The sequence below is a fragment of the Carya illinoinensis genome, chromosome 14, assembly GCF_018687715.1.
Source record: "Carya illinoinensis cultivar Pawnee chromosome 14, C.illinoinensisPawnee_v1, whole genome shotgun sequence".
NCBI lineage: Eukaryota > Viridiplantae > Streptophyta > Magnoliopsida > Fagales > Juglandaceae > Carya > Carya illinoinensis.
Genome location: NC_056765.1, coordinates 1648203 through 1790264, shown reverse-complemented (window position 1 = coordinate 1790264; position 142062 = coordinate 1648203). Strand labels below are relative to the sequence as shown.

Genomic DNA, 142062 nt, shown 5'->3' with positions numbered 1-142062 from the left:
GGATTGCCCCGTCAGAGTTCAAGGAAGCCGTGGAGGTAGACACGGTGGAAGAACCAACCCGAGACAAGCAGTGCAAGCCCGAGTTTATGCAGTCACACCCGGAGAGGTGGATGATGAGGCACCAGCGACCCATGATGCTGGAGTAATCACAGGTATGGATTAATTTAATTTTTTAAGTTGGATTTAGCTTTTGGTGCTTTTGGTTTCTTCGTTGTGTTTTTTTGGATTTCATGGGTTGTGTGTTTGGTTCAGGAAGAGTTCGTTTGTATGAGTTTTATGCTTGTACTTTGTTTGATTCTGGTGCTTCACGATCGTTTGTGTCTTCCACGTTTGCTCGGGTGTGTAACTTGGTCACGGAACCGTTGCCGAAGGCTATGGTAGTGGCGCTACCCGATGGCGAGATGGTGTGGTGTTCCAAGGTTGCGTTGGGATGCCCGTTAAATTTTGAGGGAAGGTTTTTGGATGCTGATCTGGTGGTATTCAAGCTGTTGGGTTTTGATATCATCCTCGGGATGGATTGGCTATACCGATATTCTGCGACTATTAATTGCAGAAGTCGGACAATTAGCTTTCAGCTTCCGGATGGTGATTGTCTGGAATTTGCGGGGAGTAGATTAAAAGAAAAGCCGATGATTATATCGGCGATACAGGCAAGAAGAGAGATTGCATGGGGAGCGGATGCATTCTTGGTTCAGATGGTGTCCACGCCGTCTGAGAAGAAGTCCTTGGCAGACATTCCAGTTGTGGAAGAGTTCCCCGATGTATTTGTGGATGACTTGCCCGGACTACCCCCTGTTCGGGAGATGGAGTTTGTCATAGATTTGGAACCTGGAGCGGCTCCTGTGCATAAAGCTCCTTATCGCATGGCACCGGCTGAATTGAAAGAGTTGAAGACTCAGTTGCAAGAACTGGTAGAGAAGGGATTTATTCAGCCTAGTACGTCGCCGCGGGGTGCTCCAGTTTTATTTGTTAAAAAGAAAGATGGAACCCTTCGTATGTGCATTGACTATCGGGAGTTGAACAAAGTGACCATCAAAAATAAATATCCTCTCCCGCGGATAGATGATTTATTTGACCAACTTCAAGGAGCAGCCGTGTTCTCTAAGATTGATCTGAGGTCGGGATACTACCAGCTGAGAATCAGAGAGCAGGATGTGCCGAAAACTGCCTTCAGGTCGAGGTATGGACACTATGAATTTAAGGTGATGCCGTTTGGGTTAGCTAATGCCCCTGCAGCGTTCATGGATTTGATGAATAGGGTGTTTCAACCTTACCTGGATTCCTTTGTGGTAGTATTTATCGATGATATACTGATTTATTCCCGAGATGTTGAAGAACATGTGTATCATCTTAGTCTGGTACTTGAGAAATTGAGAGAGCACCAGTTGTACGCCAAGCTCAGCAAGTGTGAGTTCTGGTTGGAAGAAGTTAAATTTCTTGGGCATGTAATTTCCCAGGGCGGAGTGGCAGTTGATCCCAGTAAGGTAGAAGCCATTTTGTCATGGCCACGCCCGACTACAGTGCGCGAGATCTGGAGTTTCTTGGGGCTTGCCGGATACTACCGAAGATTTGTTGAAGGTTTTGCTCGCTTATCCGGACCTCTCACAGCTTTGACTCGGAAGAATACAGAATTTGTGTGGTCGGAGAAGTGTGAGAGAAGCTTCCAGGAATTGAAGAACAGGCTGACAACGGCACCTGTGTTAGCACTCCCAGAATCGCATAAGCCATTCGTAGTCTTCAGTGATGCGTCCAAGTTTGGTTTGGGTTGTGTCCTTATGCAGGAAGGACGGGTTGTAGCCTATGCATCTCGTCAGCTAAAGGACCATGAGAAGAATTACCCGACGCACGATCTAGAATTGGCTGCGATTGTTTTTGCACTCAAGATCTGGCGGCATTTCTTGTATGGGGAAGCTTGTGAGGTATTTACTGATCATAAGAGCTTGAAGCATTTGTTTTCCCAGAAAAATCTGAATATGAGGCAAAGGCGTTGGCTGGAGCTAATCAGTGACTATCAGTGTGAGATCAAATACCACCCGGGGAAGGCTAATATAGTTGCTGATGCTTTGAGCCGGAAGTCTCATTTGGAAGATGAAGCTGAACCGTCGGAAATGGATTCGTTACTTTATGGGATGAGAAGGCTCCTTATAGAGAGTTTGTAGCAAGTAGAGATTCTGTCTTCAGTTCTTGACATTCAGGTAACAGATTTTGAAGAATTGAAAGCTCTCCAAAGAAAGGATCCGAAGCTGCTGAACATCAAGAAAAGAGTCCGAAAATCTCGAGGGCCGTTGCACTATAGCATGGATAGTGATGGGATACTTCGGTTCCGAGATCGCAGAGTGATCCCAAAGGACTCAGATTTCAAGGAACGGATCATGGCGGAAGCTCATGCGGCCCCGTATTCAGTTCATCCCGGCTGTACAAAGATGTATCGAGACTTGAAGAAAACTTACTGGTGGGATGGAATGAAGAAGGACGTTGCCTTATATGTGGAGAAATGCCACACGCGTCGTCAGGTAAAGGCCGAGCATCAGAGACCTGCAGGTATGCTCCAACCCCTCCCTATTCCTGAGTGGAAATGGGATGATATCACGATGGACTTCGTAGTGGGTTTGCCGAGAACACCTAGTGGGAAGAATTCTGTTTGGGTGATTGTGGACCGGTTAACGAAGAGTGCTCATTTTCTGCCTGTTAACAACACCGACTCTTTGGGTAAGTTGACCCGTTTGTATGTCAAGGAGATAGTGAGGCTACACGGCATACCAAAGAGTATAGTGTCGGATCGGGACCCGAGGTTCACATCGCAGTTCTGGAAGAGTTTGCAGGCAGCTTTGGGTACTAAGTTGAAGTTCAGCACTGCTTATCACCCGCAGACAGACGGCCAGTCAGAGCACACCATACAGACCTTGGAAGACATGTTGCGAGCATGTGCCCTGGAATTCCAAGGGAGTTGGGAAAATCATTTGCCGCTCATTGAGTTTGCCTACAATAACAGCTACCATGCGACCATTCAGATGGCTCCCTATGAAGCTCTTTATGGAAGAAAGTGTAGGTCGCCCTTGTGTTGGGATGAAGTTGGGGAGAGTAGGGTAATTGGACCCGAAATAATTCAGGAAATGCAAAGCCAAGTCCGGATCATTAGAGATAAAATGGCGGCAGCTCAGAGTCGCCAGAAAAGCTACGCTGATACCAGGAGGAGAGAATTGTCATTTGAAGTTGGTGATTGGGTTTATCTTAAAGTCTCTCCCATGAGAGGTGTTAAGCGTTTTGGTAAGAAGAGGAAACTAGATCCGAGGTACGTCGGCCCTTTTCAGATTCTGGAGAGAGTAGGGTCCGTCGCCTACAGAGTTGCTTTGCCAGATTATTTTGGGGATGTTCATGATGTCTTCCACGTATCATCCCTGAAGAAGAGCTTTGGGCAGCAAGAGCCACGTTTCGTCGACCCAGCAGGTATTCAGTTGCAACCGGATCTCACTTACGAAGTTGTTCCGTCGCAGATTTTGGATTGGAAGGAGCAACAGTTGAGGTCCAAGACGATACCTTTAGTTAAAGTGGCTTGGGGAGATCCGTTAGCTCAAGACTTCTCTTGGGAGCGAGCAGCGGACATGAGGGAGCAGTACCCGTATCTGTTTGAATGATGAAGGTATGTATTTTAATCTTGATCTCATTTGGTTTATGAGCGTTTATGTGGCTTGTTGTAAGTTGGTGGTTGATTTGCAATTTCGAGGACGAAATTGTTTTTAAGGAGGGGAGGATGTGATGACCCGCCTTTAAGTGTATTTTCGCTGAAGTATTTGTTTTTATTTAATTAATATACTAGTTATTTTATTTTAATGTATTTGCGTTTTTAAAATTGGGTTTTAATTTAATTTATTTGAGGTTGTGTTTTATTTCTTTAAGTTGTTTAGTGGTTTTAATCTTTTTGGCGGTTTGTTTCGTTTTCCCGGAGTGAGGATTGGACCTCATCTCTTTTCACATCTTTTTCCCTTTTTCTCTTTTTTCCTTTTTTTTTCTTTTTCCCTTCTTTTCCTTTTTCCTTCTTTTCTTTTTCTTCTTTTTCTTTTTCTCTCTCCTCTCTCCTCGATTCGGACCCCCCCGAGCTCTCTCTCTCTCTCCTCCCTCTCCCTCACGCCGGCGCCACCTTCTCTCTACCCTACCGCCGCCGTCCGGCCACCAACCGGACCCCCACCGGTCCCATTCTCTTCCTCTCCCTCCGGTGCACCACCCCTCCAAAACCCACCCCCAACCGGCCGGCCATTTGGCCGGAAAAAGCTTCCAAAGGGCGCACGGATTTCACTCCGATCCGCCGCCGTCGCTCCACCTCCGGCCACCATTTCTTCACCACTTCATCACCAGCCTCTTGCCGTCCTAACCCACCCATTTCCGGCCTCCAACGACCACCGGAGCAGCTCCCACGAGCTTGTTTTCCGATTTGCCATTTTCGGCCATTTTCGGCCATTCCGCCGCCACCCACGGCCGTCCGTCACTTCCAATAGCTTCACAACCACCTCTAGACCATTCCCTATCAATCCCGTGTCCTAGTTTGTCCGCGTTCAAAAGTGGGTTTTTCAGACCCACGGCCACAGTGAATTTTCACTGTGACGTTGCTGTTTTTCAGCCGTTTGCAACGCCGCTTGTTTTCTAAAATTGCCATATAGCGCTGTAAGTATTTTTCAAACCCTATTTTCAGATTTTAATATATATTGCTCATTCATTTATTTACTGTTGTTGGTTGTTGATTCCGGACTGAGTCCGAGGAGTTTCGGGGGTCGGATGGATGGAGGACGGAGTTGTCTGTTTTATTGATTTATGTTGGTTGGTTATTTTATTATGCATTGATTTGGCATTTCATGGTGCATGCACGTGTGTTTGTGGGACTGTGTGAAAAGCCTGTGTATTGGCGTGACTGGTTTTACGGGTGCGTGTGTATCACGAGCCCAAGCCGGGATGGGTTATTATCTCGGTGGAGCTCCTCTGGTCACTCGGGAGCGGAATAAACTGAGTGATGTCCCCTGAGTTGTCGAGAGAGATGACGGGAGCGGGGCTAGGGGATGCTTGGCTACGAACGTGCCGGGCATGGAACCGGGCATCGCCCTACTCACCGACTCCGTGGCCCTTCGCTGGCGAGGGCTAGAGGATGCTTGGCTACGCACGCGCGGGAGGCGCGGAACTGGGCATCGCTCGTTAGGTGTCACATGCGTGGTGGTACTCTGCGGTGTGACACTGGAGCCAGGGTGTGCGGATGACCCCTAGGGGAGGTCATGGCGTATACGGTTAAAATTGGATAATGGTTTATGAGGCCAAATGGGACTTTTGGCGTGGGCCAGATGGACTTCTGGCGAGGTTTTGGGCCGGATGGACTTCCGGCGAGATATTGGGCCAAATGGACTTTTGGCGGCCAAATGTGGCTTTTGGCGTGTTTTTCGGAAAGGATATGTTTTTGGGCCAAATGGGTTTTTGGCGTGTGTGGAAAACTGGTGTTTTTGGGCTTTGTGCATTGGGCATGTTTCATGCATCTTGTTTGAGTTATATGTGTTTTTATCTGGTAGTGTTTGGGTTTACTTACCTGCGGTACCATTCGTTGTTCCGTAGCTTTTGGTGCAGAGTTAGAGGGCGACGAGGAGGAGGCTGAGCCCGAGGATGCGGCTCCGCCGGGTTGCTGATACTATCTTTATATTTGTTTAAAACTGTATTCGTGTTTTGTAATATTTATCTATGTATGTTTTAAACAGCTTGTATTAAGTTAAGAAAAGAAATTCTGGTACTTAGTTATGACCTTCTTTATCCGCTGCGTGTTTATCTGTACACATCTGTTGCCTTGCACACACTCGGCACCCGTCGAGGGGATGGTGACCCGGGTTGTCACCATCCGGACGTCTCAATTTTCCCGTGTTTGGGCGTGGGGATTTGGGGGCGTCACAAAAAGGGATCCTATTGTGGTCGGGTCATATGGGTTCGACCCAATTTTATTTTGGTCGGGGTAGTCGGATCTGTTAGATTTCTGGTGGTTGTTATTTCGGGTCGAATCGAGCCCAAACCCAATAATTCCATACTGGGTTGCAGGCCTAACTCTAGCTACGGAAACCCCAAAAATAGAAAAAAAAAAGTAGATGCCTCATTCAATTTAGAATGGGAAAATATTAGTATATCGTCTGAGTTTGTCTCTTTATTTTAAGTACTCATGTATTTATTTATTTTATTTAATAATTAATAAAGCAACTTTTAGTATGTTGATGTATTTTTTTTAATTTTTTAAAACTATTTAAATATGTTTAAAACATATGAAAAGAAAAAGAAGAAAAAAAAATAAAAAAGCAAAATTTGTGCTCGGTGATGTGCCCAGCACGGCAGCTTAGAGCATCCCCAACCGGGTCTGCATATTGTCATTTTTCCTATAATTTAGGGATGAAATTAGGGTTTTGTTAAAAAAACCCCCCATCCCGATCCCCATTTTGCGGCTTGAGTATCCGGCCTGTATAGTAAATCTCCATCTTTGTTGATTCACTGTACATCCGTATTGTGTATTTGGCTCCTGTTTCGATGCCCTCCGTCCTGCATGTTCTTCTCTCTCGCTAGGTAACCTGTTTGCTTCCTCTCTCCCACATTTTCAGATCGATTGCCAATACGATTTCGGTAAGTGATGATGGATAATTTTTTATCTTCTCTGGTTGTTTGGCTTCCCCGATTTGAGTTTCTATTTTCTTCTTCCCCCCTCTCTCTCCTTCTCTGTTTTTCTCTTCCCGGTTTTCTTCCTCCCGACGCCATGATCTCTCTGTGAGACCTCCAAATTCGGGAAGGTATGTGGGACAATTTTTGTTTGCCATGAATTGATGATGAAATAATCTGGGTAATTGAAGCACGACTTGTTTTTATTGATGACATTTACCGTAATGCTGGAGTTTTTATTTCTTGCATCTCTTCTCATTCGTATGATGATGGTGTTGGGGGCAAACCATTTGATGATTTGCGTCAATGATTATGTCCATTGCTCTCTCTCTCTCTCTCTCTCTCTCTCTCTCTCTCTGTGTTATCGAGACTCTGTGATTATGTTGGCTTTCTTCCATGGCTTAACCTCAATGGAAGGAGGACGTGAAGTTTGGTGCTTTCTGTTGGCATATGAGGACAAAAAATATTACCGTTGTAAAAAGGACAAAAAATATGACTGTTGGAGAAAGGACAGGTAATATTACCGTTACAATCAATTTAAAAAATTATATCATCAATACGTGACTACGGATCCTCATTAATCTTTAATTGATAAGGTGTACTTTTCTAAATAAATTTTCCATCACGTTAGAAAATGTATTAATTTATTAATAAAATTTACTATTTTTATAATGCGAATAATGCTTTGAAAAAATACTGTATTGGGTAGTCAAAATCATATAAATATTTAGTAGAAAGTGATATTTGAAAAAAAGATAATAAGACAAAAGAGTTAGTAGTTAAGATTGTAAATGGAAGAGAGAGAAAAAAGTAATAAAAAAAGAATAGAGAAATATTATTTAATAGAATAGAGATAGAGATGAGGAATGTGATGTAGGAGGTTTTTAGAAGATGAATAAAATTTAGGGATAAATTTGAGGAAATGTAATTTTGAGTTAAATTATAAGGATGTGGATGGAAAACCGGATGAGGATGCTCTTAGCATCATTCTTTAGAATTTGATCTCTCTTGTTGGCCCCTACTTATGGATTAGTCGGCACCAATTAACTTCTCAAGAGAAATATTTTATTAAAGTGACGTAATTTAATGTAATATATTAGATTATAAAATTATTTTTATTGTAAAATAGATATAATAAATCAATTTTATCATGCAAAACTAGCATATCATTGGGATTATCTAGGCATTATTTAGTTACGCAGTTTAGATGAAATATTTTGTTAATAATTAAATAAAATATTATTATAATATAATTTTTTAATATTAATTTTATTTTGAGGTTTAAAAAAATTGAATTATTTATTATTGGAATTGTAAATTGTAATAGGGACACAATTTTTCTAGGCTATTTTAAAATTATGTCTTAAATTAATAAAGAATTTAAAAAAATATATAATGATACTTATAAGATTTTATTTTATAAAAATATAATTTATTTTAAACAGAAAATCGAGTACTGATTAAACATGTATAGACAATTAAGGGAAAGAAAAAAAAAAAAAAGAAAAAAGAAAGAAAGAAAGGTGCTGCTGCATTGCCATTAATTCTGCTCGATTAGTTCATTTCAATCGGTTAAAGAAGAGTAATACGACTGCATTAATTCTGGCTGATGATCTCTCTTAACAAAAAGGAGCAATGTTATGTATAGTTTTTATTTAGAGATTGTAAAACATACTATTTATTAAGAGAGAAAAAATATCATTTTAAGAGAGATATTTTAATAATTTTAAAATTTTTTAAAAATAAAATTGTTTATGTCTACATTGCAGTCTTCAAATGAAGACTATATATAACATTGCTCTAACAGAAATACTGCACTGTTGCTCTCCCTATCAGAGTTGTCCCGATTGGTTTCGACAAATTTTTTTATTTTTATTTTTATTTAATAATTAAAAAATATTTTTTTAATAATATTATAAATTTTTAAAAAATATATATATAATAAATAAAAATAAATAAACTATCCTTTTAGAATTAATGAAAACTACCTACTCTAGCTACTGAAACTACCTATGCAGCCAAAAATTAATGAAAACTACCTACTCTACCTACGAAACCTCAAAAATACCAAAAAAAGTAGATGCCTCCTTCAATTTAGAATTTAGTACGTGAGTTTGCCTCTTGATTTTGAATATTTACGTATTTAATTTATTTTACTTAATAATTAATAAAATAATTTTTAATATATTGAGGTATTTTTTAAAAAAAAAAATATAAAAAAATAAAACAAAAAAATTAAATTTGTGTTAGGCGACGTGCCCAACACCGACGGCACAGTATCTTAGTATCACTTTTTAGAATTTAATGTCTCTTAGTTGGCCCCTACTCGTGGATTAGTTGGCACCAATTAATTTCTCAAGAGGAATATTTTATTAAAAAAATATAATTTAATGTGATATGTTAGATTATAAAATTATTTTTATTTTAAAATAGATATAATAAATCATATAAAATCATATTAATTATCATATAATTTAATACATGTAGCGGATTTCAATATTCCATAATATATTTTATAAAAGATGAGATGAGATATTATTAACATATGGTTTAATATATATGGCGCTTTTCATCCTATAATGCATTTCATATATGATTGTCATTTTATAAGATCATTTATGCATAGTTGCCATTTGTGTGGCAGTAGAATGGACACGAAGCTGATCATCATGAATGGCCTCCAAATAGGATAGTTTGGACGTTCGCCATAAATGTATTAGAAGAACCTCAGAAACACTTTTTATTTTTATTTTATGATTGTTCTGGTCGATCTCCCTTATATATATAAGGAAGGTTTTATTAACTATATATATTTGATTTTATTTACCATCTCCTACACTACATATCAATATGTAATTTATTTTTATTATTATTTTATTTAAAATATATATATTGATATATAAATATGTATTTAATTAAAATAATAAAAATGATAAATCACATATTAATATGTGGTGTAAACATAACGAATAATATTTTTTCGTGACTTCATTATACCTCATATGTTGGATCTAACATATTGTTAGAATATTTAGAATATATTTATAATATTATAAATATCATATTCCAAGTATTCTAGCTAACATAATAGTCCAAGGCATGATATCAAATACGTCAATTTATAAACTTTTGCGTGATCTCATCATAGTCCTAACAAACGCCTAGGAGATCTATATATAAATATATATATATATATATATATTTTTTTTTTTTTTCTAATCAAGCACGTGGACTTTTAATTAAAGATAAAATGAGTAAATATATAGTATTTTAATGTAGATTATTTTCACTATCAATATACAAAATACATGGACTTGTATATTTGGATTTTGGCCTATTCATACAATAAATTCTTATAATATATATATATATATATATAGAGAGAGAGAGAGAGAGAGAGAGAGAGAGAGAGAGAGAGAGAGAGAGAGAGAGAGAGAGAGAGAGAGAGAGAGAGAGAGAGAGAGAGATGCATCGACAACTCTTTAAGACAGAGGCAACAATAACTTTGCAATCTTAAATGATAAACGTCGAGGAAGAGACATGTAATATGTGTGGACAGCGGAGGAAAGTAATGAAGTCACGTTGATGAATTGATTAGCTAATTGGTTAGGAGTACGTGATGACGTGGAGAAGAAGTAGCCAATAGCATCATGACATTTTGGTGACGGGCGACATTTTGGTCATGGGCGTTGGGGGGTGCACTGCCGCATTGATGGTCGATTCTCCAACGCAACAGGCAAATCAATAAATGTACAGCTCTATATATAGTAGCAACTCCAAATCCATATTTGCATGCAAAAACAGTACAGAACTTTGTCATGTGCTGACATTTTAGGAAACTCAGAAAGGAAAAAAAAAAAAAAAAAACCACATCAGCGACAAAGTATGGCTTCCAAACCTGGGATCCTCACTGACTGGCCATGGAAGCCTCTTGGGAGCTTTAAGGTATGAAATTATCAACAGTTAATTACCTTCTTTGGACCTGCATGCATGCAGTGTCGACGCCGGATCGTGAAACATCATTCTAATTACTGTGTCATTTGGCTCATTAATTGGTATTATTATCTTCGGATCATTGCATGGTATCAAATGACTAGAAAGTTTTCGTATCATTTTTCTTATAATTATACAAGATGCATACAATATTGAATATAAGAAAAATTACTTTTTACGTCACCTAAATTAGATGTCAAAAGCACAAAATGGTCGCAAAAAAAACTCTGGCAACCAATTTGTATTCTTCGCATCCAATTTAAGTGACTCAAAAAGTCATTTTTCTTGTATTTATGTGTATATATCCTATTCTCTTCTTGTTAAAATTTTGACTGTTAACAAGGATATTGAAAAAGAGGTGATATATGGGTCATGAAAGAGATAAAGTGCATCTAATTTTTGACTTAAATTATAGGACTAATGCCTCGTTTGGTTACACAGTTTAGATCATGAGATGAGAGATGAGATGTTTTATCGAAAGTTGAATAAAATATTGTTATAATATAATTTTTTACTATTAATTTTGTTTTGTAATTTGAAAAAATTGAATTGTTTATTATAGTTTGTGCAGAGCAGAAATTTAGAAAAATTGTGATGATTATATGAAATGAGATGGAATAGTTTAGTTTTGTGTAACTAAATCAACCCTTAGTGACATATACAGTACTTAATTTAGGTTGTGTTTGTGAGAATATACATAGAATAAATGACTGAATTTATTAATTTCATCCTCTTTTGGAGTAGTACTGGTGATTGACAAGATTTGAGATCAGAATGTAAAAGGAGTAACATTGATTATGTGGGGTAGGAAAAAAAGTTTCCCTTTTTAACTTGTGTATTCATGAATGATATACGAATCTGTTAACTTTCCTTTTGGCGTTGTGATGACATGAAAGTACGTGATTTTGGCTCCATGGGCGATTCATGGCACCTACTCATTCATTGCAAAGGGAGAGAGTGGGAGAGATCTGGGCTACTTCCTCATATTCCCATTCCTTTTGGCGAGGATGCTTCACAATCAGATATGGATTTCTCTCTCTCGTTACCGAACGGCTAAAGGCAATAATAGGATTGTTGACAAAGGTATCGAATTTGAGCAGGTTGACAGAGAAACCACTTGGTCAGTAAACAAAACCTCTCTCTCTCTCTTCTCTCTTCTATCAGCTCTCATCTGTGTAAACAAAATCTTAATTACTCCGTTTCTATGATAGTGATCATATCATCATGTCAATTGTATTCTGTTGTACTTGTGCGGTGTGTGGCTTGATTATGTTCTCTTTGGTTTCTCGGTTTCGTGGATGTGAGCCAACCACCCTTTAATTTCAGTACTGTATCTGCTATAGTTTTAATTAGCAGATTGCATTGTTGTGACTGAGAGCCTGGCCGGTCTCTGTCATGAGCTGGACTTTTAAGAAAATGGTGCTGTGTAGCTGGATTTCAACTGCATGTGTGCTCGTAGATGTAGGCCTTTGGTATGCATAAATTACCAATCTAAGTTTTTTCTAGTTGCAAAAACCTATTGACAAAGAGACCTGTCTCTTTAACAAGAGGCTCTTTATTTCTTTGTGGTCCTTGGGTAGGCAAGTACCTTTAATATGCCACTTGCAGAGCTGTCAGTTGCCGACTAAGATTATTCAACAACATTGTTACTCCTCATTCAATACGGTCTTTTGAAAGTATCTTTCCAGAATTCTTTAGTTGTTTGATGATTTTGTCATCAGTTCTGTTGGATTGTGAACTGCATTTGAGTACTCCACCTAAAACTAATCATTATTAGAAGATATGCAACTCTTTTATGGCATTCAACGTCGCATCCTAGGTTCTTATTTTTAAAACGATCACAAGAAACGGTATATTGTGTTTCACACCCCCAACCAATAGGTGCTATGGTGCAGTTTTTGGCTTCGTTATGTCTGGTTAATTCTTTAAGGGCATAGAGCCTTGGCTTGAGGATAAAACCCCAAATTTTGCTTCTGCCCACTAACTAGGCGCATGGGCCATTGGTGCCTAATTAATTATTCTCAGTTGCTTTTTACTGAATTTTATTACTCTTCTCTGCATCTTGTACTAGTGTTGATGCTCTTTGAATAAAAACTTGTTTATTCCAAGAAAAAAAAACAATAAACTCTCATACATGGAAAATTAACAGAGATTTTTTCCCTTTTTTTGGCTGTTACACTACAGGGATGACCAGATCTTGTTCAATGGAGCCATATTTTACATAGGGTACATGGCACTTCCTCAGACTCATAACCTACCCTTATGGAAATCAAATGGTCTGATTATCACAGCTTTGCTCCATGCTGGTCCGGTTGAGTTTCTCTATTACTGGTTTCACAGAGCATTGCATCACCATTTCCTTTACTCTCGTTACCATTCCCACCACCATTCCTCCATTGTCACTGAGCCCATTACCTGTAAGATTTATTTCATGATCAAGAGTGTATATATATGTATATAAAACGTTCAATATTAGGGTTTCTTTCATGCAGATTATATGTTTTGCAGTACTACTAATTCCTGTCTTTGATTTACTGATATGTATGTGTGCGTATGTATGCATGTATGGCAGCTGTGGTTCATCCCTTCGCGGAACACATCGTATATTTCATGCTGTTTACTATACCATTGCTGACAACGGTGTTCACCGGAACTGCCTCTATTGCATCCTTTGCTGGTTATATCACGTTCATTGATTTCATGAACAACCTGGGTCACTGCAACTTTGAGCTCATTCCAAAGTGGCTCTTCTCCATCTTTCCCCCGCTCAAGTACCTCATTTACACCCCGTCGTAAGTCCCTTTGACCCTCTTAATTTCTGCACACAAACTTGCAAGTAGCTGTGAAGGATATAAAATAAATAATAAAATCTACTTTTTACCATTAAATTTTTTGGACAATTGATAATTTCACGTGAATCAGAACAAAGATCCTAAATTCAAACTCTGATTATACATTCATTAGTTTAAACTTTTAAAACAATCGGTGATTTCACGGTTGCAAAACTTTATATAAACGATGATGTTTGTGTCTCAAACAGGTTCCATTCACTACATCACACCCAGTTCCGCACCAATTACTCACTCTTCATGCCTCTCTACGATTACGTTTATGGGACCATGGACAAGTCCACAGATACCCTATACGAGGCTTCACTCAAAAGGCCTGAAGAGTCGCCTGATGTTGTACATCTAACCCATCTTACGACACCCGAATCCATTTATCATCTGAGGCTAGGATTTGCCTCCTTGGCCTCTTGGCCCCACTCCTCCAAATGGTACTTGCGGCTGCTGTGGCCTGTTACCTTATTTTGGTCGGTCATTATTAGTGGGATCTACGGCCATGCTTTTGTTCTTGAGAGGATCACCTTCAAAGCCCTCAAGTTGCAGTCTTGGTTGGTGCCAAGATATAACATTCAGGTACTAAAATTAGTTAAAAACATTTCCCATTTCGCATAATCATTGTTTATAATATCTTTTGAAAAATGTTGTTTTCTATCTTGAATTTTGTCATCTCCAACCACGCCAGTTGATGTGTCACAGATTAATTTATAGAATTATTTAAAATATATCACATCAATCAGTAGGACAAGAGAAATTTTAAGAAAAAAAGTAGCATTGCTAATGGTTATTTTTTGTTGGTTATATTAAAATATTTGATTCGGATTCTTTTATACATCTTTAATCTGCAGTACATTGTACAATGGCAAAGAGAAGCCCTCAATACCTTGATTGAAGAAGCCATACTAGATGCTGAAGTGAAAGGAGTGAAGGTGCTGAGTCTAGGACTTCTGAATCAGGCAAGTACAAATCCAATCTTCAAATATGTCATTTTCATGAGTTTTGCCCACACACCACACACTACACTTATTTTTATTTTATTTTATTTTGTTTTATTCTTTCTAAATTACTTGAGTTCTTTTACTCATCATCCATACACGACACATTTGGTAAGAGAAAAAAATTAAAAAAATTATATGTAGTGTGTGGTGTGAGGATAATGAGTATAATTTTTCTATTTTCATTTGTTTTTGTGTCCTTCCTGATCTTCCCTAAACCTGCGATATTGATACTGCTAGTATGGGCAAAATCCGATCTTTGAATATCTCTGATATGATATTAAGTGACCATACAAAGATTAGAGTAATTTAATGAACTCACTCTTCTTTTAATATTTTATCCTCATGAGCTTCTATTATATTAGAAAGAATCCAAAAAGAACATTACAAACATACTAGACCTGTGGAAATTTGTAGGGGGAGGAAATGAATAGAAATGGAGAGCTTTACATCAAAAGGTACCCTCAGCTGAAGATAAGGCTGGTGGATGGAAGTAGCTTAGCAGTGGCTGTGGTGCTAAATAGCATTCCAAAAGGAACAACTCAAGTGCTGCTTAGGGGCAAGCTTGGTAAGGTTGCTTGTGCCATTGCAGATGCTCTGTGTGAAAGTGGAATTCAGGTACCAAGTCAATCCTCCATGGGAAGCCCTTGGATTTTTTTAATGTTTTTTTTCTAATTTTTAGCTCAAAAGAAAAGATCAAAGATCTTGAAACCCTACCAAGTCATGGTATTAAAAATTAACAAAATTAAATTTATCATTTTCTAATGAATTTCTTTCAATCTCAATCATTGCCTTGAAATTCAATGATAGCAATTTTTTGACACACCAGAATTTATCACTTTCAAACAATGTACTAGATATGGTAAACACGAAAATGATAAATGCTTGAAATTATAAGATCCATGGTGGGATTTGAAGACAACCATCCGGTTGAATACCTTATGAACCCTAAAGGAATCTTAATATTATCATCCCTGCAAGTTGCAACAAATTAACATATTTATGCTTGTAGTGATTTGCGATTTCCAGTTTGTATTCTAACACTTTTACACACTATTATATATCATGATCAGGTGGCAATATTATACAAAGATGAGTATGAGAAGCTTCGATTAAGACTTACCACCAAGTCGAAAAGCAACTTGGTCATTTCAACAAGTTTCACCAATCAGAAGGTAGAATTTGCAGCGGTTACATAAACAAGCATGACTCCATGTGATGATAATAATAAATCCTTGTTCCCTCTTGGATTTAATATTTTTGCATGTGTTTTTTTTTTTAATTAAGAGCTTGTATTGATAAAAAAGAATTTAAGATATAGTACATACAATAAAACGCAAAACATGATCAGAATACCATAGCTGTCAAGTATCCTTCTAAGTTCTATGCTTCTGCTGATGCCGGGGAAGCATGATTTCACAACTGGTGGACCTCCGGAATTGGTCTTGGAATTCCAGGATATCCCTCGCTGCCGAGGCTGTCAGATTGGTCCAATCAGCCGCCACTTTTGGAGCTAAAATTCACCATTTTGATTGTTGATCATATATACATACATATACATACATACATAGGGGTCCTTGTACAATACCAAACATGTATGCATTTTGACATAACGAAATCTTGCAGATATGGTTAGTGGGAGATAGATGGACAGAAGAGGAACAACAGAAGGCACCGAAAGGAACATTATTCATACCTTTTTCTCAGTTCCCACCAAAGAAACTGCGAAAAGATTGCTCTTACCAGGCCACACCTGCAATGATCGCTCCCACATCTTTAATTAGCAACATGCACTCTTGTGAGGTTGGCAATTAGCAGCTGACATTGTTGTTGATCTTTGTATCCAAGCAAGATATAATATACCACCAAAATTATCTTTCAGTTCTTACCCCTTTTTTTTCTGAACTTTGATTATGTTGCAGAATTGGCTGCCAAGAAGAGTGATGAGTGCATGGCGTATTGCTGGGATATTGCATGCCTTGGAAGGGTGGAATATGCACGAGTGTGGGAACACCATGTTTGACATCGACAAGGTTTGGCAAGCAAGTCTCCACCATGGGTTCCGACCTTTGACCACTCTGGCGGCGGCTTGATCATGCTTGAGACTACCTACTTAATATATATAAATATATATATATATATATATATATATATATCCATATGTAGAAACTAAAATTACATATTTAAAGGGAAGAGTGGGGAAGAGTGAACACTGAATATGTGCGGTCACACAAATCTGATGTCTTTGTTCTCTTGACGGTGGTACTAGTGGGAATATATGAAAATAAATGTGTTTTATTTTTAATTATTCAATTTTCTGCTGACTTGTAATGTTTTTTCTCATAAATTTGTTTTGCATTTTGGTGGTTAGTGTCTAATTAATTAGATTATAATCTTTGTATGCACCAATGGGAATATAAGTTGTTATTAAGATATTCATCATCCATGATAAAATGAGTTTTTAATTAAATAATGGGATACCTATAATCTTATAAAATAAAAGTATTTTCCAATTATTACATACTTTAATTATGTGTATGATTAGAAGAACGATATATTTTCTTCTAAACTAGCCATGACTTGGAATGAATTCATCGCGGGCTTCACATCTTCCACCAACTGATCACGACGACCCCAACTCCGGTCATTTGACATTTGGGATTGAATTGCCTCCGGTGACTTACCCTCTAAAATTCATGATTTGCCGTTGCAAAGAGAGAGCAAAATGAAGAGCCATCCAATTCCAACTCGATGGACTCTGCTGTGGTTGGCTTTTGAGATCTACTAAAGCTTAATGAAAGTAGACACTTGAGTGTCATCAGCTGGCATTCATGTCCAACAATCCCATTAAAGATAAAATGGTATGGTTGGAATCTCTTCTCCTGAAACCTCATCATCAGTAAGGTGTGCAGTGGAGGATTAGGGATCTTTTCCTAAACATGTATTTATTATTCTTTTGCTTGGGGTTAGAGGTAGACAAGGGCACACATGGTCATTTTTGCCTTTTCTCCCCTATTCTCTGCAGAACAAGCCTGGTCTGCAGCCATTCAATCCCTCTACTTAATCAAAGGCAAAGCTCTTCTTTAATGTGCATTCACCATTAAATTTGTGTCGATAAAATTTGGTATCCATAATCATGATTGTCTTAAAAATCTATTCACCTCTGTCAAGGTATTGTTTAGGGTCTAAAGTTCTAAACACTAATTCTCATTCACTGTGTTGAGTGAATATATGATCTGAGTAGAGGAAAATAGCAGCATGTAAAGCATTTTGAATGTTATCAACAACATGATCATTAAAAATTCATATTGATAAATGAGATATGATAGTTACAGTCATGAGTTTATAAAGGCCGTGCAATAATTTTGAAAAAAGTGAATAAATTCTAGACCCACATAAAAAAACTAATTTTTTAATAATTTTTTTCAAAACGATTACACGACATTTATGCAATTCATGACTGCATATAGTATTATTCTTGATCAATTTGTTGAGCAATTCCTTGATTTTGCACCGTGGAATTAGCATTTATCTACTACTAATCAATCATTAAGAAATAATTGTCATCCAAAATGGAGAAAATTTTAAAAACGGAGTGACGAAACAAACAAATAAAAAAACAGAACAGAGATTATGGGAATTTTAAACATTATCTTTGCATAGAGAAGCAATCCAATATGGGTATTAATTAGCAGCTATATAATTTGCCAATAAACGTGGTATAATTTTCAAGAATAAGCTATTTAATCATAGGCAATGATGATGATGATGATAACAACAACGTAATAAAATACGATATCGTAATATAGCAAACCAAATGCATAATATTATTAAACTCTCAAAAATTCTATGTATAGTTATTTTTGCATATTCTTTATATACTCTATTAATATGATTAACTGTATCATTTTTTTAATATAAAATAATTACTTTGACCAATCACATCAATAAATTATGAAAAAAATATGTAAAAGTAACTATATGTAGCAGAATTCTATTATTTTTTTAGTAATACTACTAGATCTAGTTTTAGGATGTGCAAGTCGTGCACACTCATTTTAAAAAAAAGTTAAGTTTATTATTAAAAAAATTATTTTTTATACGATTCATAAATTTATTTATTTATTTCTAAAGTCAACTTTATAAAAATGTATTATCCAATAAATTAGAAATGCATCTTTTGTGGGCTCATGTATTAGAGATGTTGGAAACGTCCACATGCATAGGTCCAGAGCTCAATGCTCAGGCCCACCAAGTAGTCTGGACATGGAGTGACCTGAAGCCTGGCTTAGGCCCTTAAAGCTCTCTTTGTTACAACATTTGCACTTAAATATTAAATGATGAAACGGGCCGTTAAAATAGCAATTTTTTAATCATTCACAAAAATATAAAAATTCTCGAGGTACAAGAAAAATTATAAAAAAAAAAAAAAATCCTATAAAATAATGTGATTTAATAGAAGAGATCACACATACATAAATTTATAAATAAACGTGATTTGATGTAATTTTTTAAATTATAAAATTATTTTTATTTCAAAGTTGGAAAAGATTTTTATTTATGCTTATTTGGAAATGAGATAAAAGGAAAGATTTATGAATAATAATAAAAATAATCTGTGAATAATAGTGAAATAATTTGAATTAAGATATTTCATTAGATTTTGAGAAGCATTACGTAGATTAAACTATATGATAATTGATGTGATTTCATATGATTCATTATATCTATTTTATGATAAAAATAATTTTATAATTTAATATATATATCACATCAAATCATGTCACTTTAATTAAATATTTCTCTAATAAAATTAATTGGTGCCGACTAATCCATTCTAAATTGAAGGAGGCATCTACTTTGTAGCTAAGGTAGTTTTCATTAATTTTTGGCTGAATATGTATATGCATTAACATCTTAATTGGAGGCTGCATGCGTTGGAATTTTGCATCCAAGTGTAGGGGTGTTCAACCGGGTTTCGGACCGGGTATCCGGGTATACCCGGACCGGAATCCGGATTCAAAATCCGGACTGGGTTCCGGCCCAGTCATATCCGGGTTATGACCCGGTCCGAAACCCGGATTAATCCGGGTTTTTACAACCCGGAAATCCGGGTTCCGGATCAAAACTGGGGTTTTTTTTTTTTAAATACTGAAACTGCATTCATCAAATAAAATTTTAATCAACAAGCAATTCTCTTTCTTGGCATAAACAACTTGTTGGGAGATGCAGGGGTCTTGTAGGAGGAAGATGAGCTCGGGTTGAATATCAGATCGGATTGCTGGTAGCAGTCCGAACAGGGCTGGCATTGGAGCCAGTTGATGTCACTACTGGTGTCAAGGACCATGTAGAAGGGCTTGGTCGGGCTTCCCACACCCACGAGCGAGAAGTACTCGCCGCTACCCTGGCTCATCCCGGACACGATCGGAGTGGACAGGTCCTCAGGGCGAAGCTCCGTCTTCATGGGTTCAAGATCCGACTCGCTCACGCCGTTTCAGGGTTCAAGACTACAATTTTTTCGGATCCTCTTCGTCCCTGTTCTGAGATTCTCCTCCTTCTCACATTCACACTCTCATCTGAGTCTGTTGCAGAAACTCCACTGAAGGAGCGGGAACCATTTTCAACAGTCTTCACTAATTTGCGATTTACATCAAACAACTTCGTGATGGACTCCTCGGCTTCATCCAACTGCCCAACGACTGGACCATATTCAAACTAACACAAACCCATACAACCAAGACCATCTACAACAGACCAAAGCACGAACCCTGAAAATCGAGAGAGAGAGAGAGAGAGAGAGAGAGAGAGAGAGAGAGAGAGAGAGAGAGAGAGAGAGAGAGAGAGAGAGAGAGAGCTGGGGGAGGGAGGTGAAGGCCCAAGCAGAGTAGAGAAGAAAGAGAGAGAGAGAGAGAGAAAGGAAATCTGAATGGGGGCGGGGTGGAATCGTAGTAGAGACCTAGGGTTTTTTTTTTTCATTTTATAAAACCGGGTACCAGGTTTTAAACTCGGGTTTCGGATTTAAAATCCGGTACCCGGACCAGATTAATCCGGTTTTTTAAATCCGGGTATCGACCCGGATTTGACCCGGTCTGAAAACCGGAACCGGAATCTGGTTATCCGGATTTCCAGTCCGGGCCGGATAAAATCCGGCCCGTATGAACAGCTCTATCCAAGTGCATGCATGTGATGTGATAACGAATTAGAAAGATCATCTGCCGGAATTAATGCAATCGTACTACTCTTTCTTCTTTGATTGATTGAAGAGAAATGATATATACACAACATATTTCACAATAATTTACACAATACATGTAGTAAAATAAGGATATTTTTGTAAATTGCTATTAAATTTTTAAGGTAGTTTACAAAAATACCCCCTTTTAAACATTATTGTGTAAAATATTGTAAAATATGATGTGTATTTATCATTTTTCTTATATATATATATTTTAATGATTAAATTTTTTTTAAGTGATGTTGTAATTTAAATAAAAATTAAAAATCTATAAAAATGAAAAAAAATAAAATAAAATTACCTATTTGCTCTTGTCGGGAGCCATCCCGTGCAGCACGGCTGTCTTTTCAACTCGTAATCTGACATGCACTTGGATGCTAAATTTCAACGCATGCAGCCACCAATTAAGATGTTTAATTATTTATTTTTATTAATATCTAGTGGGTGTCTGGATTAGTTTGTGTACGTCTCGACTAATCTTACATAATCTTAAAGCTAACATCAATGTAAACTTCTAATAACTCTAACGGAATTCAAATTGATAACCATTGAAAAATAAATTCAAGATTTGACCAACTGACCAATTGCATACATGTACATATGTAGTCAAAATTAAAAGAAAAAGTAGATGCCTTATTCAATTTAGAATTAGAAAATGTTAATATGTCCTCCTCATTTTGATTGTTTATATATTTAATTTTTAAATTTTTTTTAACTTAATGATTAAGGAAGTGACTTTTAGTGTATTGATATATATATATTTTTTTTAAAAATATTTAAATTTGTTAAAAATATGAAAAAAAAAGAACAAAAAAAATAAAATAAAAAAGTCAAATTAATTGTCTTAGGCGGCATGCCCAGGGATTATTGCTAGGTGGTAGCCTACCATCACTCTTTAGAATTTGATCTCTCTCGTTGGCACCTACTCATCATGGATTAGTCGGCATCAATTAATTTCACAAGAGAAATATTTTATTAAAATGACATGATTTAATATAATATATTAAATTAGAAAATTATTTTTATTATAAAATAAATATAATAAATCATATAAAATCATATCAATTATCATATAGTTTAATATATGTAGCGCTTTTCAATATTCCATAATATATTTTATAAGATTAGATGAAATATTATTATTATATAGTTTAATATACCTAGTGCTTCTCGTCCTATGATACATTTTTTATATAAGATGATATGAAATTTTATGGTTGCCATTTGTGTGGCAGTAGAATGGACACGAAGCTGATCATCATGAATGGCCTCCAAATAGGATAGTTTCGTTCGCCATAAATGTATTAGAATTAGAACATCAGAAACACTTTTATTTATTTTTATTTTTTATGATTGTTCTGGTCGATCGATCTCCCTAAGGTGGGTTTTAGTAACTATACTTGGTTTCACGTATCCTCTATACTATACATCAATATATAATTTGTTATATATTACCATTTTAATTAAACACACGTATTGATATGTAAATATGTATATTTAATTAGAGATAGTGACCCTATTTTATTACTATCCATCTACTACCTAAGTTCATTTCAATTTTTTTTTTTAATTTTTTTTATCATTTTCTTTTAAGTGTTTTTTTAACATCCTTAATCACTAAGAAAAAAATTAAAATATATATATATATAATTTTACTAATACTCACTTCCTTAATCATTAAGTAAAATAAAAAATTAAAAAAAATCAAATACATAAATAGTAGTAGATGGGTAGTAATTGGATAGTAACCATATCATTATTCTTTAATTAGAATGACAAATCATGTATTAGTGTGTGGTGTGAGGATAATGAATAGAATTTTTTTATGATTTTATTATAGATGGTATGTCGGATCTAACATATTGTTAGAATATTATGTTAGAATATTTAGAAAATATTTTTAATATTCTACTATGTATGGTACGTAATACCATGTAAAGAATATATTATGTTAGAATATTACAATGTGTTAGAATATTACATATTTATTAGAATATTATGAATATTATATTCCAAGTATTGTAACATTATAGGTCAACATATGATATCAAGATACGTCAGTTTATAAACTTATCTTTGCATGATCTCATCATAGACCTTATAACCAACATATCAATATGGTTTTGATAAAAAAAAAAAATGTAGAATATTGTTGCTCAAATGACTAACACAAGAGGGGGGTGAATTGAGTTGTATTAAAAAAAATAACAATTATAAATCAAATATACAATATAAAATATAAACAAAATATGAAATAGCAATAAATATAAAGAGTAAGGGTAAGAGAGAAGTAAACTCAGTATGTTAACGAGGTTCGGCTCCACTGCCTACGTCCTCGCCTCAAGCTACCCCTTGAGGATTCCCAAATTCACTATTCAACCTCTTTCAGGTGGAGATAGAAACCTATTACACCTTTGAACAACACCGCTATAAAGGATCTGTGTAGAACACCCTCTACACTTGCAATCACCTTACACGTGGTGATTCAACTATTCCCCGTGTAGAATACTTTCTACACGTACAAGGGTTATACACACCCTTTTTCTGATATAAAAGCTGATAGTGGGTAGGTTATCAGAAAGCACTCCTCAATGATTGAAATAAGAACAATATAGCGCAAACTATATCTCTCAAAATGAATAAGGATTAAGGCTCAATGCTTAGAGAAGAGAGAATAAAAGTTTTGAATGAATGTTGTATGCTCTAAATGTTGTAAATGTGAAACTCTAAAATGATCTATTTATAGGCATATAAGACTTCATATTCAAATTTAAAAATATTCACATGTCAAAGACAACATCATTCACTTTTTCAAAAAATTCAAATAAAAGGCTTTTCTTTTTCAATTGTCAAAGACAACATCATTTATTTTTCAAAAACTTCAAATCTAATCTTTTACTTTTTTCATATGACAAAAAGAGCACACTTTACTTTTCAAATATTTCAAACCCAATCTTTTACTTTTTGCATATGACAAAAGGATCACACTTTACTTTTCAAAATTTTCAAACAAAATCATCTACATTTTACATAAATCAAGAAAAACATCAATCACTTTTGAAAATATTCAAATAAAACATGTACATGTGAAAGATTACAATCAATCATCTTTAATATTTTCAAAGTTCAACCCTTTAATCAAGGTATGCACATGTGAAAGATGACAATCAATCATCTTTCAAAATTTTCAAATTTAATTTTCAAAATATTCATGCACATGTAGAAAATGTATTTTAATGCTTTATGATAAAATATTAATTTTGAGTATTAATCCTAATTTCGAATTTTAAAGAGATTTACAACATTACTCTATAACTTTAATGTGAACTTGTTCCTTTCTTGCTCATGCTTGTTTCCTTGATGTGCTTGACTCCATTGTGTAGACAACTTGAACTTGAGATTTTTTTATTCTTTGAATTTATTTGTTATCATCAAAATTCATGTGTAGATATATAATTACACAAAACTTAAAACCTTAGGTTAAACAAACATGACATTATTGAACAGGAAAAATGATCCTATATACGTAGAGCATGCAACATATATACCTTAGTTCATGCATACCTCTAGATATTCTACCTTACAAGTATTTTGTATATTAATAGTGAAAATGATCTACATTAAAACACTATTTATGTACTCATTTTATCTTTTATTAATACTCCGCGTGCTTGATTAGAAAAAAAAAAATATATTCATATATAGATCTCTTGGGCGTTGCTCTTGTATCTATATATATCTATATATATATATATATAGAGAGAGAGAGAGAGAGAGAGAGAGAGAGAGAGAGAGAGAGAGATATGCATCGACAAGTACTCTTTAAGACCGATGCAACAATGACTTTGCAATCTTTAATGATAAACGTCGTGAAATAGACATGTAATACGTGTGGACAGCGGAGGAAAGGAATGGAGTCAAGTTGAAGCAATGATTAGCTAATTGGTTAGAAGTCCGTTATGACGTGGAGAAGAAGTAGCCAATAGCATCATGACATTTTGGAGATAGGCGTTGGGGGATGCACCACCGCATTCATGCTTGGCCGAGTCTCCCAACTCAACGGATCGTCAAATCAATAAATGTACAGCTCTATATATTAGCACCCTCCAAATCCATATTTGCGTGCAAAAACGGTATGGCTTCCAAACCTGGTATCCTCACTGACTGGCCATGGAAGCCTCTTGGGAGCTTTAAGGTAATGAAATTATCAACAGTTGATTACCTTCTTTGGACATACATGCATGCAGTAGTTTAGGATCATCAGTTGTGCATGAATAGTACCTCATTTTACTACAAGAATACTAACTTTTTCCGGTGACGATGAATGTTTACGCTGGAAATAATACCGTGTCATGAAACTTCATTCTAATTATTGTGTCATATTTGGTTCATTAGTATTGTTCTCTTGGGATCATTGCGTGGTATATTATCAAATGACTAGAAAAGTTTTCAAGTATCGTTTTTCTTATAATTACACAAGATGCATGCAATATTTTATTCTCTTCTTGTTAAATTTGACTATTAACAGGGATATTGAAAAAAAGGTGATATATGGGTCATGAATGAGATAAAGTGCAACTAATTTTTTACTTAAATTATAGGATCAATGCATCGTTTGGTTACACATTTCAGATGAAATATTTTGTTGAAAGTTGAATAAAATATTGTTAGAAATCACGTTGATGTTGATGAGTCAATGTGACCCATTCTGCCCAGCCGTTTCCTTCAAGAGCAAGAGCGCTAAGATGAAGTACAACCCAAGAGTCTCGAGCTCTCGCCGCAAAAGCAGGAAGGCACACTTCATGGTGCCGTCGAGCGTGAGGCGCGTGCTGATGAGCGCGCTACTCTTGAACAACCTGAGGAAAAAGTACAATGTGCGGTTGATGTTGGTGCGCAAGGATGATGAAGTCCAGGTGGTGCGCGAGACGTACAACGATCGCAAGGGCAAGGTGGTCCAGGTGTATCAACTGAAGTGGGTCATACACATCAAACGGATCACCCACGAGAAGGTGAGCAGGTCAACTGTCAACATCGGCATCAATTCATCTAAGGTGGTAATCACCAAACTCCACCTCGACAAGGATTGTAAGTCCCTTCTTGACTGCAAGGCCAAGGGTCGCTCTACTGCGGACAAGGACAAGGGCTCCAAGTTCATTGTTGAGGATATCATGCAGATCATTGATTAATTCAATATATCAAGGAAATATTTTTCTGGGATTGTCAAGCTTCTGTTATTGCCTTTAGTATGTTTTTGAATGTTATATTTGTTGGATCTAAATATTTGGGTCTCTCGAAGATCTGGATGTTTTGGTGTTTAAGCGATGAATGCGAAATTTATGAGTAAAAAAAAAAAAAAAACAGCTTGTAGTTGGATCTTGGGTTGGGTAGAGCGGTCCGCTCTTGGTGTGCACCAATCTGCTCGTCCCTTCTACTGGCAATGCGTTCCTGGCCTTAACTGGCTGGGTTGTGCCTTCGATGCTGTTACTTTGAAGAAGTTAGAGTGCTCAAAGCAAGCCTAAACTCTGATACCAGTTTGTTGAAGGAGAAAAACTAGTATTCTATTCTAGAGGGAAGAGAAGATAGACTATTTATGAAATTTCTCTAACTGAAATATTATTTATCAAGTGGCTTATTTTGTGCCAATGCATACATAGGTATTTATAAGCTTGTAGATTCACTTAACATTTACTCTAATACATGAACTTCACTAGCACATGAACACCCAAGTATATGAATATCTCAAATACATGAATATTCCAAATACATGAATCGCTATATACATGAATTACTTCTTTCAAGATGAACCTTCATTCTAGTTCATGAATCTACCAAAAGACACAACTCTTCATCTAACATTTACTAAATTAAGTTTATTATTCAACACCCGCCTTTAAACTTAATTCTTAGTAACTCCAAGCAACATCCGTAACTTGTTAAAAGTATCATCCTTGAGAGGCTTCGTAAAAATATTTGCGACTTGATGATGGGTCATCACAAATTTGACTTGTACTTCATTCTTGACAATGCATTCTTGAAGAAAATGAAATCTTGTATCAATATGGTTGCTTCTATCATGAAAGATCGGATTTTTTGTCAATGCAAATGCCTACACTACAAGAGAACCCACTATTTGAGGTGATGAAATATATTAAATAGCGTTGTAAAAGATATATTATTGTCCTAAGTCTTTCGCAGCTAGATGTTCGGTACTAATCCGTCTTAAAAAGTTTTTTGCCGTGAAACATGAAATGGTCGCTAAAGATCATATATTCACAGCGTTTTATATCGCAACTAAATATAAATTTGTGTGCTGCAAATGATGCGATTATGCTACTGAAAAAACTTAACTATAGCGATGGACGAACATCGTTAATAAGCAAAACATGATGTAAATATTAGCTTTAATTATCGCAAAGCGCGTTTAGTTGCAAAATGCCATTAACGCCGGTTCCAAGTGTTGCAAAAAATGGGAAAATTGCTGGAAAAGACTCAGTTTGTTTGCGTTGCTTAGGATAGTGCTGCAAATATTATTTTGTAATAGAATTTCCCGTCGTTCCCATTGTGCCGCAATAGCCATAGACGCACTACAAAATTGTTTGCTATAAACTTAGTGCAACAAATTTTTGCGTCACAATTGATAGCGTCGCAAATGGTTTTGTCGTGAATTTATTTCACGTGTGAATTGGTTTTTTTATATCGCAATTTATTGAAAATGGGTCTAATTTGCAATCCATCCCGGCGCTATATTTACCTTTAGTTGGTCGGAGAAGAGTGTAATTTGTTAATTAAGTTTGTCCGTCGCAAATATGAATAAATGGGATATATATTAGTATATATTGACAATTCCAAACTTATAATTAGTCTTCCATATTGCAATTATAATTTCACTTTATCACATAGAACAAATAATATTATTACAATTATTACGTACCTAACTTCAACCCAACTTCAATAGTTTAGTTATTGGCTGAGTAACACATAAATTACGAACCAATATATACATCAACCCATATAATAACTAGTGAATACATTGATAATTACACTGAAAATAATATGAGATCATTTAACAGATTACTAACCATGTTGTGTATATATTCCATATGAACCGAAAACAATCAGAAAGCATCATTTAGAGTTGAACCATATATATATATATATGACATAATGCCATTGAGAAGTGTCATATACACGAGAGTGAAGTAGTACTGCAAAGCAGTCTATACATGGCAGGTGGAAGCAAATGTTACGTGAGTACCAGCAGGAACTTTCTAATTAAAATGTTTGTTTGCCTAAAATATTTACATGAATATTTACATGAACATATAAATTTTTCTGGCAAACATGAATGGGATAGAGCCAATACATGCATTATACCTACTAATCAGATTTGTACTTATTTCTATTAATGAAGCATGGTGAGAAGTTCCCCATTTAACAATTTTGGTACTTCCATGCCCTTCTTTGCAATCATCCATCAACTTTCATTAAGCTTTGGTGCTACATTTTCTTGCATCCATAACCATTCTTACAATTAAATAAAACAACTAATATTATATGGGAATGAAAGACAACCTTCAGATATATGATTCAAGTTGCATGTTTAATACTTATCCTATATAATGCACATGATTAGGTCCCTTGCTAATGTTACATATAATTTCACCTTCTGCTCATTTCCCAAATCGTAACATATATATATATATATATATATATATATATGTATGTTGAAACCTCAAATGCCTATCAGCACACCATCACACATGTAATTGACATATATAGGTGTGCACCTAAAAATATGAGGTCCTACTGTTGACATGCACAAGTGATTATGCAAATTTATGTTATAATAAATAATACTTTCCAGCATGGGTAGTTGATAATGACATGTAGCTAAATTAATTTCATTTCTTTACAATCTGACAAGTACATTAAGATCACATGTTCACCCCCTATATATCAAATCCCCTAACATTAATCATCTTTATTTATAGAAAAGAGGTCTTGATGGATATATACCTATTTTAGAGTGCCATGGCCATAAAAATTACAGTTGACGCAGTAGGTGGACCATGAATGAAGTAGGAAAATCATGATCACTATTAATTTGCTCCAAGTGTGAATAACTTGCACCCAGACCAACGAAATCATAGATGACAAGTATCTAGCAATGCTAATATTATCTCTATCTCATCCACCCAACCATGTATGCCATCAGAAAGGCAGCCACAAAATTTTACAAATTCCTTCCTTCCCTATGACAACAAAAGCATTTCCCACCCGTGATAGCCAAGTAGGACACTAAAAAAGCCCACAAAAAAATGTCACCCAACAAATTTAGACAGCTCCCGAAGTCTCCCTTGAAGACACCCCTCGGTATTGTTGCTGTGACATTGAATATATTATAAACTTATCGAATTCTGCTTACTTTAGCAAAACTTCCTGAACATTAGCCTTCAATGCCTCAAACTGGGCCTTGTAATACTGCGCATCTTGTAAAAGTGCACCTTCATTTTCACACACACTTGGACCCACTAATGTTTCAGGCATAACTTTCTTGTCTAGACCCCTTTCATATCCAAACCTTTTCCCAATAACCTCTCTAAACACCACAGCTGCGGCTTCCTTTGTTCGCTCTTCAGGTGCCATGTCATTTAGCTTTTCCACCATTTTACTCTTCCATATGAGAATAAACAAGTCAAAACTTTTATGCAAAGTATACATAAAATTCGCATAATGCTTTGTTGTAAGTAATCTTGAAGGTATTAAACATCATGAGCATGTTATATATCATTGAATAAAACTCTCCATAATAGTTGCTCAAAAGAGTTCCTTGGTCACATTGGTCACAATCCTTTTTTTTTTTTAGACCATCGAGTCTCTTTAAAAAGTCTACCAGATTATGAACACTATCGTCTTGAAACATGCAATTTTAATATAACACAAAGTGAGTATCAAATGTAGTCACTATCAGAGTAGTCCCCCTAGCAACTTAAGCTGTGAAATAAACCCGTATATATGATATTACCTGATGAGTGTGCGAAAGTGCACTCTACCAGATTATGAACACTATCGTCTTGAAACATGCAATTTTAATATAACACAAAGTGAGTATCAAATGTAGTCACTATCAGAGTAGTCCCCCTAGCAACTTAAGCTGTGAAATAAACCCGTATATATGATATTACCTGATGAGTGTGCGAAAGTACACTCTAAATACCCTATTATTGGACTAAAATGCTAAAATGTGAATAGAAATCATAAGAATTAATGTGTATTCTTTAATTGAATTTCTATTTACGTTGGGATATTCCTAAACAGTTTTTTTTTTAATGTTTAATTTCAGAGTTTATAAAAGAGCAAGTCAAGCCCAGTCAAATTCAAAGGAGGACATTCATGGGGTTTGAGAGTAATTTGGAAGAAAAGAAAAAGAAAAAAAAATCACAAAATGAAACCATAAGAAGTCCAAGTCCGAAATTCGCTAGGAGACAGTCTGGACATACTTTAGTCTTTTAACTGTATTTTTTTACTCATATATCAGATTGATGCGATTCTTGATGCATTGGAAATCTATCTTAAAGGTCTATAACTTTATCTCTAATAAGGATTTTCAAATTTGAACTCCTGAAGGCCGTACGTGACTGCCAAGATAAGTCCTAAAATTTAGGCGATTTTTTATGCGGAAATTAAGAGGACATTAGGGTTTATTTCCTACCCTATATAAGTATATCATTAGCACGAAATGGAGGGGAGGAGGCACAAGAGGTAGATCTGAAGAGAGGAGAAAATCACTTCCATGGCCATCGTTCGCTTCAGTTTTCTCTGGAGATTTTTGTTGTCCAGTATATTTATGGGTAACTAAATTCTCAAGTAGGAATAGGGATGAACTTGCACATTAGATAGTATTTCTAATTTATTTTTAATTCATGTATTTAATTTTCAATTGTTAAAACTCTTTTGTTTTATCATTCTCAATTCATCGTTGATGTTTTCTTCTCCGAATAATCATAGAATTTATTCTATTTATGGATTCAGTCATGTTTTTTCTATTGAATGGATTAGTTCTTTGATTATATTTGGATCAATTATTTATCTATATTGATTTAGTTTTTTTGCTGCAATATCGCTCCCTGAGTATATTGTCGTCTTTGAATTTTGTTAATAGGGGTAATAATTTACGTATTTTAAAAGTGGTGAATGATTTTTTAAAGGGTTAAATTTGATTTAATTTTGGTTTATAAATCTATACCTTCCGATTGGAAATTTCGTCAATTGAGTTCCTAATTGAGTTATCCAATGAATTAAGAATAATTAAAATACCGGATTTGTGCAAGGGATTTCCGACGCTCTACTACTCGTCAAATTTGAATACTTTTTCCGTTAATCACATTGCTTCACTTAAATTTACATTTAAAATTAATATTTGTTCTCCATTACTTGTTTAATATTTTTCTTTAGTTTCATTGTTCCTCTTGCTTTTCTTTTAATTTGTCTCCTTGTGGAATTGACATCCCAAAGTTGTGCTACAACTACCGCATTATTCTTTGGGCGTAATCATTACTGCAGAAGTATATTACCTTCTCCTCAATGATTCAAACAAAGAACTTCCTCCTAGCAGTGTGGTTAGTCAATTGTTTGTCCCGATTTGCCTTGTTTTGTAGTGAAAGTGCCTAGTCAAGAATATGCATGACATGGAGGTTAAACAAATAACATGTATATTAAAATGGAAAGCAACTTTCTAATACATTTACAAACATTGCATGTATTTTGAGAACCACCAATATTCATAATGTTATTCATAGCAATGCATTAAATAATAGATGATTAAGCCATGTAGTAGGGATGATTACCTTCAAGTCCTTGCTACCCCACCGCATGCATAATTTTTTTCACACCTCTGCATCCACCAGATCAGTGCCCTTTCCTTAAGCCATTTTATGATTTCCATATCCGATGTAGATCTTGTGTAGGTCGTAGTGAAAAGAATTAAACTTTCTACGTAGTTGTGCTGTGACTGTCTTGTGGTGATTTTCCTTTTCCCATTGTAGTATAAAGTCAGCCTAAGTTCAATTTCCCTTCCAATATGTCAATATATGCAAGCGAAATAAATGGAGAAAAGAAAATGTAAGAATGACAAAGCTAATTGTGTGGTTGGCAATGTTACTTACTCGAACTTGACTACATAACTAGTCCTATTCAGCATTAGGCACATCATTCCAATGAGCATAACCCATGGGATCATAATTTTTGATCATTCATGTTACTCTTCCACTAAATATGCTTGCATGAGAGCATGAAACCTTCATGTCCCCATCCTTTATCAGCAAAGGAATGGGGCCAATCTTTCTAAGCATATCAAACTTAGTTATCTTTGCTCGTCCGCAGCCTTGTTTCTTAGTGATAGGTACTACATGTGGAGCTCCACCACAAATATGTTAGTATTATAACTACTGTTTGCTCACAACCATACTCATAAAGAAATAATTTAATAACATAAGTGCAACCCATGTAATATCGTACTTGTACTTTCAATCTAGTCTGGAAACTCAGTTTCGAAGATGACGTCGAGCGGTTGGGTTGAGTCATCTAATGAGGAGCCATTAATGTTTGTCTCTTAGTGCGGGTGTATTTCATGGGGGTGATGGTGCATCTTGTATAATTGGCCGCCTGGGAACTAAGATGCTCCTAAAGCTGCCCCCTCGGCCACGTACTCTTCTTCGTATACTTGGATGCATGTCTACCAATTAATTTGAAAAAAAAGTTTCCCCTTCAAATATTAATCTAGTATCTAGAGACATTGAACACCATAGGCAACTTGGTGTCAACAACTACCTTCTAGCTTATATATAACCAGCCATAACAATCTCTTTGACCAGCCTTCTAGTATCCAATAAGGGTTGGGCTTCAACAAATTATACTAACTAATCTCTTCCTTAATCATTCACTTGCAAATCCCACATGAAGATTCCACTTTTATGAACCCAAATGACAAAACTTTTAAAAAAAATCACCATGCTCCACCCACGTAGAACGCAAAATGTTGCAAACTCATGACACCCAATACATTACCCACAAGAAAAGATGAAGTGCTGTCCCTTTACACGTACCCAATAGAAAAACTTCTTCTTTTCAACCATGTAAATACCCATATAACTAGCAATAACAATCTCTCTAACTAGCCTTCTAGTATCCAATATATGTTGGGCTTTAACAAATTATATTAACTAATCTCTTCCTTTATCATTCACTTGCAAACCCCACATGAAGATATAAAATTTTATGAACCCGAATTACAAAACCCACAAAAAATAAAAAAAATAAAAAAATACCATGCTCCATCCATGCAGAACCCAAAATTTGGCAAATCCCCTAACACCCAATACTTTACCCATAAGAAAAGATGAAGTGCTATCCTTTTACACGTACCCAACAGAAAAAATATTTTCTTTTCAATCATGTAAATACCCATGTAAAACCCACAAGTATAAAAGTCATTTAGATTCTGTAGAGGGAGAAAAATACATCTTTCATTAAGGAAATATTAAAAAATCACAACTTTCCTTAAGAAAAAATTGACTTCCCTTAAAAAAAAAAGGGAAGTCACCACTTTTGATCTACTGTCACTGGGTTTGTAGGAGAAGCAAATGGCGCCTCCAGTCGGTAGCCTCTGGAGATGAGAGCCCTTGCTTGAGACAATAAACTCTGGCTGGGCTTTTTCCTTGCTGACCTAGAAGAAAAGAAGAAACTAAACAACCACAATGTATCCTTCATTCTTATCTGCCCCGAATGAATCAAAATGAGTATGTTGAAATTACAAATTTGGCCCTTCATGACTTCCCAACCCACCAAACACATTTAAGCTTCCCGCTTCTATGCCAAATTTATATTGGATCTACTTGCCTCTCCAAATGCTACTGCCATATATTATCTCCATGCGTCTAGCTCAATAGTTATTTTTGTAAGACTTGACTTATTACAAAAATAAAATGTGCTAATTAATCTGCCATAAACTTTAATGTAGAGTAAAATTAGTTGTATGGACTTATATTATTTCAATATTACAATTCATGATTAAGGGAAAATTTAAGAATATGTATTAAATTATTGTGACGCTTTTAATAATACCATCATATCCAAAGAGTTAAAAAAATGTGACTGGACTAAGCCAATATATCCTTTTCATTTTTGGAATCTGTTTGCTGTTGTTATATATTAACAAAGTTACTAAGTAATTGAATCTCCAACAACTCAATATTATACTAATAGGTGCATGTACTATTCCTTGTGATGTGGTACTCGGCAATTAACTATCCACATATAATCTCATATTCACATTTTGTCTTCCTGAAATAAAAATACAGCTCTGTAATCTCTTTCCTATTAAATGAGAACCAGCAGCAAACATGACACAAAAGCATGTATCTTCAAAACAAGTAAACTACCAGGAATATTTGTTTTTTAAACCTTCTCATTTTAACTTTGTAGGAGCCATTTAAAATGGTTTATTAATTTGGGACCCTCTTGATTTTCCAACAATGGCCCAGTACTATTTTGACACGATTAACAAAATTCATCCAGCCTTCCATCAAAGTCCAACAAGGTATAAGCCAATTTTCTCAATTATACATAAGTCCCTGCACTTCCATCTTGCATAAATTGAAATGATTTTAAACTAAATCACAACACCATTTTGTAGCTCTTCTAGTGCATCACAAGATCTAGTGTCACCGCCAAAACTTAGTTTTTGGTTACACCTAATTAATCACAAATGTCGACAATAAGCATTTTGAATATTAAAGTTGAGGCATCTAATAGGGACAAATTAAATTCAGATAGCCTACATCTTTATCACTCTCTATTCCCTAGCATCAATTTGGCTAGCATCTTTATTGTAGGCCTAAAATAAATAAGGGACATAATGCAAAGGTACTTCATGAATATACGAAATGCAAAAATGGATACCTGCCAATAATATTTCATCGCCTGCTATTAAGAATGAGTTGGTAAAGTTATTACCATACATGCCACTATGATGTATGATCACTGTCATCCTAAGAAACCAACTTCATTAGTTGTCTCAACATCGGTGTCCATAAGTAGATTCTCATTAGTGGAAGCAATAGTAAAAGAGTCACTGCAATCAGATTCTGACTCCTCCAATATATTGTTTTCATAATGCTGGTCATCAAGAATGTCATTACCATCATGAGACAATGCAACAACAACAACTGTGTTGGGCTCAATGTCTAGCCGAAGCCATGACAATTAGGGGATATTGTGGTTGACGTGTACATCTCTTTGAATATCATCGGACTCTTCCTCCCAATACACATCGGGCTCGCTACCTACATCCCCATCAGAATCCTTATGATCTTGTGGAATGTCATAATCATTTCTATATGTGATCTTCTGTACAACTTGCCATGCCCCAAGCAAGTGGGTGTCTTGTAGGTAATAAACTTGTGACACTTGGCGTGCCAATACAAACGGGTCATCTCTATACCATGTTCTGGACATGTTGACACTTGTAACATGCTTTTGAACATGTACCCTCGATTGGTATCACCAATATCAAACCAATCACAACTTAACAACCATACATGCCGCCAACCCATGTACCACACCTCCAATATCTCATTCAGAACGCCATAGAAGTTGACCATAATACCCTGGTGCTCACTAGTAACACAGACACCACTATTTTGAGTCCTACGATTCATCTCTATTTGCCTTGTATGAAACCGTATACCATTCATTATACACCCAATATATCTACCCACCCAAGGGTCAGGACCATAAACTATTGCATAAAGATTATCAGATACTTTGTCAGGATTGGTAGCCTGTAACACTTGAATCTATAAAATTGAGAAGGCGATGAGATAAAAATTCCAATGAAAAATAAAATGTTATAATGAAAGAATAAGCAAAGAAAATAAAAATGATTTCCCATTTTCCTTACACGTTTCCTAAACCATGATGGGAATTCAACTTCATGCTTCTTTTCAAGGTTAGATATGCTTTGCTCCTTCAAGATATTGTAGTGCTCCCTATGTTAGGGGGTATTTTTGATAGGCCTATAGCCCATAATACTGCTCCAAATCCATTACTTTGTCAGGCCCCATGAGCCGTGGGTATACCAGCCCGAGCCCAGAAAGGCCCCCTTTGGTAGCCCTGGGCAGGTCTCAAACTCTTGTGAGTTGGGCGGACTCCAGACCCCGGCGAGTAAGGGTTAATCATCAACATTGAGATGGGACATCGCAGAAGGATGTAAGAAACCATGATTGGGAAAAATGGAAGAGACGACATCAGGCAACTCTGCCAGATACCCACATCACATTAAATGACGGACACTAAGAAAACTACGCCGCATTAAATGCAGCATGGCAGTGGAGACTTCGGGGGGAGGCTTCCCTCTACCCCAAAACACAGGGCATGACCCACCTGACCTAAAGGACCAAGTATAAAGGTTGAACAAAACTATGAGGTAAGAGGAGGATGAACTCAAGTCTGTTGTCAATTATACTTCACTATTGTCTTCCTCTTTAGAGCAATTTGATCTCTAAAGAGGCCCAGTATCGAGAAGTTTACTCAGCCTCCTACCGACCTGTGAAGCACCCCCGAACCGAGTCTGCTCCTGTAATCTCCTTCAGGGAAGTCGACGAGGAAGGGGTATTCTATCCACACGACGAGGCACTAGTGTTCACCATGTAGGTCACCAACTTCACAACCAGAAGAATCCTCATCGACAACGGCACCTTGGTGGACATCTTATTCTAGGATGCATTCACCCTCATGGGGATAGATGTGGCTCGGCTCCAACCAACCCCAATGCCGCTCAAAAACTTTTCGGGAGAAACGGTCTAGCTAGCGGGGACCATCGCCTTGTTAATTTTGGTAGGCAACCTGCCCTGCATCACCTCAGTTATGGTTGACTTTTTGGTAGTAAATGCTCATTCCTCTTACAATGCCATCATCAGTTGCCTGACACTCAACCAGCTGCGAGCCATCACCTCCACCTACCACCTAAAAATCAAGTTTCCTACTGTTCAGGGAATCAGTGAGATCCGAGGAGAGCAGACCTCAGAGCTGGAATGCTATATGCAGGAGCTGAAGTCCACCAGGGGGGAAGCGACACGTGGCATGCACCAATCTTGAAGTTGTGGCAAGCTCCCAAAAGGATCCAAGCTGTCCCGACTAGGAGGAAGGAGGAGGGATGCATGCCAAGAAGAAATGACAACCGGGGCCCTCCCTACTTTCTCACATTGTTATCTTTATTTTTTGTTCTTTTGTTTTACTTTATAAATATGAACTCGTGGTAGATTAATGAAAATGTTGGATCTCTTTCAAAAAACTTGCAAAACCAATTCCAAACTATAAATGACTATGATTCTTATTCAATGAACCAAAGTTTCCCTGAGGGAATGTCGAACCTCCCTCGAGGCCACAAACCTCGCACAGGAAATCTCCCATGAAGGAATGCCCCTCTGAGGGAATGAACCAAGGCTCCTCTGAGGGAAGGAATGAACCTCTCTCGAGGAAATACTCCTTACTCAGGAAAGCTCCCGGGAGCGAGAAAGCTCCTCCGAAAGAATGCTCCCAGAGAGGATGACGATCCTTGGCCATGGGGAAAGCTCCCATAAGGGAAAGCTCCCCCGAGAGAATGAATGAAGGCTCCCCCTAGAATTCACCTCACGTGGAAAATTCCCATGAGGGAATTCTCCCTTGAGGGAATGTCGAATCTCCCCCAAGGCACCACCTCGAGCTGGAAAGCTCCCACCAAGGAATGCTTCCCTAAGGAAATGCTCCCCTGAAGGAATGTCGAACCTCCCCCGAAGGAATGAATGAAGGCTCTCCTGAGGATCCACCTAGAGTGGGAAAGCTCCCACGAGGGAATGCTCGCCTGAGGGAATGTCGAACCTCCCCTGAGGAATCACCTTGTGAGGGAAAGCTCCACCGTAGGAATGAACGAAGGCACCCCCAAGGATCCACCTCGTGCGGGAAAGCTCCCCCGAGGGAATGCTTCCCTGAGGGATGGAATGATGGCTCCCCTGAGGGAATGATGAACCTCCCCCGAGGCCACGCTCCTTGCTCGGGAAAACTCCCCCGAGAGAATGCTCCCTTGAGGGAATGAATGAAAACTCCCTTGAAGGAATGGCGAATCTCCCCCAAGGAACCACCTCACGTGAGAAAGCTCTCCTGAGGAAATGTTGAACCTTCGCCGAGGCCACGCACCTCACGTGGGAAAGCTCTCTCGAGGGAATGCTCCTCTGAGGAAATGAACCAAGGCTCACCTAAGAGAAGGAGCGAACTTCTCCCAAGGAACTACTCCTCACGTGGGAAAGCTCCTGTCAAGGAAAGCTCCCCTGAGAGGATGACAATCCTCACCTAAGGGGGAATGCGCCCATGAGGGAACGACGAACCTCCCCCGAGGAAATCACCTCGCGGGGGAAAGCTCCCACAAGGGAATGAACGAAGGCTACTTGGCACAGGAAAGCTCTCCGAGGGAATAAATATGCTCCTCCCTTGGAGGAATGCGAACAGTCAGGAGACCAGCTTAAGCCCGTAGAGGCCCTAAAGTCCCAATGCGCCGAGTCGGCAAGATAGGCTGGTGATGTTCAAGTTAAATTTACATATATACACCTACGAATTGACTTTTATAGCAAACTTGGTCGGGTTTGGCTTACGAGCCGCTCGACCATCAATTGAAAAAATGCCAAGTCAGCATGGCAGGCTGGCAACGCATCGAGGGAATTTCCATAAGGGTTTCAGCTATGCGGCATAATTCAAGCAAGATGGGGGCCTTATGTGCAAGATCGCAAACAGGTTATGCTACAAATAGCCTCAGGGGTCGACAGGGGCAGAAGCTCAATTATGCCCAGCTGGATACTGGCAGGATAATCATCCACTCACTGCGACGTGAGCAAACAGACGATACATCGCTGCTTGTGAAAGGCATGCGTAATAGAAGACATCGCAACTAAAAGCATCAAAAGTAAAGGCAACTGAACAGGAAGACATAAAGAGAGAATTTTATTCATCAACTGTCAAGATGATGACAACCAGGGGAATACAATATAATAGCTAGAAACCATGCAAAGAGATACAAAAGAGAAAGAAGTCAAGGTATAAAAGAAAGATACATGTCTTTATTGATTGATCCATCTACAATTTACAAAGGGACCATGTGGCATTTACAACCAACACAGCCCTAAGAAGGTACACGACAGGGAAAAGAAGGACTACAGCCACAGAGGAGGATCAGGACCGGGGAGCTCTAGGCCTTTCTGCGAATCAGAAGAGTCAGTCTTGGCAGAGTTCTGCTCTCGTTCAACGCTAATTGGGGGATGTTCAAAGTCCCCTGTCCTTGTGCCAGTGCAGAAGTGCTCATAGGGAGGAAGTTGTCGGGGTCATCATCTTCAGGTAGGAACGCGTCTAGGATCGCCTCCTGCCCCAACTCGGTAGCATGATTAAGGGTGGTGACATAAGGCTCGAGGATCCTGAAGTCCATAGCCTACAGATGAGCCTCCAGCGCCTTTGAACTACGTTAAGGGTTGAGAATGATGTAGACACACATCCTGTCCAAGCCCTCCAGGTATCCGTGAGACCATGCCTCATCGCAGATAGAAAGAGCCTTTCCTAGCTGCTTATTTGATCTTATGGCCACCTCTTGCACCTACGATAGGTCGCTGCGCAGATCCCAGATAACCACATTCTAACCAGAGATCCTCTCACGGGTGGCAGCTAGGTTGGCTAGCACCTCTTCTTCACGGACCTGGACCTCAGCCTACAAAACCCCATGATCCTTTGCAATGTCGTAATACTCCCCCTCCAGCATCTTCATCCGACGCCAGTGAAACTCTTGCAAACCCTTCAGCTCCTCATTCTCTGTTTGGAGAAGATCCCATGATTCCTGAAGCCTACTTAGGGACTCCTGGGCCTTTAGAGCCCACTCTCGAGCAACAACCAGTTCTACCACCAAGCAATCACGCTCTTCTCTTTCCTGCTCCACTACAGACTAGAGATGTCGTACCTCATCTTCAGCAACGCGCTAGGCTAGCATTCTTATTCCCTACAAGGGCCCTAAAGTTAGACAGCACACTCAAGACCAAGAGAGTAGAAAAGGAATGCAGAATGTGAGAAGTACCTCAAAGAGAAGTTTTTGTAGCCACTCCACTTTGTGGCCTATGGCAGGATCCTCCCGTAGGGACTCGTTTAGAGGACCGACATGAATTGTTGTGTTCACAGTTTTGGAAGAACGTACTTCCCTTCGGGGGGACCTGGCTGGATCACCTCCGCCAGGCCCAGTCAGAGCATCCTCACTCACTGACAAGACAGGGGGAACCACTACAGAAGGCCCACTCTCGCCCCCACGCTGGCAACCTTCACCCCTAGAGGAACCTACTACCCCAGTTACCAATTTTCCAGGGCTTGGCGGGGTGTGAACTAAAGGCACCTCCGGCACATTCCTTCCAAGGCTCAGCGGGGTGAAAAAATCTGGCATGTCTGCCAGCCTCCCCTCTCTAGACCTGCCATTAGCTTTACTGGCCATGGACTTGGCCTGTGTAGTGGCAATTGGGCCCTTACCCGCTGTACGAAGAGCCCAGAATCAGAGAAGCCTTCATCATCAGGATCCATCCGGAGGGGATCCGAGGCCTTATCGAGATTGAAGGCATCGATCAAGGACGGAGCAGTGGATGATGGAGAGGGAGACATCTCAAAATTCAACTCAGGAGGGGGCTCCACCATGCGGGTTTGCCAAGGTGCCCTATCTAGAAGAGCACTTCAGAAGTGCATATTGACCACTTCTGCCCTTTGCGAAGTGCCGGTCGCATCCATCAAGATGCACAAGTTCCTATAGACAGGATCCCTCACAGAGACAGCAAGAGGAAGAGACTTAGAAGTTGCACTCGAGCCTAGTAACTCCCTAGCTTGCTGATGTCGGGAGAGTCTTGCAGAAGAAGAAGGAGGGCCAACCATCTCTGTGGAGACTGGACATGCTGCACTAATCGTCCAGGGAGCCAAGGCCTTTGGAGACTTCTGGACCTCCCCCCTTGGCTCTAGACAGATCCTCTTCCCTTCGTCTTCAGGAGATGATTCAGCGTCCCGTTTCCTCAAAGAGCGTAGCAAAGGATCATGCACCACCTCGAGCAGAGGGAGCGATATAACCCAATAGGGGAAGGAAGGCAGACAGACTATTATCCCAAGGAGGGCCTTGGAGTGAACCAGGAGAGGGTACTGAGCTGCCCAGTCTTGCATGATCGCGATGTGACAGACCTCATCCGACGTGGCCACAGGGCGCACCGCCTTGTTGCTTAGCACGACTCCCCAGGCCGCCTTTATCTTGAACTCAGCCCAAAAAATTTGTCCTAGTGGAAATTCCCATCCTCAACCACCTAAGAAGAAGAATCTGCCGATCCAATCCTAGACTTTGCTGTATCTCGACTCTAGCACAACCAGTGCAGGCGCCATCCCCCTGAAGCTGTAGATCTCTCATATTCCTCTTTGTATATGATGAGTTAGGAAGAGATCACAATAAGTGAGATCAACCTTCTCTGGGTCGGACTTCAATAAAGCCTGCCACGATAGCACTCAATAGTATATCAGGATCCGCCAAGCATTCGGGTGAAGCTGAGCGGTGCCAGTCCAAAGCAATACAGAACTTCACGGACAGGACAGGGAAAGGGCATTCTTAGCCTGCAGGAAAACATGCTGGGAAAAAGGGCGACCCGCGTTGCTGAGCCATCCGGACTCACGGCCCCTTCATGCGGCCCAAGAACTTCCAGAGTAACTGAATTCGGAATGTGGTAGGTTAGCATAAAATATTAAAGAAAGGACAGGGCAGCCCCAGAGTGCTAGTGACGACCCAAGAACTCGAGCTCCGACGAGCCGACCTTAGAGCGGTGCACGGAGCCAATTAGGTTGGTGGATTTCTGGGAAGCCATTGGGGCTAGGAAGGCTAAGTAAAGCAAGAAAGAGTTAAGGTTGCAAGCAAGGGAGGGCAACGAGCACAGTGAAAACACTGAAGGTAAAAGAAAGGTAGCAATGCAGATGGAAGGGGGAGCAAATTTAAAGGCACAGTCTCACAATCGCGAACAGGGGGTAGCGTCTGATAGCCTATCTTTTAGAGTATGTGAAGCGACGGGAGCTGTATCAGCACCCCGATGGTAGTATATGGGGAATCGGTATCAAACATGTGGAGCGGCCACTGACCAGCCCATGCCGCCATTCAGTGACAGGAAGAGTGGTTAGCTGCGACAAGTAAGAAGCTATGAAAATTTCCATTAGGTTGAACCAATGAGAATTGACAGGGTAACTGTTAGAGGATATTTTCGTCAAAGCCTATAGCCCATAATACTGCACCGGGCTCATTACTTTGTCAGGCCCCATGAGCAGTGGGAATGCCGACCTGAGCCCAGAAAGACCCCCTTGGGTAACATGGGGCAGGTCTAAGACAGTGTGAGCGAGGGTAATCATTAACATTCAGATGAGACGTTGTAGAAGGACACGGGAAACCATGATTGGGAAAAAGGAAAGATACGGTATCAAGCAACTCTGCCAAAGACCCACGCCACATTAAATGACTGACACTAAGAAAACTATGCCGCATTAAATGCAGTATGGCGATGGAGACTCCGGGGGGAGGCGTCCCTCTACCCCAAAACATAGGGCATGGCCCACCTGACCTAAAGGACCAAATATAAAAGTCACCCAGAACTATGAGGTAAGAGGAGGATGAGCTCAAGTCTGTTGTCAATTATACTCGATTATTGTCTTCCTTTTTAGAGCAATTTGATCTTTATTCTATACTAACTTTTGCATCCGAGATTCCCTAGGCCACCATAAGGCTACCCCTCTCTTGCCTTAGGACCCGACTCGAGTGAAGACCCGGATCAGTTGAGCGACCTAGCCTAAGGGTGTACGAAACATGACGTTAACACCCTATGGCATGAAGTAATACATTAATGTTACCAATGAACCCTCAAATTGATGAAAGTGTACTTAACATAATCATAAAAATGAGTTGTTAAATACTAAAGAATGTCATTGATTACTTACTGCAAGTATTTCTCAATCTCCTCATAGTTGTTGATAGGGGTGTGCATCCGGACCGGATTTTTTCCGGATCTGTGTGAATCCGGGCGGTTATCCGCTCGGATTACACCCGGGCGGTTGAGAGAAAACCGGATCCGGTTTTCTAATCCGGTAATCTGTAACCGGATATTACATCCGGATTCTTTTTTCCTCTTGCCAAACGACACCGTATTTCTTACATTTCCTCTCCAAAACCGAACGAAATTTCCTCTTAGCTCAGTCTCTCGTCTCCAAACCGAAAGAGAAACCCTAGCCGTGCCGTGCCGATCAGATTGCGAATCTATCTCTGTCTCGAAACTGACGGTATGCTAATCTCTCTCTGTCTCTGTCTCTGTCTTTCTCTCGGTTTGTATTTGATTTTCGCTTGGTCTATTGGGTTTGTGTTTGATTTTCTGGGTTTATTATTTTGTGAAGCTGATGTTTATATCTCTTTTGATTTTTCATACTTTTGGTCTCTTTGTCTCTGTCTTTCTCTCGGTTTGGTTGGATTTTTCTGGGTTTGTGTTTGATTTTCGCTTGGTCTAGTTTGGGTTTGATTTTTTGGGATTGGGTTTATAATCATTTACAGATTTATATGTTTATATCTCTTTCACTTGTTCTGTTTTTGCTAGTGACTGGCATTTGGGTTTGGTGGTTAAAAACAGCATAGCAAATTTTCCTCTGCTGGGTTTGCTCTGTTTTTTGACAGTGTTCTCTTGAAATAATCTATGTCTCATAGTTCATGCTAGTATCATTCCTGTCAAGCCATGAATTTTTCCAGAGGATAGCTCTTCATCACAGATCATGGCATACCAACCCATGATTCATGGAATTTATTTTATGACACCTGCTAATGTATATGATACCACCAAATGCACATAATTTGACATATTAGTAAAATATTACGTTTGCCAACGTCGTCTGGATCAACTGGCATAAGGTCTGATCTTCAATTATATATATTCTGATGAAAAATGATAGTTTTAGGATTCTAGCTAGTAATTAATTAGTAGTTATTGGGCTTTAAATGATTGATCTATCTCCATTATCTACTGAAAAGCCTCCTTAATTATATATGCTGACAATAAACTTTCACTTTTGAAAAGGTTTAGAAAATGATTAAGCTTTATGTGGTGGGCTAGACGTTTAATTAATAAATATGATTATAGATCAGCTGCATAAATGGCCTCCAAATCACTAATTAACAGCTGTAAATAAGAGTTTAATTAATTAATTGTTAGTGGTGGGGGCGTGCTGTATATATGAATTAATGAGATATTGAGGAGCTAGCTAACTAGGGTTATTAATAATAGTAAATAATTCTCTCTAAATTATTTTATTTATAGCTAGTAGTGCATGTATGCAGGCCGCAAGATCAGTAGTACTAGTACTACTAGTACTGCAAGGCCAGGTCATATATATATATATATATATATAAAAGATATATAGATTAATCCATGCAGATTCCAGACACACTTATGTACTCTAATTATGCTGTAAATTAACATTATGATGAAGGTTATCATGCATCTCTACATAATGGGCTCTGCCTGTTTCCCTAATTGGAAACTACTACTGCTGGTTGGTGCTGCTTATTTTTTATTTTCTTTTCAGTGCTGCTTTTCTTTTTGTTGATAGTGACACTGCCTTTTCCCTCTTTTTTGGGCAGTGTCACTATATTGGTTTTGTATTCATATATATTTGCTGAATCAAAGTTTGCATAATATTTATTAAAGCGCTAAATTGACAAGTATTTATTTATTAAAACAGATGGAAGGTAGTTTTAGTGATAGTGTTGGTGGTCCTAGTTCAGCTCATATTTCATTAGACATGGAGGAAGACACTAGTCCTTTAGTGCCTTCCTCCATGAATACCCCAAACCCCAGGCCGGCACCATCTCTTCCCCCTAAGCCAAAAAGAGCCAAGAAGGCTACCAACCAATTTCATGTATGGGATCATTTTACAAGGATTGAACCTGTTGATCCTATTGCACCGAAAGCTCAATGCAATTATTGTTTCAAGATTTATGGATGCCATTATAAAAATGGTACTCCATCAATGTCGCACCACTTAGGATATTCTTGTCCTGAGTCTCCCATTAGACAGGATAAAAATTTTGAGAATGATAAATCACCATCACACACTGGAGTTAGAATGGATGGTAGAGGATCTAGTCCTCAAATGTTAGGACAATATGATCGTGAAAAATTAAAGGCGATGATTTCTAATTTGTTTATCCAGTGTGAATTGCCATTCAATGTTATAGAGCATCCAGCGTTTGTTAAACTCTTGAGTTATTTAGAGCCTAGACACAACTTGCCATCCCGAACCACTTTCCAAAAAGAGTGTATGGGTTTATATAAGGAGGAGAAGCAAAAGTTGAAGGTTTTGTTGAGCAATCAAAGAGTTTGTTTGACCACCGATATATGGACATCGGTGCAAAACAAGAATTATATTTGTGTCACGTGTCATTATGTTGATCAAAATTGGGTACTACCCAAGAAAATCATAATGTTTTTCAAGATTCATAATCATAGAGGTGAGACCATTGCTTGGATGTTAGAGTCTTGCTTGATGGATTGGGAGATTAACCGCCTTTGTACGATCACTGTGGATAATGCCACCTCTAATGATGTCGCTATTGATCATGTGAGGAGGAGCATAAGAGATAAGGAGTTTACAATTTTGGAAGGGGAGTCTATACATGTGCGATGTGCTGCACATATTTTAAACCTCATTGTTTGTGATGGTTTAAAAATTATATATGATGCTATAAATAATATTAGAGAAGCAGTAAGATTTGTAAGGTCCTCACCGGCAAGGCTTGATATGTTTAGAACATGTGCAAAGGAGCTGAATATTGTGTGTGGAAAAATGGTGTGTCTAGATGTTCCCACTAGATGGAACTCCACATACCTAATGCTTAGCATTGCTGAAAAATATGAAAAAGCTTTTGTGTTAATGAGAGTGAGGGAGTCACAGCTTGCGGTGCCTCCATTTGAAGATTGGCAAAGGGCTCGTGTTTTTATTAAGTTTCTTAAAGTTTTTTATGATGCCACTTTGAAAATCTCCGGCTCATCTTATGTGACATCTAATATGTTATTTCAACAAATTTCTACAATTGAGCACAATTTGAACAAAATGGGTCAGAATGGGGATGATTTGTTGAGGAAGATGGCGTCTAATATGAAACTTAAATTTGATAAATATTGGGGAAACATGAATAAGATGAACATGATTGTTTATGTAGCTTTTGTCCTTGACCCTCGATATAAGATCACAGCCTTGTCATATTGTTTAAAAAAGTACAAAGGGGATGAATGTGGAGATAGAATTGAGGCCAATGTAAGATTGCTCATGAATCGTTTGATTGAGCAATATCACAAGTTTTATGGGCAAGATAGTGGAAGATCAAATATGGCACAAGTTTCAAGTTCCTTAAATATTATTGGTGACGACTTGGAATATGAAGATTTTGATACATCTCTAGATCAATATCTTGAGGGGCAAAACAATTCGGTGTTTAGCTCGGACTTAGAGAGGTATTTGTCGGATGTGATTGAACCAAAAGTATCCGAGTTTGATATTTTGGATTGGTGGAAGAGGAATTCATTTAGATATCCTATCCTTGCGAAAATCGCACGTGATATATTGGTCATCCCTATTTCGACCGTTGCATCCGAATATGCATTTAGCACCGGTGGACGTGTAATAGACCCATACCGAAGTTCATTAGCGCCGGAAACTGTCCAAGCACTAATCTGCACGCAAAATTGGTTGAGTTGTGAACCACTTAGTTCTTGGGAGGTGGAGGAGCATGTAGAAGACGTTGCCATCGAAGGTAAATGCTTTTGTTTGTTAATTTTGATTTTTTATTGCTAGTTTATTCATTTAACTTAACCTCTACATTTTTTTCTTCTTAAGGTAACCCTCTTCCTTCAACTTCAGCAACTTAATTTTTTGTTCTTGATGGTGTGAGCTTTGGAGCTTCTGACTTTGCATACATTGCATATTCAATCATATGGTATGAAGCTTTTGACTAACCCATTGCTCTGTTTATTTTTTATCACCATGGTTACTTACTGCCTTTGTCTAATTATTTATCATCCGCTGACCACAGGAAGCAGAATATTTTGGTGTTCCATTGCCAAACATATCAAAATATTCCATTGCCAAACATATTGAATTTGGACCTGATTAACAAGTGGTTGTGCTTTTTTATGACCCTTAATTCCTTCCGCCAACATTGAATTATTAACTATCATCAAGTTTCCACTAACAATGATTAGTCAGTGTTGACAGACCATACCCAAAATTAGGCCAATAAAATATATAAATGGCCATGTTGTTGAACAGGAGTTCTTTTCCTCCTGTGGAGTTTTTCTCCCAACTCCAAGTTTACATGGAAATTGGGCATGGTTTTCTCTTAGGAAAATATCCAAGTTTGAATTTTTTATGTTTTGATTTGTGATAGAGAATTCTGGAGCATTGGACTCTGCTTATGTTCTTGCTCAAGATCAGTATGGCAATTATATCACGCAGGTTGGTTTTGTTTGTTGGTCTCTAATTAAATATTAAGATGGATATAATGTCTTGTAGCATGTTTTGAATATGGGAAACCCCCTTGTGCTGGTCAATGACTCATTGTCCCTTGTGCAGCTTCCTCAATTCCAGATAAAGTGATGCATACACTTCTGAAAACTTTTCCACCTGGGAATTATGTAGGAACAATTTCCTTACCTTTTTCTATTTGGCATTGGTTTTACACGGTTCAATTTGTTTTCTTGGTTTGCTGTGAAAACCAAATCTATGTTTCTGTGTCAATTTGTTTTTTTTTTCTCTTCCTTCATTAATGGTGTTTGATGAATGTGGCTGCAGCCTAATATATAGGCATTGATTTCCAGGAACCATACATCGAAGCACATCTTGACGTTGTAAGCACATCTATTTTGACTTAAATTTTTATGTTAGACCTTTTGCTAATCCGAGACTGATATTATCATTGCCAAACGTCTGGCCATAATGAATTTGTAAGGTGGAACCATAAAGTGGCTTACCTAACAACCCCTAGTGTGATGCAATGAGGGATTTTTCCAAACTGTCTCTTTGTGAACTCCGAATCAATTAGCAGAGTTGATTTCTCGGATGGGTTCATTTTTGGAACAGCTTCTTCTACTTACCAGGTACTACTTTCTCACCTTTGCTAGTACTAAAATTCAGCCACAAATATACTATGTACACCATACATAGAAGCAGCTTAACAATCAGGGTGATTCTCTGTTTGCTAGTTTGAGGGGGCTGTGAATGAAGGAAACAAGGGAGCTAGCATATGGGATACTTTTGCTAGGCAACCCGATAAGAAATCAAACGCATATTTATACAAAGAAGAATACATAATTACCCTTACCCCTACATTTAATTTCTCAACACTTCTTTTATGTTACGACAGGAAGAATTTTAGATTTCAGCAATGCAAACGTGGCTGTAGATCAGTATCATCGATTCAAGGTGCATTACAAAGATACATTTGTTGGTTTCAGATTTTATTTTTTCAAGTAGAAGCAGCAAATGATTAGTTTATGATTCTATTCCTTCAAGTTTATCCTTGCATAGCCGACAGGTTCCTTGATTTAGAGACTTGCTATTAATTTAGAGACCTGATATAGATTATGCTTGTGCAGTTGATGCTTGACTGTTATCCTCCCTTGTGCAGCTTCCTCAATTCCATATTCAACTTTCAAGATGTGAAGAGCATTGTATTTTTTTTTTTTAAATAGTAGTAGCATTGTAATGTATTATTATTTATTTTGTTCTTTGTAATGGATTGTATTAGTTTAATTAGTTGTAATGTATTATTATTTATTTTGTTCTTTGTAATGGATTGTATTAGTTTTTAATTAGTTGTATTGTATTATTATTTATTTATGTTTTGCATTGAGATGTAAACAAAAATATTATCTATTTTTGCATTTTTATTTATATATATCAGATATATTTTTTTTAAAGTGCTATATATATATATTTTTTGGGGTTTTAAAGTCTTTAAAAAAAAAAACCCGGATTTGACCCAGTTATAATCGGATATCCGGGTTTTAAGGCAAAAACTACAAAAAAACCGGATATCCGGTTATAATCCGGATATCCGGATTAGATTCGGTTATCCGCCCGGATTGAAATCCGGGCGGATAACCGCTCGGTTTTTAAAAGCCGGATCCGGATCCGGTTATGGCCTGATACTCAGATCCGGATCCGGTTGAACACCCCTAGTTGTTGAGGGCATACCATCTTGCAGTCCTAAATAGTTGCTTCTCTAGTTGGATAGGAGTTGAAGCCCTAAGTGTGCGGACTTTTTGTGAAAAAATTGAGAGGTAGATCTCTCATCTGTTTGCACCCCTACATCAATGTTTCGGTCTACTCAAGTGAATCTAGTCGGTATATCATGCAAATATATTGATGAAAATGTCAAACATTCAACATGAATATATGCCTCCATAATGGATCCTTCTAGTCTAACTTTGTTTTTAATGTAACGCTTAAATTTTCCTAAATACCTCTTAAACGGATGCATCCATTGGTATTGAACTGGACCTCCAACCAACAACTCATGAGGTAAATGGAGAGCTAGGTAGACCATTACGTCTAAAAATTTTGGTGAAAAAATCATTTCCATCTTGCCAAGAATGAGGGCAATGTCAATCTGAAGACGTTTCACTACTTTTTTCTAACAGTCTGTGCACAGAATTCTCTAAAGAAAGTGCTAAGTTCCATCAATGTGAGATGTATGTCATGTCTTAAGTACCCTCTGATTACGGCTTGCAATAGCCTTTGCAATGCGGGAATCATGGCTTTTCATACCCGATATTTTACACTCACTAACGTTAACACATCTTGGAATGTTAGACGCAAAACAATCAGGTAATTTCACATTTTTAATCCATGCACAAAATTGTTTCCTTTCATCACCATGTAGCATGAAATAGCCATGAGGAATTATAACTCGACCACCAACTTCTATCAAATGTAGATCTCTTCTTACGGCCAAGTCTCTTCGGGCATTGATTCCGTCTTTTGTTTTACTTGAAATATTCATCAAAGTACTTAAGACATTGTCATAAATGTTCTTTTCAATGTGCATCACGTCGAGATTATGTCTAAGTTTCAAAGACAACCAATATGACAAATCAAAGAAAATACTCCATTTTGTCCTGTTTAACTCCTCAGGATTTCATTTCCTCCTCTTAGTCCCTTTACTAAAATTGACATGACGAATGTTATTTAATTGTTGCAATATATCTTCTACTGAAGGATGTGTAGGTAGCATTCGGTGATCCTCTTTCCCATTAAATAAATTCTTCTTGCTTCTGCAGATATGACCTACTGGCAGGAAACGATGATGACCTATGTAACAATGCTTCTGACCATGTCTTAACCATGAAGATTCTATATCCAAATTGCAAGAAACTCATGCCAACTTTCCCTTAGTGCTCCACCCGAAAAGGCTACCGTACGAAGGGAAATCATTTATCGTCCATAATAAAGCTGCAGGCAATCGAAATAAATGGCCCACCATGGCATCATGTGTATCAACCCCATTTTCTCACAACTCAAGTAGTTCATCAACAAAAGGGCATAAGTAAATATCAATTTCATTTCCAGGTGATTTAGGCCCAGGAATTAGCATAGATAGTATAAAGAAGGAATCTTTCATACATAACCATGGCGGCAAGTTATATGGAACTAGAATAACTGGCCATATGCTGTATGGTTTGGCCATATTATTGAATGGGTTGAATCCATCACTAGCAAGACCGAGCCTCACATTCCTTGGATCCTCAGCAAACCAACGATGTTCCTTGTCAAATGTGGTCCACACCTCCAAGTCCGCAGGATGCCACAAAGTGTTTTCATCATGAACCCTTTCAGCTTGATGCCACCTCATGGATACAACTATTTTCTTTGACATAAATAGCCTCTACAATCTTGACTTTAATGGAAAGTACCGCATAACCTTTTGCAGGATTGGTCGTTTACATTGCGCAGATGACAAGCATCTAGATATCCCACACTTAGGGCACTCTTGCTTGTTGGCATGTTCCTTCCAAAATATTATGCAATCATTCAGGCAGGCATGTATTTTGATGTATCTAAATCCTAACTCTCACTCCAATGAGCGTGCCTCATTGAATGAGTCTGGTAAGAGCAACTCAAGAAAAGCTGTCTTCAACAGTTGTAGCAGCATGTCAAAGAACTTTACACTCCACCCGCCTATCGTTTTGATATGGAGCAACTTCATGATGAATGATAGTCTTGAATAAGTTGTGCAACCCTCGTAAAATGGACCCCTAGCATCTTCCAATAATTGCTCAAAAGTGGATGGTTGTCGTTGAGGTTCAGCTGTGCTGGTTCCCATAGTGATTCTAGTTAGGTCGTCATCAAGGCCTACGGTGAGAAGTAAGTTCATTATCATAGACAACAAATGAAACAACAAGTTGGAATCAGTTAGTATCATTGAACGATGTTCCAGGAGTCATAACGTTACTCAATTAATGCTATGCTAATTATCTAAAGTAGAAGGTAGCATTGCCTTCTCATACAGATTTACGAACGAGTGAATATGTCGCCATTTCAAAACAAGTTACTTTCATGAAATTAAAGAAATGACTTTCATGAATTGTCCATGAATAGTACTTGTTCGCTTGTAGTAGTTAAACTATAGATGCAAGTTAAAGTATTATTTCAGTAATTAAGTCATGCATCGGTGTTTAGTCAAGCAAGCGTAATATATATTGTGATTCCGAATGAATTATAATTCTATTTTGAATCAAGCCTAAAATTATCTTGTAACAATAACTATGTACAAAAATAATTGGTAACCACTTTGTTAACTAAAGTGGGATATGACTTATTAATATCCACATTCAGAATATGGACAGTCCACATGGGAATTTCTGGCATATAGATGATGGTTAATACTGCCAAGTAGATGCAACCAACAGTTCGAGTAGTGAAGGGACCAAAGTCAGTATTATAAATAGGAAATTAAAATTTGAAAGGAAAGATGGTAAGCTTATTAATGTTATATCGTCTCCAGTGCAATCATCAATCAATCCAATTGTGTTTTGTGCATTTCAGACACCACAAAGTATGTCATTGGATAATCAATGTTTCTCCAGCATTATTTTTCTAGACATATCACTATTAATATACAAGCTGTTAATAGATTCCATTAACCATTACAATAAAGTAATGGTAGTCTATAGATGTATTATGATAATCTACGTAGGAAAACAAAGTAATAATAAATCTCGTATAGATTTATTATCACTCTTGGTTTGCAAGGCTTTTGTGGATCTATTCAATTTAAAGGTCGGAATGAAATAGGGTATGACCCTTATTATCTAACAAACTAGCAATATAGCCATAAAAAATGTCCTCTTAGTTTACATACGACATCTATAGTGATATTAGTTTGCATGTTTTAATGCACTATGCCTTATCCTAAATATGCCGACCAAGTGAGAGGGTCAAATTATGTGAATATATATGCCTTAAATCAACAATGCAATGGCATTTTTGCATATCCTAATTGCAATCTTTCAAAGAAATTCATAGCACAAAGATGAACGTAGAGCGAAAGTAGTTAAATATCCATGATACCCATTTTCATACATATAATTTGTCATTGTAAACATCATGAAAAGCAATTAAGAAAAAAATATCTAATCCCATACCCAACAAAACAGAGACAATTTACAAAATATATCAATATGACAATGTTAATTTGGGTCCCTTAATCATTGCAATTTAATTAATGGTAGCACATAATAGTTAGCAAATAATCATAGTGTTTTTTTAAATAAACCAAGGAAGTAAAAAGGCTGCACATGGGTCTAACACAATAGCACTTCATAAAACGTACACTAACATCTAAATCCCCACTGTACGACATGCATAATCAATTATTCAATAGATTGTAATCCAGTATGCCCTATGCAGTGCTCACCCAGTGAGAGGGTTCTACCTATGTGATTTAAATTGGATTAACTCAACAATCAACTATATAAATTGAGTCATCCTAATTCAAATGCAACAAAAATTTCAAAGAACAAAAAGTTTAAAGAGCCCAAGTGTTTGGATCCATGTCTACCCACTCTCAGATTGTTGATTTTCCATTGTACAAATCATTCTGATAAAAAAGTAGTGTGGACATATACGTCTAATCCCATCACCAACCAAACACAGCAGAGTATGCAAAATAAATTGTAATGATAGTGGATTTGAGAGAAATGAAGGGAGGGGGTTTGCGGGACAGAGCAAAGTCACAATAGATTCGTGACAAAATACCTTGTTTTGCAACCACACAATTGTGGGGTATAGAAAATGACCTTCAGAATTGCAGATTGCGAGACCGATCAGCAAGTACTGTTGCTATGATCAACAATAGAGAGAGAGAGAGAGAGAGAGAGAGAGAGAGAGAGAGAGAGAGATCAGAGAGAGGAGTAGAGGCCCAAATTGTTATGCCGGAAGATGGAGATGAGATTGTTCAAGAGAGAGACTTACCCGAGACGGCGACGGCGACGACGAGGCGGCAGCAGCGGCAACAAATCGTGCGATAGAGAGAAATGGGAGTGAAGTTTAAGGGGTTTAGATTACTGGGCTTGTGGATATGAAGAATTCAATGGGATATATAAATGGAGGACATTTTGTGTCAAAAAAATGCAATGCGACAAAGTTATGCTGCGTAATTATATTGCGTCAAGTTTTAATCGCCATAATAAACTGAGCAATTGATACAAGAATTATTTTGCATCCAAATTAATGCCAGCGAAATTATTTTTGCCGCAATAAAATGATATTACGGCTTTTTTATGATTGATGTAATTAAATGAACTGTTATATATAAATCCGTCCAAACTACTAGTCGCCGGTAAGGAAATAGCCGCAAATAGTGGGTTCTCTTATAGTGCGACTTGTTATCAACAAAAATCTCTGTGGCTTCCTCCTGTGGCATGAGTAGCTGCTTCAATAACCTTCTCAGCCAAATTGCATGACAAACACAAGATGTCGCAACAACATATTCAGCTTCACATGTGGAGAACGTCACAATTGGTTGCTTCTTAGAACTCTAAGTAAATGTCGTATTTCCTAAATAAAACACAAAACTAGTAGTGCTGTTCCGATCATCTAAGTCTCCGGCCCAATCACTATCACTATACCCCCACAAGATTAAATTCATTAAAAATGAATAAAGAAGGCTGTAATCAATAGTACCTTTCAAATAACGTAGAATTCTCTTAGTCTCTTTGAAATGCATTGTGCTTGGTGACTCCATATATCGGCTAACAAGTCCAACTCCATAAAATATATCGGGTTTTGTGCAAGTCAAGTATCTCAAACTTCGAACAAGACTCTTAAACATTGTGGAGTCTACTTTCTCTCCATCATCATGCTTGGACAATTTTGCTCCACAATCAACCGGGGTGCTCACGGATCGACAATCTTCCATCTTAAATCTTTTGAGAATTTTCCTTGCAAAACCTTATTGATAGATAAAAATCACATCTTCCATTTGTTTGATCTCAATGCCAACATAATAAGACATGAGATTAATATCGGTCATTTCAAATTCTCTTGTCATAGCTTTCTTAAATTCTTCAAACATATTTGGATTGCTTCCAATAAAATTAAATCATCAATTAACATATATGCAAACAAGTAAAATGTCTCTATTTTCACACACCTTAGCATAGAGAGCATATTTATGCGAGCACTTGGTGAATCCATTCTCCTAAAAATATTATATTGAATAAAATATAATTTGACTTAAATTATATGAGTCACGTTGATGCATTGATTAGCTAATTGGTTAGAAGTTCGTGATGACGTGGAGAAAAAGTAGCCAATAGCAACCTGACATTTTGGCGATGGGCATTGGGGGATGCACCGCTGCATTGATGGTCGATTCTCCAACGCAACAGACAAATCAATAAATGTACGTACAGCTCAATGTATAAGCACCCTCCAAATCCATATTTGCATGCAAAATCAGTACAGAACTTAATTTGTGTGCTGGCATTTTAGCAAACTCGCGCTCGGGGGGGGGGGGGGGGGGGGGGGGGGGGGGCAACAACAACATGCAACAATAATAAAGTATGGCTTCCAAACATGGGATCCTAATCACTGACTGGCCATGGAAGCCTTTTGGGAGCTTTAAGGTAATGAAATTATCAACAGTTAATTACCTTCTTTGGACATGCATGCATGTAGTAGTTTAGGATCATCACTTGTGCAATAGTACCTCATTTCACTACAAGAGTACCGACTTTTTTCAGCGATGATGAATGTCGATACCAGAAATAATACTGTGTCGTGAAACATCATTCTAATTACTGTGTCATTTGGTTCATTAGTATTACTATCTTCGGATCATTGCGTGGTATATTATCAAATGACTAGAAAAGTTTTCAAGTATTGTTTTCTTATAATTACACAAGATGCATGCAATATTTTATCCTTTTGTTAAAATTTGACTATTAATGGGGATATTGAAAAAGAGGCAGGTGATATATGGGTCATGAATGAGATAAAGTGCAACTAATTTTTGACTTAAATTATAGGACCAATGCCTCGTTTAGTTACACAGTTCAGATAATAAGATGAGAGATGAGATGTACGTTTTGTTGAAATTTGAATAAAATATTGTTATATTAATATAATTTTTTACTATTAATTTTGTTTTGAGATTTGAAAAAATTAGATTGTTTATTATATTTTGTGCAAAAATAAAAAAAAGTTGTAATAATTATATAAAATGAGATGGAATAATTTAGTTTTGTGTAACCAAATCAGCCCTTAGTACTTAATTTAGGTTGTTTTTGTGAGGATATATATAGAATAAATGACTGAATTTATTAATTTCATCCTCTTTTGGATACATGATATCAAGATGCGTCAGTTTGTAAACTTATCTTGGCATGCATGATCTCATCGTAGACCTAACTAACATTTCAATGTGGTTTTGATAAAAATAAAATAAAAAATAAAAAAAAATGTAGGACATGATGACATTGTTGAACAGGAAAAATGATCCTATATAGGTATGGCATGCAACATACCTTTAGTTCATGGATACCTCTAGATATTTTACCTATATGTATTTTGTATATTGATGTGAAAATGATCCACACATTAAAACACTATATACGTACTCATTTTATCTTTTATTATTACTCCGGCCGCGTGCTTGATTAGAAAAAAATATATATATATATATATATAAATTCCCTATACGTTAATTATTCTTGTCTACGACTTGTGTGTGTATATATATATACTAGGTGAAAGTAACGTGCAATGCACGTTTGTTGGTCTAAATGATGTCGTTATCTCTTTAGTTGGTTTAATTTTGATTGCAACAATTAAAATATCTAAATATTCAAATATGAAATGTTAATTTATTGATAATTAATTTAAAATAAAATTATAATTAAATTATATATTTCTTTAATTGATCATTTATAAGCCTCTAAGTCCATGAATGGGACAATCACATATTTTGGTACCTTTATTTACTTTTCATTTTATAGAATATATTATAGTATTGTTCTTGAGTTTAGAGTCTATTGATATTGATATTCTCCAATTTTGTACTTTGGATCTACTGGTTTGACATGTGCATTGCTGATATAATACGACTGTAAAATATTTAAAGTGTCGTCTTGGGGGTCAATATCAATTCTAAATATTACTGCACTCAATTTCCATGGAACAATAATAAAAATAATTGTGATTAATAGTGTATTATATAAAATTATAAGGATTATTTTACTAAAATAATTTTATTTATTTATTTTTATTTTTATTTTATTTTACTCTAGCTTCTATCCAAAAACGCAAAGTTCAATGCAAATAAAAATGACATATTAAAAGCATAAACTGTGCCGTTTTAAGGCTACATCAGTTGACTCTAAAAGACAAAAGGCTTACGACCCTGTTTATTCATTTTTCTCCAAACTACGTCGTTCCACCCACAGATAATATCCCTTCATTTTACGCTGCTTCTGCACTTCACTTTCACGAACTCCCATCTTTTTCCCATTTCCATCGTCGACCCCTTGAGCATCTTGACAGATTCACTTTTGAAATTGAATCTCCAACTGATCATTTGTTGATCTCCTCAATCGATCGGTCACCAATACTGATACTATTTTCTCAACCCAGCTCAGATGATCAACATCAATTGATTGCATGCAGGTTAGGAATCATCATCATCATCTCTCTTGTATCTCCATCGAATCATCGATCCCTATTCTTCCCTTTTACTTCTTCCACCTTCTCATTACCGTTATGCTTCAAAAACTATTTTGTATTCCACTTTAATTTGGAGCTAGCTTTCGAAAAATCCTAAGGGTCAAATTTGTTTTGGGGCTACAAAAGTGGTTTTGGTAAGAGCTTTTGGAAGTACAGGTATGAGAGAGAGAGAGAGAGAGAGAGAGAGAGAGATTTTTCGTGCAGTAAATGGAAAAGTGCTGTAAAGGAAGGAGAAAGGGCCTGGGAAAAGATGGAGAAAAATGTTGCAGCTAGCAAGGAGTAATTGCCGAGCATATTGAGACGGTGCGATTACATTTAATGGTGGGAGAAGGGTGTAATTGCCGTGAGAGTGATATATGCTCGTTACATTCACAGTACATGAACGGATTTAGACGAACGGTGTTAACTTTAACGAAAAAATAATAAAAACCGTTAAAATAACAAATTTCGTTTGATACACGCTGTTTATATATAGAAGATAGAGAGAGAGATGCATCGACAACTCTTTAAGACCGAGGCAACAATAACTTAGGAATCTTAAATGATAAACGTACGTCGAGGAAGAGACATGCATGTGTAATATGTGTGGATAGCGGAGGAAAGGAATGGAGTACTCGCATTGATTAGCTAATTGGTTAGAAGTCCGTAATGACGTGGAGAAGACATTTTGGCGATGGGCGTTGGGGGATGCACCGCCGCATTGATGGTCGATTCTCCAACGCAACGGACAAATCAATAAATGTACAGCTCTATATATCAGCACCCTCCAAATCCATCTTTGCATGCAAAAACATTACAGAACTTTGTGTGCTGACATTTAAGCAAAGAAACAAAAAAAAAAAAAAAATATGGCTTCCAAACCTGGGATCCTCACTGACTGGCCATGGAAGCCTCTTGGGAGCTTTAAGGTATGAAATTATCAACAGTTAATTACCTTGTTTGGACATGCATGCATGCAGTACTGTCGATGCCGGATCGTGAAACGTCATTCTAATTACTGTGTCATTCGGCTCATTAATTGGTATTATTATCTTCGGATCATTGCGTGGTATCAAATGACTAGAAAAGTTTTCAAGTATCGTTCTTCTTATAATTATAAAAGATGCATGCATGCAATATCTTATTCTCTTCTCGTTAAAAATTGACTATTAACTGGGATATTGAAAAGGAGGTGATATATGGGTCATGAATGAGATAAAGTGCAACTAATTTTTGACTTAAATTGTATGCTCAATGGCTTGTTTGGTTACACAGTTCAGATCATGAGATCAGAGATGTGATATTTTGTTGAAAGTTAAATAAAATATTATTATAATATAATTTTTTACTATTAGTTTTGTTTTGGGATTTTAAAAAGTTAAAATTATCTATTATATTTTGTGTAAAAATTAAAAAAAGTCGTAATTATTATATGAAATAAGATGAGATAATTTAGTTTCGTGTAACCAAATCAATCCTTAGTGATATATATAGTCCTTAATTTAGGTTTTTTTTGTGAGAATATATATAGAATAAATGACTGAATTTATTAATTTCATCCTCTGTTGGAGTTATAATACTGGTGATTTACAAGATTTGAGATCAGAATGTAGGAGTAACATTGACTATGTGGAGTAGGAAAAAAAGTTCCCTTTTTAACTCGTGTATGCATGAATGATTTACAAATCTGTTAACTTTCCTTTTGGCGTTGTGATGATGTGAAAGTACGTGATTTTGGCTCCATGGGCGATTCATGGCACCTACTCATTCATTGCTAAGGGAGAAAGTGGGAGAGATCTGGGCTACTTCCTCATATTCCCATTCCTTTTGGCAAGGATGCTTCACAATCAGATATGGATTTCTCTCTCTCGTTACCGAACAGCTAAAGGCAATAATAGGATTGTTGACAGAGGTATCGAATTTGAGCAGGTTGACAGAGAAACCACTTGGTCAGTAGACAAAACCTCTCTCTATCTTCTCTCTCGTCTCAGCTCTCATCTGTGTAAACAAAATCTTATTTACTCCGTTTCTATGATAGTGATCATATCATTATGTCAATTGTATTCTGTGTACGTGTGCGGTGTGTGGCTTGATTATGTTCTCTTTGGTTGCTCGGTTTCATGGACGTGAGCCAACCACCCTTTAATTTCAGTATTGTATCTGCTATAGTTTTAATTAGCAGATTGCGTTGTTGTGACTGAGCCTGGCCGGTCTCTGTCATAAGCTGGACTTTCAAGAAAATGGTGCTGTGTAGCTGGATTTCAACTGTATGTGTGCTCGTAGATGCAGGCCTTTTGTATGCATAAATTACCAATCTAAGTTTTTTCTGCATGCAAAAACCTATTCACAAAGAGACCTGTCTCTTCAACAACAGGCTCTTTATTTCTTTGTGGTCCTTGGGCAGGCAAGTACCTTTAATATACCACTTGCAGAGCTGTCAGTTGTTGTTCATGACTAAGATTGTTCAACAACATTGTTACCCCTCATTCAATACGGTCTGTTGAATTTATGTTTCCAGAATTCTTTAGTTGTTTGATGATTTTGTCATCAGTTCTGTTGGATTGTGAACTGCATGTGAGTACTCCACCTAAAACTAATCATTATTAGAAGATATGCAACTCTTTTATGGCATTCAACGTCGCATCCTAGGTTCTTATTTTTAAAAGGATCACAAGAAACGGTATGTTGTGTTTCACACCACCAACAAATAGGTGCTATGGTGCAGTTTTTGGCTTGGTTATGTCTGGTTAATTTTTTAAGGGCATAGAGCCTTGGCTTGAGGATAAAACCCCAAATTTTGCTTCTGCCCACTAGCTAGGCGCATGGGCCATTGGTGCTTAATTAATTATTCTCAGTTGCTTTTTACTGAATTTTATTACTCTTCTCTGCATCTTGTACTAGTGTTGATGCTGTTTGAATAAAAACTTGTTTATTCCAAGGAAAAAAACACAGTAAACTCTCATACATGGAGAATTAACAGAGATTTTTTCCTTTTTTTGGCTGTTACACTACAGGGATGACCAGATCTTGTTCAATGGAGCCATATTTTACATAGGGTACATGGCACTTCCTCAGACTCATAACCTACCCTTATGGGAATCAATTGGTCTGATTATCACAGCTTTGCTCCATGCTGGTCCGGTTGAGTTTCTCTATTACTGGTTTCACAGAGCATTGCATCACCATTTCCTTTACTCTCGTTACCATTCCCACCATCATTCCTCCATTGTCACTGAGCCCATTACCTGTAAGATTTATTTCATGATCAAGAGTGTATATATATATATATAAAACGTTCAATATTAGGGTTTCTTTCATGCAGATTATATGTTTTGCAGTACTACTAATTCCTGTCTTTGATTTACTGATATGTATGTGTGCGTATGTATGCATGTATGGCAGCTGTGGTTCATCCCTTTGCGGAATACATCGTATATTTCATGCTGTTTACTATACCATTGCTGACAACGGTGTTCACCGGAACTGCATCTATTGCATCCTTTGCTGGTTATATCACGTTCATTGATTTCATGAACAACCTGGGTCACTGCAACTTTGAGCTCATTCCAAAGTGGCTCTTCTCCATCTTTCCCCCGCTTAAGTACCTCATTTACACCCCGTCGTAAGTCCCTTTGACCCTCTTAATTTCTACACACAAACTTGCAAGTAGCTGTGAAGACTATAACATAAATAATAAAATCTACTTATTACCATTAAATTTTTTGAACAATTGGTAATTTTACATGATATCAGAACAAAGACACTGAATTCGAACTCTAATTATACATTCATTAGTTTAACTTTTAAAACAATCGGTGATTTCACGGTTGCAAAACTTTATATAAACGATGATGTTTGTGTTGACTCTCAAACAGGTTCCATTCACTACATCACACCCAGTTCCGCACCAATTACTCACTCTTCATGCCTCTCTACGATTACGTTTATGGGACCATGGACAAGTCCACAGATACCCTATACGAGGCTTCACTCAAAAGGCCAGAAGAGTCGCCTGATGTTGTACATCTAACCCATCTTACGACACCCGAATCCATTTATCATCTAAGGCTAGGATTTGCCTCCTTGGCCTCTTGGCCCCACTCCTCCAAATGGTACTTGCGGCTGCTGTGGCCTGTTACCTTATTTTGGTCTGTCATTATAAGTGGGATCTACGGCCATGCTTTTGTTCTTGAGAGGATCACCTTCAAAGCCCTCAAGTTGCAGTCTTGGTTGGTGCCAAGATATAACATTCAGGTACTAAAATTAGTTAAAAACATTTCCCATTTCGCATAATCATTGTTTATAATATCTTTTGAAAAATGTTGTTTTCTATCTTGAATTTTGTCATCTCCAACCACGCCAGTTGATGTGTCACAGATTAATTTATAGAATTATTTAGAATATATCACATCAATCAGTAGGACGAGAAATTTTAACAAAAGTAGCATTGCTAATGGTTATTTTTTGTTGGTTATACTAAAATATTTGATTCGGATTCTTTTATACATCTCTAATCTGCAGTACATTGTACAATGGCAAAGAGAAGCCCTCAATACCTTGATTGAAGAAGCCATACTAGATGCTGAAGTGAAAGGAGTGAAGGTGCTGAGTCTAGGACTTCTGAATCAGGCAAGTACAAATCCAATCTTTAAATATGTTATTTTCATGACTTTTACCCACACACCACACACTACACTTATTTTTATTATATTTTATTTTGTTTTATTCTTTCTAAATTAATTGAGTTATTCTACTCATAATCCATGCACCACACATTTGGAAAGAGAAAAAAATTAAAAATTAAAAAATTATATGTAGTATGTGGTGTCAGGATAATGAGTATAATTTTTCTATTTTCATTTGTTTTTGTGTCCTTCCTGATCTTCCCTAAACCTGCAATATTGATACTGCTGGTATGGGCGAAATCCGATCTTTGAATATCTCTGATATGATATTAAGTGACCGTACAAATTAGAGTAATTTAATGAACTCACTCTTCTTTTAATATTTTATCCTCATGAGCTTCTATTATATTCGAAAGAATCCAAAAAGAACAGTACAAACATACTAGACTTGTGGAAATTTGTAGGGGGAGGAAATGAATAGAAATGGAGAGCTTTACATCAAAAGGTACCCTCAGCTGAAGATAAGGCTGGTGGATGGAAGTAGCTTAGCAGTGGCTGTGGTGCTAAATAGGATTCCAAAAGGAACAACTCAAGTGCTGCTTAGGGCCAAGCTTAGTAAGGTTGCTTGTGCCATTGCAGGTGCTCTGTGTGAAAGTGGAATTCAGGTGCCAAGTCAATCCTCCATGGGAAGCCCTTGGATTTTTTTTAATGTTTTTTTCTAATTTTAGCTCGAAAGAAAAGATCAAAGATCTTGAAACCCTACCAAGTCATGGTATTAAAAATTAACAAAATTAAATTTATCATTTTCTAATGAATTTCTTTCAATCTCAATCATTCTCTTGAAATTCAATGATAGCAATTTTTTGACACACCAGAATTTATCACTTTCAAACAATGTACTAGATATGGTAAACACGAAAATGATAAATCTTGAAATTATAAGATCCATGGTGGGATTTGAAGACAACCATCCGGTTGAATACGTTATGAACTCTAAAGGAATCTTCATATGATCATCCCTGCAAGTTGCAACAAATTAACATATATATGCTTGTAGTGATTTGCGATTTTCAGTTTGTATTCTAACACTTTTACACACTCATATATATCATGATCAGGTGGCAATATTATACAAAGATGAGTATGAGAAGCTTCGATTAAGACTTACCACCGAGTCGAAAAGCAACTTGGTCATTTCGACAAGTTTCACCAATCAGAAGGTAGAATTTGCAGCGGTTACATAAACAAGCATGACTCCATGTGATGATAATAATAAATCCTTGTTCCCTCTTGGATTTAATATTTTTACATGTGTTTTTTTTTTAAATTAAGAGCTTGTATTGATAAAAAAGAATTTAAGATATTTTTTTTTTGAAAAGAACCATCTGGTTTCATTAATAATCACGTAGGATGAATACACGAAGACTAAGTCTCCATACAAATGCTCTCCTCAGAGAGTTTTAAAGCATCCTTTGCTAGATTGTGAGCTACTTGGTTACATGTTCTGGGAACAAAATTAACAGACCAGCTTTGCTTCGTCGATAGTAGTTGCTTGATGTCTCTAATGATCATCCCTGCGGAGTCCCCATTACCATGACCACCCTGTATTGCTTGCACCACCCGTTGTGCATCCCCTTCCAGAATGACATTGTCCAGACCAAGCCGCTGGCAAAGAGTGACTGCTCTGAGAGCTGCGATTGACTCGGCTAAATGAGCGTCAGGAAAGGAGTCCTTGGGTGACTTCAGCCTTGCAATGACCCTCCCTGTTGAGTCCCTGACCGCTACCCCTATACCAATCCTGCATCTCACCTTGTCCACAGCCGCGTCCCAGTTAGCTTTGTATGAGTTTGGAGGTGGGGCATTCCACTGGGGTACTGGTTGGTTAGTCCTTAGATGAGCTGCCTGACTGCTTTGGTTGGCCTCCTGGAAGTCAATAACTGTTTGTCTTGCCATCCTGATCACTGTTTCTGGGTTAGCAAAACTATCATAAAAAACCAGCTGGTTCCTCCTTTTCCAAACTTGACACACTATCGCTGCAAAATCAATCATAGTGTCCTCATCCATAGCCTCAAACATGAGTGTCATAATTTCAATGAAAGGGGATTCAAGGGTTTGAAATTTTTGTAACCTTCTAGGACCCACACCCCACACATCTTGGGCTGATATGCATGACCAAAGGGCATGTGTTACGTTTTCTTCTTTGCTGAGGCACATAGGGCACAGAGGTGAATCTATTATCCTCCTCTTAAATAAATTCTTTTTTGTTGGCAGAGATTCAAGGCTTGCCCTCCATAGCAACATTTTGGTAGCATTAGGCACTTTTAATTTCCAAACCTTTGACCATATTGTTTGCTCCTGCCTACTACTCGACACTTGGCCCAGTCCCCTGCTTTCTACTTCATTCAAGAGGTGGTAGGTGCTCTTAACTGAGAAGATTCCATTTTTTGAACCCCTCCAAACTAACTGGTCAGGAGCGCTGTTGACACTGATGGGAATTCTACAGATTAACTCTGCCTCCTCGGCTTCAAAAACTTCATGTACTAAACTAGTCTTCCAGGTACAGCTTTGTTTGTCAATTAGATCACTAACCAAAGCATTCTCCTCGAGGCCCCTGTTTATGGATTGAACTCTAAAGGATGATGGTTTTGGGACCCATTTGTCTTGCCAAATTTTCACTTTTTCTCCATTGCCAATGTTCCAGAACAAACCTTCCATGAGGATAGGTCTAGCTGCTAGAATGCTCCTCCATAAGTATGAGGGGTTGCTCCCCAACTTTCCTTGCATAAAGTTGGACTTGTAAAAGTATTTGGCTTTGAGCACTTGGGATGCAAGGCTTTGAGGCTGTTGCAAAATTCTCCATCCTTGCTTAGCTAACATGGCTATGTTAAAGTGTTCAAAGTCTCTATAATCGAGTCCCCCTTCCTCCTTTGATTTGCCCAATTGTTTCCATGGTAGCCAGTAGGTTTTTGATTTGTTTCCTGTTGTGCCCCACCAGAATTGTTGCATCAGTTTGTTGATGGCATTCAATATGGTTTTTGGTAGCTTGAAGATGCTCATGCAATAAGTGGGAATTGCTTGGACTATAGCCTTTAGTAGCACCTCCTTTCCAGCTTGTGACAGGAACTTAACTGTCCAGTTTTGCATTCTAGATCTTATACTCTCCAGGATTGGTCGAAAAGCTGCCATTTTGTGCTTGCCGACATATGATGGCAGTCCCAGGTACTTCTCATAACTCCTTGCTTCCCTCAAACCAACTGAATGAAGTATTGCTTCCTTGATTTCATCTGCTGTATTGCTACTGAAGAACAAAGTGGTCTTGTCCAGGTTCAGCCTTTGCTCTGAAGCTGTCTCATATATCTTAAGGAGTCTCAAAAGTCTACAACATTCGAGCACATTAGCTTTACAAAATAGTAAGCTTTCATCTGCAAAAAAGAGGTGATTGATTAGTAATGACCCTCTTGCAAAAGGAAACCCTGAGATGAGTCCCTTCCCCTCGGCTTTGTCAAGAATATGCCCTAATACTTCAGTACAAAAGAGGAATAGATAAGGAGAGAGTGGATCTCCTTGTCTCAATCCTCTAGAGGGGTTAAAAGCTATTTGAGGGCTCCCATTTATTAAGATTGAGTAGGACAATGGTCACACATTGCATGATGAGCTCAATCATCTCCTTCTCGAGGCCAATTCTACTAAGGACTGCTTCTAGAAACATCCACTCGATCCTGTCATAAGCCTTGCTCATGTCCAGTTTTAGTGCCATGTAGCCCTCTTTTTTACCCCTCATCCTGTGTTTCATAGAGTGCATTGCTTCGTAGGCCACTGTGATGTTGTCTGAGATCAATCTACCTGGGACAAAAGCGCTTTGAGCTGAGCTAATGATGTCGGGCAGTAGGTGTTTGAGTCTGTTTGCAATAACTTTGGAAGCCACTTTGTAGATTACATTGCATAGACTGGTGGGGCGATATTCTGTTACCAAGTTGGGATTCTTCTTCTTTGGGATCAAAGCAATGAAGGTCTCATTAATGGGCCTAAATCCTCTTCTGTTTTTCAGTAGTTCCTGCACTGCAATGATCAGGTCTTCACCCACCACATCCCAATTGTCTTGATAGAATCCAGCCGAGAAGCTATCAGGGCCAGGTGAACTTAATGGATTTATGTCAAACACTGTTGTTTTGATCTCTTCTGCACTATAAGCTTTCCTTAGAGAGGTATTCATCTCCTCTGTGATGATGGGCTCAAAATTCTCAAGGGCTTCTTCTATACAGCTCGGGTTGGAGGTGCTGAAGATGTTCTTGAAGTAGTCTTGAAAAAGGCAGCTTATTTCTTCCATACTCCTTGCCATATTACCCCTCTCATCTGAGATTCCTGTGATGGCGTTTGAGTTATTCCTCTGGGATGCACAGTGGTGAAAGAACTTGGAGTTCCTATCACCATTCTTGAGCCACATTTGTTTTGCCCTTTGCTGCCAGCTAGTCTCTTCTTCCTCTACGAGGTCGTTTATCTCCTTTTGGATTACTTTGATAGTCCCATTGTGAGCTCCAGAATTGTCTTCCTGGAGCTGTTGTAACTGACCCCTTTTATGATCCAGTTGCTGTTTTATATTACCTCTTGTCGACTTGGCCCATGAACATAGTGTCTGCTGGCATTTTGTCAGTTTGGCCTTGAATCTGTTTATGCTCCCTGCACCCTCCCTGCTGTGAGTTCATGCCATTTGGATCAACTTTTTGCAATCTGGTTTTTTTCCCCATGAGGCTTCATATCTAAACACCTTCCTTTTTAAAGGCTTCTGTTCCTCATGATTAAAGCAAGAGATGAACAAAGGTGAGTGGTCAGATGTTAACGTGGGAAGAACCTGGTTAAAGCATTTCTCAAAGAGTTGGGCCCATGAGTTGTTGCAAAAACATCTATCTAGCCTCTCCTTAGTGAAACCTTCACCTTCCCTCTTGTTGCTCCACGTGAACTTTGCACCAGTGAAGCCCATGTCTATTAATCCACATTCATATAAAGCTTCCCTAAACCTTTCCATTTGAGAGAAAGGTCTGGGGGCTGCTCCTTCCTTTTCTTCATTGCAGAGGATCTCATTGAAATCCCCCATACAAAGCCAAGGTCCATTACTCACAGGTTTGAGTAGCTTTAATAGTTCCCAACTTTCTCTTCTTTTTTCTACCACTGGGTTTCCATAGAAACCAGTTACACGCCATGGAGTGACAGCCCCTTCTACTGACACTAACATTGATATGTGATTATTAGAGTAAGTGTGCAATTCTGCACTTAGCTCCTGTTTCCACATCATTACTAAACCTCCACTTCTCCCAATACTATCCACCACGAAACTACATTCATAACCCAGTCTATTCCTCACTCTTTCGGCCTTGTTTCTGTTGCACTTTGTTTCAGATAGGAATATCATCCTCGGGACCTTCTCCTTCACCAAGAGGCGAAGTTCTCTAACTGTTCGAGGGTTCCCAAGCCCTCGACAGTTCCATGCTAGGCAATTCATGGCTTTGGGCAGGGCTGTCTAGCAGCCTCTGCCATTGGTTTTTGGACTCCATCCTCCTTCTCTGTTTTGCTTCTCTTGTGTCCGAGCTTTTCTTCTGTCCAGCTCCCATGGTGGAGCTGTCTTTTTGGGCCTACCTGGAATGTTTCCACTAGTGTAGCCTGAGGTGCCGTGGTGGTTGAGTTGTCACGTGCCCTCCTTTTCCAGGTATGTTTCATCCTGTTTTTTGCTAGCTCATGAATTTGTTGGTCCAAAAACTTGTCTAGGGACCTGATGTGACTAGCCAAGGAGCTGTCATGGGAGGGTGTCTCCTCGACTGAAGGTCTTTCCCTTTTGATCTCTACTCTGTTTTGTCCCCCAGCTGGTTCAGGCTGGCCTTTCCTATTTAGTGATAACTGCCTGACCAAAATAGGAAAAACCGTAGCCTTCTTTTGCTCATTCTGTGTCCCACCTGCTGTAGTGTCCTGCTGGGCTAGGTGGTCCCCCACCTTGGGTTGTACCACTGCTAGCATGGCTTCCTTCTGGTCCTCCCCCTCCTCCGGTGCCTTTCCCCCCCCCTGCGCTGCCATAGGTGGTGTCCATCTCTGCCTATCAGTCTGGTTTCCATGTCGTGGAGTTTGGTTCAACTTGCCCCCATATCTTTGAGGCTCATTTCCACCTGCCCTCGGGGGGTTTGCCCTTAGCCAGGCCCCGTATTGCTGTGTTTGTTCTCCTTTGTCATAGTTGCTAGCAGCCTGGCATTGCTTGGTGTGTATAATTGCTCCACACTCAAAGCAAAATAATGGTAGTCTTTCATACTTGAATGGGATCCAGTGTTGTGTCCCTCCAACCTCTAAAAATCTCCCTCTGATTAAAGGCTTTGTGATATCGACTAGTACTCTAGCTCTCAGTGAGCTACCCCAGCCGCATCCTGAGTCATCTGTTTCAACTTCTTCCACCTTGTCCATCCCTGAGAATAACTCTCTACCAGTCTGCCTGGTCATGCTTGCCATCGGCATGTCATGTGCCTGGACCCAGAAGAACTCCTTGTTAAAAGTCGTGCCTTGTAGAGGTACGTGCCCCTTCAGTTCCTACACGCATACTAGGTTCCTGTCGAAGGACCAGGGCCTCCCCTGTAGGACCTTCGACTTGTCTCTTTCATACTGGAACTCAACTAGCATTCTGTTTTCACCTACTTCCTTGAACTCAATCCAACCGTCTGGTCTCCATACCTTGGACATGGTTGTTTTGAAGGCTTGCTTGTTTACCGCTCGTTCTGCAATGAGTTGTAGTAGTAGACATCTTTTTCCTTTCTCAACAAGAGGTTCCATCACTGTCGCCTCTACCCTCACAGTATCATTCTCCTGTTCCGTGAGAGAGAGGCCCTCCCATTGTTTCTGTAATGCCTCCTCCATACTCTAGTGATCCTCCTTGCTGCTCTCCTAGCCCCCCCCTTTGCGCTGCAAAGACTCCAACTCTCCTCACAGAGAGACGCACCTCACCTCACAGAGAGAGGACCGAGTATCAATTTACACCATGTTTGCATCAGCAGAAGCATTCAATGTTTTGCAATTTTTAATTAAGAGCTTGTATTGATAAAAAAGAATTTAAGATATAGTACATATAATAAAACGCAAAACATGATCAGAATACCATAGTCAAGTATCCGTCTAAGTTCTATGCTTCTGCTGATGCCGGGAAAGCATGATTTCACAACTGGTGGACCTCCGGAATTGGTCTTGGAATGCCAAGATATCCGTCACTGCCGAGGCTGTCAGATTGGTCCAATCGCCCGCCACTTTTGGAGCTAAAATTCACCATTTTGATTGTTGATCATATATACATATATATACATACATACATAGGGGTCCTTGTACAATACCAAACATGTATGCATTTTGACGTAACGAAATCTTGCAGATATGCTTAGTGGGAGATAGATGGATAGAAGAGGAACAACAGAAGGCACCAAAAGGAACATTATTCATCCCTTTTTCTCAGTTCCCACCAAAGAAACTGCGAAAAGATTGCTCTTACCAGGCCACACCAGCAATGATCGCTCCTACATCTTTAATTAGCAACATGCACTCTTGTGAGGTTGGCAATTAGCAGCTGACATTGTTGTTGATCTTTGTATCCAAGCAAGATATAATATAACTAAAATTATCTTTCAATTCTTACCCCTTTTTTCTGAACTTTGATTATGTTGCAGAATTGGCTGCCGAGAAGAGTGATGAGTGCATGGCGTATCGCTGGGATATTGCATGCCTTGGAAGGGTGGAATGTGCACGAGTGTGGGAACACCATGTTTGACATCGACAAGGTTTGGCAAGCAAGTCTCCAACATGGGTTCCGACCTTTGACCACGCCGGCGGCGGCTTGATCATGCTTGAGACTACCTACTTAATATATATAAATATATATATATATATATATATCCATATGTAGAAACTAAAATTACATATTTAAAGGGAAGAGTGGAGGAGTATGAACACTGAATATGTGCAGTCACACAAATCTTGTGTCTTTGTTCTATTGACGATGGTACTAGTGGGAATATATGAAAATGAATGTGTTTTATGTTTAATTATTCAATTTTCTTTTGACTTGTTATGGTTTTTTCTTATAGATTTGTTTTGCATTTTTCACCTTTGGTGGTTAGTGTCTAATTAATTAGATTATAATCTTTGTATGCACCAATGGGAATATAAGTTTTTTTTTCCTCAGCAAGCAAATATTTCATAGATAAACTACGAGATTACAATGATACAAGATTTTGTGGGGTGGGAGTCCTCAACAATCTTCCCAAAACAAACAAACAACAGCAGTACTAAAAAGAAAATAAAAGCGGGTTAGCTCACCAAAAGATTGGCTCCAACCCAATTTCACATGGGGATGCCGCTTTAAAGCGGATTTTTCATAGTCTGATAAACAGACTATAAAGCTACAACTAAAAGTTGCAGTAGAGAGAACTACGCTGCATTTTGCTAATCTGGTCCGATTGGAGGAGACTATCATGATCACATTGTCTTAATCACGGGTTAGGAAGAACGGTAACATAGGACAGCAACCTGAGTCAAGGCCGGGTCGCCGGTGGGACAACACTGTTTGTGGCAGCTCGTGGAGAACACGTGCCACTTTAGGAGGAGATCAGACAAGCTGATATGAAGGATCAAAGGCCGGTGAAGTCAGAGCGACCGCGCATAACCTCAGAAGTCGCTCTAGGACGCGGCTGCGCGTATTAAACGTGCACGGCAAGGGCCTCGCGTGTATCAAACTCGTCGTGCAAAAATGCAGTTTTCTGCTGTGAGCAAGAAGATCGGCGGCTGTAGAGGCGGCGCGTGCGTGAAGGAGGATGCCAGAAGCAGAAGATCGGCAAGAAACGGTGCTACGGAGAGGAAACAAAACCAAAAACTACGGAAAAACAAAAGGGATGAACGGAAAACTGTATGGATAGAGCCACTGGGGCTGGCTAGGGGAGGAGGTGGTCGAAGCCAAAGCTCCGAACCCCCTCTGCTTGGTAGTGGGTGAAAAATTCTACCGACTGTGGAAGGGCAACAGTATGGAGAGAAACGAAGGAAAGAAACAACGAAGGAGAGGTGTTTTTTACAAGCAGTTTGCTTATTCTGTTGTTTTGCAATGGGAATATAAGTTGTTATTAAGATATTCATCATCCATTATAAAATGAGTTTTTAATTAAATAATGGGATACTGTAATCTTATAAAATAAAAGTATTTTCCAATTATTACATACTTTAATTATGTGTAAGAACGATATATTTTCTTCTAAACTAGCCATGACTTGGAATGAATTCATCGCTGGCTTCACATCTTCCAACAACTGATCGAGACAATCCCAACTCCGATCATTTGACATTAGGGATTGAATTGCCTCCGGTGACTTACCCTCTAAAATTCATGATTTGCCGTTGCAAAGAGAGAGCAAAATGAAGAGCCATCGAATTCCAACTTGAGGGACTCTGCTGTGGTTGGCTTTAAGATGTACCATAGCATAATGAAAGTAGACACTTTCGGGTGTCATCAGCTGGCATTCACGTCCAACAATGCCATTAAAGATTAAATGGTATGGTTGGAATCTCCTCTCCTAAAACCTCATCATCAGTAAGGTGTGCAGTGGAGGATTAGGGATCTTTTCCTAAACATGTATTTATTCCTAAAAGGAATAGTCGTTGTTTTGAGGATAAGAAGCGTTCTCCGTAAGGCTTTAGGGATTTCTTTTACCACACTTTAGTCTTATGGATATCCTCTATTGTACTGAATGACACTTCTTTTACTGAACTTTACGCTGCTCTTCGCATCTCTTAGCTTGTAGCAAGGCTCTTTGTATACCCCTGTGTACTTGGGCCTTACCATTTTCTTGATCTAATATATTTCCTTTTACTTATCAAAAATAAAATAAAAAAATGTATTTATTCTTTGGCTTGGGGTCAGAGGTAGACAAGGGCACACATGGTTTCCTTTTCTCAACTGTTCTCTGTAGAACTGGTTTGAAGACTCTTTTGGAGCTGTTTTTTCCCCCCATTTTAACCAAATAAAGAAATAAATAATGCATATGCCCAAAGAATAATAATTGACTGTACTAAAACGCTTTTCTCATTACAAAGGGAAAGAAAGAAAAATGCGGTCATGAATATAGTATATACAGCAAAGTCTCACTCCATATAAAATTAAAAGATGGCACAAAAACAGAAACAATCAAATGAATAATGTTTTAAGGAAGCTGTTCCCAGTTACCATATAGTTAGTGTCGATTAATCCAGAATATCTTCTAACAAGGTAGATCATCGATTGTTTGCATGTCCCTCATTGCTTGAAAGTAAAGATAAGTCTTTTAGCACCGAAGACATGAACACCAAGAAAATGTACCTGTTCTAAGTGAAAAGGCGTAAGTGCCAGAGACAGGAAATAAAGAGAGAGGGGAGGAAGATGAATGGTTTGACAGGCTTGAGGCTTAGTGGACATATAAGCAGTAGGCTGGTAGCGATGACTGGAGATCTTTCATTAGATGAGACACCTCAAGGCACTTTCTATATAGATGAAACTATTCAGCTGAATGTGGTTCTAAACGGAAACAATAAGAATGAAAAATCACTACTAAGGCACAACATGCATGCATTACTGATGCATTCCGAAGATGAACTGCATTTGAAGCCAACCATAAATGGAAGTGTAGCACTGTGATTACTCTCATCATTCTTCAAAGTGCTTCAGCTTGTCAATCATGTATTTGAATGGGAAGTGTCTCTGAAGAAATGTTGAGCCTCACAGTTGCTAATCTGGCTATAAGATTTGTATTTCAGCCAGTTAGATCTACCTGTATCACGAAGAAAGCTTATTCTATCAAAACCATTAAAAAGAAAAAAAAAATTAAGATTTAGATTCTCATCATTTCATGATACTGAGTTTTAACCATAGTTCTAAATATTTGCAGAACAGAAGCAAATTCAGAACAATAGTTCTTGAGATGATGAGTTTGCTACAAAACTCAAATAGTAGATTTTGTAATTCTCTAAAAAAACAAGTAGGTCTCTATCTATAATGATGTTAACAAATTCATTTGTTAATAAAGCAACTTCAATTAGTAAAGGAGTTAATTTTACCTTTCAATTATGTACCCATAGGGGTTCCAATGAGAGAGATTTCTCATTGCGAGTGTGAGCAGCAGAATTCCCAGGGGGAGGTGCGTGAACAGTAATTGGGAGAACCCACTCACTTTTGTCTCTTCCCTCTATCAGGAGGGGGTGCTCATATCTGAAGTCGAGGGCATTTGAAGTATTTTAGGACAGAGGTGACAAGAATTCTCAATTGTTGAAATATCATATAGTCAGGTACAATTAAAATCTCTTGCTGAAAAGCACACTTCAAGTTGACATAGAACAGCAAAAGGCTAGCATTAATTGTGAAAACCTTTAATTTCCAATAAATTGATATCAAACTTGTCACCTTAACTCACACCCACAAGAAAATCAAATATATGCATCGAGTCTTTTTTTTTTTTTTTTTTGGGCTATAGTCTATTCTTGTTTCATCATTTAAATGACTGGTTTCCAAAGAAAACTATAATAATCTCTCACTTCCATATCATATAATCTTTCTTTTATAGGTACAGCCATGTCATATAATCTTAGTGCATCATGTACTTCACATCTGGATTGAAAGAAAATGCTATTATAACATGGGAATCTTCCCACCACTCTAATCATCTGGATTGAAAGAAAGCAAGACAGTAACAATGCTATTTAAGGGCATACCTGGTCCAATCCACATTCTTCGGAGTGGTAAAAAATTCAAACCGAAGCGACCATTGCACAGATACATGAGGAGTTGAAAAGGACATGGGCCCATCCATGGGAATGGAGAAAAGAAAGCTTGTTTGCACCAAATCCGCAACAACCTCGTAATGATCACTTTGAACCTGGAAATATTGATCCAACAAACATGGCACCAAATAAAATCATTAAGTCACCTACAAGTTTATTTTTTTGATAGGTCATTAAGTCACCTACAAGTATTGAGATAAGTTCGCAACATAAATAACTTTTATCTAGCCCAAATTCATTATACTCTTTCGGTTATTCCAGCAAGCATTTTAAATTAGTAGCTTTATGCATCTGAGCATTTTAATGCCAATGTAAGAAGTATGATTACAACATAAACTGATGCATGACAGACATGATTGAATGGAAAGAACACTACCAAGGGAAAAAGGAAGAAAAAGAAACAAAAATCAGAAACAAATAAAAGGTAACTATTCTGTAATTTGTGTGCCAACAAAAAGATTTAAATGGCAAGCACACAAGTATCAAGATCATCAAAATAAAGTGTTGCATAAAAGGGAGAGAGCAAAATGGGTTGCATCAAACATAAGATTTTGCTGAGTATAATAGAATTAAACCTGCCGTCAAACCAAGTAGAGCTAAATAAGTTGTTCACACTCAGCCCTACACATTTAGAAAATGTCCAGACTCGACTTGAGATTGAGTTGAGCTTAGCTAAGTGTTTCAGACTCAGGTCGACCATAGATTTTCCAAACTAAAGCTTGTCTCGTTGGAAGCTTAGCTCAGCATATTTCATCAGAAACTTGAGCATAAACTGAAACACAACACCTCACATGTATTCTTGACACTTACACATCTCACTGAAGCTTTAGGTATACAATTTTGATGGACTTGAGATTTATAGAAAGAAACTTGATTTAGAACCCTAATCAGAGCAGAAATATCCATGAAAAAACAAAATATTAAAAGAAGTGTGGCAAATACCCGCCACAAATCTCACACAAACAAAAGATAGGGGGTAGGAAACAAGAATAGAAGGCAAAACTAGAATCCCTGCCTGATGAAATCTAGAATTTTCTCCCAAAAAGCCAAAGCAAAAAGGAAGAGAAAAGTGTGGCCATCCAAAGATAAGATGATATAGATCAACGAGCAAGATGGAAAAAAGACTGGACAAGCTATATATCTAAGCTTGTGCTCTGATCACTTCATCAATAAATGATCTTGAGCAAACCTATTGTCAAGACGAGCTGAGAAATTCGTGAAGGCTCTGTTCTTCGCTAGCAGCCCCAAATAGAGTAGATTTCCAAGAATGAGATAATAATTAAATTTTTTTTTTTTTTTTTGTTATAAGTAGATAATAATAATGAAATTTCAATGCCTAACAAACACTTCCATTTATCTGCAACACAAGACTATATACCAATTGTCATCTCCATACGCAGATGGATATAGCAACCACAATTCATACAGCCCATACTAACTTGGACAAAGAAGTAATCAAGTGTAATCTGTCTTCAACAAAGGCACAACACCTGATCCATCATGCAATTGCTATCTTCAATTTTAAAAACTAATAATAAAAAAATAATACCTTTGTAATCGTGGGAGAATTCCTCCGAGAAGGATGGACAAATTGCCGACCTATAGTCTCTGAAGTCTCTAATGTTATCGAAACCTAGAATAAAAATCCTTTTATGAAGCGTCAATAACACTAAGCAAATCAGTATTTGTCGTAGTTGATTGTTCTACCATCTATGCAACCGCCATTACCTCAAGACATCTCCTAGCTCCTTCTTCATGAAAGAAAGTAAGAGTTCCCCCGATCTGTTACCAACACAGGTTGAAGAAAATGGGAAAAATAACCAAAAAACTGAAAACAAAAAAAGGGGGCGGAGAGAGAGAGAGAGAGAGGCACAAGACATTTGTATAAAATAGAAAGAGGACTGGACTGCTACAAGCGTGTGAGGGTCAGATCTTTGCCGTTGGATATGGCCTGTGCATTTATATGGGCCCCACTCTGGTGCAGATTCATGCACTGGGACCCACAAAGATGCATGGCACACTCACCATGCAAAGAACAGACCTTCACAGAGGTCCTTAGCATTCTCAAACTGAAATTACCATGTCACTGAAGTAATAAGTTGAGTCAGAGTTTTTCGGAGAAAATCTAAGAAGAACTTGATCATCCAGCCTGATATTGTAAGACCTTCCTCGAATAAAGCCTTCTGCTGCGGAAAATGTTTGCATCAAATTAGTTTACCGGGACTTATAACACACTGGATTCAATTGATCACATATGAAAAGCGTGTGAATTTATTTGAAGCAGAAGAAAGTGTGGTAATTTACATGCTAAAGGTTCAACAGTTTCTGATCTCGGTGAAGAGGATAGTGTTGTTTCATCATCTGCAGAAAGGGGCTTTAGAAGCTTCCGCTGATGGCTTGGGGAGACAATGGCAGCCAGCTTCTGCGGTGACAAACCATCTGTTTGCAAAACTAAGCGTTATTCAAAAAGCTGCTATTCTGATCAACAAAACATAATATTTTAATGACATCACATGTATTAAGCGGCATTCAGGAACTGAAATCATCCATTATTGCAATTATGAACAGCAAAACATATATAGGGTTGGAGCACAAAGAGAGTTACTAAGAGGACTGACTCACCAGCACTTGAATCATGTAAAACCTCAGCCACTGACAGTCGAGGAAGTGGAACATTTAAAGATAAGCTTGTACGCTCTCCTTCAACATATTGAACATCCTTACTTAAAGACCTTGCAGAAGATGATTGCAAGGATAGTGCACTTCCAAAGGTTCTCTGCACATGTTCTTTCATGGGATTGTAGGAGGAAACAGATGAGATCTCATCCCTCGAACTTTCATAGCCTTCCTCAATGCCATCATATAAATCATTAGCTCTGACCTGCAAGGAAGTAAATCTACTTAATATTAAAACATAAACTAATGGGTTAATTTTCTATTCCAAAGCTCTCATATAAATATATATCATTAGCTCTGACCTGTAAGGAAGTAATTCTACTTTAATTAAAACATAAACTAATGAGTTAATTTTCTATTCCAAAGCTCCTTTTTTTTTCTTTTTTCTTATTTATCAGTGTTCCAACGCTCTTAAATGGAAAGAATTTCTTGAAAGAACAGGATGTATGATGACCTTATGCAAAACGAGTAAAAAAGTACTATTAACAGCCTACCCAATCAGAGTCTCCATTCATTTCTTTCCAGAATATATCTGTTTGGATGGTTGTAGAAGGAACAATCCCTGAAAACATTGACAATACAAGAAATAAGAATACTTCTCAGGTACTCATTTTAAAACTTTTTGGGTTAATAAGATTTGAGTACACCAATTTTTACATAATAATCAACACTAGTACGTCAATGTGATTTAAATGTAATGTGAATTCTAAAAATTCGTAAACAACAAGGAATATTTCAAACACTGTAATATTCAGAATTTTCCTTCAAGGAGAGATTCCATATGTTGACTTAATAATTCTCGAGCCTGTACTTGAACAATAGGACTCCATTTATACTCTGCAGTAAATGGAACTAGAAATATAACTCACCATCGCTTTGACCTTCTTCCATAAGCAAGCCACTAGTTTTTTGAGTAGCCCATACTTGTAATGGAATACGAGCTTCCTGTATTGATTAAAATATCCGAAAATTTTAAATCCAACAGCTTATACTAAATCAATATATTGAAAGAGACACCAAAAAGGTAAAAAAAAAATCAGCTTCTTGAACTTGGCACCATGTAATAAAATGTATTTTCAACGGACAGCAGATATCATATACCCTGTAACAATGCAATGATCTAATGCCAAAATAAATTAATTAAGCCACATCAATAGAGGCATTGCAGCAATCACTAAACCAAGTTGAATGAAACCAACCAGTTCGGTAAGATCTTTTACTGATTCTCTATTAGAGTGGCCATTTTCCAGTATCAGCCACTGTCCAGAAAATGTACTTTTGACGTAGTAAAAGTAGCGAACCGTGGCACCCTTGTATGAAGGTGGTATAACGGTTGGCAATACAGTTCGCACCACATCTGAAAATAGCATTGAATGTTTCACAAGATCAATTGGCCCGTGTCAATATGATAAAATGGGAAACTTTAGACGCCAATTAATTGATTAAAGAGAAAAGAATGAAAAAAAAAATCCGAATAAGCTATTCGAGAGTCCACAAAACGCCCTATTGTATTACACAATCAAGTAAAAGAAAAAGGTTACATAAACTAAAAACGAGCTTACATGATTTAGTGGCTCCAGAGGAAACGATTTGATTAGAAACCATTGCCGGTACCGTGCAGTCCATAAATACATATTCACCTACATACAATCACTTCTTGAGCTTAAATCCTGAAAAATAAATAGAATATCAAGCAATTTCGATTGCGAACCTCTTCTTTGCTTGGATCCAGGCAAAGGCTTCTGAGTGGCGAACCACTGGGAGTCGAGCTTCTGGATGCCTTTGATCTCGAAACTAAGGCGCTCGAGAAAGAGGGAGATAGAGAGATCTTCGGTGGCATGGGAATTGGAGATCTGGACGGAGACGATAATGGGATCACCAGGCCTGTACACTTCTTTGTCGGCTTGGAGCTTCAGAGTGGGCTGGATTTCGGAATTGGAGGAAGCGTCGGCCGCGTTGGAACCCCCGCCGCTCCCGAAGAAGGAAAACCTACGCGACGACATTGCCTCCTTTTCTTTCGTATGTTTTGATAATTCACTTGTGGTGGTTTTTGAAGCAGAGCATGGAAATGAAATTAACTAAGCAGAAAGACGATCAGGAACCATGGCAACGGAGGATCTGATCTAGATCCCAGAGGAAAATGCTTTGCGGCAATACTCAATGAGTCGTCGACTTCGTCCTTCTTCTTTGTCTTCTTCTTCTGCCTCGTCTCGGAAACACGGGCACATTCCTACGCTCAAGCCTCGAGGGGCCTTTAGCCTTTAGGTGAGATCTAGATTCGATTCGGTAAGCACTTCCATTCCATCAAAAACAGAAAGGAAAATACTTTACAATATAAATAAATCAAAACTTCTATACGACATTATGAATGGAATGTTATGCCTTTCGGATTAAAAAATGCTCCTAGTGAATTTCAAAATATTATGAACGAAATATTTACACCTTTCACCCATTTTTCTATAGTTTATATAGATGATGTATTAATATTCTCTTCATCAATTGAACAACATTGGAAACATTTAAATTAATAATATGATTAGTTATATAATAAAAAAAATTAATCTAATTAATTATATCAATAAAATGTATAAAAAATATATAAAAATAACTGTATATAATATTACTGTAAATAAATTTATAAATTAATTATATATTAAGTTAAATTATAAAAACCTTTTTATTATAAAATAAATTTATGATTTCATTATCGTATATCATATAAGTTTATTTTTAGATAATTTTTTTTATATTGTAACAATTCTAAAACAAAAATCAATAAATTTCGTTTCAAAATAATAAATACAATATAATATAATATAATTTATAAATTTTTATTATGTTAAAGCATTAATATTTCTTTAAAATAAAGTTGACAAATTTAAGATTTAAAAATTTTATTTTTAAAACATAAATTTCATTTTTTTCAAAAATAATATACGAAACTTATATATTTTAAAATTATATATAACATTACTTAAATAAAACTTCTTTCTTTTGTGATTATTGTTGAGAGTCTTGGGACAATTATATATTGGTCACGTGTAAGTTTATTGCTGTAAAAAAAAAAATCTTTTGAAATATATATATATATGTTGTCAAGTAATTGCAAATATAGGGCAATAAATTTATGGATTTCATTTGAGAAAAATTATTTCTAAGTCTTATTTTTTATACAACTAATATACTACTGACGTGTAAAATTTTTACATCAATATACTAAAAAATAATTAATATTTTAATTATTTTTAAAATTATAATAAATTCCACTAAAAAAAGTATTTATTTAGCAAAATCAAAACTTGTAAATTATTTGAGTTTCATGAGATTTGTAAATTAATGGTCACTTAAAAATCGAAGGAAAATGATAAGGTTATTACCATTCTACTGCTCATTTACTATTTTTTTTGTATTTGATTTTTTTTAAAAAAAATTATTTTATTTGATGGTTAAGGAAGTGACTATTAGTAAAATTATATATATTTTTTAATTTTTTTCTTAATGGCTAAGGATATTAAAATAATACTTAAAAGAAAATGATAAAAAAATAAAAAATTTCTAATACCTTATAAGTAGTAAATGGGCAGTAATAGGATAACAACCCTATCACCACCCAAAATCGAAATATGACATTTATTTTAATATGTGGCATAAAAAATTCTTATTGACTTACTTGTATAATATGAATCACATGATGAATTATTCAATCCAAAAGTTTCAATTGGATTTATAATTCAAAAGATCTAACCATCAAGATTGTATTATGTCAAGAATTGCGTCTCGATTCTATAATTATTGAGGGTGATTTAAGTCAGGCAGTTAAAGCAATTAAGATGCAGGATCCTATTGTTGGGAATCTACAATGTCTTGTATCAGTCATCATATGAGTGTTTTGTAATGCAAAGTGGATTATACAGCATGTGGAGAAGGAACTGAATGGTGTTGTACATCACTTAGCAAAGACAACAGTTGATTTTAGATCAAGAACATTTGGATATTGATTGTATTGCTGATTGCATCAGACCTCTTGTACTGGCTGAATGCCATATTGATGATTAAAATGATTGATGATCTCAGTTTCAAAATTAAAATATATATATTATGCACTTATTTTTACTTATTTTAATAGCTATAATTGATTGAGTAATAATACCGTATAATTTTTTTTACAACTTTTTTTACAATTATATTTTAAATTGAGGATATTTCTATAAAACGATGTTATTTTTATAAATTATTTTACAAAAATTTCCATCATTTAAAAAAATTGTTTACAAAATTGTAAAAAATACTTGTTTGTGTATCATTTTCTTAATTTGAATTATAATGTAAACTATTGTAAAGTGTCACTTTTTTTTTAATTTAAAGAAAACTCTGGGTATAGGCATGTTGGTGCACCGATGCCCACCAATGTCGTACATGTACTGTTTATTTAAACGGTGCATTGGAGGTAAAAGCGGGAATGAATTTTAAAACGATGAGACGACGTCATTTTGCACTGTTTTGACAGGTTCCCCCTCTCTCTTTCTCTCTCTCCCATTGTTTCCATTCTCTCTCCATTCTCTGTAAAACATGTCTCCTCTCTTGTCGAGTCTCGTGGTATCCTCTCCCAATTTTTGTCTCTCACTACCATCGCGGAGGAATGCTTCTTCTCAAGTTAAACCCTTATATTTGGATTCTGAACCCTAACCCAAAAGATGAGTGTTGCTCTTTTTATTCTCCATGATTTATCGAACTCGCTTGCTTCTTCTTCTCAAGTTTACTAAGGTATATATATATATGTGTGTGTGTGTGTGTGTGTGTGTGTGTGTGTATATCTCTATATATATATCCCAGCAATAGTTTCATTAAATTTAGGAGGTGGTCGATTTTGTGTTGCGGATATATGTTGATTTTGTGGTTTTCAAAAGTATGGTTTTAAATTTAGTTTTCAAGAAGGCAATTTTTACATATAAAAGTTGTATGCTAGGTGCGAGGCCTGCTTAAACTCATATGTACTCTAATGTAAAGTTTGAAACTGAACTTGAAGAGTTGTGTAGTGCTTCAGGATGATAGAAAAAGTAAGAAAGGAGTTGGTGAGCAGATATGAAAATGGTAAAGGAGATTCGCAGAGGTGGTCACGAAGGAGATCCGCCAATCTACAGTGGAGATGAAAATGGTGAAAATAGAGTTATATCTAAGCACTCAATCGAGGAGGAGCAAGAGGAGAGAAGCCACCTGAGGTACCTATGGAGGAGAAGCCACCTGTCAAGGAGGAGCAGACACCACAGAAGGGAGAGATGAAAATGGCAAAACTCAGTATTCTTCTTTCTTCTTCTTTTTATATTCCTATTTGGTTTCCCTCTCTTCTTTCTTTTTTAATGACCTTGCCATGTTAGCATTAGTGCGCCAATGGTCCACATATTTGCTTGGCTACAGAAGAATTGTATTTTTATAACTTGATAGTATAATATGCTTTATTTGATAGTTTTAACAACAAAGTCTGCATTTTTAAATCATTTCTAGGATGCAAAGCAAGTGTATTTTTTTCCTAATATAAAAGTTTTAATAACATATTAATCTTGGATAATTTATACATATTTTATTTGTCATTTTTTTTTTATTTGTGAAAATTGAGATCTCATTTGGTTATATAAATGATATTAACTGAAAGTTGAATAAAATATTATTAAAATATAATTTTTATTGTGAGATTTAAAAAAAATTAAATTATTTTTTATATTTTATTTAACAATTTGAGATCATTAGCTTGAATGAGATATCTTTGGAAAGAGATGTATATATTCGTATTTTGTGTGTACAAGGCCCAATTCTTATCGGGACAGCGAAACTGTGAGAAGGCAGCTAGCAGAGCTTCAAGGCTTAAAGATGGCGTGTATATCAAGTCCCGCGTCATCCTCGTCACCGTTTATTCTTCCAGCTGAGTTACTTCCGAGTCGTTCACTGAAACCCACTTCGCTTTCTTGGACATCTTCCTTTCCCAAGCTCGGCATTTTCTCGAATTGCGTTACAGTCCCACCTAAACCCATACTCAAAAAGGTAAATGCAACTTTCGCCAATCTCTCATTTTCCACATTTTAGATGATTTGTTTCATCCTTTTACTTACCAAGAGTCCATTTAGATGAGCTATTTCTTGGTTTTTCTTGAATGTTGTAAATTGTTGAAAACCCAATTCGCCGTAGCAGATGTTGGTTTGTCGGGTTTGGGTGTGTATGCACATGAACTGAATTTCTTTTGGCTCACAACCCAATTAATTCTTTTGACGAACAAATCCCTTTGGTAGCAGAAATGAAATCTTGAACCTTTACTCCATCTTAGTCGTTTTTAAGCTTTGTAGTAGTTGATAAACAAACCAGTTTGGACGGGTACAAGTAGAATAGTTATTTCCAGAGTATCAAACCCCATTTTATTCTGTGTGGTAAACAAATATTGTGTGTTGTGTTGAATTTAGAAGGGGAAAATGCTATTATGCATTGGATTCCCATAAGAAAATTCTGATCGATGTGGCTTTGATTTTTGCTGAAATTGAGACTATGAATGCCCCATTTATTTATAATGAAAAGTAAATGATCTGCGAGAATGGATTATGAATGGAACCTATATACTTTGTCGTATCCTTCTCAGTTTTGTACTTCCAAAGAAGCTTTTTGTTGTACGACATAGAATGGTTGTGCTAAGTAGTGAAAGAAACTGCAGATGAGAGCTCTGTTTGTTGTACAGGATGAATTGTTTAAGGTAAGGAGCGCATTCAAAATGATGTAGAACATGCCACAATGCTGTATTGAGAGTTAGTAAAGTTTTCGTATTTGAATGCGAGCTTAGCATTAAGAACAAGGCTCAAAGAACTTACCATGCTATTTTAGAATTAACTTTCATGGTGAAGTTTCCCCAGAGAAGCTTATTCTGTCTATTGATATTTTTGAGAAAGAGCCATTCTATCTTCTAAGTTTTGAAGAAGAAATTTTCATTTCAGGTTGAGTTCATTTTGGTCTTCACTTTTTCTTCTTTAATTGAACCTATCAATGTTTTATTTAGGCAGACTGCAATGTTGAACTTTATCATGAGCTATGATATCTACCTGATTGCATCTTTAGAAGCCATTCTTTCTTATAGTTTGGTTAGTTTCGACTTAGAAGTTGAATTGATAAGAAATCTATTAACTCGCTTTTGTCTGTCTGTAGGGTTCTTTCATTCAAGCTGCCTGGACCCGGAGATCTCGAAGTGAGGCTGCTAAAAGACCAAATAAGAAATCATGGAAACAGAGGACAGATATGTACATGAGACCATTTTTACTAAATGTTTTCTTTTCAAAGCGATTTGTCCATGCGAAAGTTATGCATCGGGCCACCAGCAAAGTGATATCTGTTGCCACCACGAATTCCAGGGACCTGAGGTTTACGTTACCATCACTCACCGATCACAATGCCTGTCGAGTTATTGGGAAGCTGATTGCAGAGAGGTCGAAGGAAGCTGATGTATTTGCAATGTCTTATGAGCCCAGAAAAAATGAGAGAATTGAGGGTAAGCTAGGGATTGTTATCGACACCATTAGGGAAAATGGGATTATGTTTGTTTAATTTCCCTTTGCTTAGAGAGGTTTTAGATGCTTTAACTTTTCTGTGCGATTGAAATAGGAAAACTTGGGGTGGGCAGGACACCCCTTATTCTGTAAGGTACTGTTACATTTAAGTCTCTTATATTCGAATCTTTGAAGATTGTGAGAGAATGGTATTAGAATTGAAGTCATTATGCTTATTCTGTTTATTTATGTTTAGATGGCAGCCTACAAAAAATAGCTTCCATTCCTTCTAACTCTTTATATTCCATGAGAGTGTTCTTTCTTTTCATCCCTCTAGTTGGGTGTTCTCAGTACAAAAAATAGCTTCCATTCCTTCTAACTCTTTATATTCCATGAGAGTGTTCTTTCTCTTCATCCCTCTAGTTGGGTGTTCTCAGTACATACTTCCAGCATATTTGAATAAAATCGGTGGGAAATGCTGAAGAATTATTAATCTAGCCTTACAAATTGCTAAATAAACAGTAAAGTAACTTCCAATATACAATTGGCCCACAAAACTGTGCAGACCAATCCTTTAGAAACTTTTTAACTCCTTTTTAATGCTTGATTCAAACAAGGGAGAAAAGAAGAAATAATGGTTAAGAGACTCAAACAAGGAGCCTTACTGCTATTACAATTATTCTTTGATGTCATTACAGAGAAATACAATCAAAAGAGAAGAAAAATGGAGGTATACACTCAATAGCATAAAACAGGTCCTTCTATATTAAGGGAAAAAAAATGGGAGATATATATCATCCTTCGCAGAGTACAAGGATACGCAGCCAAAACACAGAACCTGAAGGAAGAATAACGATATAGTAAGTAATCAGCAAGCTGCACGTCCAGAAGTACAATTTTAAAATTCACTTCAAAATGGTTAAGTTTGGAACTAAAAAAGTTAAACACATCTCAATTGGATCCACAAAATACTAGTATTCACAATTCAATTCAACTTATCTCAATATCCAAACATAGCCGTGTGTGCATGCATGGCTTCAGATGTGATTCAGGTCTTTTCTCATACATTGTGCAAAAAGTCCATTAAAGAGACATATTGCTTTTTCCAGCTTGGTATAGAAGGTCATACCAAAATATTCATCACTATTCACCAGATTTTTAAAAAGCGAGGCTACTTAAAGTTAAACACATTGCTGAATCTGCTTTGGTGCACAGAACTGTGGGAATAAAAAAGATATGGAAGAGGAAAGAAAATCTTGACGTAAGGTTGATAAGAAAATTTTTTTTCTCCCGATCTACCTAGAAGTAGAAAACCATAATCAGAATGGACGGCTTAGAATGTATTCTTTATGATTGATTATCTAAAAATAGCCTTCAAAACTACGATTTACTTCTAATTTCAGTGGCATATCTCAGATTCTTGGTATCAAAATGGAATATGAAACCAATGAACAGAGGCAGAACCAAGAATTTCATTTTTTTTTTTTTTTGGGGGGGGGGGGGGGGGGGGGGGGGGGTTGGAGTGAGTTTTATAGGTTTTTTCTTATAAAAAAAATTTGATCTTTTTATGATATTTCAAAAGTGTAGGTCTGCCCCTGTTAACGAGGCACAAAACGAACCAAATTCTCTCTTTGAGGTGACCATAAAATTACAAAGCAGCACTATGTTATCAAATACACGTATAGGAATCTTAAGTTTTACCTCAATAGATACGATACTTGAATTTCAGGTGGATATGTAGTGCTCAGTCAGCCTGCAAACACCACAACATCAATATGAGAAAAATGTACACCGAAATCGACTGTATGTTGGTGTTTCATTAATGCAAAAGAGAAGATAGAACTTCAAACTTATTTTTATGCAGTTCATGTAGTGGTGAACCGCAATGACAGACACAGTGCAGTGGCTTGGTCAGAATGCTAAGTATAAAATTTGAAAAATAAACAAATAGAAGTTGGAGAAAGATGTGGTTCATGAATTTTCTCTAGATCTCCTGGAAGTACTGAAATATAATACTCTAGGGGTTGGCTCAAGTGATAAATGCCTTAGTTTTGGTGGCATGCTCCCTCTAGGTCTAAGGTTCAAATCCTCTTGGGTGTAAACAATTTCTAGGGGCAATCGGACTGGAGGTACTTCCCCTTGAATTAACCAAGGTGCACTTAGAGGAAACTCCTTACCAAGGCCTGTGCACTCTAGGGATTAGTCGGGACTAAGTTCTTAGACACCTTGTGCCAATAAAAAAAAGTATTGAAAAATATCCAACTTATTTGTTGAGCATACACTTTTTTTTATAAGTAAAAATATATTAATATCAATAGGCATAATCAAGTACACTGAATGTATACAAGAGAGAACACCTAGCCCATAATAGAGAGCCCCAAATGAACATCGCCCAAAGATGGAGAAATTAGAAACCTATCCAATATAGACCAAGCCCTATTGGGACAAAGCATGCCTTCCCAAAGCAAAACAAGTCACTGGAACTACACCAACCCTTTGTTTCCCACACAATTAATACTCCACCTGAATGATCCTACAAGGACTGAGGATGGCTTTATGCCTTCCCTCTAGTCCTCCCTCGACTTGTACTACCTCTCTTTGCATTGTAGTTGATTACCCAAGTAAGACGCTTTAACTCCTTGCTCTTCTTAAATCTTGATTTTGTTTCAAGTGAGTGACTCGCCTCAATTGCAATGAGTAGTGTTGAGAATTGGTCGTCAAATCCTCCACATGTAATCCCCACGTGCTGCTGTATCTCATTAATCTTTTGCAAAACCCAATCCGATGATGATCCAGCTATATTGTTTAATGGAGGAAGAAATAACAAGGGGACAACATCTTCCCCACACATAGTTCCCAACTAAACACCAGGTCCTAAACATTCATCCTCGCAAGGCACCAACGACAAACCCATATTCAAATCTTGTACCTCCTCAACAACTCCATTGGTTCTCTCTAGTGGTAAGGTCATGATCACCATTGGAGATTTTGGGTTGGCAGCAAGTCTCTTCACCTCTGGTGACCCTTTATGTGCAACTTTGACGTACCCTACATCTCCTTCAAACCTCGGCATTACACCATTTTCCTTCAACTCCGACGTGGGAGCCATCGTTACTTCGGGGAGCAAGGGTGTAACACTAGCTATCGGTCTTTCCTGTGTCACTTGTGGCGAAGGGCATTCCATTACAAATGTCTCTACACCAATATCCGATGTGAACCCACTTCAAATAACCCGATTTTCCTTTTGACCTGCCACTCTCTCCTAGATCAAGTTATAGGGATAGGGCCAAATCCGATTTTCCATTTTCTATCTGAGTTTCAAGGATTCGGGCCTATCTTAGGCTTATTTCTTACAATCTTATTGCCTCTAGCTGAAAGCAAGTCTATTTTCATAGATTAGAAAGCGATCACTACCTTCAACTCGACAAGCTAGGTTTCCATCTCCTTTAATGAATTGTGCATCAAGACATGTTGGTTCTGAGCTTGAGTGATTTGCAGAGCACTTTCATAGTTCCCCTCACTCTAAGTCATCGAAGCATAACCCATCTTCAGAATTGCCGTATATAATTGCCTCACCACTATGGTTGTGCTTGGGTCTTTTTGTTTCAACTCCAAGTTGATGTTCTTGTGATCGGATGTCCTCTTCTGGCTTTCCTTCCTTGACCCATTAGCATAAAGGGAAAAAAACATATCCACGACTCTATGTAATTCAACAACAAACTTCTCCCAATCCAGACCTTCATACCCTTCAGGAATTACTACAACACTCTGCCGGCCTCCTCCACCATATTCGGTGACAGTTAGATACTTAGCATGCACATTGGAGCATTGTTGAGCCACGAATGCTCTATTTCCTTTGTACAAATGTTTTGTGAATTTCGAATTTCTCCCTGCCTATAAAATTGCTTCCACCATAGCCACCAGCCATCTTATACCACTACAAACCATAGCTACAGACCTCCAAACCCTTATGCTCCTCTCCACAATTTTTAATGAGGACATCCATGCTTCTGGTAAAAACTCAAAAGCCTTCAATTCCACTCAAAAGCACACCAACTGACCCATATTAATTTCAAACCTTCAATTTCATATGCAGGGGCTTCCCAAGCTTCATTCATGTTGAATGTTTATACAAAGATACAAGCACAAGCTTCGGTGCAAATCTGAGGAAGATCTAAAGAAAGATCTGTGAGAGGGACACGGTTGAAGAACTACAGAGCCCAGTTGTGGATAGGGCTCACGGGACAGACAGATCTTGACACCGAAATACTCCCAACAGACTTTCGGAAGTCGGTGACTCTTTCTATGTCGACAGCACGACCAACGAAGCCATCGATAGTAAGCGCCACTACACATAGGCTCACTCTAAAATACGGCAAAGAGAGAACCTTGCAAAAGTCCAAGTTGCCAGAGGGATGATTGACGCTTGACAGCCCTCAACAAAGACGCTAAGGCCCTTCAGCCTTGTCTGTGATGGTGGTGAGGTGTCACTCTTTGGCTAGTGTGGGTGAAGGGTGGCGGTGGGTTTGGGTTGTTGAGCATACACTATCCAGTTGCACTTGCTTGTTGAGCATTACACTATCCAGTTGCATAGTTCACAACTTCATGAGTAACAAATGATTCAAAATTGCAACTTTATTACAAGACTGGTAATAACCCCAAATTCTTATAATGCATTGGTGTTCCACCCAATCGAACAGCTCTCCACAATATCTCCACTTCTCAATTAGATAAGTTAGATCATAATTGTTCTAGACAAAATCCTATTTCTCGCATTTTCTATATTCTATGAAATGTGAAAATTCTCAACCATTGATCTTTTATGCAAACTTCAATATCAAAAACTATAAGCTTCCATTAAAGCTAAATTCGCCTCATATTGGCCATTCATTTCCATAATATCTTTAAGGCACACTGATGTGATTATTGAGACAATACAACTCCATCCATTCAACATCATTTAACTCTCTTTCCAGGTATTTTGTTTCTTACAAAACAGAGACCATGTTGATTAAATTTCCACCAAGCACAACTATGGTGCTTTACCTTCTCATTTTTTGAGGTAAATACATCTTTGACAGACTCAAAAACCTCTTCAACTGGCCTTCCAGCATCAATCTGGGGATGAAAGCACAAAATCAGTAATAGGATAAATGTTCAGTAAAATTTACCCACAAATTATGAATACTGAAGTTAGAAAATAAAGAAAAACTTACCTTTCGAACTTTTCCCCTGGACTTGTAATGATCAATCACAGGGAGACTAGAGTCCAAGAAAACCTTAAAGCGCTTTCTAATTGTTTCAATGTTATCATCTTCCCTTCCCTTCATTACGCATAAAAAGGATAGGAATGGAAAAAATATATCTTTATTAAGAGAGGAAGGACGTTAATCCAGAGAGAGAGAGAGAGAGAGCAAAATTGTCAAACCTGGTTTCTATTCAAAACACGCCTCTCCATCTCTTCCTCAGAACAATCAAAAAATAGGACAAAAGCTGGCTCAATTTTTGTCTGCATAACCATCAGATATTACAGCACTTAAAAAGAAGGCATCATGAAATATTAGCTTCATGTAAATATAAACAACATGGTCTATTCAGAGACAACGACTCCAAATGGACAGATACAAATAGCAAAATCCAATAAATAAAAGAAAAGAGAGTGCAAAGAACTCACAACATCCTCAAATGCTGCTCGATTTTCCTCGTTACGAGGAAAACCATCAATAAGAAATTTGTCATTACCACTTTCTGTCATTGCACGTTGGAGAAGCTTAATAGTTACCTCCGAGGGAACGATCTTTCCTTCTTTAATCATGTTCTGAATCATAGTGCTGTAGACCAGATGAAGAGTCGACTAGTAAGGTGTAGGGGAATTTTTTTGACATTACGAAACATCCACTAAGGTCAGAATACTAAACAAAATAATAGCAAATAATAACGATAAAAATAGAAAGACTGGAGCAGTGCAAAAAAAAGCATCCAATAATAATGTCCACATCCAACACAAAGGACTTGATGAATCCAATAAAGCATGCCCAACAGCAAGTACTAATTTGTCACCTCATAAACATTTCCTATCAATGGGGATAATACTGAGGACGATTAGGATAGAGAGCCCCCTTCACAACCATGAATCCTACCGGGTAAAGCAGCCGTGCAAAAATACCAAATAATTTCCTGACAATAATTCTCAGTAGTGTACAACTTTTAAAGGTAAAGAGATCACACCATATAACTACATGCCTAGACTGATGCTAACTATAAAGGATTCTGTATCTTTCTTTACATGTGATGTTAATCTGCTAAACATAAAGTTGTTCATTTGATGGTCAGTCAAGGGACAACAAATCTAATGTTGATCGTTTAAACTTTAAACAGATAGTAATTAATATAAATTGTACCCATTTTCAGAACCAGAGCTGATTTCTGCTCGGAGAAGATCACCAGCACTGAGATGGGTATAACCGAAGTGTTGAACAATCTTTGCACATTGGGTACCTTTTCCACTACCTGGGCCACCTGGCCAGTCAAAAGAATCAAGAAATCAACTTAGAAAGGTCTGCAAGAATTTTGTCGAATAGATGGAAGAAAGACCACTGGCTGAGATACTAGTATCAAAACCGAAGGGACAAAAGTAACAAATATAATAATTTTTTTAATAAGTAAAATATAGATGTTCAAATATAATAATACAAAATATCCAAGCTAGCACATAATTTTAAAGGAACTAAAACCTTGCCCCAGTGGTTGTGGCTGCCTTTTATCCATTAGCATTATTTTAGGACCCATTGGCAGTGCCGCAGTAGGAAATGAGGACAACACCTGTTTACTTAATATAGTTTTATTTTACTTGTGAAAAAAGAAAGAAGAAAGAAAAGGAGGACAAAATAATTAAGGTTTGGATAAAACAAGAGGGTTTCACATATCTAATTGATCTAACAATTGACTAATCAATCTTCACCAACCATGAGGTTGAGAATTATTGTCATTATAAAAGTTTAAATCTTCACACATTGGTTATTTGTACTCATCATAATAATCTAAAAAATTTATAAATTCTCAAAATTAAACAGGATAAAATTATTCTTTCAAAAGGTGGGAAACCCAGTTCTCACTCCCATTTTCTGGCCCAGAAAAGCAATGGTTCCCACTATAAACAAGGCAGGTATAGAAGAGGTATGCCTCCAAGTTAAAAAAAACCATCTCAAAGTGGACAACATGTGAAGGAGAGTCAATTCATAATACCAAAGCAAATATATTTGTAGATGTAACTATAACAATACGTCAAAGTCTGGCTCAAACGGCAGTTCTTCCTTCCATAAAAAGGGTAAAGGGTGAAGAGTGAGGTTCTAAATTCATCTAAGGACCGATTTAAATATATTAATGGTTTTCTTTGAGTGTGATTAAATGTATGGAAGATCAATAAGTAAATAAGAGCAAGTTGCTGACCTAGAACAAAAACAACTGTGGGCTTCTTCTCAGATAGGCTTCTGTTAGCCTCCTGCGGCCAAATAAACTTGTTATGTGATATCAGTAAAACAATATATATACCCCAATACTAAAATAAGATTATATGTACCTTGTTTGCAGCCTCGCCAACAGTTCCCATGAACATCAACTAATTTATTTTGAATATGCTATCTGCATTAAACCAGTGCTACAATCAAATAAACAAATGCACAAATGTAACAATATCTATTTTCTTTTACCGTAATACTGTTATAAATGTCACAATCAACTACAATTCTCTATCCTCTTTTGCATTGCGCACGTATGTGCGGATAAATACGTCCATACCTACAAATATTCCGGTACATGTCTCTACCTTCACTGTGCATGTACGTGCATAGATGCATGTTTGTATCATCAAATTGTTTCGAAGTATGGTCAAGAAAAATACAACTATTAAAAAAAATAGCCAATTATAAGTGTCTTCTTTTCTAAATTCATAAAAAAACTACTTTTAGCTTATATATCTGGGTGTGTGTGTGCAAGTAGGTGTTAGTGTACTGATCAGTTTTTCAGCGTTATGTAACCTTCTCCGCTTCTCGGATATTCGAAGAATTGAGGTGAATCCTGAGTGTTATTTCAGTGGTGAGGGAGCTATCATTCAACTTCCAATCGAAATGCAGTTGTAAAATGCACACAAACAGATAAATTAACGGATTTTCTCCGATCCATATAACCACAGGATATTTAACGTTGAAAAAATGTATTTTCTAACTAAAAAATATACATGCAAATAAAATATTAGCGCGCTTCATTGTGCCAAAACGGCATGTCCAAATAGTAAAAAGAAAACCTCTTTGATCCACACTTTTCCTGCATGAATTTAGATCTTCCAATTTATCAAAAAGAATGAATTCAGATCATTCCATTCAAAACAAGCACTCTTTCAAATCTCCACAGATCCACCATTCATAATGCTCCAGTTTTTAGAAACGAGTAAGTGAACAAAGCATTCAACTTGAAAACGTTTTCAAAGTTCCATTTCTTTTCGCCCTGTTCCCTCGGAAACCAAACGGGAGATAAATCAAAGATCCAAGCAGAAACACAAAATCATCATAGAAAATACGAACAAAAACTCAACCAAAAGCAAGCGCCTACGAATAAACTCGGCATTGCAGAGTTCAAGCAGATCAAAAGGGAAGACATTCAGATCCTTACCCTTTGAGATGGAGAGAAAGAGTGATCTGAGACTGAAATAGTGAAAGAGTACGGGAAAACAGGGGAAAACAGGGAAACGACTACGTGAGAGACTTCGCGGAGCTCCCTTAAATAGGCGGTACTGGTTGGAGCGAGCGTTTTGTTAGCTGCGGGAAGGACAGGTTGGGAATTTAACAATGTGAAAGCACAAATAAGCACTTTCCGATGTCCTTTTCCTCCAATTTTTTATATTAATAATTTTAGTGGTTAAAAAACTTTATTATAAATCTTTATAATTAAAAACTTATTTATTGGTTTATAAATATGTATTTAAAACTCTTTAAAAATTAATACTAAAAAGTTATCTATCGGTATGTGCTGAGCGGCCCCCTAACATTGTCATTATTTTTTGTATTTTATTTTAAAATTTGAAAATTTTGTAATAATTAAATAAAAACATTGAAGATTAAAAATTTAAAAATATTTGTATTTTAATAATATTTAAAAAATAAGTTATAATATGAGGTAAGATGTTCTCAACTGATATCACTTTTCAAATATGGCATTAGAGTTTTTTACTTATTCTAGAATCTTCACACATATATCATGATTATTAAAGTTACACTTAAACGTTAAAGTAATTTCAGATGATATGTGAATAATAATGATCTGTTTATAAATAGTAATCTACTTCACTTACTAAACTAAGCCTAAAGCATCTGCTAGAAAATTGCCTTCACCATAATTATGTGAAATCTCATTTCCCACTTTCTTATACACGATAGGAGTATTATGTATCTGATGCGGAGTCTATGTTACAAAGAATCCCAATCTTCATGTTGAAATGCTAAATATCTAAGGAACCAGAATTTGATTCCCTATTGATAAAAATTGGAATATGCTTGTTCTCTCTATAATTAAATAAACGGTGGAAGTTGGTCTACCTTAGAATATGAGACACTATGCAAGGGGACCATAGTATTTTTCTAGAAATAAAAATAAAAAAAAAATGTTTATGTCCACTAGTTATCATAGTTTTACATTTCAATCCCAAACTATTAATTCTAATATATAAGAGAAATTGTATTTGCAGTCGTAAGTATGTAAGTATCGTATAATTATTTTAAAAAAATAAATAAATATATGACCCACATAAAAAGAAATTAATTTTTTAATACTAGACATTATTCTTTTTTTAAATAATTACACAGCACTTATGCAATTTACGACTGTACGTAACATTCCTCAATACATAAATGTTCAATAATAACCACTTAAGTTGATGGAAAATAGGTGACATCATTAACATGACATATGCTTTTTTAGTTTACATGTACAATGCATCAATTTTAATAGTTTAGAATATAAAATGCAATTTATATTTTGTTTTATTTTTGAAAAAGTTTAGATGAATATATTCTACTACCATTAATAAATATCACTTTTATTCTCTAGATAATCATAAAAAAGTATTTAATATTTAATATTTGCAACATCAAAACTGAACAAGTAAATGCAACTTGACATCATTCAATTGCATAAGGACTTGGATTAAATATGAAGACTGTCAAAACATAGACAGGTGGATCCTCAAAAACTAATGAATGAGAATTGTTGTTCTATCTCTATCACATGGCATGTATTGGCATCAAGATTTGAGAACATATAAAAGAACAAAAATAATAAAATTTTAACATGCTAATAAAAATTAGGTCTGGTTTAGTTAACCAATACAGATGAAAATATCTGATCTAAAGTTGTACCGTATAGTAGTTTTGGCTACTAAATACAATATTTCATCTCTTAAGTTTTGAAAACATCCACTTAAATGATCAGTAAATATACAGTAAAAACTTCCATGAATAGTGCCAAAATGACGTGAACAGTGTACAATCCAGACACTATAAAACAGTGGGGCTCACATATTTTTCAAATCTCAAAAATTAAAAACTATCTCATATAATCTCACTATCCAAATACACATTTTTTGCAAACTATTTCATCTCATATTAACTCAAAAACTTTTACAACTATTCAAAATATATCATCCCATCTCACCTAAATTGTATATGTTTGAGGCTTTAATTAGCATGTTTGAAATTCATGTCCTTGTGTTTGAAATGAATAAAGTTTTTGATTATTATTATTTTATTATAAAGAGATTTTATAAAAATAAATTTATAAACTGATATAGTTTTATGTGGTACGTTAAATTATAAGGTAAATATAATATATCATATAAAATAATACTAATTTATAAGTTTACTTTTTTGAGATCATTTTATGACTGTATCACTCTCATTATTTTTTAAAGTTTGAAAGATTTAATTGTGATCCATGATGCCATGATACAATTCTATGTGATAAAAATGGAAAAGGGAAGCTATATTCTAGTTCTTCTTCATCCACATTCCACAACATGAAAAAAAATAATTGATTGATGGTAAAATGAGTGGTAAAACAATAAATAAAAAGTTGTATAGGATATTGAGGCGAAGTTGACAATGGTCGCTGTCAGAAGTTTTTCAGTGATAGATAAGCAAAATTCGTCCCTAAAGGTACCTGTGAAGACACTTTCGGATGTTGCGTCGATCATTCTTGCCTTGACAGTTGACATAACTATCAAGTCGTTTATCAGTTTCCACTCAAGAGGATCCAAACCCTCGTCGTTCTCTCCTTCCCATCGTCATCCCTCGGCCGATTCATGGTAAGTTTTCTCTCTTCAAGCGCCATTATTTCTGTTTGAATCGCATAGAATGATTTAGTAGTTATGAAATCAACTTCCTTTTCTATTCACACAAACAAAATTTTTGCACTTCTTTTTTCGTGAGTTCTAAATTGCTTGATTTATTGTCTGAGATCAGATGCCGTGTCACAATAATATGCCTACAACTTGTTTGTGTAAATGTTTTATTCTGTTAGTTCAATCCATTGACCATTCGTACCTCACAAGAACAAAAGAATAAAAGAGAAGTAAACTAATGGAATCAAAGTAAATGCTAAGATGTGTTCCCTTTCTATTGCCTCTACCCTCATATATTGGTATTATGTTCGTCAGGATTGACTTCGGACCCCCTTGTATAATGTGAATGTGTGTCAATGTTGTTTGTATTAAAGGGGTTCTGTCATTCTCTCTTCATCGTTTTGCATGCAATGCCTTATAGTTTTTATGATTTTTTTTTTTATCAACCCCCTGATCTTCCTGTTGATTTTTCGTGTGCTCGTGTGAAAGAATAGGATTTGGACCCGCACCATTGGCATCCATGGTGGATTTGGTCTCCACCAGCTACAGACTCCTGTGGGTGGAATGTGTGCATATGTGAAACGTTTAATATAGTTAGCATGCTACTTTAAATTTAGATGTCCAGATTGCAATTAAATACAAAAAGATTTCTTTATTTTTTAAACCTTCAAGAGTTATGATAGTCTTTGAAATGGGGTTATGGTGTCTGTTCTGATTTTCACTGCTATTGTTGTCTTCACTGGCTTCCAGTGGGGATTTTGGCATTCAGTGAGATGCAACCTTGAATGTGCTGAATTGTTAGGTAAATAATAGGGCAAGCCATGGAAGAGCCTCATTCTGTCAATAGTCCTAGAAGAATTCTCAGTCTGTCAAAGAAAAGGAGGGCAACTGTTTCATTTCTTGATGCAGACGAGAGGGATTCTGGGTTTGGAGTGTCTGGAGAGCACGGTCCCAAGCCGTCAGAAGTTTATGGATTCGTAGGTTCCATAACTACTGTTGTTGCTACAGGTTCACTTCAACGTTGTACTTTTTACTTCATGTTTAGACTTGGTTGTGTTGAAGTTGCCTCCTCATTCTTCCACACTGTAATATCTCTGGAATATGCCTGAGATACTTCAAAATGTTTCAATCAATTTATCTTTGCGTTTGTAGGTTCCATAAGTACTGTTGTCTCTACAGGTCCACTTCATATGTCTCACTTTTTACCTCATGTTTAGACTTGGTTGCGTTAAAGTTATTTTGCACTCAAATATCTCTGGAATATGCCTGAGATACTTTAAAATGTTTCAATCGATGCATGCAATGCTATACTTGAAATCAGCTTGACCTTATAATGTTGCGTGTACCTTAGTAGAAACAAGGATCATAAACATGTCATGGTAGCAAAAAGGAAATGCATCTTTATACCAAAGGCACATTGCCGCGTCTACATTATTTCTTCCCGCGTAAAAAAAATCTATTTTTTTTTCTGAGACAGCTTCATCTTGTGGCTCTATTTTTCATCAATTTATTCATTTTTCCTTAGCTTGAAAATTATTTTTCTTTGCTAGTAACTTATGAGTTTAAATAAATAGTGTGAGAAGGTTGAAGGAATATTTGGAATCAAGAACCACTTTATTTATCTAGACATAGTGATGGTAGGTTTGGTGTCATCAATCTTGTTCTACTTTTTTGTTTGACAAGGTATCAAATGCTGGCGTACCTGCTGTTTGGCATTATAAGTGCTTTTTCCCTGTCCATAAATGTCTAGGGTTTCATAGATAGATCTTGGCCAAAGTTTTGGGATTAATCACTGGGGCTTTGTGGATTTTCTTACACCTCTGTTGCTGTGAGCAGTTATTTTCCTGGTATGGGCATATGTTCCAGAGGCTTGGCTTCATTCTATTGGAATCTTCTACTACCCTAGCAGGTATCTAACATTGGTTTCTATGCTTTGTTTTTCAGCCTAGAATTCTTTTAGGCATATTTCCTGTTGAGAAATGACTTGGGTGAGAGTGAACCTAGATCTCAGTAGAGCTTAGTTGTGTATGGTCTTCTCAATCAGACTTGAATGGCATTGTAGATCAAATTTAGAAATTAAAATATTTTCTCCAATTACCCCCTTGGAATAGCTCTATAGTTTCTTATTTTTTAATTTTTAATTTATGGGAAAGCCATACTGATGTTATGTATTTCAGGTATTGGGCGTTGGCAGTGCCTGTTTATGTAATGGTGACAGTAGTATTAGCTTTGGGATTTTATGTTGGTCTTAACTTCATCTCGACTCCTTCCCCAGCTTCCTTAAACTCAATCTATGGTAAGCATCAACTAGCTTTCATTACAAAATATAATTGAAGTTCTTCTTGAGGATTATGAAGATCTGTTTTTAACTATTTATTTTGATCATGAAAGATGCGTGCTTTCAAGTCTGTTAACCTCGTGCTCATCACTTCTCCAGATGAATTCAGTCGAGAACCATCGAGCCGCATACCTTCAATGGATGGAGATGATCAGCCCATTCAGCCAATTTCTGATATTGGCATCCATAAAATTAATGATCTCATGTTTAACAGTGTAAATTGACATTCCACACTCCGCTAGGGCCGTTCTGCATCTATATTACTTTTTGTCTGAGAAATGTTTACTATTCTTCTGTTGACTGGAGAGATCATGGAGAAAGTATTCAATCTGTCATAAAAGGTGATCGTGGTCTGTGCTTGAGTAATGATCCATCTGCAATTCTTTCACAACTCATTTATAATAAACCAATGCAAACATGCCATAACCTGTGAAAGTGCTTGGACTCTTTTTGGACAGCTGCAAATCAAGCTAAGAGAGCTGCTAGTAGTTTTAAGGCTGCGCTTGAGTAGTGAGGTGATCTCAAATGAATTTGTGAATGGTAGTAAAAAAGTAATAAAAAAATATTAAATAGTAGTAAATATTAGTAAACAGTAATCATAAAATATTGAATAGCAGCTTCCCAAACAAAGACTTAGATACCCAAGAGATGTGGCTTCTTAAGTATTGAGAACAGCAAAAGAATTCCTTCTCCTGGCGTGGACCGTCACAACAGCTGAACAAATCAAATGCTTTCATAATATTTTTCTTTTATATGTAAGAAGTAATTTTATTGATATGAATGAAATAGGTATACTCCATGTACACATGAAATATACAAAAGAACACCTAAATACAAAATGCTTTCATAATTATTTGAGGTTAGTTTAAATATGACTAAAAACAGTTCTACAAATTAATAAATGTTCCCAATCGATTCAAAAGTTCTGAAAGTTCATTTTGAAGTGTTTTGGAACTGTACAACTCACCTGCCTTTTCGAACAAGAAGAACTGCCAAAATTTTCGACAACAATATGGGAATAAATGTACAAGTATATACACTTGTATACATCAATTACAAAGAAAAGTTTCTTCCGAAATAAATAATATTGTAACCTAAGGCCATTCCCTGATCAACTAGGCTAAGTGAGCAATCCTCAACATGTGGGCTGGGATAATTTGAACCTGCAGTTTTTGGAAGTGGTGAGAACCTGGATTCTATGATCTTAAGCTTGTTGGAGGCAACCCTGCTTGTTCTCCATGGGAATTGTAAAAGTTTAGAGAGTCAGCTACTTTGAACGCAATTCTACCGCAATTTGGGCATCCCTAAGAGTTCAACCTTAGGTAATAACTAGATTTTCTTGGTTGCTATTCTGACTTCTGATCTTGGCCATCTGCGAAGTCAGCAGCTCGTGCACTCTAACCTTCAACTGCAGAGGAAAAAAATTCTCTAGAGAAGTCACAAGGCAAATCTGGAAACCAAATGTTGGAAGAATTTTAGAACAGGAAGGTTTTGGAGTGAATGATTCTAGACATTTATAAGCATCAACTAACCAGCATTCAGGTGTAATAAAATTTGGGTTACTTGTGTATGGTAATGAAGGTATTCAAAATTATAGCCTTCTCAACCACCTATCCACCAGGATAAAATTCAGAGAAAAAAGAATACAAAAAGGAAAAAGCGAGTGGCAACATTATAGGTCCAAAATTTTCTCCATAATTCATAATACCTTTGAAGGAGGAACGAAATCTAAGAAACAGAAGGTGTTATGATTACATTGTTACACTACCTATACTAAAGGCAATTAAGCTTCCTTTTCTAGAAATGAGAATGTGGAAAAATTTAAGTTGAAACATAAAAAATATCAACAAAAGCACACAATCAAGCCTATTTTGAAGACCTAAATTTTCATTAGATAGTTACCTATCAAAAAGATTTTCGTAAGATAGTTACCTCAGCAAGCCCTGCTTCGCTCTTTACAGATACATGCATAGCTCCATTAGGTCCCATTTTCCGGTACCTTGCCAGCTCTTCATGATCAGGACTATCCTCTGTGATGAAGACCACAGGAGACTTTTGCAACAAATCACATTTGGACACAACATCGAGCCACAGATGGTCACTGAACCTTTCCTTTATATCTTTGTATATGAGAAACTACAAACCCATCGTCAATAACACAAAGTATGTCATTAAGGGACAAAGAAAAATCTTAAATGCAGCACTCTCTAAGTGAGTGGATTTCAGAGAGGTTAAAATGAACTTCTCTCTCTCGCTAACAAACAAGGCAATCTCTTCCTCAGGTAATTGAAAATCCATTGGAAAAGAACAGAGAAATTGAAACCAACAGCCATTCCATTCGCCACCACTAAATTGTAAGTGTTCATTTATTTCCCCACACATTCTGCAAATAAACTTAAATATTGCATAAAGATTTGGCACTCATAGCACTGTAGTATGGCATGCCTTTGCGTTATAACATGAGCCATGTAACAGGGGCAAATGAGATGTCAAAATTCCCTCTTAGTGCATGTGCATTTGAGACTCAGAATTGAAAACCAACTATTGACCAAAATCACCGCCATAATGGTTGATCAAACCACTTATGCTCAGTGATTGCTTCAAGCATTCCAACTCCATACAAAATTGCAATCATATATAGCTTTGCTTCCCAAGCATGTGAAATAAAAACCTGACTACAAAGTAACATGTTTATACAATTTAACTTCACCCAGTGCCATAGAGATTGCCTACCATCTTGTCTTTACCTTTACAACCAACAGGACTACAAAAACACAATACCTGATCAGAAGGTGAGGTCCCACACTCTCCAGAGAGGTCATGAACATATAATATTGCGGTAGGCAAATGTGATAGGACAGCAAGTGTCAACTTTTCCAAATTATTCCTGTCCTCTGAAGAACAAGGAAAGAAAAAGATGAAATGTGTAAACAGAAAACAATAATGGTGTTCTATAAGTGATTATATTCCAGTCAGGTAATCCAAGCCGGGAGTTATAATTAAGGATAGTGTCTTACCATCAGATCTCTTCAGTAAGCCAGGAGTGTCTGTCACCTGTGGTTAATTTTCCAGTTGTAACTAGAATTGAATAAATCTTAAATAAAAATAGCACTCCACATCTTAGATTGAGTGATTGACCTGAAAAGTCTGGTAGTTCAGAATTATATGACCCATTAGTATTCCTCTTGTTGTAAAAGGATAGTTGCAAACCTAAAAACAGAAGGTAAGAAGTAGGGTTGAAAAGATAACGGTTAGCAGCCAGAAAAGAATAATTTTTTTTTTGGTCTCCAATCCTAATTAACCTGTGAGTTTAAATACAAAATTAGGACTAGAAAAACATATAGGCATTGATGATTGATGCATTGACAAGCATTCATAGTGCGTTTATTTATGCTGTTGTGTAGGTAGTGAAACTAATTAAATAAGGCATCATTTATCCTATTTTCACATTGCTTGAGTTATAAAATCTAAGATTACTTGAACTTGGCCAAGTCCCACCGGGTGTGCATGTTTTATTTAAATTTTTTCTAATTAACATTCATGTTTTACTCATATATATATATATATATATATATAAAGAAGAAAATCTTGCTTTAACTTGGCTTAATAGCACCCCTCATTTACAGCATCAGTATAACTTCAATATGTATAAACAGATCCATAGAAAAGCGCATATAATCATCAATCTGTCTTCAAGTACCTCTGGCTTCCCTGTAGAGAGTGTGCGGACCAAAGATGACTTGCCCACATTAGGAGCTCCAACAAGACAGAGAGTTGGTGTTTCCAAATCAACAACTGGCATTGCCCGTAAAGTCTGAAAATGTCAAAGATTATAAGAAAAGAAACTGTTAGAAAACAATTAAATAATGATGCAATTTTCCAAACAGAGATAATTCATGCTCAATTGGACCCAAAATTGTAAAGTGATTCCTGTCAAAGTTTCATAAGAAAATTCAGATTCCAAATTCGAAAAAAAAATAAAGCCCAACTTACATGTACATGCTTTTCTAATAATTAAGCGAGATGAAATGATTACACTTCTATAGAGATCAACATTTAACCTAGAGTTGCAACATAATAATTTATAATTGTGTAATGATTCCTTCTGATTTATGAGCTGAACGAATTATGTGGTGGCATAATTTCAAATTCTTCAATCGAAGTGTCTTGCATAAAAAGGAAGAATACCTTGGCAATATGTAACAAATCATCAACAACTTGAGCTTCATGGTTGAACACCTCTTCAATTTTCTTCACACCCTGCAGACAGGACCGAATGAATCTTAGATTATGTGAATGTAAAATACATTCTCAACAAAGAAAAAAGCGAACCTCAGTTAGTCTTTCCTCAGCTTCACGCTTCGTTAAGGACTGCACAGTTTAAATGGCAGAATAATGTTAGCAGAGAACCCCCGCCTTCTTTCGTACCAGAACTCTAGTTTGACAACCAAAATACCAAATCTAACAGTTTGTTGGCTGGATTTTTCTCAAGTAAAAACTTGTCAACCATGTTAGTTCAATCCCTTAATAACTCGTTTTAATTAATTAATTCTTCTTATTATTTGCTTCAAAATCATCCAAAGGCATATGTTGTTGAAAGCACATAAGAATCTATCATCTGAAGCATGTTTGTAAATCTACACGGACAATATGCAGGATGACAGCAATTTAGGAATAATATGGGATTCCCTAAATTACCCGGGAAGGTTATGAAAAACAAGTCCGAATATAAATTAACAGGTTCCAACGTGGCTTGGAGAAAGCTTAAGATTGCATCCGACATCATTAGTCCCCATATTTGATGACACAAGTGACACAGCAGCACTTAAACTTGAGCCAAGATTCAAACCTTGGCACAGAAAGAAGCATGTTCCTTTCCGACAGATACCACCTTCTTTCTCAGAGCATCAACATTTCCCAATACCTATCAAACCACGAGTAAATCCACAGTCAGAAGATTTATAAAGGAACTTTAACCATCACAATAAATTTTATGCTATTTTTTAATAGAAGTAATGAACAGCCACAAAATCTCTAGTGGTGAAAACAAAACCCAATCAAGTGTCCTGAAATTAAATTCTTGTAATGCAAAACAGTCAAGGGTGCTGATCAGAGTTTCACACAAAATGATAAAACTTCTTCTCTAAAACCAACTGGCCAAAAAAGTAAAAAGGGAAGAAGAAGAAGAAGAAAAAAGAAGATGAGATGATACTGGACATGTTACTGGCTCAGTAAAATGGTAAGGATCATACCAGCCAAAGTTTGTAGTCAACATAAGCATGACCAATTATTTCAAGAGTTGGCAACTATTACCTCTTCATAATTCCCATCACCAAGTGTTAATTCAATAAGAGATCGTTCATAAGGGTGAAGATATTTCTTCTTTGGAAAACTCTCCAGATATGTCCTCAAGGGAACAACCAGTTCCTGAAGATGCAAACAGCAAGTTATGATGTCAGTGTTGAACAGTTTCCCCACGTAGAAAAGATGAAACAATAATGACATGACAGATATGAAGTTAAGGACAAACTTTCATCAGTGCATCAAGTTGTTTTGCACCTCTATTTCTCTCTCGCTTTGCAATATTGGCAATCCCTACAAAATAACGAACTAAATATCAAGGTTTGCAGCAAGTTTTGGAAACCAACATCAACCTATTTAAGAATATCAAGCAAAAACACACTTTTTATTGGTAAACAAAAATCTTAATGGTAAGGATGACCCAAAAACACACTGCCGCCTAACATTTACCCTTTGTTGGTAAAACCCTTTTTGCCTTCCTCAGTGCTGAATGAAGAATATCAACAGATGGCATCACCATGGGCAGCTTTTGAAATGCACCAACTGTATCAAGTTTTGCTGATGACTTGTCCTAAAATTAGGTCATTGGAAATTGAAAATACAACCACCATTAATTCATTTCCTACTTAATGAAAAACATAACCACAATAAAAGTATAGAGAAAGCTGAAACATAAATCGTGGAGTGGAAAAATAACTTTAACCAGGTCATATTAGTTTGCTTCAACTATTCTAGAAGTCCACAACATAATAGTCTTTTACACTCATTTTTGTTTGTCACTTATAAAAAAATCATAATTTTTTCTATTTCTAGTAATTAGGATTTATTTGCCTCTTTTTTTTAAAAAAAAATAAAAAAATCTTGTTAGGTGTTCCTGAGTATACGCCCTTGTGTACTCGGGCAACGCCTCTTTTTATCAAAGATAAACTTATTTGGACATACCAAATACATAAGTTTTAATGTAATATGAGAACTAGTAAATAAAACTTCAAACCAAAAGATAGACAGAAGCTACATGAATATAAAAAATGATCATTTATTGAACCTCATTCTCTTTTTTCTGATATGTTCGTGACACCAGATAAACGAGAATTACATGAAGAAATACCTTCATTTCCTTTTCTTGCTTAGTTTGTGTAGAGGGTACATAGCTTCCATTGACAACTTCATACGTGGTAGTTTGCACGGTTTTACAGAAGCAGAGAGTTGGATAAAGTTTCCAAACAGGTATGACATTCATACCTGTGTTCCGAGGCAGTTTATTCGTAGCTGAGAATAAAATCATTTAACGTAAAACTAAAACAAATTTTCATGCCAACTAGAACTACATTTCCGAAATTGGTTTTAAAAAACAAGCAAAAAACTAAAAGTACTAAAAACAAAACAGAAATCATAGCACAGAAATTTTGAGTATAACAGTTCACAAATCTTTTGCTCACTCTTTCTTTCCAACCAAAAAGGAAGCTTAAAAATTATCGGTAAAGATAATATATTGAAACCAATACAAATGGGTATTTAGCTTAAAACGACATCAATATGCACGAAAGAAAAATTTTAAAGCATTCATAAGATTGAAAATAACATAAAAGAGAATGCTTTACAATGCTTGAGAGAGAGAGAGAGAGAACCTCTGGGGAACTTGGAGCTTCTGAGAAGCAGATTGGTGGAAGGAATCTGGCATAGTTGGAAGAGATTGGAAGCCCGGCTCATCTTTTAATTCTGCAGAGAGTAAGGGGGCGAATCGTTGGTTTTAGCTCTTTAGCCACTTTGGGGTTTTATATTTATTTATTTATTTATGCCGTTGGGACGTACAAAACAGATTCAATCTTAAGTTTTGAATTATTATTTTGAGACCTATTTTTATTAGATTTTGTAAAAGTAGATGGTAAAAACTATAAATTATTTGAATACAAAATTTTTGAGAAGTTCTTTTATTGATATTTATGAAAATTATAAGTAGATTTGAAAAGTCATTTAGATAAAATTTTGTGAGAAATGTAATTATTATAAATTTTTATAAAAGTTATTCTAATTTTTGTATATTCTTTTACCCAAAAAATAACAATTTCACTTCATATTTTCTTCAAATCTATTTTTCTTGGTATGTTTCTTTTTCTTTTCTGTTAAAGGTATTTTTCTTGTCTATTTAGTATTTATTCAATCCTCTAGGGCTTAATTAAAAATAATTTTTAAAAATAATCTATCAATTCAATTTTAATAAACTAATTTATTGACTTATATGTGATTATACTAAAACTTGAAGGTTGATAATTCTTGTTATCATATATAATACCATATTTGGATTGTGTTAAATCGAGTTCATGTTATCGTATCAACCCATAAATATTGTATTAAATTCATATCAAGTTTACCATTCATGTCAATAATGACTAGTCCCAGAAATTTTTCATGTTTCAAAGAGTTCATCTTCAATTATAAAGAAGCAATCCAATAGTAATTTGAAGAAATTACAAAATCAAAATAATCAAAGTTAAAATTATAAGGAGTAAAAAATTATTATTATTATAAATTTTCACAGAAAATCACTGCACAGTATGGTGGCAACAAAAAAGGCAGTGCAAGGACAACCCCATAAAACAGGAGAGATCAGAGTGTTTGTGTGTGAGAGAGATTGGCATATTCTCTCCGACTCTCTCCAACTGCCATCTCCAATACTATGCCATCTCTTGCTTTTCTTCAGCTTCCTCATCATCACCTTCTCTTTTCTGACCACTTAACCAGAACCCATCTGCAGAAAACTGCAATTTATACACAAAATCGGGGTGACATGGCGACTGTCTCCATTCCTCGAATGTCCAATTCATCAAGTCCTTACCCAACAGAAAGGTATGATTTTTTTTCGTTCCATTTTAGGTTATTTGTTTTTTTCTTTGCTCCCCTTTTCGGATTTTAGTTGTAATCGTTATTATCAAAGTGTATGTTGTCCATTTCTCAATCTACATTTTTGCTCAAGGGAGTGTCTTGGGTCCAATTCGTGTTGGAATCACATTTTGATGCACCTTTTGTCTGACTCTGGGTGCTCATCATCATCCTACAAGGAGAATATTTTCATTGCTTATTGATAATTCGAGGGAGATAAAAGCATGAACATGCATTGTTGGATTACGTTGCAATTAATATGTAACTCAACTTTGCTCAACCTAATAATTACAGAGTAGTTGATTCAACGCAATTGAAGGGAAATTCCCAAACTTAGCTCAAACCTTTCTGTAATCAACTTCGTCCTCTCTTCCTTGCGCCCTGGGAAGGGTGAAAAGAAAAAAAGTCAATGTTTCAATTTTTAGTTGCAAGGCCTGCTGTAAATTGAAAAGGCACGCCCTTTTTTCTTCTTTCTTTCTTCCTCTTCCTCAACATCCAAACAGACTTCATATTTTTCAATTTTGTGTAAAGGGCGTTAAAGTACATTCGGGAGTTTTGAGAATCATTTCATTTTTGAAACAAGATTTGTGCACGATGATTATGCCTTGTGTACGTTAATAATCTTGCAGTTACTAGACTGAAAACAAGCAGGAGACCAACTTTGCTTTCATATATACATTACAAACACATATACTTCTCTATATATTTATTTACCTATATTCATTATCTATTTCATTTGCAACTTGCATGAAATCAAAAAATAAATAAACTAGAAAGAAAAATGAAAGTATTTGTGTATCATTATGATTTCTTCTATTAGTGTTGTGAATTCTCTTGTTACATTCAGGGATAGCAGCAAATACTTTCTCGCTTGTCTCAATCCTCTTCAAGCAATTCTGTTTGATATTGATGGAACACTCTGTGATTCAGACCCTCTACATTACTATGTCTTCCGTGAAATGCTTCAAGAGGTATTCCTTTACGATATCATGTTTAGTCATATCTTATGAAGCCAGCTGAAATGCAAGTGCTCCACAGGTAGGTTTCAACGGTGGAGTCCCCATTACTGAGGAATTCTTTAGTAATAATATCAGTGGCATGCACAATGAAAATCTATGTCATGCCCTCTTTCCTAATTGGGATCTCCAAAGAGCACGGAAATTTATGGATGATAAGGAAGACATGTTTCGGAGGTAATTTAATACAACTGTATACGACATGCATGAGCCTTAATACTGACAGCACGTCAGAGGGGAACCTTGTATGTGATGCAGTTAGAATGGAGTCAGTAGCTTAAATGTTGATGCTGGGTAGAATTGAATTGCTTTATGTTTCTAGCACAGCCTTCCAAGTTGGTACCCATAATGCTTCTGTTGAAATGGTGTGTTGAGTTGTACCACTATCAAGTGAGGGTCTTGTCTAGAACCATGTTACCACCTTTCTTAGTCTGTAGGACATGGCCCAAAATTTAAGATCTCAAATTTTTTTTGGCTATAGTACACTGAGGATGAGACATTACTATTCAAACCACAAGTGTTTGAGCCCCTTGATGGTTTGCATTTGTTAAAACTGTATATGCTTTTTACAAACCGGAAAGTACTTGCTAAGGACCCTGGATATTCTCTGTCTTAGATTATGCCATCTTGAATCTGATTTATTGTGTGAAAAAAATAATACAGGTTGGCGTCTGAACAGCTAAAACCAGTTAAGGGTTTGCAAAAGTTGTGCAAATGGATTGATGAACACGGGTTGAAACGAGCTGCAGTGACAAATGCGTCAAGACCAAATGCAGAGCTCTTAATCTCAATTTTAGGGCTGTCAGATTTCTTTGAAGTTCTTGTGATTGGAGACGAATGTGAACGGCAGAAACCATTCCCTGACCCCTACTTGAAGGCTCTCCAAGTACTTGAAGTGTCAAATAAGCACGCTTTTGTGTTCGAGGTTTGGCTTCAATATTGTGTGCGCTCATGAACACCGGCATAAAATAGACATTGACATCTGACTTATTCTGTCTTTTGGTTTTGGCTCATAAAGGACTCTATTTCTGGTGTGAAAGCCGGGGTGGCAGCTGGAATGCCGGTAGTGGGCATGGGTTTAAGGAACCCTGAGAATTTATTGACGGAAGCGGGAACCTCTTTCGTTATCAAAGATTTTGATGAGCAGAAGTTGTGGACAGCATTAGAAGAGTTGGAGAATAAAGAAGTAGTGACAACAGTAACAACTTGAAATCGCATGGCCGTCTTAAATTAATAGTCCAGAGGGAAAAGCTTGTCCATTGTGAAATAAGTGGCATTTTACAGCAGATTTGTATTTATTCAATGATTCAATTCACTCATTGAGGCACTTAGACATCATAGCGAGACTAATGGATGGCAGGTCGTATTTTCTTGGAATCAGAAGCCAAAACAAACACAGAATTAGAGCTAAGCTCAAAATTGCATTCCCAAATATAGTATTTGGAAAATTACTCAAAATATCAAGATTATTATAGAGGAAAGTACCTTTGAGGTTCTGTGCATGCAATAAAACTCTTGCATGGATCGGTAGTCTACATGGCAGATAACGCAAGACAACCCAAACAAACCACAGAAGGATGATTGGAATTGTATCATATCTCATTGCATTGGGACAGAGTTGGATAAAATTACCTATAGCCATTGGTAGACTGAAATTCAGAGATGTAGGAGGGGACAAAAAGGGAAATAAGACGGCTTAAAAGAAACTAAGCTATACCAATCTAATATATTACATAGAAAAGCAACACAAAAATCGTGTTTCCAATACAAGAATAGCGTGAAAAGTTAAAGTATTACACGAAATAATAATAAATATTGTGAGGGAACCCGAGCTATCCAAAATTTCAACAAATTCAATAAGAATTTTACCCTCTGTATCAATTACTATAATACAAAGCATCTCCAAAAAGAATTCCATCTTAGCGAGCCCATGATACAGAATCAATCTCGTCCCTTGCTGCCTTGTATAATTCAAGCCTTTTTGCACACTGTTGCCTCCTCTCCATCAACGCAGGGTCTTCGTCCAACAATTGCAAAAGCTGCTTACCCTGAAATAGTGGCCGACACAATTAATTACCCTGAGTAACTGAGGTTTACTAGTCTACATTACTCGGAATAAATCCCAGATCATTGATGAGAACAATCCTTTAACGTGAGTGATTCCATTTTTCACCACAATCTAATGGCAAGTTCAGAAGAAAATGGAGACATGGGTAAATGATGCCTCAATGATCCTCCAAGCTAACATCTAACATATCCATTACTATTTTAAACGCCTCACAGGATTTAAGATAAAGGATCACATGTGTTGGAGAGAGAGAGAGCGTACCTCTTTCTTCCCTATTTGTATGTAGAAGTTATTTAGCAATGACTGTTTGGCCTCTCTGACTTGACAATATACTACAGCCTTGGGAATTGTGTTCTTAAGCGTCTCTGACACCATGCCCACATAAGAGGACACATTTGAGCCTATCCTCCTAAAGTGCCCCTCTGCGTACCGGTCCGTAGTCGAGGCAGCTGGGTTTCCTCCCTTTTCCACTTCCTGAGGGAGTCTTCTAAAGAAATCCACGGTCAAATATGAAGACTCCATGTCCACCAATCGAACAACTGTCTTCCTACCATCTTCACGAAACCTTTCCAGGGCCCCATTAGCAGCAGCAGCTATTTCGGCTTGCAGAGTTGGAAAGCGTTTCAACTCCTATATAGTCACAAACATCAATATAAATCCTCTTCCTCATCAAACAATACCAGTGCTCGTGTTAAAGTAAATGATTCCAGTAATTTCCCAGAATTTCACCTGAGTTTCTCCTAGTGACTTCCTCACAAGTTCTTTCAAAACAAAGTGAACCTACATTACATTAACAGGTCAGTCAACGGTGAAAAGTATCCACATCAGATTTTGATAAATTACTGCAAAATTGAAGATGCATTCCAGATGATACCTACATTACCAGCAAGAATGAATAGTATGACTTACAGCATCCACAGAAGCTTCAGATGGGCCTCTAAAATAATTAAGTGCCCCCTCAATTAGGCGCCGGTAACCTTGCTCAGGGGCAATCAAGTGTGGCTGATAACCATCGGCTTCTGAAACCACTTTCTTTACATTCTGCAGAGAAAGGTGCCTGTCAAATGGAAGCTTCCTCAGAGCAGCAGGAAGCTGGTTGTCAAAGACTCCATAAATCCGATCACCTCCAGCCCGCCTGAATTTGGGGGGAAAAAAAAAAAAGTACTATCAGGAAGCAATCAAGATTAAGAGAGCAGATCTAGCTGGTGCAAAACTGTGAAAAAAAGGATGTTGTTTGAAAAAACATCAAATTCACTCCAGTTAACATCTAGTAACAGATTAAGGCCTTGTTTGTGTAATAAGGTATTCTCAGACATTCTCATATGTTCTGAGATATTTCCTTCCCAAAGAACTCAAACACAACAATTTTCAATTTCAAATTTTCAACTTTTTCATCTAATCATTACCTAACATTATCCAAACACAAAACTCAATACAACTTTCCCAAACTTCAAAACAAAACACAAAAAACAATACAAAATTTTTAAATTTCAAAACAAAAATAATATTCCAACAATTTTTTAACTTTATAAAATTTTTATTAAACATTCCAAGTGTCCAAACAAGCCCTAAATTCATCACAAGAATGCTAATTATGCATCTGCAAAGCAGCATACTTGGCAGTCTACTTAATACAGAAACAGCTCAACTACAAAACCAATGATCAGGGCAAACAATAATCTGGCTTCAGAAAGCTTATGGTAGATCGTAAAAAAAGTCAAATGCAGCTCCAATGTTGAAACCTCTATTACTCAAGTTGTTTCTCATTGAGCTCCAATTTTTAATGTGTTGATCATAAAAAAAAACTAGTGTGTTAACGGCCCTAGTTAACAATGGTCTTATGGCAGGTTTTTCACTGGGGGATTTAAATAGGGGCACTGTTTCAATTTCACACTTGCTTTTCGCCGATGATACTTTAATTTTCTGCGAGGCAGAGCAGGACCAACTTAGTTCTCTGAAGGCGCTCCTTCTGTGCTTTGAGGCAGTATCAGGGCTGAGAGTGAACTTTGATAAGTCAGAGATGGTACCGGTTGGTAGTTTAAGTAATACTCGGCAGTTGGCGGGCATACTTGGGTGCAAAGTGGCTTCTTTCCCAATGACTTATCTGGGCTTACCGTTGGGGGCTGCTTCAAGAGCCTTAACGATTTGGGACACAGTTATTGAGAAGATAGAACGAAGATTGGCAGGATGGAAAAGATTATATTTGTCAAAAGGAGGGAGAGTGACCCTTATCAAAAGCACTCTTTCTAACTTACCAACTTATTTTTTATCTCTATTTCCTATCCCAGCAGGTGTGGCGGCGCGGCTTGAAAAACTATACCGAGACTTTCTATGGAGTGGGATGGGGGAAGAATTTAAGTTCCATCTAGTCGGTTGGGACAAGGTGTGTAGACCAATTCATTCAGGTGGACTAGGGATAAAGAACTTGAGGTTGTTTAATCAAGCTCTCTTGGGAAAATGGTTATGGAGATACAATGTGGAACCGGACGCTCTTTGGAAACTAGTAGTTGATTGTAAATATGGTCGGTCTTGGGGAGGTTGGTGTACTAGAGAGGGCAATGGGCCGATCGGTGTGGGGATTTGGAGGCATATAAGACGAGGATGGAGGGCTTTTGCTAACTGTACTAGTTTGGTGGTGGGGGAAGGAACGCGTATAAAATTTTGGAAGGATGTTTGGTGTGGGGAGGTGGCACTAAAGGATTCTTTTCCTTTAGCTTTTCGAGTGGCAAGTGACCAAGAAGCAGCGGTGGTGGATCTCATGACACTCTCAGGAGATCAAGTTCAATGGAATGTGACCTTTACTAGAGCAGCGCAAGATTGGGAAATAGACAATTTTGAGGCCTTTTTTCGTTTGCTATACTCCAAGAAACCGAATGGACTGCAAGTCGACAAATTGTGGTGGATACCAGCGGGCAAGGGTATTTTTTCAGTTCGCTCATTTTATAAGGCCCTTACAGCTTCACCGAATCCTCAATTCCCATGGAAAAGACTGTGGAGGAACAAGGCGCCTCCTAAAGCACTGTTTTTCACATGGACAGCAGCCCTGGGTAAAATTTTGACCACTGATAACTTGAGGAAGCGAAGGATAATCATTTTAGATTGGTGTTGTATGTGTAAGAAAGCCGGTGAGACAGTGGACCATCTCTTATTACACTGTGAGACAGCCAGGTCTCTGTGGTGCGAAATTTTCAGTCGTGTAGGGTTAAGTTGGGTGATGCCGGCTTCAGTGGTTGGGCTTTTGGCGAGTTGGGTGATGCCGGGAGGTACTTCACAAATCAAAGATATTTGGAAGATGGTCCCTATCTGCATTATGTGGTGCTTATGGCGAGAGCGTAACGAGAGGACCTTCGAAGAGAAGGAGCGCACACTAGGGGAGCTGAGTCTGCTTTTTTTCAGTACTTTGTTTCAATGGGCCATTGCCATAGATTTCAATGGCCTAAATGTACATGATTTCCTTTTGTCCTACTTAGCGAACTAGATAGGTGTTATCTCTTGTATACCTCCTTGTGTACTTGGGCTATGCCTATTCTTATTAATACTATCGTTTACTTATCAAAAAAAAAAAAAAAAACTAGTGTGAAAAGCAGAAAAAGAGATATTTATCGCATTATAGCTGGGTTAACGGTAACATGCTCCAGCCACTGGCAAACACATGAACAGACTACATTGATGCCACCCACATTGGACTTGTAATATGCACATGGCACTTCTCCCAAGAAGAGGTCAGCCCTTTGGCACCTTTAGCGAGAATGAAGAATATGTTCAAATTATTACACCCTACTATCTCTCAAGAGAGTTCAGATTACAAAATGAGCTCAATGATACATGATAACATCTGCTACAATTGACTATGTCAGAGAGGAAAACTATTAAGATTTTGGGTTTCAAAGAATTTACTTTCACAAAAATCAGAATTGCAAAATCAATAAATGTTTTACCCTCCATCCAAATGCTCCTTGAAAATCCGTTCGAATGCTCGGCAAAGTTCCAAGATAGTGTAGAGTTGAGCCTAAAACATCACATTTCAGTTAAGCGAAGCAAACACAGCATCTTGTTTACAAAAAGTTACAACAGCTCCAAGCAACTCACCCCGGCATCAACAGCAATTGGTCTACCAAGATGATCCATCTCCGACTCAAGTTCATCAATGCTTTTGTTAATCAAAGACGTTATACTTGGAATGCGAGCCCTAATTACAGACTCCAATTGCTAAAAAAAAATACCACCACGTCAGTATGAAATCCTTTTGAAAAAATCACCTTAATATAGAATGAAGCTACACAAAATAAAACCTTTGAAAGAAGTTTCGCAAGATACTCTGAGCCCATTTTACTGGATAAGTGCCCATAGTCTGGACTGGTTGCAAAGTACTCACGCTCTTTACGCCTTGCAACTATCATGTCAACATTTTTATTAATGTCAGCTTGTGACCGGTTCACAATTCCAACCCAAGGATGTTGCAGTCGATAAGATCTTCCTTCAAGAACCTGATGGAACACGAAATATTTAATAAGGCAAAGCATGTAAAGATTTTCAGACATTTATTGTCTTTTATTATTTATGAGAACCAAAACTGTAAAGGAGGTACCAAAAGGAGCTGTAAAAACAAAGTTCTAAGTACCAATTATCAATAGAAAAATAAATGCTTCAAAACTATTCCATGTTGATTGCAATTGAGCTCAATGAAATGATAATACCAATTAAGTCCTAAGCTAAACCTGATCTTAAACCATCATTTAAAAAATGGGCAACTTCAAGCATGCGTGCACACAAACAGAACTTACATCCAATGCATTGGTTCCTTTGTCCATCAAATCCAGCTTTGTCAAAACACCAAATGTCCGGTCACCTGTACAATTTACACACAGGGACTCATAAGGGCAGGCCAGACAAAGAGAAACTAAAAAAAAAAAAAACCACAAAAAGATGCACATAGAGCATACCACTGGGATCCACTTCCCTAGAAAGTTTGATAGCATCTGAAGTCGCAATATCTTGATTGGCAGGAGATATTGCTAATATGATAGAATTGGGCTACAAAAAGTATATGGTCATCAATTAAACAGAAATATTGCGAGACACTACAATTTTCATATGAAAAAATATGAAATTTTTTTAAGAAGTGAAAACATATGAAATATTCAGGATAACCAATAATATGTGACTAAACTCAACTGAAGACAATAAGAGGCATTGGATCACAATAGAGGATAGAAAAAGGCTTGCTTAGAGGAAACATTAGAAAAACAATAAGAGGCATTGATTGCCCTTGTCTGTACATTTTTCTTGAAACATTAGAAAAACAAGAAGCTCTCCATACAAGAACCAAGATCTACACAATATTACAAGTCTATATGGCGCATACATATTCTCAAGCATAGAAAGCATACTTTGTTCAATTGGAAGAAAAAGGGAAGAGCAGGTTGTCATATTGGCTTACTAAAGAATTAAAAGATTAGAGCAACCGTTTGCAGTGAAGCACCATAGAGCTCACCAAATTGAAATGATCTACCATGCATTATCTGAAAATGTATAATTTTGTTAAGAAGAAAAAGTCTAATTACCTTCTCAACATAAGATCGAACCATGCTTTCAATATCTTCAACAATACTTTCAGGTTGTCCCTCTGAAAAAAGAAGGTCTTAGCTATCGACTATAGTATAACAGACTATACAGAAGTTCAATCAGGTACATGACATACCAACAGCAACTTTTGTCAAACCCGGTAGATCAATCAGGGTTAAATTGACAACTGTCGATCAAGAAAAACAAAAGTGTCAGGTAAAAATTATTGTAGTGTAGAGAATAGAGTGATATCCTAATTATTCCAACTCCATCTCACAAGAAATCACAAAGTACAAGAAATCAGGAGAAAAAAAAATTAGTGCCAGCAGAGAACACATTAAAATAACTAAAAGTTAGCCAAAGGCCTGTGGCCTGATTGGCATTACCCCCAGCCTCCAAAATGGAGGTATGGAGTTCGAAACCCCCTCTCCCCAAATGTATCAAAATAAATAAATAAATAAATAAAAGTTAAGCACAGGTCTTATCCGGCAAAGTAATAAAAAAAACTTAATAGACTAATTGAAAGGATTCATCAAATAAAAACTATAAGAATATACTGAGAAGTTCTTTATATGAACGCAAATCTTTGCACATCTTAACATTCATCTTTGAAATGTTATATGTCCAATCTCATAGCCCCAACACTCAGGGAAACTGATTTATTGTCTATCTCTTTCTTCCTTTAAAAATAAAAATAAAAAAGAAGAAAAAAGAGCACAGCAAATGTGTGAGACAAAGCAAGCCCTTTAAAAGGATTCATTCTGATCAAATCTGTAATAAGTTTGTACATATTGCATCAGCTTTTTTAAGCATCAGAAGAAAAGGTCGATTTCATTTTTTGAGTTACACTATCACCTTTTTTTTTGGGTTAAGTAATCGAAGATTTTCAGTATAAGCTAACTTGAGGATAGAATAAGATCATCTTGGAAGAAGTATGTTAAGCACTGGTCATTATTACAACATAATAACAAAACTTGCCACAAAGCACAGACAAAATACATATAGAGTTTGATAGTAGCACTCCATGGACATCATAACAAATTAACCCAAATGACAAGAAGGCAAGAAAGTTGACAAAAAAACTAAAATTGGTAACACACCATTTGGAGAATAGATACTGAGATGAATAGGAACAGGAGAAATCTGCTTCGTCTTCCCAGTCATTCTATCAGTCTCATCCTGAATTTCCTTGCGAACTAGGGCTGTACAAAAACACAGAAACCTAAAATATCAGTTATATCACTTTTATCTTTAGATGTCACATCAATAAGAAATGTCATGAGAAAAATAAAATAAATTATACGACAAGCATCATAGCTACTAGAAAGTCAAGTAGGAGAAGCCCCAACCCATACTACTCCTTCCAGAAGGCAATAGTAAGCTTGAATATGCAACCAATTTCAATAGATTAAATTTCAAGAATTAAAAAAAAATTGAAGATAACCAACCTAAAAAGGTATTCCAGAATGGTCACAAATCATTGGACCAAATGAAAAATAAAAATAAAAATCTCAAGAAGGTTAAGGAAGCCACCATCAAAGCCCGATAGTATGATAAAGTCTCCTTCAAATATATCAAAATCATTTCTATCCCGAGGGCATAAAAGGTACGACCAGATAACAAGGCTAATTAAACTTTTGTAGTTAATTTAGAGGAACAACCTTTTTTTTTAATTTTTGTTTTTTGACAAAATAAGAATGGAGATTTGTTGACAGAAAGACATGCAATACCAGTAACTAGTTTGTGAGGAAAAAGAATGACATACAAAAATCGGTGAATTTCCTCCGAGGGAGATGAAGAAACTCGGCATACTCCTGCGATCCGTCATCCGTCTTGTGAAGCTGCAACACCAACGGCCGCCTCGTAACAATCCCTGCAATAATCCAAGTAAAAATCACAAATTATTACAGTCTGCTAAGAAAAATCCGGTAGACAAATAAGCTTTCAGAACCAAGTGAAACCCCAATGTTCTTGTAGCCTAGTGGCACCTGCACCCATATTTGGGTGCTATGACCGGGTTCAATCCCCCTAAGCATCCCATCGTTCAGGAAAAAGAAAAGAAACCGAAGTGAGAGCAAAAGCTTCACCTGATCCTCTTGGAAGAAAGTCACGCCCAACAATGCTCTCCAATACCGAGGATTTTCCAGAACTCTGTTCTCATTTTCAAACAACAAACTAAATCAGGCCAAATTCAATTGAAAATTCTAATTTTCCTTCCTAAAAAGAAAAATGAATTTTCTCAAGAAGCCTCACCTTTTCTCTCTTAAAAAAAAAATCTATCCTACAAACTTCTGTCTCTCGTAGAATTTAAAACAAAAACGAAAGTCTATAAAACAGAAAAAGAAAAGAAAGGACAGTTGAGTGAGAAACTTATGAAAAATTTACCTGGCCACCGACGACGGCGACGGAGGGAAGAGCCTCCCAAAGAGAAGACAAAGTGTTGTCTCCACCGCCATAATCACCAAGCACGGTGCAGGCCCTCTGGATCCGGTTAACCAACCCGATCAAGCTCTCCATGGTAGTAGTCATCTATCTCTTTCACACACACACACACACGGACGGAACCGAGAAAAGCTGCCGTTTCAGACGAAAGAAACCCTAGAATTCCAATAACCAAGTCGAAGAAGCAACAAGAAGAAGCAGCAGAAGAAGAAAAAAGTATTTTTTACTTGTAATGAACGACGAGAGCTGAAGGACAAAGGTCAAAAATGTAAAGATAAAATAAAAAAACACAAAAAAAATTGATGAAGGCGGTGGAGCGCACCGTTGCGTCTGGCAGGGACCCACCATAGATTTTTTTTGATATTGGGGATTGGGGAGGGGATCGAACCTAACCTCTCTTATGGAGGTTGGGTCTCATGCCATCTGAGCCACAGGCTCTTAACGGGACCCACCATAGATTGGGTTGCCTTTTTATGTCAAGGAAAAGTATAATTATAAGTATAATTATATAGTAATATATGTATTAATATGATGTGATTGATTAAAAAGTAAATTTTATTAAAAATAGTATTAATTTAAATTTTAAATATAAATAAATCAGTATTAATGCATAGATTAATGCACGACTATGTTTGTATGTACCTCGGCCGCGTTTTGAAATTTGAATGGAAGTGGGGACGACTTGCCTGCTGCCCCGTGTTAAGGAATGAATTGTCTACCTTGTGGGTTTGGCGGCTGAGAATTCTCTCTCTCTTCTAGAAATTTGAATGAAATGTTCTTTTATTCCTTTCTTGGATCGAAATAAATGAATTGATAATTCTTGTTGTATTGAATTTGAATATATATATATCCATGTTATTTATAATTAAATTTGAATCAAATTTATTTGATTAAATGAGTCAAAATACATTTTAAATAAAAGATAATATTTACAATATTAAGATTTATACACTTCTTTAAAAAAAAAAATTAAATAAATTAAGACTATAACTATATGTAGCATTAATTAAATTTGCTAGTAGTAATAAATACCGTCAGTAATGCCTAATTCTGTCCAATCATTTTAAGCAAAAATATATGGATGATCTACATAACCAATATATATATATTTATTTAATTGGATAATTCATAATCTGTCAACTATTTAATTTTTTTCATATTCTCTTCAAAATGGTTATCAAAATATTAATTAAACACTCAAAAAAAAATCTTAAGTTAGAATTAGAACTTCTGTGAAAGCATGAATAAACCATGTATATAAATGATAAGAGTCTTTCTACACATCAGCCACCATTGACCCCAGCCTCATACCTGACATTCCTTTTTTTCTTTTTTTTCTTTTTTTCTTTTACATGCTAAAACGCATGTTTTGAAAATAGACCCGTCTTCGGAAGCTTCTTCAAGAGCCTCCTTAAGCTTTTTCTCTTACAATTTCTTGAGAGCCAATGAGTTTTTCTTGTTCTTAAGAGATGAATCAAACCCATCTTTTCTTCTACCGCTACTCTTCTTGTCCAGAATCAGAGCTGTGCATTGGGAAATCGGTTTCCATATGGACAGATGCATCAAAGCAATTCGGATGAAACCAGAAATTCCAGGATCTCAGTTTCCAACACCAAACAAATGCTAGAAAATTTTGAATTCAACTCCAAACCACAAAATTAGGACTCTAAATAGACCATTCTCGGGTAAAACTTCACAACAGAAATACAATTCCAAGAAAACCAAAGAAAGATAGACAACCCATATCCCAAAAATTCACAAGACAACGGTTAAAGAATGTAGAAGAAGAAAAAGTGCTTCCCCAGAAAAAATGAACAAAAAGTAGAAAGAAACAAAGTCAAAACCACGAAACACCTGATAGAGCTCAAACAAAGACCCCTCTCTCTCTCTCTCTCTCTCTCTCTAATGCAATTAAAAGCAAGAAAACCCTCCACAACATACGCTCTTTCCCAGTTACTTCGATAATAACTAATTAATCACAGAGAGACAGAGAGAGACAGAGAGAGAGGAGCACAGGTGGGAGAAATTACTTATTATTATTATTAAATCCATCCCAACCCATTACGGTTCATTGGGCCTACATGTTACATAACAGGGAAATTATCTTCTTCTTTTTCCCTTAAAATTCCCTATCTGATAAATGCAGAATTTCTGAGTACAAACTACTAAGTAATCAATTAGTAACAAATGCACTATTATTTTGCATGAATACTATATCCACCTCAAATGAAAATTGAGACTTAGAGCATCTTCTTCTGAATCGGTATACTCTTATAATTTATTTGAAGAAACTAAGTTGTGGAGATTTTTACCAAGTATTCAATTGGAAAATTTGGCTCATTTTTGCTTTTGACAAAGCTATTGAAATCCTACTTGCACATACATACCACATAGATAAAGAGCATATTGATATTTGCATTCAAGCTTAGCTCCAAAATAATCCCTGCAAATATGTTATTCTGTTCTCGCATCATGGTAACGGGGGATGCGGCGGGGGTTTAATCGTTCTTGTAAACCAATGTCGGGTAATGTGGACTCCACATGTTATTCTTCACAAAATCTACAATCTCTTCCTGCAAATCACTTGCAGTTAGATTAGATTATAGTTATAAAACTATGAGAATGTCCAAATTCTTCCATTCAGAGCTATACCTGACTAAGTTTCTGCAGTTCTCGGGCATCCATTTCACGGTATCCTTCTGCTAGATCTTCTTCTATAGCTTCCTTTACCACAGCTGCAGCTACCTCCTTTGTAATATCCCTTATGCTGGAAATATCAGTGAGGTCAGCAAATATGCACAAGGACTAGAAATAAAAGCTGCCAAACTCCAATAAAAAAACAATGAAAGGAGCAGGCTCAAATAATGCACCTAGATATTGAAGGGTATATAATCCCATTGAGAACCTCCTCTTCAGTCATATATGCAGCTAGGCTGTAGATTGCAATTGATTTAGAGAATAACCAATGTCAGTCAGTAAAGCAGATTATCACACAATGGGGAACATGCAATGTCTACAAAATCGAATAATTTTGGCTCTGTTACATATGTATAAGATTGCAAGAGCTTTTTTATCATAAAATCCAAAAATAGATTACCTAACGACGAGTTATTTTTTCATTTTCTTAAATAAAATTTGGGGGTTGGGGGATCGCATGCAGGGAGGGGTATGGATGGCTTTTTGCAGGTATATAACTGAGATCAATTCAGAAAGGAGATGTGATAAGTACCATTCTGCTGCAGCTTGTAACATGCCATCGGAAATTATCCTGGAGCCAGATAGAAGAGTACCGAGTCCGATGCTGCATCAACAGACAAGTTGATGATATTAAAAGTCATATTAGTGAAACTCAGATTGATTTTGGTTTAATAAAACTAACCCTGGAAAGAGGTACATGTTGTTTCCCTGGTTGCAGTGGCCTATATGACCATTTCCTGTGGAATTCAGAAATACTTACGGATGTGATACCATATAAACATAAGTTGAAGAGACTTTCCATTATAAACTCTATCAAATTCAGCAGGGAAGGCATAGATACACTTCCTACATCTAAGAATTGACAAGGGGATTTAAAAGTTCCACGAGTAACAATTGGTGCATTATATTAACATGTTCTAAAACACTAGGCCATGCATTAGAGACAGTTGCTGCACTTCTACTTACTACACATGTAAACTCACTGCTTTAACAAAATGAACCTCATGAAGAGACCTTGAAACTAGACTACATTTATGAGAAATGATATTTGCAGTCGTGGAACGTGCAAGGGCCATGCAATCCTTTTGAAAAAGTGATAAATACGGACCCACATGATAAAAAATTAATTTTTTAAAAGTAGACCCCACTCTTTTTCAAAAAGATTGCACGGTATTTGCACACTCCATGACTGTATCTAGCATTACTCCTACATTTATTGGCTGAATGTGGGATAAAGTCAACTTAATAGTCTTAATACATACCAAGATCCACATCTTTGAAGGGGCTTCCACTTGCAAATATAATATTGTCGCCCACAATGGAAAATGCTTCTTCAGGGGTGCATTCAGCTGAGAAAGGAAGATAAAGAAGTGAAGGTCAAAGTTGTAAAAAAAAGTTGATTTACCACAATTTTATCTACCACAAGGAGGCAAAATGAAAAATCTATACCATTTTTTGTTGGGTTTGACATTGCAAAGATGGCTGGTCTTGTCGATGTTGAACCTCTAAGGGCCTCTAATACCTAGAATTGTAACTGCATCATATCAGTTTTGCAAGAAAAAACCAGCTGGCAGAGTACTCAGTCAAATTAGATAAGGTCCTTGAATGTCAAAAATTCCATTTCTATAGATGCAAATAACAGAGATACTTGACAAGCTACAATTCCATAGAGAGAGACAGTATACTGTGAACTTAGCATTTGCCTTTTTGACACTGCTTACACTATCATGTGCCTAAGCTCTATGTGGGAGACAAGCATGGTCACCTTTTACACAAAAAGCTTAATTTTTTCAACAAAAATTCTCTGTGCAGTCACTTTTGCGTACTCTTTTACGTACTCCATTGATGTGATTGGTTGTGTATTAAAAAAAAATTGATGCAGTTAATCACATTAGTAAGTGCGCATAGAGTACGCAAAAGTGACTGTATATAGCATTACTCTTTTGTGAATTGCATCATAAGAAGTAATAAGCAAAAATTACGATGCAATGCCTCTGGATTTGAGAAACACCATACTCCCCACCTGTTCTTAATTAGAGACCTACCTCTCTTAAATTGAAAAATAATTATACACAAATCATCCTAAAGGCACTAACTAATTAATTAAATTAACAAAATATTTTTTCTGATCAAACATGTTAATTATAAAGTTTTAAAATAAGTATTATAGCTGTATCATGTGGTGTATATGGTTGGAGAGGAATGAGAGATGCTTTGAAGATAGGGAACGCACAATGGAGGAGCTTCAGAATTTATTTATGCGCACTTTAATGCTGTGGTTTTCAGCCATTGTACTTGATGGAAACAATGTCCATGATTTTCTTTCTTTAGCTAGAATGTAATTAGGTGTTTCTTTTGTATACTTCCTGTGTACACGGGCTATGCCTACTTCATTCGCATGAATAAAATTCTCTTATTACTTATCAAAAAAAAAGTATTATAGCTTATCTTTGAAACTGCAACGGCTACTGAATTTATGCTTAGTAACCGTGGTACCATTTGTTTTCTTTGCTAAATATTTTTTTGTATAAAATCGATTGTTGGCAGTTTTTAAATTATTGAAAGAAGATTAATTTTAAGTAGTTGGATTATAACAACTTATTTGTTCATAGACCTATTGATCCTCATTCAGCTTTTAGCATTTGGATAATTTTTTAAGTTGTTTAATGGCTTTCAAATATTGTTGGATCAAAAGTAAGATTAAAAGCAGGACCAAGAATTTCACTAACAAACCATATGAATCCTTTCTGCATACCTCTTTTGAGAACAAGCCCCCAACTGCAGATAATCCAAGAAGCACATCAGGCTTCACTTCCCGAACCTGATTAGCAAAGATAAACCAAGAGGCGATAAGTACTGCAGAAAAGAATGATAAACCAGACAATTTCAACTATCCACAATCAGACTATAGTTAAAATTGATAAAAATCGCGCCTTCCTTTAATTACATGTACATCCATGGTATCAACAGCAAAATTTATTTAATTGATGAATGGCAACAGTTTTGCATTGTAAGTGTATCATCTTAAAATACTAACCACATATTTTTTAATTCAATTAAACTTGTACAGCACACAATTTCATTGTTATACCCTCTCCAATCCTTTCATTTAGTTATAAGTAACTCAAAATAGATTAAAAAAACAAAAAACAAAAAACAAATTATGTAAAAACAAAAAGGAGTTTCTGTAGAAAAGAATGATAAACCAGACAATTTCAACTATCCACAATCAGACTATAGTTAAAATTGATAAAAATCTCGCCTTCCTTTAATTACATGTACATCCATAGTATCAACAGCAAAATTTATTTAATTGATGAATGGCAACAGTTTTGGATTGTAAGTGTATCATCTTAAAATACTAACCACATATTTTTTAATTCAATTAAACTTGTACAGCACACAACTTCATTGTTATACCCTCTCCAATCATTTCATTTAGTTATAAGTAACTCAAAATAGATTTAAAAAAAAACAAACAAATTATGTAAAAACAAAAAGGAGTTTCTGTATTTACTACTTTCCCATGGAGTAGTTACAGAAACTCTCATGACCATGAAAACATGGTTTTTGAAAGAGAATTATACCAACCAAATGAACATTATATACATATGGGAAGGCTTGGTCTCAAACCGAGTTGCCTTTACAGATTTTCAATTATCTAACATAGAAAAAATACACTAAAAGAAAAACGGAATTGTACAGAGTTTTGAATAACATCTACAATGATGCCAATACTCAAAATGAGTGAAAGTTTCACATACCACTTCGACAAGACTTGCGCCTTCTCTTAAGCCCTGGCGGTTAACTTCTTTGACCCTCCTTGCAAATGGAAGTGCATCCGGATCAATATATTCACGCTCCTCTGTGATCAGGCCCTAGACATGACAAAACAACACATTTAAGTATCATATCCACTCCATGAGGGAAGAATTCCTTCAATGTGCGATGTGGGTACATTACAAGATATTGTAGAAAACTACATCCAGCATTAGCATAGAAACCAAAATTACAAGAAAGAAGATCTCATAGCCACCATATATAAGGCTACAGAATAAAGCTTGACATTTTTTTTTAATTGGGCATCGGGTGTCCGAGAACAAAGTCCCGACATTACAAACACTGTATGATACATTGATACCTACAAAATTCATATTATGTAACTAACAAGTAGGGGATACAACAAAACAGATTCTGCTAGGAGGGGACTTTCATAATGTAATATGGTTAACATCATTGACTATGAACAAATATAATTGCTAGCCACTAGGACTAATATGTACTACCACTAGAAGAAAGTGAAAGAAATACATACATCATACTCTTTGAAACAACAATGGCTCCCAATTTATTAATTTATCCAGTGTTAGAATTATGGCAATGCCAGATCGCTGGTAGTACAACCAGTATACACTGCTTTTAGTACACATGCTATTAGCCAATGACTTTCACCCAGCATATTGGCACTACATTTAAGAATCTTAAAGATTAAGTGGCTAAGATGAAACAACTTAATGGGTCTGATATTTAAATTAAGTTCTAAGATGGACTGGCACTGCAACCAGGGGATTGTCTGCTTAAGAAAATAACAATTTGCATAATCCATATGTCAGACCGATGCATGCACAAAACGAGTAGGCAAGTCAAGATAAATCCAGAAAGAAAAAAAAGTAAAAACTAAGTTAACATATAATTGACCAAAGAGAAACAATCCATTAGTGTCTTGGGTTTTATTTTCGCATTTCCACCCATTTAAACGATCCATGGATGACAATAGGAAGCATGAGCAAGAGGACAAGGTTTAGACTTTAGACCTGTAGGCATGATCTATATTCAATCTGGAACACCAATTCAGTTTTCACATTGTTTAATTTATATCATTCTTAATCATCTTCTGAAAAAAAAAAAAAAAAAAAAAAAAAAAACTTCAAATTCCATAAGTTGCAACAATTGATGGAAATCATAAAATATCATTATTTTGCTAGACTTGGGTCCTCAAGAATATTAAAGTGACGCGATAATTAGCCATTATTTATAAATTATCAATATTTGTTAGGGCCCTGCAGTCCTGTTCAGTGCAAACCTATCAGTTGCAGATGGTATGTGTATCCAAATTGACCAGGTCATTGTCATTGCTCTATGTAACTGTATCAGTCATCGAGATTGGACTCATCAACTCATAGCACAGTAACTGATTACAAGATTTGGGTGTGACTACTGACCTTGGCATCAACTACCCAGAATTGACTCAGAGCACTCTGAAAAGCAGATTCATTATTTCCTAACATCCTTGCCATTGTTTTCCATGCAGAGTTAAGAACCCCTATCCCTGCACTGCAATGGTAAAAAGGTTAAGTAACGAAACCTTCAAAGTTTGATATTTTGGGCTAATCATGCAGGACCTTTACTCTTGATCATAAAACACAAAAGATTTTTTGCAGATGACTTATATGCTGAAGAAGCACTAGCGTAACGAAAAAGCCTCCCAGCCACATGATCGGCAGGTTGCAATATGATAGATGGGTATGGGGGGCAGAGAAGGAAACAGTCCCACAATAAATTAAAATTATGAACCATAATAATGAAGGGACATTGTTAAATAAGATGGTTTAAACCATCAAGAAAAAAATTTTCTTCTCATTCAACCAAAAAAAAAATCTTCTCCTCCATATAAAAGTAACGCCTAACCTTCCAGCACCAGCAACAACAATCTTTTGCTTTGGAAAGTCTATCATTGGCTTTCCCTGTGCTCTAACAGCTCCTAAAAGTCCAGCAATTGCAACTCCTGCTGTTCCCTGTAAGGTGAATTGACATTAAAACATGCCAATAACAGCCAGTTATATTCCCAAATGTTGAAATCAAATAAAAAATTGGCATCAACTATCCAAGATCTTTAAATTAGGATTTTGTTTTTTAAAAAAAAAACATTTACTTTTAATAATTGAAATAATACAATACAATATCCACAAAAAGGGTATTGCAAGTATAAAATAAATAAAAAAACAGCGAAAGAAAAAGAATCAATATGGCAGAACTCGATAACAATTGACACAAGATGGTATTGCAAGTCCCAAAAGGTGTTTCTAGAATAAAAGATACGTATGATCATACTGAATCAAGAATTATCTTCATAACGTATATGACTGATTAAAGACTGGAGGTTACCATCTTAATTATAGCGATACTCAGACCATTTGGGAGTGTTGGCAAGAAGTTTCGTGAATACATACTATCACCTATAAAACATAGTTTCATGGATACTTGGTACTCTAAATTTAAAATATGTTTATCCTCAAAGCTTAAAATAGTAAGCTAAAAATTGCTGTCAAATTATCATGAAAGACTGAGGCAAGATTAAATTATGTAGATGAAAATTACAGTGAAGAAAATAGTAAGATAATTAATGAGACAAGATTAAATTATGTAGATGAATATTACTGTGAAGAAAATAATAAGATAATTAAGACAAACAAGAAATTCAATTACCTGGACGTCATCATTAAACATTCTGTAGGTACATCTATAACGCTGCAACAGCTTAAAGGCCCACTTGCTTTGAAAATCTTCAAACTGCACATACCCAAGTTTTCTTACTCTCTATCTCTTTGTTTTGCATTTTCTTTTTAGTGTCATCATGCATGCAGTCCAGTTGCATTAAGTAAGCATATTCAACACTTACCTGCACAATCACATTCGGCCAACGAGTAAAAACTGCATTCATGAATTCATCGATGACAGCAATATACTCATCACCATCAAGACGATGTTGTTGAAGACCCAAATCTGGAAATAAAGTATAAATTGATCATCTATTAGAAGGGACTCATGCATTCATGATGATGAATGATGATCATAAAAGAGAAGAGGGGCGATGCAGGTGAATTTGTAGATGCGAAGTGTAGTTAATATGCAATACAAAGCAGGATAAATAGACAACCATGATTAAAAATCACTTTTCTCTTAAAAAATGTACATTTTTTTTAAGAAACATTGGTAGCAAGTCTCTTTTCTTGAACTAGCTTAAAGTTAGCATGGTCGATGGTGAACAACTGCTTTTATGGGGAAAAAAATATATGGCACAACTACAATATCATCACCACAAATGGATGAAAAAGACTTACACAAGGAGTCTTTTAGCAGCTTCTCATTATTAGTTCCAACATCAATCATCACAGGAAGTACCTATTGATGGAATACAAAAAAGGAAAAAATTAATAAGTAACAAATCAACTACTTGGGCTTAACGCTTAGTTGAGTTGATCATTAAAGAATCAAAAGGAGAATAGAGGTCAAGAATGTACAGAGGAAAACACATTATGTATTGAGCGAAAATAGAAAATGATCACAGCACTGAACAATAATGAAAACTTTTTGATGACTGATTGTAAGGAATTTAAGTACTGTGATCCAGCTATACACAATCAACTAGGAACTCTACTGCAGATAAATAGAACCATCACACGGCTTATCAGAAATTATCACAGATTATACCAAATATTTAACTTCAATACTGCACATCAGACTCAAGTATCTTGACATAAAAGTTCATTATTTAAATTTACACCTTAGTGATGTCACTGAAACACCTCCTTTTTTTCTAGGCTGGGACACCTTCCCTGACACAGCAATTTACTGATTGCTGCTGCTGCTGCTGCTGCTCTCTCTCTCTCTCTCTCTCACACACACACACACACACGCATGCACAGACACAAATCAACTGCAACACCATTAAAAAATTTTGAAATTAGATGAGGACCTCAAGCTATGAGTGCTGCTAACCAAACTTAAATTCTTTTCACTAGGTAGGAGTCATCGTTAACCATTCAGCAGCAGAGCAGGTTTGTCAAACCTTATTAGAAAGAGGATAAGACTAACTTAAAATACATTTACATTCTATTCATGCAACTTCAAGGGGTTTATTTATGCATATTTGACAACATCCTTAACAATCATATTCAAGTAAAACATTTTTGTTGTTTCCATGTGTATATTCCTATAAATGAATGAAAAAACTGAAACAGAAATATATGATGCATAAAGAAAGAAGTACCCTTTGAGGGTTTATCCCTGCAGCAGCAACATATAGATCCAGCTTCCCAATTGCAATTCCAATTCCCTGAACCCCAAGGTCTCCAAGACCCAGTATTCTGCTTCCATCTGTGACAACAATCATATCAACCTGCAAATAAAGGTTTTTAATACTTAAAAAATTATCAGCAGAATAAGAAGATAAAAGGAAAAAAAATAAAATCCTAGTTGCTCGTATCATTAACAGAAAGACCTGGTCGGCTGGCCAGTTATAAACCATAGACATCATTTCTCCACGATCCGCTGCGCTGAAATACATTCCCCTTGGCCTTCGAAATAAACCACTGTAATTCTGGCAAACTTGACCTACAGTTGGAGTATAAACTATAGGAGCATATTCCTCAATATTGGCAATTAAAACCTGTCGGTTTCAGAAATGATGTTATGATTTGAATTGTCAAAGATTAGATCCATAAGCTTATCTGTATAGAATGTTTTCAATGACCGACTGGCATGAATAAAAATAATAATATAAATTGATATTGGCTGAAAGTGTGCAAGAATATACGTGGATATCAAATGCAGATGAAATTGAGTAGTCATGAAGACTGACATAATCATACAAAGAAGACTGGCAAGGATGGCAGTATTATGATGGTGATGAGTAATCTCTTCATGAACCGAAATTCGAGTTCAACCTTTTCAACATTCATGAGAAGGACAGTATGGGGGGAAGGTTTACACAGTCACAGAAGAAGAGATCATTCGTAAAGTTTTGTAATTGAAAAAAAAATGAGAGAGACGCAACCAATACTGACTTGCAAACCTGATTGAAAAAGACCTAAAAATTGCAAGATGTTAAATGAACTCCTCACAGTAACTTTAGCAACTAGTTCAGGTAATCACTTAAGCAAAGAGGGAAATACTAATTTGGAATGATAAATGAGAGCCAAAGTAGACTACATGTAAAGGAATAACAATTTCAACCCACCTTGTAGTACATAGTCTCATTTCTATCATGCAGACGGTTAAGTATCCGCCATTTGGCCAGTGCATTTGGCTCAGATGGTCCATCTCTTGCATTTACTTCAAGCCTTTTCAGGTCAACAACTGTTCATTGACAAATATTACCAGTACTATTGGTAAAAGAAACGAATAAAAACATGGATATAAAAATTTTATTTGAAGATCTTTAACTTTATTGAAGCATTCTGAACCTGTGGGAAATGGAATGACTCACATAGTGTAATTTAAAAGATTAGTCATGACCCATGAGTGCTAAGGTATACATTGGCTACTTGTTAAGTGAAACTGGGTTTATAAGTGATTCAAAAATATTTACCAGCCTTTTTGAGGTTATAGCATTGATATGGCTAGCGCTTTTCCTAGATTGTTATATCTGATAGTAGAACAACTCAGTGAGGCCAGCCATGCGATTCTAAAGCACTATATTGCTATGACTTTGATGATAACGTCATGAATTTAAGAGGGAGATTTTGTAACACCTCATTCCCACATTGAGAAAAGAAATGACTCACATGGTTCAAGTCATGAGCTCTAAATCTCACATTGGCTACTTACTAGGTGAAACTAGGCTTTCTAAGTGATTATATGGAAGTTTCAAATTGACTAGTCATTTTAGGGGTTATTAGGCATGTGTGACCAGCACTTTCTCCAAGTAGCTACATATCCAACACACCTTGAACGATAACTATGAAAATTCATACCTCTATCAACACCTAATTGCTTTCTAAAGAACCTTGTGATCGATTGTAATTGGCTTCAAGTAACTTAAGGAATGCAACGATTCAAGAAACCAAAAACTCCCACAAAAAAAGAGAACCAAAAACAATTACTTCTTTTCCCTGCCCACAAAGGCTCTTGGTCAGCAGGAATTGGCTTGGCAGATAAATTCTACCAAGGTATAGACAAAAATGAGCTTGAGAGCCAGAGCCATGGGCAGGAAAAAAAAAAGAACTTACTGAAGCGTTCAATTTGCTGCTCAGTACACATAACATTTGGAGGTAGAAGTCCTCGAAGATCAAGACGATCCCGTTCGGTAAAGGAAAAAGCCGTTCCCTAATTGGAAAACAAATTTAAGAAGCATCAATTGCCGTAGAAAAATTATATTTGTCACACCAGATACATTACTGACTTGAAATCCTGTCACGTCTAGCATAAAAAATATTCGATTTTCATTTTTTCCAAGACTTCTCTGACCCTGCAGCACTTGTATATGGCAAAACTCAATAGCTGTAACTTAAAAACCATGAGCAATGTAAAAACTAGACAAGTACATATAAAATCAAACTCACTTACCAGAGCCGAAATCAAGTTCAACGAACTGATAATTAGAAAATTAAAAAAAAACACACACACACACACACACACATTCACTTCAAAATCGTTGTCTAAGGAAAAAGAAAAAAGAAAATTTAAGCACTGAAACCCCCTCAAACAACAACATTGAGGTAGAAACTAAACAAATAACGATAATAAATGCACTTCTTAATTTCAAAGTGACAAAATCAAACGCAGTTATATCCGGAACTACGAAGAATCAGGAATAAGAAGTACAGGATGAAGAGAAAAACAAAAGAAGAAAGACGGAGAGTTAAGCATAGTATATATACCTTATTGAACCATGGATCATGGAGAATGTCGAGGCTGCGCTTGTGGACGATGGTAGGACGGTGGCCCTCGGTTGTAGTGTAGGATCGGGAGCGCATAAGCACGGGACTACTACAAAATTGAAATTCTCTCAGACGTTTTAAGCGAGTGATCAGGGCGGAAGACGCTCTGATCTGATTGGAAAAGTTAGACATTATTGGATTCCTAAGATTGCTTTTAAAGATTCAGCGGCTCGAGCTTTCGTCGAGGCAGTAGAAGAAGAAGTAGAACGTGCAATGGCAAGAGAAAGAGCTGAAGGGAGTAGTTGAGTTTGAAGGGAAATATTCTCTGTCGGGAAATGCTCTCTCCTCCGTCGTCAATGGTAGTCTCGTAGACTCCTACTAAAAGTATATTTTAAATTTAAAAATTATTTAAATTCTATTCCTTTGCATTCATAGTATCGGGCCATTCCTCAGCCCACACTGGTCCATTCGTTCGGACCCATTTAGATTTTGTGACGTATGATCCGAAAGAGATGGGCGAAACATAATTACGATAAAGAAAAAATTTAATTACAAATATAACTATATATTAATATGTGTATTAATTTAATATAATTAATCAAAAATTATATTTTATTAAAAATAATATTAATTTAAATTTTAAATATGGAAGAATCAATATTGTTACGCAAATTAGTACGTAACTTTACTTGTACGTAACAAAACTCTTACAAGAAATACTCTGGTAAAAAAGAATTATATAAAAATAAATTTACAAACTCATCTTTGATTTGATACATGAAATTATAAAGTTATTTTAATATAAATTAGATCTAACAGATCTTATAAAGTCACGTTAATTTATAGATTTACTTTTATATAATCTCTTTATAATTGTAGTAAGTCTCGTAACATATGAATCTTATGAAATTTTATTTCATCTGTGTAAAATGATTTTGGAACTAATATTCCTAGACATACTATAATTGTACAGTGCTATTTATATTTATGATTTTATTTATATAATCATACATGTTGATATATCAGTCATTAAAAAATGATGAAATTAAAAATTTTAAGTTTAAAATTTAAATTAAAATAGAAAATACTGATAAAAATGTGACTGTCACTTGATAGTTGATACGTATTATGTTATGCTTAAAGTTGTTCATACATCAAACACTAACTTTTAAAAATATAAATGTGTCGTATTCTCGTTTTGTTTTAATTTGATGGGAGACATCATAGGGTGAGATTTCGAAGTGAGACTTTAGAGCATATTTGAATGTTGAAAAAATCTACTTATTATTTTTTTTTATCATCATCATTTTAATATTTTTTAATATGATATTAAATGATAAATTCATAAATAAAATATAATAAATATTTTTTAATTATTTAATATGAAAGAGATGGAAGAGTAGTTTTACTCTTGAATGTTATATTTGTTCTCAACCTTTTTTTATTTATTTTAGAGAACTTTCAAGTATGATCTATTAAAATAGAGAAAATTTATCTACAAACCTCATTTTTAACAAGAGAAATGCTTTGGGCCTTGAATTCAGGACTCGAAATGCGTCTCCATTTTTATTTTTATTTTTTTCACTTAGTGATTAAAGAAGTGTTTTTTTAGTGATATTATAAACTTTTTTTAAAAAAATCAGAATATAAAAAAAATCAAAAAAAGGAAAAAGAAGAAGAAGAAGTCATCTTCGATAAGTATTCGGGTTACATTATTCGGTAGATGTAGCACTACCCTTTTAACAAACCCAGCATGTCGATAATGTGAAAACAGCTATACTAACAACTGAAATATTTTTTTTTTAAAAAATTATAATGAATCTCTCTATAAATGATGCACTAACACATAATTCATGTGTAGAAAAATCATTAAAATACGTAAGAACTAAGTATGACTATCTCATATTTTTAATGGAGTAATGTTCCATATAGTCGTGGAATATACAAATATCGCGTAATCGTTTTGAAAAAAAACAGAATCTACGATTAAAAAGTTAATTTTTTTTTCATGTGGATTTCATATTAATTTATATTTTTTAAAATGACTACGCAGTATTTATATAATCATGATTACAAATATCATTCCTCTTTAAGACCACCGAAAAAGGGTCTCAAAGAAAGGTCACGATAAGTGCATTTCACTTTGTAGTTTTTTTTCTTTTCCTTAATGTATTTTTTTTAATTATCATAAATATTTAAAAAAATAAAAAATAAAAAGTTGTCGAGACCATGTCGAAACGCAACTATCGGTAGATGTAACATTTTTTATTCTTGACTGGCAGTTTTAAACGTGTATTCAAAGCTTTTATGTATTATTTGTCATGGCTGGCTGGCAAATCATTTATTGGGTGAAACAAATAATGGGTTGCAACTTGCAAAGTAGTTCCATGACATGAAAGTGATGGGGCAGAGAAAAAGAATGGAACAAGACAAATAGTGAAAGACAGATAGAAAGCCAAGTCAGAATTGGAAAATGCTGTGTTCCTTCAATCTTATCGTCTGTTTACTGTTTGAATATTTTAGTTTTAACTTTTTTTTTTTTAATTTTACTTAATAATTATTAATGAAATTATTTATACTTTTAATTTTTTTTAAATTATTAAAAATGTTAAAAAAATATTTATAAAAATATAATAATAATTTCTACATTTATACTAGCGGTACATCCGCCAGCGCCATCTGTTAGAATTATGGCATGTTTGATTATTACGATTTTTTAAGATTTTTTGTAATTTCGTTGTCAATCTTTATTTAAATAATAATTTTGTTTTAAAAATTTTCTTATAATTATTAACTAATCAATATTTAAATACAAAAATTAGCACAACTTTTAAAGACTTCAAAGCAAATATTTAAATACCGTATTGGTACTGTCGATATATGCTGTACTGGTCATTGATCCAATATAAATATTATGTCTGTTTCGTATTGCTCTAAATATTGACTGTATCGGCCGGTATTTCGGCCTTTATTTTTTTTTATTTCTTTAAACTGTAAATTCATTTTTTTATTTCTAATTTAGACCAGATTATTTATAATTTATATATATATATAATTTATTCATATATAAACTATTATTTTAAAATATAATTTATATATATATTTATATATAATTTATTCATATATCGACTATTCTGAAATAGTACCGGTATCGAAATATTTCGTTCTAATGTCTTGACCGGTACGACATTCGGTACGGTATTCAAAACTTTGCTTCAAAATAAAATTAATACTAAAAAACTATAATAAAAATTACATTCAAATAATTTTTTTAACTTTAAAATATTTGTATTAGATTTCTCATCTTTTATTTTTAAAAAATTAATAAAATACTTTCACTCAAATCATTTCACTATTATTCACATAATTTTGAGAGTGGTATAATTCCTAAGTATAATCATTTTTAATCATCAAACAAAAACTTAATATATGTTGAGATGCGATGAGAAATCTGTGAATGATAGTGAGATGGTTAATAAATAATAGTGAAATGATTCGAGTTAAGATATTTTATTGAGTTTTGAAGAATGAGAAAGAAAAAGTTGAAAAAATATTATAAAATTAAATATTATTAGAATATAATTTTTTAACATAATTATTGTTTTGAAATTTGAAAAAGTTGAATTATTTTTATATTTTATTTAAAAGTTTAAAAAAATTATAATTAATGGATAATGATAAGAAGAAAAAATTAAAGATTTAAAATTAAAAGATATTTATATTTTAGTAATATTTAAGAAAAAAATGAGATAAAATGGGTTGAAATGTGTATCCAATCAGCCCTTAATACTGTTCAATCTACTCGGATGAAGAGTGGTACTGCAATAATTGAAAGCTTCCCACCTCAAGACCCAGAAGATGAAAGGAAAGGAAAGCTCAATCCATCCTGCTCGAGAAACCGTGAAATGCATGGGGGAACCAGCATTCTTAACTAACAGTCCAGATGGTTTGTAATCTTTAAATTTATTAATATACGCATGCTTGATTAATTAAAAAAAAAAAAAAAACAATCAAACAGTCAATGGGGTATAAGACATCTTGCTCTTAAACCATCATGAAGTTATAACACTCTATGATCACATTTTGAAGCTTATTTTTTAGCTTAATTAGACAAAAAATAGTAAACACAAGAAAATAATCAGAAAAAGACAATATCTTAACATGATATCAGCCTCTTTTAAGTTTTTGGGATCGCTGACTGACAGACACACAGCTAGAAAAAAGGCTGTCTTTGTCTTTAGATGCCGGCTGTGCCTGCATTTAAAACCTCAAAGAGACAATTTTTTAGTCGTAAATTGTCATTATAAGGGAATTCAGAGATATCACGCAACAGTTTTAGCCGCATGTTGTGCGTTTGATCACAGAAATCAATATTTGTAGTTGGAATGTGGAAAAGAATAGCAGGTGAAGTAAATGCATGGCGCCGGTGAAGAGCAATAAGACTACGGCAAGAGGAAAAGAATAGCAGGTGGAGTACATTTATGCATGCCGCCAGTGAACTGCAGTATTAAGAATTTAAGACTGCAACAAGACATCCATCAAAAGTGAAAAAAAACACGTGTAAAAGAAGTCTCATGATTATTTTCTTGACATCCATGAAAGCTTGAGAGCATCAGCAGCAGCTGTTCATTTTCTTAAAGTTCACAATTCAAGGTTAGTCAATGATAGAGAAACGAAAACCGCATATACTAAGCTTTTTGTAGCCGCAACTCATCATTTTCTTGTAGTTACAAGTTTTTTCAAGCAATTATATTGGTTATTAAAGATGAACATTCATCCAAACTGATGTACATGTAACCACGCTTCTTTGCTAAAGAGAGGAGGCAGCCAAACACAGGAACGAAAATTTGTGAGCACGCACTCGCGGTTGTCTAAACTGGGATTGGCTGTTGTTGTCTAAATGAACTTCTGGAGTCTGAGCATCACGTTTCCTTGAAGTTCTTGTTCTTGTCCTTGTTTTTTGGTAGATTAAACGAGCAAGATCCTTCTGAAAAACTTTTAGAGCATAAAAACTAGTGTAGTGTAACATTATCTTTAACCCTCTGCCAGCCCTGTTCTTGGATTTCGAGTCTTCCCTACAGTTCTGTGTCTTATAATCGATCAGAATTCAGAAAAGCATGCATGTTAGGATACCAATTACTGTAGCATGCTAATTATTTTCATAAGCTACATAGAAGTTTATTTTTCAGTTTCTGTCGGGAACATTTGTTTTCCTGAGTATGAACTGCTTAATGACTCTCATATGAGCTTCATAATTTCTTCTGTAGAAGCGTGAATATTCCGATTAAAGTTAATTGTATAGAACTTGCAACATTTTTGTTACTGTTCTATATCTGAGTACTCATGATTTGACATTTGTTTTGGCTAGGCGTGCTAAAAAACTTCCACTCGAGTTTAGTGAACGAAGTTTACAATGGGTTTTCTGTCTCTATTCGTTGTGGCATTGATGCCAGTTCTGCAGACACTCTTAGTTACCGTTGTTGGTCTGTTTCTTGGAACGGAGCGTATAAATCTCTTTGGGGCAATTTCCAGGCAGTCTTTGAATAAGGTCAATTAATTTTATTATCATTTTTCTACAGTGCTGTATTATTTTCTTGGTTTAGTTCTTTTGCCTATGTCAAGCTTGTTGGCTACTAAGATTTATTCATAGAAACCAGCACATGTAAGAATGATGACATTTCACAAGGGAATTTTCTAAGGGATGGCTTGGTATAGTTTTCTATTGTTTCCATTTACCTTCCCAATACCTGCAAATTGAGGAATAACAACATTACCTTTTTTTGTATATAGCTAGTATTTTTTGTGTTCAGTCCTTCACTGATCGTCAGCGACCTGGCCGATACAATTACACTAGACAGTTTGGGAACCTTGTGAGTTCAGCTCTGTCATGCTTCTAAAGTCTTTGGCCCCCTGCCTCTTTTAATTTTTCTCTTTTCATCTCTGAGTTACTTTTGATTGATCTGTAGATGGTTCATGCTAGTGAATGTCCTTATCACATTCCTTATTGGTTCCGCACTTGCATGGATACTCATAAAAATCACAAGAGCTCCTCAACATCTACAAAGCCTTATCATTGGTTGTTGTGCTGCAGGTAGACAAATCCGAATAGACTCTTTTTAGGAGCTATTAAGAATACTCTGATAATGGGTATATAGAATGAGAATTATGATGACTTATATTTCAATGTGTATTGCATCATTAAAACTTCAGTCTGGATCATATCATGCAGCCCAAAAAATTATGGGATTCTTATCTTCAGCATGATTTATAGTTGGGATAATACAAAGGCGTTTTAAAATTCAGTCTAAAGCCAAAAAAACTTAAACCTATGTCTACCTTATTAGTTTTAGTATTGGGTTTCTCTTGTATTTGTAATAAATACATAAGAGCTTAGTACTTAAAGTTGATATGTCTGTTAGATCTGGTTTCCAAATGGCAGAAGTTGTATGCACACTTCTTTCAAAGAATAGGTTATCTAACCTAAAATAGCAAAAAAACTACGATCAACACTGGATAGTGTAGTAGGAAAGTAGGAGAAAACTACTGCCTGCCGATGTTCAACCCTCCTGAAGTACATGACTAACAAATTGTGCCACAAGTTTTACAACTGCATCTTTTTACCGTCTTTTGCACCCATCTTCTAAATAAGTGAAAGGTACTTGTCCATCATAATATTTAGGGAGAGATTGTTTTGTGCAGGAAATTTAGGAAACTTGTTTCTGATTATCCTCCCATCAGTCTGTGAGGAGGATGATAGTCCGTTTGGAGATTCTTCTGTTTGCTCTACTGATGCAGAGGCTTATGCTGTGCTTTCTATGGCGGTAATAGTCCATTTTTCTTACTCTAAAGTCACAAAAATAAATGAATGTCATAATAAGACCAGCTTGATGTAATGATAAGATATTTCCAGTACTTCCATTACCATCTCCAATAGCCACCACCTCTTGGATGAGATGTCAGTCACGAACCACATCAAATTATCAATGGCAGAATTGGGCTGCCTTTTCTTGGTCTTACATTTCCGAAAATATCTTTGGAATAACTTGAATCTTTTTGTTGTTTCTGTTTTGATTATGCAGTTAGGTGCAATATATATATGGTCTTATGTGTATCCTATCATGCGGATATATGCAAACAAGGCAACTAAAGACACTGGCACACATGGCTCTACGACAAGGGATAACATTTCAGGAGAAACCTCGTACTTACATTCAGAGATTGGCACAGAACCGCTCCTTCCTTCAGAGGACTGCCCAAGCTCAGAGGAGCGTATGGATCAAGTTGAAGTATATTTTACTGGGTCCGAAGGAAAAGCAAAGGTTTCTTCTAGTATGTAGTGGTTTCCTTTTTATAATGTTCAAAAGCTTTCTTCCCTCAAAGTTTGATTTCCTCTCAACATGACCAATACAATCAATGGGAACTAAAGAACACTATGCCTAAAATCGAACATTATAATAAACAGTTAAATGTAATATTAAGATGAGGAGACATGAAGAAGCAGGGTATCACATGTTTTTGTCTCTAAGAAACTGCATCTCAACATATGAAACCATTCACCATTTTATCAGAATAATGGTTTGCATGTCTTCGGTAAACAAAGAAGTAAATCTTTTTGCTAAGCAAATTAACAATGGTTAAGTATACATTGTGAAATGACATCTTCCCTGTAAGGTTAAATGCCAATGCATGGGTTAAAACATTTTTCATTCACCAAAATCCGTTGTTATTAGTCTGTTTTCTACCTAATATCTTTGCCAGTTAAGGCAACTTAGTTTTTTCTCCTTCTTGTGTATCCTTGAATGAAATAACCTTTTAAAGATTCTTCTGATAGGTAATGTTTCTGGAAAAGACTATGCTGCACCTTAAGAAGCTTACTGGGCATGTGGACCTCAAAAAATTGTTCGCGCCGTCTACAATTGCAGCGGTATGCTCATAATTCTTGTTCTATTCAGCAAAAGCTTTTTCTTTGAGCTGTTATCAATCATCCCTTTTCCCTATGTCATCCCTATAACGGGGATAGTTCTAATATCAAAGAAAAAGTAGATGATCTGGGCAATATGCTCCATCTTGCCCTCGAGTTGGCAAAATTAGGATAAATTAAACCACCTTCATTCCAAAAATAGAAGTGTTATGTTTCCTGGAAACTTGAATATAATCCTGCACATAATGGGGAATGAGATAATTCAGAACTAACGAAAACTATCACACTGCCACAATCATTTCAAATGGTTTACGTAGTTGCATTCGTTTTTTCCCCAAATTAATTTCTTAGTTAGTGTATATGCCACATAGGGATCTCTAAAATTAACGTGTTTTTCCTTTGTAGATTTTTGGGTTTATCATTGGAATAGTCTCTCCAATTCGAAAGGTACTGATTGGGGATGATGCTCCTCTCCGTGCCATCTACAACTCTGTGAGTTTGTTAGGGTATGAATCCTACCACTGGCTCAGTAGAGCTCCTACTCCTTGAGCCTTTGTTTGATTTGGTGTTCAAGTTTTTGCTCAAACTTCTAAACTCCGAAATTTCTATATTCGCAACTTGAAGTAGTGTTAATATTCATGTGAACTTATAATAAGTTGAACTTTTTAGTGAAAAGCATGTGTGAATCACTCCCGAGAGAAGACTAATGCATCAGTTTCATTATTCATGTACTCAAGTAAACTACATATATGTTTAGCAAAAAGCCTCTGCCTCTCTCTCTCTCTCTCTCTCTCTCTCTCTGTGGCCAAATTATTCAATTTATATTAAAGAACAGGATTGGCAGCAGTAGTTCTTCCTTAGTTGTATAGATTATTAGATAGTCATAAATAATGTCAGCAGGAGTAGAATAAGTAGAGTCAACACTTCCAGACTAATATCCAGAGGAAAAAAAATACAACACAGCCTGAAATTGACTTCTAAGAGCGGCACTCTTTTGAGCAACTATGTTTAGAGTATGATGAAACCCTGTGACAATGATCTGGAAATTTGCATTAATTCCTTTTAGCTTCCTCTTTCTTGTCCAGGGAAGCAGCAATACCATCTATGACACTGATAATTGGAGCAAACCTTCTTAGAGGTAGCTTTTAATAGTGATCTACTGTTTGTTTTGAGTGTCTTGTGTTGGCTAGGCTTTGTTATAGTTTCTTCATGAATTTTCCATGACGAGTTTATAATATTTGTATAAATTATAGACATCATTTCCATTTACAGGTCTAAAAGGTGCCAGAGTAAGTCCATCACTTATTGTAGGGATTATCACAATTCGGTACATCATCATGCCTTCACTGGGCATTGGTATTGTTAAGGCTGCAAGCCATTTTGGCATTGTGGGATCAGATGCATTATATCAGTTTACACTTATGCTTCAGTATGCTCTTCCACCTGCAATGAATGTAGGTATGTATGCTTGCTACTTTCTCATTTTTCTTTAAATGTATGAGTAAACGAATTTAGCTTGAGCACCTTAGTACTCAAGTCGACTTGGCTCGACTCATCTACAACCATACAGTTTGGATTCTGAAATGGAAAGTATGGATTGATTTGAATCTAGATTGATGAAGTTTGGTTGTCCAATGAATGCAATATTTGAGTAACCAATGCTAATGTCATGGACTTGCTACAGGTACCATTTCTCAATTGCTGGAGACAGGAGAGAGTGAATGCTCTGTCATTATGCTATGGACTTATGCTGTGGCAACATTCTCTCTGACACTATGGTCTACCATCTTCATGTGGCTTGTTTCTTAATCTGGATTACTTGATTCGTTTGATGGCCTGAAATCATTTTTTAGACGGCATAAAAACATTCAAACAGAGACCTAGTTCTTTATCATTTCTGTTTGGGCATTTGAGATATTCTTATTGCCCTGAAGCAAACCAACATCCACATATTCCTCCACATAGATTATTTGCAAAAATGAGCAAAGAATAAAAGAAGTGCTAGATACTACATCTTCATCTCACTCCTATCAACTTTGTATTCAACTTTGAATTGGTATAAAATAATACTTTGTATTCAACTTTTTCATCTAATAATTATTTAATTATTACAATTTTCCCAAACTTACAAACAAAATACAAAAAAAATACAACTTTTTCAAGTTTTTTAAAACAAAAATTATATTTAAACAATATTTAAACTTTATAATAATTTTATTCTAATTTTATTCAATTTTTTTCTTTCTTATTTTTCAAAACTCAATAAAACATCTTAACACAAATTAATTCACTACTATTTATAAATCATTTCACTTCACAAAATTCTCATCTCATTACCCAAGCATGATCTAAGAGTATTTCAGAATTCTATGAATAGTAGTAAAATAATTAGAATTAAGATGTTTTATTGAATTTTGAGAAATGAGGGAGAAAAAGTTTTATTTGGTTTGAAAAGTTTTGAAAATTTTTCATATAATCACCCAAAAATGCCCTTAGATTCCCATTATAGAGGATATTTGAGTGTTATATTTGTTTTAAAAAAAATTTACTTTTCTACGTGTTAGCTATTGATTAGCTAAAAATAATAGAATTTCAAATTTAAGATTTGAATCTCAAAATAATCCTGACAAAATAAATTTTTGTAAGTAAAATTATAAGTATATGTAGTATTACTCTTGTTCTAAAGCTTTTTATTTATTTTAGAGCACTTTTTACTGTGATATATTGAAATATTTATGGGACTAAAAATGTGGTGAGAAGTTGTTCTAGTTTTTAATTCTTTAGAAGATATATTTTGATGGTTGAGATTATTTTGAAGCAAAGATGTTTAGATTGGGAGTAGAAAAAATTTCAGACTCTTTAATTAGCAAGCATGACTATCTCATATTCTTTTTTCTTTTAGCAAGCTAGATATATTATAGTTAAAAGATATAAAAATACATGAATAAGAAGCATGGAGACACCAACAAACACCATTTCTTAACTAGTGCAACACTATTGAAAAAGAAATAGCCATTGGAAACAAATAAGTGTTTCCTACCCTTTCCGGCCAAGGGAGAGTAGTACAAAGTGACGATTTTTATACAATCTGAAAAGAAGGATTGTATCCCATGACCGAAAATTATGGTGATTGCAATGACTGTATTTTGTCTTGAAGTGACTATTAGGGAAATTCATTGCCTCGTCTTCAAGATCTTGTGGCAAAATAGGACAACTCTTATAATAAAAAGTAAGATAAAAAAAAAAATCATAATTTCATTGTGTTATATGTCATCGTAAGACTCCACACTCTCCCAAAAGAATATATGTGATTCTTGTGCTAGGGACAAAAGTAAAACAAAGTGGAGCTCATGTGTTGTGGCAGAAAGAGACCACCAAGGGACTAAAAAGGAGATAGCGATCGTCAGACGTCAACGGTTTAAATTTTTTATTAAAATCTTTGAATTAACTGTATCCCAACAAAATTTAAGAAAAGCAATAAGATAGAAGTGAAGATAAATGGATTACAGCTTGGACCAATTCCGACAGACACTGAAATCTATAACGGTGTGTGATGCGCATGGCTGTCTCCGTTCAGCCACAACAATAAGATCTGAAGGATGCGATGGTTGCGATTCTGAGTTGGCAGTTTTGGTTGTGTATTGAGAGAGGCCCAGAAATAAAAGTAGTAGAAGCAAAATTACTATCCTTGATCATGCCTGCATTGGTTGTGTATTCAAAGCTGTTTTTATGGGTTCTTTGTCAAGGCTAGTTGGCAAATTTAAGGTCCTATTCACTCCATTTATTGGGCCAAATAAATAAATAAATAATAATACTACTACTAATAATAATAATAATAATAATAATAATAATAATATATGTCAGTGATCTCGTACAACAAAGCAGCCTCCGAGGAGTAATACTCCAAAGAGGCTGGAAAGGAATTCCATGAAAGTTAAAGGGGGTGAAAAAGAATGGAACAAAACAAAGTGAGAGCCAGACCAATAACATGACAGAAAGCAAAAGAAAAATATCTAGGTGTCAAAGGAGTTACATGAATGTGATTGGAGAGAAAAAGAAAGGA

General features: G+C 36.3%; 12 protein-coding genes across 29 annotated transcripts; 7 read left to right on the top strand and 5 right to left on the bottom strand.

Moving 5' to 3' along the window:
- The first annotated feature begins 10448 nt into the window (after positions 1-10448).
- On the top strand, positions 10449-16802 carry LOC122293319 (very-long-chain aldehyde decarbonylase CER1-like). Of its 2 annotated transcripts, XM_043101862.1 has the most exons (10): positions 10449-10608; positions 11553-11776; positions 12841-13073; positions 13229-13448; positions 13697-14075; positions 14348-14455; positions 14912-15112; positions 15568-15669; positions 16121-16297; positions 16417-16802. In XM_043101862.1, exons 1-10 carry the CDS (start codon positions 10456-10458, stop codon positions 16585-16587), a joined length of 1968 nt encoding a protein of 655 aa, XP_042957796.1. In that variant the 5' UTR covers positions 10449-10455; the 3' UTR covers positions 16588-16802. The 2 variants fall into 2 exon arrangements, with proteins under 2 accessions (XP_042957796.1, XP_042957797.1); XM_043101863.1 differs by lacking the exons at positions 10449-10608; positions 11553-11776 and adding an exon at positions 12634-12659.
- An 8065-nt stretch (positions 16803-24867) lies between these two features.
- LOC122293169 (60S ribosomal protein L26-1-like) lies at positions 24868-26047 on the top strand. Its single transcript, XM_043101659.1, has one exon. It carries the CDS (start codon positions 25412-25414, stop codon positions 25913-25915), a length of 504 nt encoding a protein of 167 aa, XP_042957593.1. The 5' UTR covers positions 24868-25411; the 3' UTR covers positions 25916-26047.
- A 31829-nt stretch (positions 26048-57876) lies between these two features.
- On the top strand, positions 57877-69774 carry LOC122293427 (very-long-chain aldehyde decarbonylase CER1-like). Of its 2 annotated transcripts, none has more exons than XM_043102002.1 (10): positions 57877-58018; positions 58836-59038; positions 60104-60336; positions 60492-60711; positions 60965-61343; positions 61611-61718; positions 62179-62379; positions 62833-62934; positions 69108-69284; positions 69400-69774. In XM_043102002.1, exons 1-10 carry the CDS (start codon positions 57959-57961, stop codon positions 69568-69570), a joined length of 1854 nt encoding a protein of 617 aa, XP_042957936.1. In that variant the 5' UTR covers positions 57877-57958; the 3' UTR covers positions 69571-69774. The 2 variants fall into 2 exon arrangements, with proteins under 2 accessions (XP_042957936.1, XP_042957935.1); XM_043102001.1 differs by having other exon boundaries at positions 57878-58018; positions 58815-59038.
- Positions 69775-71778: 2004 nt separating this feature from the next.
- Positions 71779-78510, bottom strand: LOC122294551. Of its 3 annotated transcripts, none has more exons than XM_043103390.1 (13): positions 77916-78507; positions 77767-77844; positions 77404-77561; positions 77074-77149; positions 76699-76766; positions 76151-76409; positions 75833-75979; positions 75608-75714; positions 75257-75310; positions 75078-75161; positions 73460-73623; positions 72809-72959; positions 71779-72522 (listed from the first exon to the last, which is right to left on the bottom strand). In XM_043103390.1, the coding sequence occupies exons 1-12, from the start codon at positions 78205-78207 to the stop codon at positions 72812-72814; spliced, it is 1635 nt and encodes a 544-aa protein (XP_042959324.1). In that variant the 5' UTR covers positions 78208-78507; the 3' UTR covers positions 71779-72522; positions 72809-72811. The 3 variants fall into 3 exon arrangements, with proteins under 3 accessions (XP_042959324.1, XP_042959325.1, XP_042959326.1); XM_043103391.1 differs by having other exon boundaries at positions 75833-75967; positions 77916-78505; XM_043103392.1 differs by lacking the exon at positions 71779-72522 and having other exon boundaries at positions 72878-73010; positions 77916-78510.
- Positions 78511-81997: 3487 nt separating this feature from the next.
- Positions 81998-83976, top strand: LOC122294342 (50S ribosomal protein L18). The gene is made up of 2 exons (XM_043102987.1): positions 81998-82240; positions 83384-83976. Exons 1-2 carry the CDS (start codon positions 82070-82072, stop codon positions 83777-83779), a joined length of 567 nt encoding a protein of 188 aa, XP_042958921.1. The 5' UTR covers positions 81998-82069; the 3' UTR covers positions 83780-83976.
- A 377-nt stretch (positions 83977-84353) lies between these two features.
- LOC122294341 (UMP-CMP kinase 3-like) lies at positions 84354-92522 on the bottom strand. 6 transcript variants are annotated; one of them, XM_043102986.1, is made up of 10 exons: positions 92389-92517; positions 91301-91362; positions 91171-91222; positions 90123-90240; positions 89396-89552; positions 89150-89230; positions 88938-89045; positions 88768-88839; positions 85423-85474; positions 84354-84559 (listed from the first exon to the last, which is right to left on the bottom strand). In XM_043102986.1, exons 2-9 carry the CDS (start codon positions 91334-91336, stop codon positions 85466-85468), a joined length of 633 nt encoding a protein of 210 aa, XP_042958920.1. In that variant the 5' UTR covers positions 91337-91362; positions 92389-92517; the 3' UTR covers positions 84354-84559; positions 85423-85465. The 6 variants fall into 6 exon arrangements, with proteins under 6 accessions (XP_042958920.1, XP_042958919.1, XP_042958917.1 ...); XM_043102985.1 differs by lacking the exons at positions 84354-84559; positions 85423-85474 and adding exons at positions 90456-90570; positions 92024-92223 and having other exon boundaries at positions 88579-88839; positions 92389-92485; XM_043102983.1 differs by lacking the exons at positions 84354-84559; positions 85423-85474 and adding an exon at positions 90456-90570 and having other exon boundaries at positions 88579-88839; positions 92389-92522.
- Positions 92523-94917: 2395 nt separating this feature from the next.
- On the top strand, positions 94918-97814 carry LOC122294541 (phosphatidylinositol N-acetylglucosaminyltransferase subunit P). 5 transcript variants are annotated; one of them, XM_043103361.1, is made up of 6 exons: positions 94964-95074; positions 95605-95665; positions 95924-96118; positions 96947-97019; positions 97288-97406; positions 97548-97814. In XM_043103361.1, the coding sequence occupies exons 1-6, from the start codon at positions 95072-95074 to the stop codon at positions 97670-97672; spliced, it is 576 nt and encodes a 191-aa protein (XP_042959295.1). In that variant the 5' UTR covers positions 94964-95071; the 3' UTR covers positions 97673-97814. The 5 variants fall into 5 exon arrangements, with proteins under 5 accessions (XP_042959296.1, XP_042959297.1, XP_042959300.1 ...); XM_043103362.1 differs by lacking the exon at positions 95605-95665 and having other exon boundaries at positions 94918-95074; positions 95861-96118; XM_043103363.1 differs by lacking the exon at positions 95605-95665 and having other exon boundaries at positions 94923-95074; positions 95913-96118.
- A 528-nt stretch (positions 97815-98342) lies between these two features.
- LOC122294539 (nucleolar GTP-binding protein 1) lies at positions 98343-104538 on the bottom strand. 5 transcript variants are annotated; one of them, XM_043103355.1, is made up of 14 exons: positions 104378-104538; positions 103858-104018; positions 103200-103320; positions 102979-103043; positions 102762-102875; positions 102298-102372; positions 101781-101819; positions 101637-101708; positions 101149-101262; positions 100587-100658; positions 100466-100502; positions 100230-100342; positions 99381-99584; positions 98343-98898 (listed from the first exon to the last, which is right to left on the bottom strand). In XM_043103355.1, exons 1-14 carry the CDS (start codon positions 104457-104459, stop codon positions 98767-98769), a joined length of 1401 nt encoding a protein of 466 aa, XP_042959289.1. In that variant the 5' UTR covers positions 104460-104538; the 3' UTR covers positions 98343-98766. The 5 variants fall into 5 exon arrangements, with proteins under 5 accessions (XP_042959289.1, XP_042959291.1, XP_042959292.1 ...); XM_043103357.1 differs by having other exon boundaries at positions 98343-98856; XM_043103358.1 differs by having other exon boundaries at positions 100587-100595.
- Positions 104539-105426: 888 nt separating this feature from the next.
- LOC122294109 (haloacid dehalogenase-like hydrolase domain-containing protein Sgpp) lies at positions 105427-108022 on the top strand. Its single transcript, XM_043102570.1, has 5 exons — positions 105427-105596; positions 106477-106600; positions 106668-106822; positions 107309-107570; positions 107664-108022. The coding sequence occupies exons 1-5, from the start codon at positions 105427-105429 to the stop codon at positions 107853-107855; spliced, it is 903 nt and encodes a 300-aa protein (XP_042958504.1). The 3' UTR covers positions 107856-108022.
- A 319-nt stretch (positions 108023-108341) lies between these two features.
- Positions 108342-117031, bottom strand: LOC122294108 (phragmoplastin DRP1E). The gene is made up of 15 exons (XM_043102569.1): positions 116664-117031; positions 116366-116429; positions 116044-116151; positions 115379-115480; positions 114415-114465; positions 114278-114339; positions 113657-113747; positions 113498-113562; positions 113006-113200; positions 112803-112922; positions 112652-112722; positions 109623-109848; positions 109443-109493; positions 108975-109343; positions 108342-108693 (listed from the first exon to the last, which is right to left on the bottom strand). The coding sequence occupies exons 1-15, from the start codon at positions 116805-116807 to the stop codon at positions 108565-108567; spliced, it is 1848 nt and encodes a 615-aa protein (XP_042958503.1). The 5' UTR covers positions 116808-117031; the 3' UTR covers positions 108342-108564.
- A 1706-nt stretch (positions 117032-118737) lies between these two features.
- LOC122294846 (NAD-dependent malic enzyme 62 kDa isoform, mitochondrial-like) lies at positions 118738-130457 on the bottom strand. Its single transcript, XM_043103837.1, has 19 exons — positions 130079-130457; positions 129428-129524; positions 128437-128555; positions 127699-127866; positions 127468-127596; positions 126539-126599; positions 126097-126200; positions 125904-125987; positions 125106-125212; positions 124640-124751; positions 123182-123295; positions 122173-122238; positions 120867-120939; positions 120680-120766; positions 120100-120154; positions 119950-120021; positions 119591-119653; positions 119373-119487; positions 118738-119293 (listed from the first exon to the last, which is right to left on the bottom strand). The coding sequence occupies exons 1-19, from the start codon at positions 130268-130270 to the stop codon at positions 119219-119221; spliced, it is 1893 nt and encodes a 630-aa protein (XP_042959771.1). The 5' UTR covers positions 130271-130457; the 3' UTR covers positions 118738-119218.
- A 3907-nt stretch (positions 130458-134364) lies between these two features.
- Positions 134365-140080, top strand: LOC122294188 (protein PIN-LIKES 3-like). The gene is made up of 11 exons (XM_043102703.1): positions 134365-134731; positions 135447-135626; positions 135869-135948; positions 136045-136169; positions 136778-136899; positions 137158-137397; positions 137910-138002; positions 138405-138505; positions 139085-139137; positions 139272-139457; positions 139684-140080. The coding sequence occupies exons 2-11, from the start codon at positions 135492-135494 to the stop codon at positions 139806-139808; spliced, it is 1260 nt and encodes a 419-aa protein (XP_042958637.1). The 5' UTR covers positions 134365-134731; positions 135447-135491; the 3' UTR covers positions 139809-140080.
- The last annotated feature ends 1982 nt before the right edge of the window (positions 140081-142062 follow it).

Excerpts from the sequence above, each read along its gene's own strand:
- LOC122294188 (XM_043102703.1), top strand. The coding sequence starts at position 135,492 with ATGGGTTTTCTGTCTCTATTCGTTGTGGCATTGATGCCAGTTCTGCAG. Across the intron at positions 135,949-136,044 it reads CTAGACAGTTTGGGAACCTT|ATGGTTCATGCTAGTGAATG; the intron begins GTGAGTTCAGCT and ends ATTGATCTGTAG. Across the intron at positions 139,138-139,271 it reads TGGAGCAAACCTTCTTAGAG|GTCTAAAAGGTGCCAGAGTA; the intron begins GTAGCTTTTAAT and ends TTCCATTTACAG.
- LOC122294846 (XM_043103837.1), bottom strand. The coding sequence starts at position 130,270 with ATGTCTAACTTTTCCAATCAGATCAGAGCGTCTTCCGCCCTGATCACT. Across the intron at positions 128,556-129,427 it reads GCAGCAAATTGAACGCTTCA|TTGTTGACCTGAAAAGGCTT; the intron begins GTAAGTTCTTTT and ends GTCAATGAACAG. Across the intron at positions 125,988-126,096 it reads GGCCGAATGTGATTGTGCAG|TTTGAAGATTTTCAAAGCAA; the intron begins GTAAGTGTTGAA and ends GGGTATGTGCAG.
- LOC122294108 (XM_043102569.1), bottom strand. The coding sequence starts at position 116,807 with ATGACTACTACCATGGAGAGCTTGATCGGGTTGGTTAACCGGATCCAG. Across the intron at positions 113,563-113,656 it reads TAGGGAAGTGGATCCCAGTG|GTGACCGGACATTTGGTGTT; the intron begins GTATGCTCTATG and ends TAAATTGTACAG. Across the intron at positions 112,723-112,802 it reads CAATTGCTGTTGATGCCGGG|GCTCAACTCTACACTATCTT; the intron begins GTGAGTTGCTTG and ends GTGATGTTTTAG.
- LOC122293427 (XM_043102001.1), top strand. The coding sequence starts at position 57,959 with ATGGCTTCCAAACCTGGGATCCTCACTGACTGGCCATGGAAGCCTCTT. Across the intron at positions 62,380-62,832 it reads TGTGTGAAAGTGGAATTCAG|GTGGCAATATTATACAAAGA; the intron begins GTGCCAAGTCAA and ends TATCATGATCAG. Across the intron at positions 62,935-69,107 it reads CAAGTTTCACCAATCAGAAG|ATATGCTTAGTGGGAGATAG; the intron begins GTAGAATTTGCA and ends GAAATCTTGCAG.
- LOC122294341 (XM_043102981.1), bottom strand. The coding sequence starts at position 91,336 with ATGTTCATGGGAACTGTTGGCGAGGCTGCAAACAAG. Across the intron at positions 89,231-89,395 it reads GAGCAGCATTTGAGGATGTT|ACAAAAATTGAGCCAGCTTT; the intron begins GTGAGTTCTTTG and ends ATGGTTATGCAG. Across the intron at positions 89,046-89,149 it reads GTGTTTTGAATAGAAACCAG|GGAAGGGAAGATGATAACAT; the intron begins GTTTGACAATTT and ends TGCGTAATGAAG.
- LOC122294539 (XM_043103355.1), bottom strand. The coding sequence starts at position 104,459 with ATGAGCCGGGCTTCCAATCTCTTCCAACTATGCCAGATTCCTTCCACC. Across the intron at positions 101,709-101,780 it reads CTGAGGAAAGACTAACTGAG|GGTGTGAAGAAAATTGAAGA; the intron begins GTTCGCTTTTTT and ends TCCTGTCTGCAG. Across the intron at positions 98,899-99,380 it reads GCGAAGCAGGGCTTGCTGAG|ATTTGCCTTGTGACTTCTCT; the intron begins GTAACTATCTTA and ends TTTGGTTTCCAG.
- LOC122294541 (XM_043103361.1), top strand. Across the intron at positions 97,020-97,287 it reads ATCTTCTACTACCCTAGCAG|GTATTGGGCGTTGGCAGTGC; the intron begins GTATCTAACATT and ends TATGTATTTCAG. Across the intron at positions 97,407-97,547 it reads TTCCTTAAACTCAATCTATG|ATGAATTCAGTCGAGAACCA; the intron begins GTAAGCATCAAC and ends TCACTTCTCCAG.
- LOC122294551 (XM_043103390.1), bottom strand. The coding sequence starts at position 78,207 with ATGTCGTCGCGTAGGTTTTCCTTCTTCGGGAGCGGCGGGGGTTCCAAC. Across the intron at positions 77,845-77,915 it reads TGGATCCAAGCAAAGAAGAG|GTGAATATGTATTTATGGAC; the intron begins GTTCGCAATCGA and ends GATTGTATGTAG. Across the intron at positions 75,980-76,150 it reads TTTACATGATTCAAGTGCTG|TTTTGCAAACAGATGGTTTG; the intron begins GTGAGTCAGTCC and ends AATAACGCTTAG.
- LOC122293169 (XM_043101659.1), top strand. The coding sequence starts at position 25,412 with ATGTTGATGAGTCAATGTGACCCATTCTGCCCAGCCGTTTCCTTCAAG.
- LOC122293319 (XM_043101862.1), top strand. The coding sequence starts at position 10,456 with ATGCAAAAACAGTACAGAACTTTGTCATGTGCTGACATTTTAGGAAAC. Across the intron at positions 10,609-11,552 it reads AGCCTCTTGGGAGCTTTAAG|TACGTGATTTTGGCTCCATG; the intron begins GTATGAAATTAT and ends ATGACATGAAAG. Across the intron at positions 15,113-15,567 it reads TGTGTGAAAGTGGAATTCAG|GTGGCAATATTATACAAAGA; the intron begins GTACCAAGTCAA and ends TATCATGATCAG.
- LOC122294342 (XM_043102987.1), top strand. The coding sequence starts at position 82,070 with ATGGCGTGTATATCAAGTCCCGCGTCATCCTCGTCACCGTTTATTCTT. Across the intron at positions 82,241-83,383 it reads CTAAACCCATACTCAAAAAG|GGTTCTTTCATTCAAGCTGC; the intron begins GTAAATGCAACT and ends GTCTGTCTGTAG.
- LOC122294109 (XM_043102570.1), top strand. The coding sequence starts at position 105,427 with ATGCCATCTCTTGCTTTTCTTCAGCTTCCTCATCATCACCTTCTCTTT. Across the intron at positions 106,601-106,667 it reads TCCGTGAAATGCTTCAAGAG|GTAGGTTTCAACGGTGGAGT; the intron begins GTATTCCTTTAC and ends AGTGCTCCACAG. Across the intron at positions 107,571-107,663 it reads AGCACGCTTTTGTGTTCGAG|GACTCTATTTCTGGTGTGAA; the intron begins GTTTGGCTTCAA and ends TGGCTCATAAAG.